This window comes from Drosophila subobscura, chromosome A, assembly GCF_008121235.1.
Source record: "Drosophila subobscura isolate 14011-0131.10 chromosome A, UCBerk_Dsub_1.0, whole genome shotgun sequence".
Taxonomy (NCBI): Eukaryota; Metazoa; Arthropoda; class Insecta; order Diptera; family Drosophilidae; genus Drosophila; species Drosophila subobscura.
In genome coordinates this window covers 22833342-22955237 of record NC_048530.1, presented here as the reverse complement: position 1 = coordinate 22955237, position 121896 = coordinate 22833342, and the positions used below count along the sequence as shown (strand labels likewise).

Here is a 121896-nt window from a genome sequence, read left to right as displayed (position 1 = left end):
CGACTTTTTATGTATAGGTGCATTTATTCGTCGTCGTTTAAGGTATTGCTCATCAAAATGTTTGGAGATATGAGTTATGTTAAAATGAGAAGGCCTTAAAAAGCATCTAAAAAAGCCTTAAAAAAATTACCAGTTTTTTTTAATTCTTTAAAAAAAGTTCTGCCATAAAAAAAAAATATCATCATACCATTTCTAAACCCCGTACCTTTCAGAAATAGTTGGTTTAGTTCCTTGAGGGGAAAAAGTGCCTTGTGGTGTAATTATTACTTTTATTAGTTGGGAGACCGAAACTGAATCAAATGTGGTCAAGAAACTTTTCTATAGAACTGTAAACTGCAGGCCGTATACCCAATGAGAAGAAAACAAGTTTGACCATTTACGATGGGTGACTTTCATTAGATAGATGGCCAAAATCCAGTTCCCCTTCTCCATTAATGTGTGGGTGCCATAGGTAGCATCATAATCAGCCCCTACATCATCGAAATCCAAGCCCGAATCTAAATCCGTGTTATATTTTGACCCAAGCTGGCTGATATCGTGATCGAGCCAGCCACAATTTCGCTTACATAGGCGCAACAATTAAAAAATTGACAGCTCCTCGATTGCCAATTAATCTTTAATACAAATCCAAAGTCTACCCTCGAATTTGAATGCGAATGCGAATGAGGCAAACTGAATCAAATGGTCTAAATCATAAGCCAAATCCAGATAAATTGCCATAAGTGTCTTTTGGAATCAAGTTCATAAATTAACTCATATCAATATGGAAAGCTCCCAAAGTTTGGTGATGAACCTGAAATGTTTAGAGGAGGAACTTCTTGCCCGGAGAAAGTTCTGGCTAAGAATATTCTAATATTGAAAGACACTCTTTCTTACACACACACTGTAAACATTCAGTGGGAATCCTATTTTAAAGAATTCATAGAGTGATAACAAAAGCAAATTAAGAAACTTAGCAAGAGCCCATTGAAAATTCATTCAAGATTGGCCTAGGGTTTTTATACCCGGTACTTGAAGAGTAAAAAGGGTAGATTGTATTTGTGCACAAAAGTGGATGTACATATGTACATACATACATATGTAACACATAGAAGGAAACGTTTCCGACCCCATAAAGTATACATATGTATGTATGTATATATTCTTGATCAACATCAAAAGTCGAGTCTATTTCTGTCTGTCTGTGTGTCCATCGGCCCTGAGTTATTCAGTTGCGTCATGAGCAGCGATGTGGAGATCTACAGATTTTTTTTGGCTAATTGAATCGATCGGAGGCGATGGGGTGAAAGGTGCTCCCGCTGCGAATGTTGGTTTTTTTTTCATTTTATATTTGGCCAGTGCGGAAGTAATAAGCGATTTGTTAGCCTTAAACAATTGAAATCAACTATCTACCGATTGCATGGGCTAAAAGCATTCATCCATCAGTCGAGCGTTTGGTAAAGCTGTCGACCTGTTTTATGCCACACAAAATGTGGAAGATGCATTAAACCAGGGCTCGGCACCCATACAATTAACGAGCCTTTTTAGCGCACGCAAAACGGAACATTTCACTATATTGGTATTGGTACGAATCACGTAATACGCGTGTTCGTGAGCGGCAGCGCATTGTCTTATACCCAATAGATAGGGCCGTGCCGAGCCCTGCTGCACTTTGCAGCAGTCTGAACGCAAAGTACAGTTTTTACCATTCTTATTGCGAAAAGGAACATTTTTTGAGATTCTACACACTATTTAAAGTTTGAGCTCCAAAGTTTGTATGCAAGTGCAGGGTTTTCTACACCATCCATCCTAGGAGGCCTTCAGCCATTCGGATGATACAGGGCGAAAAACGGAGGCCGTGAAGTGGGAGGATATCCCCAGCAGAGCCAGGGCAATATAATGGCAATATAAAGGCGAAGTGAACGTGGCGAAGGTCGAGGAGGTGAAGAGCCAGATGCGCCAGATCAACCTCGTCTCCAATGAGGACTACTTTAAAATACTGAAGGAATCAGAGCGAACGGCGGACTATGGTTACTAGCCCATAACAATAGTCACCTGCAAGTCCGACTCCAGGGGCAAATAGAGGAAGGTCCAGCCAGACCCCGAATTTCTGGAAGTCCGTACTGAGCCGGACTGAGTGTCCGCATTGATTCCATCCGTTGGCGAATCATTTATTGGTAGTATGTCGCTAAAGTGAGCAATAGTAATTGTCACTGTAGCTGACCGTGTATCAAAGAATGTAGTACAGAGTATGACTATATTTAAATCATCATTTATGGTAGCTTAGAGTCTAGTAGTAGACCATGGTGCGGGCAATCTGGCGTGGCTTCCTGAAGTAATCATGCAGCAGCTTGGGACACATCAAATGGCGCCGTGGCTCCCAGGAATTGCACTCCTCTGAGAAGTATTTCCACTTGAGGAAGAACTCTGTGCGACCGTCTCGTTTGCGCTGATCTAGGATCATCTCAACCTCATAGATCGGCATATTCCGAAAATCCACTGTTGCCGAGGCAACGGAAAAGGGCCCAAACATCGATTGTATCATTGAGGTAGAGCGCCTAGCTCTCTGGGGCTCTAGTGTATTACGCATGCTGCGGCGATATGAGGCCTTCGGCATTTTTTAAGAGGTATCACGTTGCTTCACTTGATTGATAACTGAACAAATTTATTTGTATTCGCCTCACTCAGAGTTATTAGTTATAATTTTTTTAATTTTATTTCTCTCAAAAGAAAAATGGTGACAGGTTTATGCCTGGTAACAAACTCCTGGTAGAGATACTTGATTTAAAGTTCCAGTGATTTGACATTAGTTTAACAATATATATCCAGTGGGATTTGCCTCACTGACAGTCACTGAAAACTGATCAAATCTATTTTTATACCCAGTACTCGAAGAGTAAATGGGATATGGGATATTGTATTTGTGCACAAAAGTGGATGTATGTAACACACAGTAAACGTTTCCGACCCCATAAAGTATACATATATATTCTTGATCAGCATCAATAGCCGAGTCGATTTACTCTTCGAGTACCGGGTATAAACACTTGGTTTGGTTCTCACCGGAAAAAAAGTGTCGATTAGTGAATTCATCGTGGTTCCCATATTTGGAGCTCCACGCATAACTTCACGCTCCCACTCCCATGTGGAATCGTGATATTACTATGTATGCGCATTCTAGTACAATCATACTTATCTATTTGTACTTGGCTTTAAAATAAAAACAAGAGATTGAAAAAATGGCAAATAGAGTTTCCAAATTATATCGCTGTAAGAATACCTGAGTAATATCCCATTAGTCGGTGTTAGTCAACTCAAACATCCATCGCTAACAATGGATTCTCCAAAGGGCACCGCGCAATCAAAGCTTTCAAGAGCAGTCGGTAGTTCATGTATTTGCTTTAGTTTTTTATTTAGGATTTGTTTTTATACAATAGCTTAACATTTTTGTTGGTTTTCACTTACGTTTTTCTTTCATTTGGAATCGGAAATTTACAATATTAAATATTGATTTTATTGCTGCTGTGGCGGCTCTTCGTGCTGCTCGACCTTTTAGCTTTTCAGAACTTCTTTTGTAATTTACTTTTGGGGTGAAACAATACTATTTCCATATAAATTTATTTATTAATTTAATTTACTTGTATCCAACTCAGCACTTATTAACGCTTAGGCTGTAAGTGTGTGTGTATGTGGGTGTGTGTTGGTAAGGAAGAGTACATTTGTTTGAGTCCGGTCCGTTTCGGTGTTCTTTTGACTGTAATTTACTATTTGGTTTCTGCTCCTGTATAGACGCTTGTACCTCGCTTTGCTTTCGTTACCTGCTTGTTATGTTTCTTTGTTTTGATTAAATACTGTGTTTGTGGCAGGGGGAAATTGAGTGGGACATACATACATATGTAGATGCAAAAGCATGAGTGTTCGGATCTTAGAGGGATCTGAGGACTGAGTATTTTTTTATGTTTACAACTAAGCTGAACAACGGTGGTTCTCTTCCTGGCTTCTTCTGTCGCTCTCTTCTATGGGATTTTGCTTTCTCTCTCTCTCTCATTCCTGATAGGGAGAATTTTATCTCAGTGGCATTCCCGCACACCTCTGCTCTTTCCCACACTCCCTTTATATTGATCTAGATTCTAGAATCTAGATCTCTCATGACGACAGCACCGCTCTTCTAACTGTAGTTGTGTCTTTGATCAGCTGTGGCTTCTATGCTCTGGGCCCGCCACAGTGGGCCACACAAGCTACATATTGTTTAATATGTGGGGCATAGCCTATGTATAAAGTATGTGTAGAGAACTGGTAAAAAATAACTGTATAGTATTGGGATCTCGTGTTCGTTTTGTCATCTGTTGGGGAGCTCAACTTCTCGTCTGCTTTATGCGGCATACATTTCATTTTGTATATAAATATTGCATGTACATATGTACGTATTTATGCTTTTGTGTATAACTGTGTGTGTATAAGTGTATGTATGAGAGTGTGTGTATATTTGTTTTAAGGTATAACATTTAATTTACTCTCCTAAACATCATCATCATCGTCATTATATAAATAAAAATAAATACATTATTCTCTATGTTCGATTTTTTTCTTCTTTTGTTTCGTTTTGTTATTTTTTGTTTTACCCATTATGCACGCAAGCAAAAAGTAATGTATTTGTTCTGTTTTTACTCTTTAAATGTCATCTTGTTTAAAAAGCCGCACTAGATTTTACAATTATAAAACAAATGTCATGCATGTATGTATGTATATATGTATGTGTGCATATGTAAATAGATGTATTTTTTTAGAAATACATATCTGCATCCACATACATATGTACAAATACATTTGTATGTGGGTCGTTAAAATATAAAAAAAATGGAAAAAAAATGTATTTATAGATAATTTAATAGAATTTTAGGACTCTTTTCTTGTCTACAATCAACTGTTAGCATTATGGTCCAGACTAACGAGTATGTATATATGTATATGTATATATACATATAAATAATATATAAGTTTTATAATTAGGTATATATGTTAGATTTACAATTCGTGTTTTCGGTAGCTCTGTTTCAAATTGAAGCGACTGTCCCTCGGGGGTCTGGCGGGGATAATGACTGGCTTAATGTTTTCTAAGAACAGCGATTGCTTAAAGGTTTAAGGACTGCGTTTAGCGACTGATTTCAGGATTTTGGGACAGCAATTGGTTATGGATTGTGGCGAGGCTACACCGACTGCAAGTGGGTAAAGGCGGCCTCTAGGTTGCAGCTCTTTGGTGGTTGTTGTTCTTACTTGTTTCCACTCGTTATTCTAGTGCTTCTGATGGAAGTGATGGCTCTTTTGCCACTCATTATTCTATTGCTTCTGATGCTACTGTTGCTGGTCCATTTTCTTCTCATTGTTTTATTGCTTTTGCTCTTGATGCTTATATATTCCTTTTCCTCTCGCTTAAGCGTAGTTCTTTTTGCCCTCATTCTAGCGTTGCTTCTTGTACTCCCTTGTCCTTGTTCTTGGTTCTCTTTTGTTGTTTCTGCGACTGAACCTCTCGTTATTTCGTTTGATGCTTGTGTGTTCAGTGAGCTTCGATTTGTTGTTTGCTTTACTCTTTCTTTCTTTTCCTTTGCTTTGGTTGATTTTATTTGTATTCCTCTTGGAATTCGTAAAGCAAAGCAAAGCAAAAAATTAACACCAACTCTCGGACTCGGCTTCGGGCTCACATCGAAAACAAACTAACAGAAAAAAACACGATTCTTCCATTCTATATCCCCTCCCCACCCCACCCTGCGCATACTGCCACCCTGCGGTCCCAACAGCCCATGTCGTATGCCAGCGATGTCCATGATTATTGGACAACACAGCAGCCCTTCTTCTTGCCCTTCTTCTCATCGATGACGACATGACTAGCCGACGTTGGTCCCGGCACCACCTGTTTCGACACCTGGCCCAAAGCGGTGACTCCGTTGGTGCTGCTGTTGCTTTGACCCTCGACACGTCCAACGCCGCCACCGCCACCAGCAGTTGCATTGCCCACTGTCGCCAACTTGCTGGCGTGGGAATTTGTACCGTTTTGTGCTGTTGCTTGATTCTGCGAGAGCTGTATAATTACGAGGGAGAGAGTGTGAGAGATATCTGCGATGAGACTTTGACTACGATTAAGACTAACATTGCTTCTGGTCACGCTCTCGCCGACCGCTGTTCCGCCATTACAGTTGTCATCGGCATGCTGTGCGCTTCCATTTCCTATTGTACGATCCTCTGTGGGTGTAATTGGCTTCCCACCTGCATAAACAGAGATATAAACACTATAGTAGCTCAAATGCAAAGAGAGAGACAGAGCTCAGGACTAACCGCGAATCATATTGACGATTTCGTCAGCCTCTCTGGAGAGATCGCCACCTGGACGAAAGGGATTATCCCAGCCAGAATCAGTGCTGCAAACGATTAACAAATTACAAACATGATATTATAAATCAATACATGCGATATATGTATGTATGTACGCATCCTGACTGCTGACGCACCTCTGCTGACGATCATAGGCAGCCCCAAGTCCAATCTGCTGATGCTGCTGCATCGTCGCCGATGTCGTGCTCATTGTGGTTGGGTCGATTGTATAGCTACCGATCGTTAGATCCAGGCCGTCTGAATAGGGCCCCTGGATATACTCCACCGGTGGACAGATCTGTTGCGGCTGACTGCTTTGGTATATGGAAACTCGCACAATTGAACGCTCCGATCTGCAACAAAAAGACAACAAAATCTAATTAAAATTTCAGTACATTAAATAGTTGTACATTCGGCTTTAGCGATCACGGCAAAGATCACGCACCATCGCTTGTGCTTTTAAAATAGTCGAGCAAGTGCGTCACGGCGCCTCAATTTCAATGTCAATTAAATCAAGTAATTTGCCAATTTGGGGTTTTAGCAAAATTTTGGATTCTGATTCAGTTTGAATTGATTGAAAACCTGCAGACGCACGTCCCGATAGCTACGGAGCACTTTCCCTATATGGCCCGCGGGCTATTGACCACCCATAAAGCCCATGGACATGAGATATATGTATATTTAGATACATACATACATACATGTGTGTATTTACATACACATATACATATGTATGCCAATACATCTGCATGTACATATGTACATTTTCTTGGAAAATGAGCTGGAAACCCGTTTTCCGTCTCTATCACGTTCTGCTTGGTTTCATTCGCGATCGGCAATCCTCAGCGTCGTGCATATGTAGATTGATTCAAGTGCATGAATATTTAGAGCTCTCTAGAAGAATTGCTTTATGTATATGCCCGGTTCTCGAAGAGTACTGTATTTGTGCACAAAAGTGGATGTATATAACGCACAGAACCGAACCCGTACCAATAACCTACATATATATATTCTTGATCAGCATCAATAGCCGAGTCTATATCTGTCTGTCTGTCCGTCTGTCCGTCCGTCTTGTTTGTCGGCAAGTTCTCAGAGACTAGAGCAGAAAATCAACAAAATTATATTAAGAGCACCCTTAAATTCCTGAAAATATACATTTTGCAGTGCATTTGCTGAAGTAATGCTTAACTGTCCTTATTATTTTTCACATGACTGCATGTGTGGAGAATGGCAGTTTTAATGCTTAAACGAATTGTAAGCTGTTTAAATGGACATGGAAATCGGGTGAAGTGGCGGAGAGCTTCTCCTGAAAGGAGCTTCAGAGAAATCATTGAATTTTAGGGAAATATTGTCAATAGTTGAGGAAAATGTATCCCAGGGTAGATGCATAAATCACCTTTGCATTAATGTACAATTACAATGCACATACATACTTATTATTTTGACCACCCCTTTTTAATGCTTTTTAGTTATAAATGATCACAGAATACATATTTTAAATAAAAATGATTGTGTTAAAAAGTCGTAAGCGAATTTTATTTTTCATTTGCATTTACCAAAAATGTTTTAGGAGTCATGAAAGAATTTTCATAATCGTGTACCTATTTCTTTGGCCAGAAGTGTAAATACATATGTATGTATTTACATATGTACATATATATATATTTTATAATAAGGATGAACTGATGGAGAAAGAAAACATGAGCAGAATGCATCATCGCATCGCATGGTGTATACATCGTGGTGTATATGTATGTACATATGTAGTATCTACAAGGTGATACTCTTTCCCACTTTTCTTTCCGTAGGACACATACGATATAAATATGTATATATGTATGTTCATATGTACATACATACATATATGTATGTACATACATACATATACAGTTTTTGTTCTTGACAAAAAAATGCAATTACGGTTGCGATTTATATACCCGGTAATCGAAGAGTAAATAAGGTATATTGTATTTGTGCGGAATAACGGATGTACATATGTAACACACAGAAGGAAACGTTTCCGAGCGTTTTATATATTTTTGATCAGCTTCAATAGCCGAGTCGATTTAGACATGTCTGTCTGTCAGTCCGTCCGTCTTGTTGAGCGCCTGGTTCTCAGAGACTATAAAAGTTAGAGCCACCAAATTTTGCATTCAGATGGCTGTATGTTCTCAATGCCCCCTTCCGCCCCCACAAATAAGACACTGCGCAGCTGTTAATTCCAAAATAGGACACTGAACTAAATACTGAATGATAAATATAGATTTAGAATTAATAGTTCAAAAGTGCTAACTAAGAAATTCGTTACTTGTTAATCTTTTTTAAATTTAAATCCATTTTTCAAAAGTGGTGCTATTATAATGTTCGCCTAATTTGACTAGTTTCACTAAGGTCCCTTACAAACATAAAAACCTTTAAAAACAATTTTTTGTGATTTTCCCCAGATTTGTAGGAGTCTTTCCTTTCTAAAGATGCGCTTAAAGTTTCCGTAAAGTTAAAAATGTGAGTTGGGCAACTATGTATGTAGTTGAATATTGCTATATATGTACATATGTATGTAAATATACATTGTATACATTGTCACCCCCATGCATTAATATGTACATGTATTTATGTATGTATGTATGTATCTATAGATGTAAGAATACGCCACACATTCACTTCCCATTTCCTAAGTTTGCGTGTATATAATATATACAATTATACATATGTACATATGTACATATGCAAGTATGTATGTCCATGATATGAAACAAGTTTTATACATACATACGTACATACATATATACATACATTCATATGTTCATTATTTGTGGCGGCTGTTTATTGTTCAAGAACTTTGACCCTACCCTACACACAAGCACAAAAAACCGAGAGAGACCGCACACAAATGACAGTGATGGTCTATATTGTATATTCCATGAGAAGAGGAAACCTGTCAAAGTTATCAAAAGAAACAAAACGATGATACAACACTCAAATAATGCACTTAAACTCCCTTCAACCCCCTTCAGCAACACTACCCTTCATTCACACTATTTATTTTATCTGTTTACATTTCTAAGACGCAATACACTTCATAACATAATGTACTCCTGTTCTTGTTGTTGTTGGAACAACCTATTGAACATGTGAACGATTACGTCATGTGCCGAAATTGATATGCGAAAGCGAAGAGCAACAACAACAACGAGACTATCTTCTACATATGTACAACTGGAACAAGAACAAAAACAAAAACGAGAAGGGACGTGTGAGCCGCTTCTTACGCGTCACAACTTTTATACCCGGCACTCAGTACTACATCTGCAACTTAGCGGTTATTTGTCAAATTTTACATTTTTTCTTCATCTGTCATCTACATCAACAACACTACTCAAGCCAACACGCTCCTTTAGCTCGCCACCCTCCCCTAGACCACTAACCAAATAGTATAATAGATATCCAGCTTTGAAGAAGCAAAACGTCACCGCAAAATGTGCGCCTTGGAGTCCCAGGCCTCTGCCTGGAGTCCCGGCTACAAGTATTAGTGCGTATAGAACACGCAGCAGAAGCCCAAGCTACATGGGTATTAGTGTTTGTAGAGCGCGCAGCTAGAAGCTACATTTGTATAAGTTCGTGTAGCCAATGATTTTGTAGCGCTCCAAACCGGTTTCACACGGACACTGCAAGCAATGTATGTGTTGGTGCGTTGACTTCCTAAACTGTGATGAAACGAAAATTCGTTTTGATGATTTGATTTTGTTTTCGGGGCTTGGCGTATGAACCTGACCTGCCGCAACATGTGCAGAATGAGGGGTGGGGGTTGGTGGCCAGACCCTTGGGGTTGGAAAAATAAATATACCAATAAAAGTTGTTATTGTATTTGAATGCTGTAATTGTTTTAAATGCAGATTTTATACTGCTTTATTCAAAATTGTATGCATATTATGGAAACGCCGTCGCTTCTCGACTTCGTTGCTGCCGTATTATCAACATTGTTACCAAATCCATCTTTTACAGACAAATCATTTTATTTCATTTCATACAACTTTTCAACTGCTGTTTTCGTCGTCGTTTCTGTTCTCGACTTCATGTGCGCTTTTAATTGTTAGCGCTTTGAAACCTTTTCATTTTTCATACCATTTAAAATGAAAACCCTCAAGACTTTATGAAGTAGCTTGCCCCTCAATATCAAAATAAATTTGTTTTGTGTGACCTTTATATGCTTTATATAATTTATGGTGAAAGGGGTAACGGATATTAACATCTGAATATGTATACAAATAATGAATTGCGGCAATCGACTTTGCGATACAAATATTTCCCATTAGAGTATTCAGAGTCACGGTGTGAACAAGCAAGAAGTTTTGACGGAACGGGACATGGAGACATGTTTGATGGCAAGGCGGCTGCCTTGCACATGTACACACACATTAACACTTGCACATTTTCCTCCGTCTCCCATCGGCAAATCGAGATTTGGACAACTGACCTCAAATTTGATGCCCAAGCAAGGCACTAAAATCTGCATAGACCCACCGCGTACTTATTATTTTTTTGTTTTATTTGTGTACATAATTTACATATGTATGTATAATGTACAGACGGACGGACGAAGGAAGGAACAGACGGACGGAAGAACAGACAGACATAGCTTAATCTACTCGGCTATTGATGCTGATCAAGAATGTATATATACAGTATATATATATATAGTATATATATATTCTTCATCTATTACTATTACTACTACAATATATATATATACAATATATATATAAATATATAAACATATATATATGTATATTTATATACAAAATAATAAGTACGCGGTGGGTCTATGCAGGTCAGGTTCATACGCCAAGCCCCGAAAACAAAATCAAATCATCAAAACGAATTTTCGTTTCATCACAGTTTAGGAAGTCAACGCACCAACACATACATTGCTTGCAGTGTCCGTGTGAAACCGGTTTGGAGCGCTACAAAATCATTGGCTACACGAACTTATACAAATGTAGCTTCTAGCTGCGCGCTCTACAAACACTAATACCCATGTAGCTTGGGCTTCTGCTGCGTGTTCTATACGCACTAATACTTGTAGCCGGGACTCCAGGCAGAGGCCTGGGACTCCAAGGCGCACATTTTGCGGTGACGTTTTGCTTCTTCGAAGCTGGATATCTATTATACTATTTGGTTAGTGCCTAGACACACTTTGCAGAGTCAGGGCAGAGTCGCGGCAGAGGCAACGGCAGAGACGTGAGGGGCAGAGGCCATAAACTGCGCGAAGCAGTGTGCTGCTATAAGCTGCGGGACGGGGTGGGTTTGGCCACTGAAAATTAATTTCTTCATTGTGGCTATAATAATTATCCAATCGGATCCCAATTTGGTGATCTGATAGATATGGTCATTCCCTACGGAATGGCGTTTTTAGTTTTCTGTTATCTTAAAAATTGTAGATTTGGGAGGTTTTCGCCTTTTGCGGTGGCGGAAGGCTGGGCCCATTTTTGAAATACCCTGGTTTCAGTGTGAGCATACAGCAGTCTGGTGCCAAAATTTGGTGGCTCTAGCTCTTATAGTCTCTGAGAACTAGCCGACAAACAAGACGGACAGACGGACGGACGGACAGACAGACATGGCTCAATCGACTCGGCTATTGATGCTGATCAAGAATATATATACTTTATGGGGTCGGAAACGTTTCCTTCTGTGCGTTACATACAACCGTTATCCGCACAAATACAATATACCCTATTTACTCTTCGAGTACCGGGTATAATTACAGACCAGCTAGCAGTTACAAGCTGAAACAAGTTTTGCGATCGAAACAAAAAACAAGTGCGGAACGTATGGGATACTCTTTATGCGGAGGACTTCACATATGTACATACATTCAAATGTTCCTGTACATCTAAAGATGTAATGTAAAGAATTTAATTTACACGCCCCAAGCATATCCCAGGCAGAGGGGTGCTGCTGCATGCCGCTGCAATCAATCAATACTAATTAACCCACTTAAATATGTATTATTATGTATGTATATGTTTATGTATGTATGTATGTATGTACATACATATATGCAGAAACATATTCTGGAAATCTTGGAAACTACACACATTATTTTATTTCTTTGCGAACTGTTCAGCCATGACTTTACTATCTTCCTGTTATCGCATATGATACATAAGACTCCTTTCACAAAATATTCCCATGTAATCCAAGAGTATTGGGTACCAAATCAATTGTTGTTGGTTTTGAGAAGAGCAAGGATTGTTGAATCGAAGTACAAGAGATGTTGGTGGCCAGGCGGATGGCTGCGGCGGTTACGGGGCAAGCGGATTTTGCGCCAACTCGTAAACTTAATTCTCGAGTGCTCCAAACAAATTTAACAACTAAAAGAACCTAAAAAAAACTTGTTGCCTATCAGAAGAAGTGGGAAGTGAGCAAAGCAGAAGATGAGGATGTAAAGGGGAAGAAGCAGAAGGCAGCACGATGAGCGCATTCAAAAATGTACCGCCATCGCTCTCCTCCTCTCCCACCCGCCACTCCAACCGAATCAATAGCGACGCCAGCAGAGCAGAGGATTTTCAATTCGTTTTGGGCACACACACAGGGAGGGGGAGACAGAGAGAGGAAATCGACGTCACAGCTGACAAAAGCTTAAATAAGAGCGCGACAGGGACGGCAGAGAGTTGAAACAAAGTACATATGCGACTCTCTTCTCTCAAGCCCCACCCGCGCAAACGTACCAAAACAAACACAACCAATACTCAAATAATTTGTGTTTTTTTTTGCTCTTGAAAATTGAAATTGAAAATGGAATAAACAGCAGGAATGCTTCTCTCAGAAACTGCACTGTGTCGATGATTTGTAGTAATGTGTAAATACTCAGTTTTATTCAGTGTGTAGGGTATGTATGTACATATGTACATATATTCCTGATTCTCGAAAACAGTCGAACAGTCGAAAATCACTTGGATTTCCATATATGTACATATGTATGTATTAACGAAATGAGAAACGTAAAAAACAAATCAGGTTTTTTTACGAAAAGCTTTTATGGTTCTGAAACCAAAATGATGTTTAACATGACCATAGAAACAAGGGGTATGCGCAGCTTCGGAGCTTATATTCCTCTCATATTGTTGGGGGGATTGTGGGTTAAAGGGGAATGGCACTTCATTTTATAATTTCAAAATATATATACACAAAAAACACACACAGAAATATTTGTGTATTGTATAATATATAAATAACAAAACGCCGCAGCGGCTAAAACTAATTTATGTACATATATGTACATACATATGTATATGTACATGGCGCGGTTTTAGCACAGACACTGGCACAGTAGGACAAGCGAGCAGTGTGTTTTAATTGCGCTTAACAGTGTGCCCCAGGGGAGGGGCGGCGGCTCTCTCTCGCTATAGTTACCGCTATCTACCTCTCCCTCGCTCTGTGTGTATTTTTTGCGATGAACTCACTTTGAGTATCCATCCAACTGTTGTGTGGAGGGGAACCAACAATTATACAAGGACAGACGCTACGTCTGTGTCCGTCCGTGGGTTTTTTAGTCTGTTTTTGCACGAATTACTCTCAATATGTTAAATTTTTCATGCTTTTTAAATAATTTTTTCATTTTCGATAATTTGTATTTGATTTTGGAATTAACCAACACTGCGGCATACTGCTTCGGCTTATGATGAGGGGCACCAGGGAAGGAACACCACCGACACCGACACCACCACCACCCAATCCACCAACCACTTGCATTTGCGTGTGTGCCTCTCTCTCTTTCAACCTCAACCCCCGACACTCCCTACACACTCACTCAATGCTTAGACTCTCTTCGCACTCTACCTCAGCAAACACTCTCTAAAACTCTTCTACTTCCCTTCCCCCACACCCTCCCTATCAACAAACAGTTGTGAGAGTGTGTGTGTGCTTTACTCTCTTTGGCACGCACGATTGGTTTTCAAGCAGAAATGGCAAGACAACCTATCTATAATTTTTATAATGCTGCACTTGCTATAAACCAATTTTCACGCACTTGACAGGTGAGGGGATGCTCCAAGCTGCTCCTCCAATTGGGTGGGATAAGGAACGATCACGGCACGGCACAAAATTCTACGCGCGTTTTCCTCACAAAAAAAAAAACAGCTCGTAGAGGAAGGGAATTCACGCACACGAGTTTTGTTGTTGGCTGCTACTTTGCTTTGCTGCTGGTGCTGGGCTGCGACTAAGCGGAATGCCTGCCTGTTTGGCGATGCTTGCTGCTAAAAAGTAAAAGATACAAAACACACATACACATACACGCGAGCGTGAGCGCATGAATGTTTGCAGTAGCGCGAATGAGCAGCAAACAGAGAGTGTTCAGAGACCTCTCACATGGTAAATTGACATTAAGGAATGGCAGTCGCACTCCGTAGAGTACATGCTAGTTTTTTTTTTTTTATATTTCGCGACGTTTCTGTTGAGAATTGTTTGGAAGGTTATGTTGCTAACGCCTGATAGTGCGACCCTGCACAGCGATAAGGAATACTTCAACAGTTTTTTCAGACCCTTTCACAATAAGTTTTCAGATGGAGCTACTACATATGAGACTACATGCACGGAAATGCATATTGATAGAGCAGCTCCTTAGAAAATCCTCACCTTGTATAAATATACCTTCGTGTGAGGTAGAGCACGCGTTTCGCTCTCCCTCTAATTTCACTTGATGTTAAACAGCGTTGCCACCATGTTCATGGAATTAAGGTGGCGCGTAGTTAAATTTTCTTGAATTCGGATTTGCGCCTGTAAAAACAAAACTTTTTGATATCTTCAGAGCTTTCTGACATACAATTTTACTTTTCCGCAAGGCTGGACGTTACGACTTCCGGAAATTTCTTGGCACCAAAAGAGTATACATAAGGTTCATACATTAAATGTGCATACGAGTATTTAATGCCGTCTATTTTAAGAAAAGAAAAACATTTCCAAAATATTTCTGCATGGGGATCGCCACGAAAACGGCGCGCAAAAAGTTCTGGGGTTCGGACAAACAAAAACAAACACTAACACCCGGCAGCCGGTAATTTCTTTCTTGGCAGATTCAGTGTTAGCGGCTACATCACAAAGACTGCCGGTAAAGCGAAAACCAGAAATCATTTGTGTCGTCTTGTTCTAACTGTACGAAACAAAGCAACAACATCGCACATTTCATGTAATAAAGTAAACCGAAAAATAAAAAGGAAAGGAAGTATGTTCACATATGTACATATGTACAGAAATATGTAGATACGCCAGCCGACGTTTTAATACCCTCGTAATACGTCTATTTTTATGGCTTTCTGGCTGTATGATTTGGTGGTTTCACTTTTATATATTGCGATTGGGGGAGAAGTCTGTGCAGGATTGAACTGAAGCATAAATGTTTTAAATATTCATACCTTCTGCAAGGGTATAATAAGTGAACAAGAGCTGTATTCACCACATCTGGCAACGTCGTTAAGCCTACAAACATGACATCACTTTTTTGCGCACTCTAAGTAACTGTAGAAAGACGAAGGGAGTGAAAGGCAGTTAAAGAGAGCACAGCTGTCTCTCTTGCTGCTAGCGTGAGTAAGCTCTCTTTCTCTCTACATCTCTCTCACGCTGTTATACACAGCAGCAACAAACCGATAATAATAACAAAAAAGAATACAAAATTAAAAAAAACAGAAAAGAAGAACATAAACACGTAACCTCATAAAGGTATGTTGCGGGTGAATGCGTGGAGGGGGAAGCTGGTTGAAAGATGAAAATAGATACAAATGGAGAAGAGGACATCCATATGCACATACATATGTACATATCTATGTATGGCTAAGGGGGAATACTGTCAGTTGATTAACAGGGCCACTAGCTGTGAGAGAGGGCTGCCCCGCGGCTACTGTCGCATATTGGGGTCGGCAGGCACTGACTGATGCTTTAAGTTTGTGTCCCGCGTGAGCGGACCCCTCCCCCACATTCTATTGTTCACAAAACTATTTGAAACGCTTAAATACACACATGCACTCCAAAAAATATGCTTCACACGTAAACAGGTTATAGGGCGCGGGCACAATGGCACAAAATAATGCTTCCAACTTAGATCTGACATCACACATGACCCAAGCCATATATTTATAGCACTTACTACTGCCGCTTAATACCCTCACTCCCCTTTACTTGTGATTTTTTTAAATTTAGGCATTAAATGTATTTGAGATTATTTTTGAGTGTTATAAAGCGTGATAAGTAGTCGTATATACGTCTACAACATCACTGATAAGAGTCGAAGATCGATGGCGAAGAAAAAACACTATGCGAAAATAAAACGAGAAGGGACGTGTGAGACGCGTCTTACGCGTCACAACTTTTATACCCGGCATTCAGTACTACATCTGCACCTTAGCGGTTATTTGTCAAATTTTACATTTTTTCTTCATCTGTCATCTATGTATGTACATCAACAACACTCACGCCAACGCGCTCCTTTAGCTCGCCACCCTCCCCTAGAGCAACACACTGCAGAGTCAGGGCAGAGACGCGGCAGAGGCAGAGGCCTCTGGCGGAATGGCGTTTTTAGTTCCTTTTATCTTCAAAAATGTAGATTTGGGAAATTGGGGGGGGGGCTCATTTTTTAAATACACTTGTAACAGTGTGAGCATACAGAAGTCTGGATGCCAAATTTGGTGGCTCTAGCTTTTATAGTCTCTTAGATCCAGGCGCTCAACAAGACGGACGGACAGACAGACATGGCTCTGTCGACTCGGCTATTGATGCTGATCAAGAATATATATACTTTATGGGGTCGGAAACGTTTCCTTCTATGCGTTACATACAACCGTTATTCGCACAAATACAATATACCCTATTTACTCTTCGAGTACCGGGTATAATGACATGGGGTCGTGGGATAGAAACTTCATTGAAGGTACATTAAACAATTTTAAGATGCCGGAAAATCCAAAGAGATGAAGTCTTTAGCCATTAGCATTTGTAGTTTTGAAGCCCTGGATTATGTTCCGTATATTTATTCAATCCCACTGTAATTATAATGACAGCTGCAAAAACAATGCAAGAAGCAGCGCAGAACACCGGGCAGACACGCAGCAATGCACTGCTGGCCAGAGGCACAATTACTATCAGCATTACAAAAGAGTGACAATGGGCGATGTGGTGGCTGTTGTCGCTACTTCTGCTTCGGCTGTGGCTAGCACTGACGATGGGAGGAGCACATTCATATACATACATTGTACATAAGTACTTGTAGATGATGATGATGATGGGCTCTATGCATGTCAAGAGTGCCCAGCTCGGTCGTCCGTGGGTACCGGAAAATCAATTGACGGACAGTTCGTGATGTACTTTGTATGTATGTACATACATACATATGTAGACAGATGCAAGGCCCCTGCGACAGAGATGTGGTATGTGTCCCATGTACATACATATGCACATATGTATGTATGTACATATATGAACATGTCCAACGGGGTGTTCGAATTTCTATCGCTCACTTGAAAGACATACCAAAAACAGAATCATGTTAGGAAAGGCGTGGCCATGAAAGGCGTACGGGGAATAGTACGAGTCCGAGGCCAGTTATTGATGCAGCCTCCGTCCATCGGCATCACCTCACCACACAATCATCAATTTTAAAAGCGACAGTACTAATACATTTTACAGTTACTACCAGTGATGTACATACATAAGTATGTATGTATGGATGTACATATGTACATAATAATGTCCATTACGAATTCCGAATGGGGCGCAGGGGTATGTTGGATTCAGTCAAAGTACATATGTAAGTACTACCGAGATATTTCAAGGAGAATCATTGGTTTGGCAGTAGTCGGATTCCAATATATGTATGTACATTAGTATGTACATATGTACATAGGTCAATCTACTTGTGCATTTATGTATGTATGTATGTATGTACATATATCAGGGCTCGGCACGTACACATTTATGCGCCGTTTTTGTGCATGTGTGCCAAGGTGTTGTCTTCGCAAAACGAAACATAACAATACATTGGTATTGTTGCGAGTCACTGTAATACGCGTGCACGTGAGCGGCAGTCTTTTCCTATGCACAATAGAAGGCCTGATGTATAAATGTGCGAACATATGTATATATGTATGTATGTACATGTGTATAATCATCTCGATCGGAACATTATTAGATTCTAAAAAACGAGTAGTCACTCCAAAGAATGTTCCAACTTAATTAGGTTATTGGGAAATGTATTATATCGAATAGTAGTTCTTTCTTTCTCCTCATCTGGTCTCTGTGGCTGACTAACTGTAAGAATGAAAGTTATACAACAGGTGACTGCCCTCTAAGCTTCAAAGCTGGATGACATCACGCTCGACGCGACCAGCGAATTAAAGCTCTCAAAAAGCAGACGTACAGAACTACATACATATGTATGTATGTACATACATATGCGTGGTGTGCTGAATAAGCTTGTCTGTTGTCCGTCAACAAAAAAGTTATAGTATTGTATTTGACTCTAGCCAAAAAACAGTTTGATTGGATTCTAATTTTAAAAATAACAATATCTTGTCCAAAAAACATACGTAGTGTAAATATAACTTATAGTTTCAAAGTAGAGAGAGAGAGACAGAGAGAGAGAGCGACCGAAATGGGAACCAGAAGTCACTTTGTGTGCAATCGATAGGTGCGTTAGCTATCGCTTCTAATTGAGGATGGCAATCGATAGACCCCCTCAAATGGCGTGATGAAGTGTTTTCTACTCCATAAAGGAACGAGGACCTGCGGAGGGTGTGGGAGCCGCTGCCGCGCCCATAGAAGCGAAGGCAGATACACAAATGCAGCCGAAAAAGATGTGGGTCAACCACCAACCACCAATTGAAGTTTGACCCACATTACATTGCTTTAAAATGCACGTACACACACGCACGTAAAATAATAATTAAATGGAGAGAGAGAGAGAAAGAGTGAAAGGTAGAAGGCGACAGAACGTCATTATGTAATAAAGCAGCACAGCTTGACGGTATTCCAGTAGCTAGTCCCCAATTCAACAACTTATTAAAATGTCCCGTCGAAATCGGCTGCAGCGCCGGCGCATTAAAAACTTAAATTGGAGTTTTATCGCGAGCGTCGGAAGTGGTGGAAGAATACAAAAGGAACACGAAGAAAGTGTACCGAAGCTAAAAATACCTCTTAGCATGTTTTGTAAATATGTATGTATGTACATATATTAAAATATATTTTAAAATTTATGCACAAAATTAGATTTTTTCGATCCGACTTAAGTCCACTTGCAATAATACAACTTTCACTGGTTTCAACTTAAGAGTGCCACAAGCAACGAATGGAAAAAATATTTTCAGAAACACCATAGCTTTTCTCTCATGTACATACATATGTACATACAAAAACGGTAACATAAGAACGATAGAACCCAAACAAACAGATGTAAGCTTCTTTCAATTGAAATGATGAGAACACATATAGAGCGGGAGAGATAGTGGGAGTGGTAACCACAGCGCCTGTCATGTGTGCATGTATAAACTCTATAAACGGAACTTGCAGTCCAGCGTAATTATCGATTTACAAACTATTTTGTGTGTGTTTAAGCCAGGAAGCGCCTAGAGAAAGGGGTACAGAGTTCATTGCATGATTTCTGGGTGAAATGGATGCTCTTTTGCATGGAATAAGGGGTAGAAGAGGGGAAAGCTATCAGCAGCTTAGTTATTGGCCCGAAAAACCTTAAAAAAATTAAAGAATGTGGAGTACACAAAACCCGAGCGAAAGAAAAGTGAAAGCTGCCAAAAGGCATTAGACGGATGGTTTAATGAGGTAAAAGTAGGCTCTAATTCAGGGCACATAAAACCATAGAAAAACTGACACCATGGGAAAGGGGAAGCGAAATTCATTAGCCGGAATGTCTACTGTTGATACTCCTACTCAGATAAGGTAAAAACGGTTGTACGTATGTACATACATACATATGTACATACATATGTATTTTTTTCTCATTATTTTTTTAGTACTAAAGCCAAAAATACTCGGGGAGTTGGGGGCGCAACCCTCCAAAACGTTATTTTTTTGGATTTGTTAATTTTTTTAGGGAAACAGAGAAATTATCGCTCAAAAAAATAAAACTCAAAATGAAATCATTATTTTTGAGTTTTACTTTTTTTACTCAAACATAATTATTATTTATACTTATTAATAATAATTAATATATGTAAAAAATTATTAGCAATAATGATTATGCTAAAAAGTGAAACAAAATTTGTACTGTTTGATTTTTAAAATATAGCTTATACGGTCGCTGAAAATTATACATATTCCATGATTATACATATTTACATACATATGTACAAACATACATACATATATCTTTAAAATTGTGCCTACCCAAAGCGTTACATTTGGACTTATCGTTAATACAAGTGGAGATCAATGCGTTCCTAAGGAGATAATCCCTGTTTATCCTGAAGAAGGGATGAATCTACAGTAAAAACAATCTATACAGCTACGCTGACAGCTCTTCAGAGGTTATCTTCTTTTTATAACTACTAAAATGCCTTTACATATCCCTCTTCAAGTCTTCACAACTCCAAAGATACTTACTCTTCTTGAACCTCAATACCGCTGTCGTCCATATTCAGTTTTGTATAGTCACCGTGTCCGGCTGGCGGAAGGTACTGCGACTGCGGATGCAACTGAGACGGCTGCTGAGGCTGACCCGCGGCCACAGCAACGCCTTCTGTCGCAGAGGTCGCCGCTTCAAAGCCAAAGGTCGCCTCCACGTGCTCCGACAGCGGCGTGGGCGTCTCAAAAACCAATGTCTCCACCATGGATCCCTTGGAGGAGCCAAAGGAAACTCTGTAGTGATAGAAAGAGATTGCAGTAGAGGAGCAGAGAGAGGTGTTAACATTGCCAGTCACTGGAGAAAGTAACGTACCGTTTGAGGCCGACGCTTTTGGATCCCAATTTGCTCAGTTTTCCGGGTTTCTTTGGGTTGCCTGTGGCGGTAGCGAAGGCGGAGGTTGCAGGCGGGCGTGGAAATCTATCGCTGAGATCGCTGGACAAATCATCGGCAGCGCCAGCGTCACAGTCTGCAGATATCGTATTGTTCTCGTTGTTGTTGTTGCTACTGACATTGGCGCTAGCGCTGCAGCTATTACCGCTGCTCGCACTGGCCTCGATTCTTGCATTGTTGTTGTTAATGTTCTGCCGCTGATGGTGTTGCTGCTGGGACGGATGTGTCGACGTCGTGGTTGTTGTATGAACAAGAGGCAGCGTTGTGGGCGGAGAAGGAGCAGGAGCACCAACATCATTCTTTGGTGTCTCGCTCAGCAGCATCGTTCGCTCGTCGCAGGCATCCATTGAGCTAGAGGCGGCAGAGAGAGCGGCACTGTTTGACGTCGACGCGAGCATTGCGGTTGCGGATGACGTAGAGGCGCCTTCAACGAGATTTGGTTTCCGTTGGGGATTCAGCATAGGAGCAGAATAGTCATTTCGTGCTGTTGTTAGTGCCGTGGACGCGGATGTTAAACGTTGTCTGGGATTGGCTTTCGGTGGCGGTGGCGGCGGCGGCTGTCTGGGTCTGGCGAGGGCCAGCATATGTGCGTGAGGAGTCGAATGCACCCGTTCCCTCACGCACGCACGCCCTGCAGTTTCTCTCAGGCTCCCGCCGATCTTAAGCGATGCGCCGCAAGTCTCTGGATTTTCCGCTCTCATACAGCGGCACTGATTTGTGCGTATCGTCTCTCACGCTCCCCCGTCCCCACGCATTCACGAGCCCTTCTGGCCTTTTCGCCGCACTTTTCGTGTACAGTGCGGTCGTTGCAGTAGTCCAGTCTCCGTGTGACCCTCTTTCACGTACGCACATACACGGCTGACTATAACGGCACACAGTGGTAGGCAAGTTAATTTTTGCGAAGGGCAAAGCGGGATTGGTACAATGCTGGCAGAGCTTTTGAGTTTTGAGTGCTTCAATTCTTGCCGCTTGATTGAATCTAAACCGGACACAACGGCCACAGACAGAACAGCGACTAATGGTTGCGGCGACTGATGACGACAATTCCTGCATACGAATTGTCTTGCCTTTTTGTTTCACCTTTTCTTCTTTCACATAAAACACAGATATGCACACACACAGCACACGAGCACAATTTCAGCAACAAAAAAACAGAATATTAACACATGAACACCACCAGAAAGAGGGACGATGGGGGGAAACAAAAACAGCGGCAACAGCGACCGCAGCAGCAGAAGCAACGGCGGCAGAGGTGAAGGAGGACGAGGACAACGCGATTGCACTGCAATATGTCTGACGTTGCATTAACACGTTTCTTGGCTCTAACAAGTTTATAAATAAATTTTCATTTAATAAATTCGTTTTGCTGCTCTCTTGTCTCTTGCCATTACAATAATTTCGTGTGTATTTTTTGTGTATTTTCTTGCGCTTCCAATTTCTGCTGCTCTGCTGCGAAACCAGTGTGACCGCCGACTTATCGATAAAATACACCGCATGACCCTAAAAATATCTCAAAATATACCTTCTCATTTAAGTGTTGTGAAAAAATACCATTAGAGATGCGATATCACGAGCTGCCATGTGGAAAAATAAATTTATTTTAATTTGTGGAAATTAAATAAAATGTTTAGCCTTAAGCATATTTTAATAGTAATGCAATACAAGTGATAAACTCAGCAAAAAGCGAACAAGTAGGCGGAAAAAGTTAATGGATTGATGGATTTGATAGCTATACGTTGAAAGCGAAGCAAATTTGCAAAAATAACAGCGGACGTGTGGACTAGGCGAAGCTAACTGCTCTCATCTCTATTTAAAATTCCAAAAATGAAATTGCGTTCATTCTAAATGGTAAAAGGTTGATTCTATGAAAAATCGAAAACCAAAACGAAACTACAAACCTTTGGGGAACTTATTTAAATATCGGAACGAACAGCAGCAGGAAAAGAAATCAAAATAAGGCATACACCACGAAACACACGCAAAGTTAAGCCCCCGCGCGAGCAAAGCATGTGAATTACAAAATCAAAATGCAGAAAATGCAACTGCTGCAGGCGCTATATAATAAACTAAATAATTGATAACATATTGGTTTAATAAAGGTTAGTGTTTCAAGTGTTTGCGCGCGTGTCTAATTGTGTGCGTTTCGTTGTGTTGCAAAACAAAAACACACCCAAACCCCTCTGGGTAGGTTACAACTTATTTAATTCAAAATAATGAATTATTTACATACATATACAGATATGTACATACTTTCCATATATTATGTATTTGCAAATGCACTGCGGCACTTGTCTATCACGTTTCTCGCGCCGCCGTGGGTGCCCCGCCTGGCTGCGTGTGAGTGAGTGAGATGGATGAGTCACTTAACGGCAAAGTAAAAGCAACAGCCAACACTGGGATAAGGATAGAGAGAGGGCTGTAGGCCATTGTCGTTTCGCTGTAATATTTATACGAACGATATGATTTGTGGTATACAGGTAGATAAGTGTGTTTATCCTTATTTCGATGTTGAGGTTCGTGTGTTTGAAATTGTTTCTGCCCCAGCCCATCTTTAAATGTGCACCCCATATCTTTGCAATTATGAATGTCATGGATTTCTCTGGGCCTCTAGCTCTTAACTACATATGTATGTATGTACATCCATAAGTACAATGTGCCCCTACACTCTTCAAGTGCCGAGAATAGAAATACCCGTAGCATATTGCCGGCTCGACTTTGGCACCTTGAACTCGAAACTGTTGTGGTTTATACCGGTTAGCCCGGTTACCTAAAGAACCAGAACTTTGAGTATTGACCAACAGTTTTTCGATGTGAATTAAATTATATATAGCAACGAGGAGGAGGGAGGAATCATTTCCGGCCGAGTTAGGTATATTTTGTCTAATAATTAAATCAGAATCAAACGGGGCTGGATCCGAAGCAAGGGTTTTTCAACCTTTAATCTCCGTCGCTGTTTTATGTTTCAGACACATGGGAACCATGACAAAAGACTACGACTATTTGCTGAAAGTTCTTCTGGTGGGCGACAGCGATGTGGGGAAGCACGAGATACTTTCGAACCTGGAGGATCCTTTCCCCGAAAGTCCCTTCTGCAGCGGTAATGGTGAGTGGGTCAGAATATTAAACCGGATAAATCATCCAAACATCGTATTTTCTAATCCAATAGATTGCACCTCTCACATCCTCCAAACGGTAGCATACAAGACAACTACAATACTATTGGAGGGTAAGCGGGTGAAGCTCCAGCTGTGGGACACATCCGGCCAGGGACGATTCTGTACAATCATCCGCTCTTATTCACGCGGTGCTCAAGGTATTATACTAGTATACGATATAACCAACAAATGGAGCTTTGATGGGATCGATCGTTGGCTTAAAGAGGTCGACGAGGTTAGTATTCATTATATCCCATTTCACAATACACAGAACTAAGCATAATCCTTCTCTTCGGAAACTCCAGCACGCTCCGGGCATACCCAAGGTGTTGGTGGGAAATCGCCTGCATCTGGCTTTCAAGCGGCAGGTGGCCGCCAAACAGGCCGAAACCTATGCCAGCCGCAACAACATGTCCTGCTTCGAGATATCGCCGCTTTGCGATTTTAATATACGCGAATCCTTCTGTGAGCTGGCGCGGATGGCGCTGCATCGCAACGGCATGGAGCACATTTGGCGCAGCAATAAAGGTAAACTTGAAACTCATCCATTCTTCTGCACGCAGTGCGTTTTTTTAAACCAAACGAGAAGGGACGTGTGAGACGCTTCTTACGCGTCACAACTTTTATACCCGGCACTCAGTCCGACATCTGTACCTTAGCGGTTTCTTGTAAAATTTTACATTTTTTCTTCAGCTGTCATCTACATCTACAACTCTTCTCACGCCAACACGCTCCTTCCGCACAAATACAATACACCCTATTTACTCTTCGAGTACCGGGTATAATAAGAGCAGACCAGCACTTAGGAGCCACTAAGCCAACCCAGAGCGTGATTAACTTGATTATAATCAGTGTGAAGAATTATCTGAAAAAATCTAGCGTGTCGTAATATCTTCCAATATGTAATACCAAAATGTCGCTGCGAGCGAATAAGGTCATACTACAAGCTTTCCTATAATGTTCAAGAAGAGCAGTGATTGAATAATTCTCTGAAATTAAGACTCCAGTGTTAATCGAGTTAGCTCGAACTCATGTACAAATATCGATTAAAGTTAGATTAATCTGAAACATGGAATAATGCAATCTTCGCCACTTACGAAATATTCGATTGAGGAAAAAAAGTTGTACCTATGAAGAAGCATAGATGATAGCATGCATGCATTTTATTCTGATAGCGCTCAAACACAAACCACCAACGCTGAAATTTCCTCTGTTAATAGTGACTATTCAGGCACTATTCGGTGCCGCTAGTAATTTAATATGATAATCTTGAATGAGGCATAGAGCTACAGTTATGTGAAAAATAATAAGGATAGTTGGCCTTAGTTAAGAAAATGCTCCTGAAAATATACATTTTACAGAGGTGATCTTAACTTTTAATTTTTTTTTTTTTAAGCCGTGTTTCAATTTTATTTAAGATCTGTCTTTCGCAGAAAATTATTAAATTTCCTCTTCGGGTACTTGGCAATCTTAAACTTTTCATAGTGATTAATATTTGCACTCCATTAAGTAAAAGTAGAAAAGCCTAGTGTAACGGTAAACAAAAAATACAATTTCTTTTCAATCTTACATAGGCTTTGGGCTATGCAACATTTATTTTTCGTCAAAATTGAGTTATTCTAAAAGTTGTTTGCTTCCAAACTATTGATAGTATTAAGTTTAAGTAGTTTTAGTTATAAAACCATCCAAACAGCTAAGTTCAGACATTAGGGATAGGAATTAGGGATAGGGAGGACGAGCGTAGCAGAATATATATACTTTATGTGGTCGGAAACGTTTCCTTTTGTGCGTTACATGCATCCACGCATGTTTACTCTTCGAGTACCGTGTATAATTTCGACCAACTAAAAATTCCTGAAAATATACATTTTAAAGAGCAATGGCTGAAGTAAGGCCAACTGTGCTTATTATTTACAGGACTGTACATTAGTTCTACGAATAGCGAATAGTTTTGAATTCTGCTACAAAAAGCTAATGGATTACCTGTCCCTCGAAGTTGCAAGCTATTAGACCACATTTAGTGTCAGGTTTTAAATTTTAAATTCTCGGACACCTGAATTACGTTTGCAATTGTCTGTTAATTGAAAAAACGCACTGACAGAGGTGTACATGTGTCCACATGTTATTCCATATATGTACAATGTATCTCATAAAGTTTTTTATTCCTTACAGTTCTCACACTGCAAGAGCTGTGCTGCCGGACGATAGTGCGGAGGACGAGCGTGTACGCGATCGATTCGCTGCCCCTGCCGCCCTCGGTGAAGTCCACGCTCAAGTCATACGCTTTGACCACGTCGCAGTGCTACAATTCGCTGACGCAGAGCTCGAAAAGTAAGAACCGCTGCAAGACGCCGACGAGTAGCAGTCGAAACAGCTGTGCGATCGCGTGATCGCTGCCTTGTAGGTCGCTGCTGCAGGCCAACGGCCCACGCGAGCTGCCTACAACATCTGACTACAACAGCCCCCCTTCGTCAACCGACATTAACTATAATTCAACTATAATACTGTACTCTAGGCTACCACACACCACACATACACCCCACGCACATGAAATCCTCTCCGTAACTCGATTAACATTATTTTGTTTGTTTCCATCGAGATTGATATACCATTACTATGTATTTATTGTCACCCGAAAACAAAGTTTACTTTTTACACAGTAAAATTTAAATTTTAGTTATTTGTAATGCCATACCCATACCCCCTGTACCCTCCAATCCCTTGCATTATTCTACTGTTGTTAATATTATTATGTTTGTATAATTATAATATATAAAATGCTGAAAACTCGGAACAGCCACCACAACACCCACATCATCCAAACCCACACACCGAACTTATCCGAAATGAAAGTGAAAGTGATCAGACCATTTCTCGGTGTATACATTATTGAATCAAACTACTTTATGAATTTTTTTTTTGTTCGGTTACTATCGCTTTAAACATATTTTCAGAGATGAATGTATGCGGGGTAGAATCCCGCGGGAGGACGCACACTCACACGAAAGGCGAATTGATAAAGATAAATCATAATGAACCACGAAACAAACACATTATCTTGTATCGTTTTATTTCGCTTGTTTCCCCTATGCACGTCATGTACGCTCTGTCTCCTTCTAGTTGCTGTCTGCCATCCCTTTCCTTTTGGAGCGGGAGCGAATAAAAGAAACGTTTCAGATTAGAAAGTGCTTAACCATGTATTCTGACATATAATTCCAGTAAAATTGCTTGGAGTTCCTGTACTCATAAATTTAAAAATTAATGGGGATGAAAATATATTTGTTATTTGTAAACTCAGTTAAACTTAGTTTTGAAATTCCCTTTATGATGGGGTATCATGTAGCATTTATTCTGTTAGAAATCGTTTCAATTATACTAGAATTACAAAAGAGATCCTGTAATTTCGATAGCGTTTATGCTGATGGAGTTTACATATACATTTATCATTATAGTATGATAATTTCACAGATATATTGAACAATTACTTCAAATTTTTGCTAGGAAAAGTATTTTTTAATTTAACAACATTATAAAGAACTCGACACAGAAGAGGATTTTATTAATACAAATCATAAAATACAAAAAAGAGGGAATACACATATATTTTTAGCTTGGTGGTCGAAACAGCCACAAGTTTTCCAAACTTCAAGGTGAGCAAATCCCTTAAGAAAACTTAAACACAAATTGGCTAACAAAATCAATGGGTCCCTTTCCTCCAATGCACTATGTGTACATTTTTGGCATTAATGTTATCTTTTTTGGGTTTAATATTTGAATGAGACTGTAATTTCCTGATTTCTGAATATCAAGATAAAATAACAATTGTTTTAGAAATATAGTTTTGGAAACATTGAACAGCTTGAACTTTAGCTCGACACGAAAGATTATGTATGTATGTATGTATATAAAAGTGTAAATATGGAATTATCGGCTCATGGTATGTTAATTAATTGTTAATAGTTACATATATGTTGTTATTGAAATATCCAATGTTTTTTTCGTGTGTATTTTTAGCTTTATACTCACAAATGTACACATGTGTGTACATGTGTTCTGTGGAATATTACTTTTGTACAGCACACCATATCATCAAGGTTCAAGTTACATGTTATTAACCAATTAATATAAAATCAAGTTTTGCCTATTTTCAGAAATTATTACATTTTGCAGATGCTTAAGAGTTCAGTTGAGCAGTGCTCCTGAAGGTCTGGAGAAAAACCAATCAAGCAGACGCAATGAAATGTTATACTTTAGAAAGTATTCTCGAAAACTGTCTAACTGAAGACGAAACTATTACAATTTTAAAGAAAAGGAATTAATAGTTTCGAACTTCTTTCATTTTAAGCAACTGTTTCGGGGTTTTCGGATGTGGTTAATAACCCGAATGCAGAGCCAATTCTGCGTTCTTAAAATATTTAAAAGATTCGGTTTGCTTCGGTTCGATTGGGATCGATTGAGATTTTGCGACTTCATCTCATACTATATTTCTCTTCTGTTTTTCGTTGTGTATCCATTGCTGTTTTACACAACTCCACCAGTGGCCTATCACATGAGTATTCGGAGCACCATTTAGGAAAAAAGCTATCCAAAATACTTTAAAGCGCAACTTGAAAAAAAATTATGGTGAAACTTGTTGCATAGATATTTACTTTACTGATTAGCTTTTTATAAAATTGAATTTCCTTAATTTTTTTGGCAAAATAAAAAATACATTTTGAAATGACAAAAAGTGGCAAAAGTAGGTCAGAGATAACAAGGCATATTTGCTTGAACACTTTGAGGATCGCAGAATTGTTGGAGTTAGAGCTGAACTGAAGCTGAAAAAAATATCAATAATTTAACGCTTTTAAAAAGGTATACTAAGAGTATAATTACAGTCATAGCTTAAAAGATGGAAAAGTTCAGATAATCAGAAATAATTCAGAAATCATCATCACTCCTACAACTCTTTACCCTCCATGAGACGCGCTCATCTTCGGGATTTGGAGAGGCTTGGCTGGGACCAAAACTCACCTGACACGCACTGACCTTTTCCTCTCGTTCACGGTCCGAAACTGCAAATCTGGCGGGTGCCGGACCGAGGGTCGATGGGCCGAGGTCTGGTTCGATGGCAACACTATCATTAGTTCGTTCCGAGCTCTGATGCCCATTCGTTCATGCTTGACGGATCAATATGTATATTCGTTGGTTGTGGCCTAATTATGGAAATGCGCTTGCCTTTTGGGTTGAACTCATTTGCATTTCCCACTGGTTACTGGTTTGCTGTCGAAACTTCCTCTAATCCGTATACCCAATATGCTCCGGAGGAGTCCGAAGAGAGCGGGCTTGGTGCGGGGGATGCCCGTGAAAATTACGAAATCAAGACGAGCCACCAAACGCTGCAAACGAAAGCCCGAGATGAAGATGAAGATGGAAAATCATCGGCTGATCGTCTCATAACCGTCTGCTCTGCCACCCCTTCGATCTCTGCGGCCACCGAGCGATCGACCGGTCAAGCTGATATCTGTATAAAAGCCATCGACTGCAGGGAGTTGGTCATCAGTTAACTCAACGCTTTCCTCGGCTTCGTGAAGTTCAGTTTTCGTCCCCCCAAAGCAAGAAACTTCCAGCAATGAAGGTAAGGCCCCCAGTCCTCACCATCCAAGGAGCCCATGGACGGGTGTCCGAGTGATGGCAACACTAATATCTCGGCAATACCTCATCGCAACATGTTCCTCCTCTCCGTTTCGTCTCGCAGATCTTCGTGTGTATCCTGGCTGCTTTGGTCGCCACCAGCGCGGCTGGCTTTATTGGAGGCGGCTCCGGCGGTGGCCGTGGTGGAGGCTACAGCTATGGCGTTGGCGGTGGTGGCCATCAGGAGGTGAAGACCATCAAGGTCATCCACCAGGAGGGCGGCGGCTACTCAGGCGGTGGACATGGCGGCGGCTATTCCGGCGGCCATCAGGAGGTGAAGACCATCAAGGTCATCCACCAAGAGAGCGGCGGACATGGACATGGCGGCGGCTACTCCGGAGGACATGGCGGCGGCTACTCCGGCGGACATGAGGAGATCAAGACCGTCAAAGTCATCCATGAGGAGGGCCATGACCTGGGCGGCGGTGGAGGGTATGCCGGCTTACACGATCACGGCTACGGCGGACATGGACATGGACATGAGGAAGTGAAAACCATCAAGGTTATCCATCAGGAGGGCGGCACACATGGACACGGCGGTCATTACTCCGGCGGACACCAGGAGTTGAAGACTGTTAAGGTCATTCACCAGGAGGCGGGTGGTCACGGCGGTTTCTCCGGCGGGCATGGCGGTGGCTATTTCGGAGGACACGGTGGTGGCTACTCTGGTGGACACCAGGAGATCAAGACTGTGAAGGTGATCCATGAAGAAGGCCACGTTCTCGGTGGCGGCGGTGGCTATTCCGGCGGACTTGACCACGGATATGGCGGACATGGACATGGAAACGGACACGAGGAGGTAAAGACCATACAGGTGATCCACGAAGAAGGCGGTCATAGCCATAATCATGGCCACTCCCACGGAGGTTTTGCTGGCGGTCACGAGGAGATTAAGACCATCCAGGTGATCCACGAAGAAGGCCACCCACAAGGACACGGTGCGGCTCCTTTGAGCAACGAGTACCTGCCACCTGTGTTGTCGGAACCCCAGCCCGGCTACCTGCCCCCATCCGGTGGCTGGAAATAAATCTCTCCCCCGGGCAATTGTTATGTGCTTGTCCCCAGATTCCCCTTCCCTACTCCCTCCCGCACCACTCTGTTAAGTAGCTTTAGACATTTTTTTCTTCACATTTGCTATTTTTTTTTACTGTTTTACGAATATTCATTGTACCTCTCACTTTAGTTGTAAGCCGTTCCCATGAGGAAAAAATAAATCATCTGTAACTTATAATGATTCTGATTTTTGATTCTGATATAAGTATTAGATTCACTCTTTATTCGACTTCCTTCATACGCTCGGCACTTTCGAATCGTTTCAGTTTCAGTTTCAGTTTTAGTTTCACTTTCAACTCCACCAATCGACCAAAATTACCATAATCAAAGCCAAATTAGCGGTAGCTCAACGACCAGTTCATAGATTGGTTTATCGCAGTGAATTTTTGTATATGTGTTTATTTTTGAATCTTAAAGGTTGTTGTTGTATATTGTATCTGTCTGAATGCTTGTATGAGTTTCTGCTTTGGGTGATTCAGTGTGAAACATCTATGAATGGAATAAATTGATTTGTGTGTGCACTCTGGTGGCTTCATTTGGGGCTCGATCTAGATCCGAGCCTTACTTGTGGGGCCAATCGTGCCGTCTTCGCTTGGCCGTGTCTTGCTCGAGGCGATTCCCGCTGCTGCCGCTGCCTCGTAGATACTGGTAAAGGGGCAAAGGTCGTGGCGAGGAAGAGGTGACCCCAAGGGGCGCTCTTCTGGCTGTCATTGGTCGCCACTTAGATGGCAACCAAGGCGAGTCATAGGGGGATGGATCCTCCAGCGGGGGATTGCCTGGAATGATTGCTTTATGAGTCCCAGGAAGATTGCCCTGGTCACTGAGCTGCTGCTGCTCGTTGTGGACCCTCAGATTGAGCAGCAGCTCGCCATCGTCGTCGATTAGATTGTACATATGTGTGCCGGGATGCTGGTGCTTGCTTCCCATGGGATGGACCCGTTCCAGGCGCACTTGCTGTGGCTTCTTGGGCTTGGGTTGCGACTTGCCTTTAGGCCGGTGGCCGATGAAGCGCGAGCCGCGATCCATGCCCTGAAGCTGCCTAAGAATACCCAGCGGCAGCAGTAAATCTGATTCGAAAGGCATGAAACCGCTGGCCCTCACTTTAATGACGTTTCTCAGCAGCGGCTGTTGCGGGTGGCTGTAACCGTAGACACTGACCAGACCCAAAAGGCTCACGAGGCTCAATGCGCTGACAATTTGCATTTTTTAACAGTTGCGAGTATCTTCCTTCTCTTTTTATTATGGGTCAAGTCCTGCAGTCCACTATTTGGTACACTCAGAAAAGTCACAGCACAAAAACAAAACAAAAGAATCACCAATATTTGCTGAGGGATTCTGGCAGGGATTATGGAGAGCCAGAGGAGCTCGCTCTAGGCCCGTGCTGCACCAACTGACCAGCGACACGCCGACTGACGAGGCAGCCAAGCCGAGCTGAGTCAGATAGAGCGGAGCACTGTGCACTGCGCTCATAAAAACGAATTAATTAGAGAAAATACCGTTTTCCACACACTGCCGCACTGTGGGTCAAAATAGCTGAAAATCCGGTGCTAACAGAGTTACCACATTTGTGATTCATTTAAAAAATCATTAAAATATATGGTTAGATATTCTTGCAGTCAAATACATCAAATTCGATTTTAATTTTAATACTTTCAATCGGAAAATTCTTATGATTTATGTATTTACAGCCGCCACCTTTCCTATATATTACTCTTATTGGGGAATTTCCTTCCCATTCTTTTATAATTCTTTCATTTGAAGTTCTAGCCATTCCAGTTTCAACCCACTGTCCTTTAACATGACCAACACTTTGAATTGAAAATAAAAACATAACTGGCCGCGAGCTATGTTGTTTATTGTTTGGGGGCTTGTTGTTTGACGGCCAGCAGCTGAAAGAGCAGAGCCGACCAGAGTCGAATCTTCCGTCTATTTTTGTACCTCTAGTATTTCCCGCTGTACAACACATGGACGGAATTTTTAAATGTCGTACTAGAATGTATGTATGTACATATGTACATATGTATATATGTATGTGCTGGCTTATATTTGATTTATGGCAGGGTTAACAAGAATTATTCTTTGAATGGTTGCTGGTGCTGCCTTCTGGCTGCCATCAAACTGGTTCACAAGCCATTAAAGTCGCCATTAAAACCCGACCCATCCACTCTCACTGCGGCCTGGAATAGTGGCCTAAGCAAGGCCCAACAGACACACAGGCCTGCGGCTCATTAGCATTGAAACAAAGACCGATGTCCGCCCCAACGTACATACATACATATGGCCTGTAAAAAGTAAAATCTCTATGTAAATTAGCGCTTGTGTAAAGGCGGGAGGGTTTTCAATTTTCACTGGAACCATGTTCTGCCAGTCTGTGGTATTGCGGAATACTCGTACTATATGCGCACGGTGGTCGAATGGTACTGTATGATGTCAGTGAAGGCATTTACTTCTTTACAGCCATAGTTTGTTCTTATATATTCTCAGAGTAAGGGACAGTCTCCACGATAAGTATTAGACGGAAATAATCAATTTGTCGAGCATCGATTCTGATCCAAGCTCACATCCAAATTTCGTACAATATCATTCAACAAGCACTGCCTAATAAAATTATACTTGCCCTTCGAGAATGAATCAATACTGCACAGTATTTTGAAGACTTTAAACTGCACGGAAGCACATCTCTAACGGTAGTTAGAAACAAATTTTTGTATTTTAGCTTTTTATTTTCGGTGTATCACTACAATTAGGAAAAAAAATTAATATTGCCAAAAAAAATGTCCCATATGTGTATGTATGTATGTAAGTATATAGTATGCGTTTGTGGGTGAACGCGTCTATGATAGAGATAAGGATATCTGTACAATTAGAGTAAAGTTTATAGACTTAGATATAGGTAGATGTATGGCTAATTGACTAGAATTATACTCGAGAGAGCTATGGCGCATCGGCACCGCCTATTACTCATATTCGGGTTAGCCTAACAATTGTACCCTCTTCAAAACTATCCACGATCATCGAGCTGCTTTCATCTTCATGGCTCGGCTCCGCTTCCCATCATTAGGGATGGCTTCAATATTGTTTCATATTGAATATATACATTTACAAATACTGTTTCTCTGAAGAATTAGTTAAGATATTCTTTTAGGATGGGCCTAGATCTAGTCCAGGGTAATGTGGGGATTCGTGTAAGTGAACCCATGAAACTGTTTCTGATCCATGGAGGCCAATATCTCCTTGTCGATGGGTGTGAGCCGAACCCGTTCTCTAGTGAATACCCGATCAAAGTATTGAGTATCTAGGGGATGTTTCTGCGGGAATAAAGAGATTACCAAAAGATTACCAAATTGATGCATCAATTTTACTTTTACGAGTGTATACTGCTGCGATTCACTTACCACTTGGGGCTTGAAGGGAGGCTCGATTTGCCGCCTCTCGAGTAGATTCCAGTCGATGGGCCTAAAGAATATGTGTTCGGCTATATCACCAGCTGGACTGTACTGTGAACCAATCCTTTTTGCATAATCCTTCTCCAGCAACTGAAAAAAAAACCAGCGAAATTAGACTGGATATATACTAGCAGAAGATTTCGTGCATACCCCCTTGAGTATGCCCGTGGCCTCAGCGGATATGTAAACAGGAAACCATGGAATTTCATTGCATATGGACCAGAAGAGTTCATCCTCGTCGCAGCCACTGAATGGCGATTGACCGATCAGCATTTCATAGAGCAGCACACCAAACGACCACCAATCCACATTCTGATTGTACTTTTCACCCTGCACGCAAGACAATCAATACATTTTTACGAAAAATCTATCAAATACAAGGTATGTGTCTTATTTCACCTTAATGATTTCGGGTGCCATATAATCGGGTGTGCCGCAAAAACTGTCGGCCGTCTTGTCTAAGTAGATCTGCAATTTGCACATGCCGAAATCGGCAATGCGCACATGACCTTCGTAGTCCAGCAGAACGTTATCCAATTTGAGATCCCTAAACAATACGTAATTAGATACTAAAGAACAATAACCCATTTTCGATACAAAATGTGATGCTAACCTGTAGATAATGCCCTTCTTGTGTAGGAATTTGAGGCCAGAGATTATTTCAGCGCCATAGAATCGGGCTCGCTCCTCGGAGAAGCGTCCACTCTCCTGTATATGGAACATGAGATCACCGCCATTCAGATACTCCATCACAAAGAACAAGTGGCTCTAAAAAGCATGATGAGAGGTAAAGACAAAGTTCGACATAAAGAGAGATTGTTCGCACTGGCCCCCAATCGATTGTATCCTCAAAGTCATAAATAATTAAAATACCTTCTAATCGGTGTCAATGCAAGAGACGCCGATGCAATGCAAAATGCAAGATGCAGAATCAAATTAAGATGTAGAATAGAAACAGAAATTTATTGAACACACAGCTGGGACGGACAGGCACCCTGATCTACATGGTGAGCTGACTGACTCTGTCATGTCCGACCGACGTCGTGTGCCCCAATCGATGGTCACAAACAGAGGCAGTAATTATAGAACGTTTTACCTTTTCTCTGGCTAATTATAGACGGCACAACTAATCGATCAATTTGTATTTCTATTTATCGGTTATGTGTTTACCTATGAGCGCACTGGGCGATGGTGACCCCGATGGGTCGTATCTCCGATCGAATGGAGCAAATAGTTAATCCGCGCACGGATGCTTAATATAACACTGACCAAACGAATAGCTTATGTACATACATATGTATGTAACATAACATACACGTCGCAAAACTTTTTCCATCGATTATCACAATCTGCATTCGAGACGGAAGCGGATGACCCCGATCAAGAACAACTTACCTCCGTTTGAAAGGTGCAAAACAGATGGCACAGATACGGATGCTTGGTGCCCAGTGCCAATACTTTGCGTTCAATCAGCGTCGAGTCCACATCGTCATCCTCCAGGACGACATCCTTTTTCAGGCATTTGATGGCGTAGTAGTATGTGGTATCACGCAGCTCAGCCAGTAGAACCTATTCCAATCAATGGAAAACGGATGGATGTATAGAATCAAATTCGTAGATAAACACATTTTAAAGTACTTTACTTACCTTGCCGAAACTTCCCTTGCCGAGAACGGCGAGAAAGTGAAAATCATCTACTGAATAATTCTTAAACCTAGGTATTACTGTTGCTGGCGCAGTGAAACGTCCGGATTTTTGGAATTGTGAATATGTATATGATGTTTCTGTGCAACAACAGCGAATATAGAAAAGAGTAGAGCAGCATCGAAGTAAAAGTAAGTTAAAGTAAGTTAAATTTGAAGATACAAATTAGTACAGAAAGTTTAGCATATGTGGGGCTTGGGAGTTTTCTCTGATGGTCATTTGAGTGGATCTTATCTATTTATCTATTGTACCGATGGTATTTATTCTATCTGTGAGATAATTAATATACTAAAAGGATCACCATACCATCGTGTTCATCACCGGCCTCGATCTTATAGGCTGGATTCAGGCTGGGCGGTGTGCTGGGCGAGTCGCGGGCTTCCCGGGCGCCTAATTAATCGAGAGTGTACTTTTAGGACTTTAATCTGTTTGTTTTGTGGATAATATTGATTAATATTACCCACCGATTCGGTAAAAATGTGTGAATAAGACCATATCATTCAATATACTTTGATTTTTCAAATTTTCTATTTTCCTTTTCATTTCTTTTTTTAATTTTTGTCGGTTTCCATTATCCCCTCATACATTCAAATACTTTTTCGCGGAACTCTTCATTGGACTTTCGCTAGTAGTTTATACGTTTATAGTTTAAACGTACCTACGTCACTTTTGTCTCTTATCTTATCGGATAAATCTATCTTTTTAAATAATGTTCGTACAGTGGATGAGAGGATCTTAGTTTCACACATTCCCACAGCTCTACTCTCTTCGGGAAAAATCAATGCCAGAAAATGGTTAAAAAAATATTTTATTATAATTGTTTGGTTATTTGATGTCCTTCAGGGTTCTGTGGTTTGCTGAGGTGATTTTACCGTAGTTTACCTCGCTTCACGTAGGTGAGCGCCTCTACGATGAGTTTCTGATTGACGCCGCATAAATTGGCCGTGAGCCTTTCGCATTTCTTGTGGCAATTCACGTCACATTCTGGTTCGTGTGCGTTTCGGATTCGCATTCGGGTTGGCGATGGGATATAGTATACGCACGCATCGCACCGGATAGTATTAGGTCGGAGGAGAGAATGTTGGGAATTAATTGCATACAAATGGTTATTACATTTTTGTTTTGAGGGGCATGCGGAGGGGTTTACTCAATGCGATTTATTGGGTGCATGCTTTTTGACTCGATCGATTTCGGCCTATGGGAATATCGGCCCCATTCACCAGGTTTTGGGTGGACTTGCAAATGGTGTTGTTTTTGTTCACACTAATTAAGGAATTCATTGCACACGATCCTTCCTGTATATGTGCATACATATTTAATATCCGAAGCAGCATCAAAGAAATGCGTGATAGATATTTTTCAAAGTTGAGTCAATTCAAAGGAAATATTTATATAACACCAGTCGGCAAGATTTTTCCGCTTCGAACCAAACTAACTTTTTCTGAAAGATTTGGGGCTTAGAAATGGTTTGATGGTTATTTTTTTTTTTTTCTTTTTTGACTGATCTTTGTTTTAAGAATGTTTAAAATCTGGTAGCGCTCATTTTTTTTACATAACTTAATTTCTTACATGTGGTTCTAATGAACTAAGCCATTATAGAAAACTGATAAATGCATCTACATATATTGTTCGCCCAACACTTTGTGGTTTTAGTTTACCGCCTGGAAAATATTAAGCTTTCAAATGCTTCTTTTGACTTCAAAAACTCAGGAAAAGTCGAGAAAAAAATGATATCCTATGTCCTCTTATATTTTGTGTATATGTAGGTTCATTAGTTCGGCGTTGGTAGGTATTACTCATTAAAATATATGGAGAACGGCTAAAAAAAATAATAGGTTTTAAAAATTCTTTAAAAATAGATCTGCCGTAGAAAAAAAAACATAATTCTTCAAACAAATTTAAAGCCCTCAGTACATCAGAAAAAGCCGGTTGGGCTCGGAGCGGAAAAAAAAAGTTACTTATTGTCGGGTAATGTAATCAACAGTTAAAATGTTTATCTACCTCTTAACTGTTATATGCCGTTGGTGAAGAAAGCAGATTCAGGAGATGTTTATGCAAGACACAAAAACATAAGTACATCTTCATATGTGATTGTGTTTCGTTCAAGAGAAAAAAGGAAAAAAGCAGAAGCAGAGAGAGGCAAAGACAGACGAAACGATGACCTAAACAATTTGTTTTTATTTGTTGTTTTCGGCTAAAAGTAAAATGCCAACTTGTCGATTCTTTCTTCCTACCGTTCTCGGGGATATTCTGGCACTCGATCTCTGGCAAATTCTCGCACTAGCATCAAGGAAACGAAGGAACGCAAGCACGGAACAGAATAGAACAGTAATCAAAAGCAAAGAATTTCTCTGCACAACTTACATAAAGCAATATTCGAACGAAGCATACAGGAAGTTGATTGGTTAAATCCAGACGGATAATCACAAATATCGTTATATCGTTGATGAATTGTTTTAGATTATCAAAATTGATGGCTCATTTGATGCGGGGCACTGAGAAACTACTCGCAATAGTTGCCGAAAGAATACAAATCCCCTAGAAATCCGAGCTAAATCTGAGAAATTGCAAATCACGGGGAAAACAGGTAGAAAACTAAACCGTAGAATACCAGTACAAAAAATATGTACCAGCAATATCAGAACATCAATCCTAAAAACTGAAAGATGTAAATCTGGAATATCCAAAACCATATTCTGGACCATACTCAAATATAAAATACGTTCAACTGTATTTAATAGTTTTTCGCATGGTTACAATTTTAAATTCCTCCTGAATCAAAATACGCTTACAAATACGAGAAACTAATTTAAAAAATTCTTTCTGAAAATATTTAGTAGAGAGAAAAAAAAAACCGAAAACACAAACATCTACTTGTTTCTTTTATTGAAATTTTTCATGGGATATGGTTAACCACAATCGCCATAAAACGACCCAAGGACCCAATAAACCACTAAAAAATTGAAAAAAAAACCAGACATGCAATTTTGTGCTCTTCTACTGAACCTTTTCCATTGTGAACATCTCCATCGAAACCCAGAGATGTGACATTTAATTTCCTGGATGCTTTGCGATCTGTCAGGAATATGATCGGCCAATTTCGAAGAGTATTCCGCCGATCAGAGCATTCAGGGAATTGTTTTTACATTATGCTAAAAATGCCGCTGTCAGATCCGTATACTAAACTCTATATATAAAGGCTTGTTTATATTTTTTTGCTCTGTTTCTTCTTCTACGGCATAGCCCGCATGCCTGAGGTCTCTATCTACATGTATCTACACGAGCATACTTGTATCTATATCGGTTTTCTATACATCTTCCGATGTGTGTCTAAGAGTATTTTGAAAATGAAAGCAAATTTCTGGCATTTCCAATACTTGGACGCCGTGACCCAAAGGCGACACGAGCCACACTCAAGTGACCATCAGGGGCGGGGACGAAGTCTGAGAGAAGTCTTTTTCGTCAGGGATCTTTTTTCTGTTGGGATCGTTCAGGGAACCCCCCAAGTGGGTCTGGGAGACCATTGATCCTTACCTAGCATCTTTTTGGGACTGGAGGGTGCTGTGCCGCCCTCGAAGCCGGAATCATTGCTGCACGTGCTCATCCGTATGATCGATGGCGAGCTGGACGTCGAAGTGGATGCCGCCCCCACGCTTAGAGTCGCCGCTGAGGTGACTGTTCTGTTGCTGCCCTCAGCAGCGGCAGCCGCCGTCTCTCTATCGGCCTCGTCCGTTCTCCGCTTGCTGGTGGCCGCCGTTTCGGACTCCTCGGAGCTGGCGCTGCTGCTGGAGGAGCTGCACTCTTCGCTCTCATCATCAGTGTCCTCGTCTAGGGAGCCAGCGGTAGCCTCGCTCCCATCCTCGCTGCTCTCGTCGTCGGTGTTCTCGTCGGAGTAGACGATCTTCTCGCGCTTCCACAGGGGCCGCGGTGTGGCCACAAGGGGATACCGGGGCGCCTCCTCCTTTACGTAGCACTTGTTGGTCGTATCGATTTTGACCTTCTTGTGGGGATCGAAACGGGGTGGCGCTGCCGCTGCCCCTTTCGCCTTCTGTTTCTTTTTCTCCTTGCGCTGCTTCTTCTTCATGCTGGCGCTCAGATTCGCACAACCGGCCGCGCTGGAGTAATCGTCCGAACTGTCGTCGTCGCTATTCTCCGCTGACGATGGTATATAGTCCTCGAGCTCGGCATCAACGTCTCGCAGACACTGTGCCAAATTCGATACTGTTGCAAACTTTGATAAATTATTGCCGACGCCTTCGCCACAGCTGTTGGCGTTGCCGTCGCCGCTTCGGTCATCGCCGATGTCGGTGTCGATGCCGATGCCGATCTCGATCTCGATCCCAGCGACTGCAGCCGCAACATCAACACTGGCAACAGACCGCTCTATTGTTATTGCTGTTTCTGCTGCGGCAGTGGCAGTGGCAGCGGCCATTGTTGTAGGCGTTGTCGTTGCAGCGACTGCCGCCAGCGATGACGCATTTGTGGCCACCAATTGCGCCTGTGGTTGTTGCAGCTGCTGTTGGTGTTGCTGCTTCCCTGGCGATGTTTTGGCCGCCTTTGTGGGGGCCAGCGTTATAAAATGATCGGCATTGATTGGGGTCACATTGCTATCAGCTGTTGCTGGTGCTGCTGCTGCTATAGCTGCAGTGGATGGTGAGGCTGCCTTCTTTTTTGCCGCATTATTTGTTTTACCGGCATTTTTTGGCTTTGTCGTTTTCGGTGATGGGACCTTTGACTTTTCCGTTGGCTCAACGGCTTCCGTCGATTTCGGTTTTATTTCCGTTGGCTGTCTCAATGTTGCTGTGGCGGTAGCTCCTTCTGCTGGTTGCTGTCGCTGATGCTGTTCCTTGTGCGTTGTTTTATCTAATTTCGTGGCTGCCACTGGGACTGGCACTGCGACGACGACGGCGCCGGCTGCCGCTGTTGTTGCCTGTTGTTGTTCAGGTGACTTGGCCGATTGCCCGCTATTTATTTTTGGCCCTCCCGTCGCTTTTGTAGCTGTTGCAGATTTTGCCACGGCATTTGTCGTTGTCATGACAACTTGGATGCCCGTCTGTGCAGCGTTGCCAGATACCAGCATCTTAGCCTCTGGCGATGTAGTTTTTCCTGTTGCTTTAGTCGTTGTTGTTATTGGTGTTGCCGCTGTTGGCGACTCTTGTTTTGTCAGCGTCTTTGCTGTTATCATGGCTGTTAATGGTGAGTCTTCTGAAAATTGCAACTTTGATGTTGGTGAATTTTTCGTGGTTTTCGGTGTTGATTTTTTGTCTTCCGTAGGTGGTACGGTGATTGTTGGCTTTGTTGAATCTTTTATTGGTTGTGTTGTTGATATTATTGGTGAATTAATAGTTGGTGAATCTATGGATTGTGCTGAATTTTGCAATAGTGAATCGGTTTTTGCTGTATTTGTTAGTTTTTCTTTGGTTGAATCTATCGCAGTTATAGCATTTGCACATTTTTTTAGTGGTACATTTTTTGTTGCGGTTGCTGTTTGAGTAGCCACTGGGGAATCTGTTGATTTTGCTACGATTGTCAATTCGGGTGGAACTGTTATTGGCGAATCTTGTGTAATTGTTGATGATAATTTGTTAAGATCTTTGGTTGTGGTTGTCGCTCTTGATGTTAGTGTTGTCATTGGTGAAGTATTTTTAGCTTCGACGCCTGATAATATTTCCCCTTCTGTTGAATATATTTTTTTTAAAACTTCTGGTGGGCTTTCTGGCTTTGTCAGAAAGGTTTTAGCTGCGGATATTTGTGGCGTCGTTGCTGTAATCGTTGGTGTTGTTGTTGTAATCGCCTTAGCACATGTTGCTGTACTTACACAAGTTGTCTTGAGCTCAATGAGAAGCTCTGACTTAAGCTTTGGTGTCGTTGGTGTACTTTTTGACTGAAGTTGCTCTTTAACTTCGCCACTCTCTTCTTGGACCTTCTCTTGTCGTTCTGTAATCGCCTTCTTGCGATTGGTCATGTAGAGCGTCTCCCGTGATCCGATCTGCGACCAGAAGTCATCACCGCTCTCCGATTTCCTGATAACTTTCCGAATGGGTTTGGGAGTGGCCGTACCTTCCACCTTGGTCTCCGGAGGCTGTGCCTGTTGAATTGCCGCCTCTTCGAAGGTGAATATCTGAGCCACATTCACGAGCTGCTCCGGCATCTGTTTCTGTTTCTGTTGCTGTGGCGCCGCCTTCCGCTTTTTCAGTGGCGATGTTATGGCTGGCTTGGGGGCGGCTTTCATAAATCCATCGGGAAGGGCAATCTCCACCTGAACATCCTGCTGGGACTCTGCTGGCTTATGAACTGTTTTTTTCTTGGGTAGCTTAAATACTTTGTGTATCTGGCTATGCTCCTCCACTTTCACGTTGACCGTAAACTTCGGCTTGGGACTGGAACTGCGGGTGGAGCTCGATGTGGATGCAGGGGCGGAGTTGGCTGGCTGCAGCGGCATCGTCGTGACACTGTCCTCGTTCAGCTCCAGAACACTGGGCATGTGCTCCAGCTGAGCCACGCTTGGTGCATTCTGCACCTCAACAATTGCCGTGATCTTGTGGCGCAGCTTCTTGCTTTTCTTGCGCTGCTTGGAGCTGCGACGATGTCCGCTGGACGACTCGTCAGCCGTGGTACTGTCGTGGCTGGATCGCCGCTCCAAGTGAATCAACTGAAAGCTGCCGGAGCTTGACTTCTGCAGCTTATTGAGTATTTCCTGCTCCTGCTCCTGGATGATAGAGGCACGGCGTCGCAGCTCTCCGGCATTCAGATCGTCGTCGATCTTATCCGAGGAAATGTCCTCACAGATATCGTGAAAGGTCGGGCACTGAACAAGGCTAAGTCGACGGATTCTCTGCTGCATTTCCATTTCGCTCTCCTCGTTTCCATCTTCACTTTCCTCTGTTAACTGTGTGTTTACCTTCTTCTCCAGAGCCTGGCCTCCACGGACATTCTGTAGCTGTGGATGTGGCTGGGCCATCTCCTGGACTGGTATCCGAATGGGCCTCAATTCTTGGTGCTGCTCCTCCAGATCCTTGTCGTCGCGGATGAAGAAACGCTCCCTCAGAAGCTCTCCTGGCGACTTCTTGTTGCTGACGGTGGGAAATGCGGCCAGCTCATCGGCCAGCTTCTGGCGCCAGCTAAGACTCGGTTCGGTCGCAGGCGGCAAATCTCGGAACTGGTGCTCCGCGGCAGACCTCTGCTCTTCTTTGGCAGCCAAAATATTTTCGGCTGAGGTTCCTGTGCGCTCCCTGCTCTTTCTTCGGACGGTGGAGAGCCGTACCACGGCCCGATTGCGTCTGATGGTGGAGCGACGGGGCTGTCGATTTTCTGGGACGGACTGCTGGGCCTCCACGGTAGCAGACGAAGTTTCTTCCTTATGGGCCAGATCCACTTGCACCTTGAATTTCTCTTCCCTCTCCTTTTCTTTTTCCTTTTCCTTTTCCTTTTCCTTATCCTTCCCCCGATCCCTTTCCTCCTTCTCAGTGCTGCGGCTCGAGGACGCAGGCCTCCGATACCGGGAAGAACTCACATCGATGTCCGCCGTGTTGATGGCTATTGGTCGTGGCGGTATATAGCGACTGCTGCTGCTGTTGGCGCAGCTGTGGCTATAGGTGTGTGTGGGGCTCGAAACATACTTGGGCGACTGTATCCGGGTGAGGGGCATTAGGCTGCTGTGGCCGGCATGACGTCCAACCAGGCCCGAGCTCTCCGTGATAGTCGTCAGCTTCGGTTGGTAGCGAGATCCCAGGCTATGTAGGGAGCTGGCAGTGCTGCTGCCGCTCGAGTAGCTGCTTGGGGATCGCGGCGAAGACGGCGACAGGGGCACCATATAGCTGCCCGGATACGAACGATTGTAGTTGGACGTGTAGCTGGATCCGGCTCCCGATCCAACGCCGCTCAGCCCCAGTCCGGAACTGGAACTGTAGTATGGAGAGTACAGCTGGCTGCTGCCACCGCTGTAGTAGTAGTTGGTTGAGTCAGAGTACAGGGGCATCTTTCTGGAGCACTCAGCGGGGCAACAAAACAGCAATTCAAACAAACGGAGCACTATTACACAACGGAATAACTTCCAAAATTATTTGCGGCTTCTTTCGTTTCAGTTTCAGTTTCTTTGTTTTTTGTTTGTTTATCTACCGCTGTTTTTGCTGTCTAAAAATATCTTTTTTTATCGGGTGGGAGTAATTTTAAAATAAAATATCACGTAATTACACACTCAAGGTATCTATTCCTAAAGGGCAATTTGCGATTCAGATCTTTGGTAGACTGGGACTTTTCTCTTCTACATGTGTCTGCCACAGATTGCCACAGAGCAACTGCTGTGAAACGCACTGTATTGTTAATGTTTAACTATTTCTGTCTATCCAAATAAGCCGATTTGATTGGAGCTCGTTAATTGATCTTCTAATTCCTATTTCAGCCAAAACGAACTTAATTTGTCTAGGGGTTTTGTCAATCCTTATAGTATGTGATTGGCCACAAATTTATACATTTTTTGGCCATATAACGTATATGTACGTACATACATACATATATGTACATATGTACTAGAAATATGTAGAACGATTCACCTATAAATTTGTGGGAGCTTCAGGCTGTTCTTTCACCGGTTAACGCTTACTTAAAACATTTATATGCATACCTATGTGTGTACAAATACATATGTATATATATTTGTACGTACGATTATGTATGTATGTATGTATGTACGTATTTCTGAGTTTCTGTTCTACTGTTCTTCTGATGGTGCTGATTGTGATGCTGCTGCTGTTCGTTTATCCGACTGCCTGTTCGTTTTTTGGATGCTCTTGCCGTATAATTATACAACTTTTAGAAATTTCAAAACTGCTGTCATAATATGCCAACATTTGGCATTACCGAGCACCATCACTAGCGCGGGGCAGCACATTAATTATAGCTTAATTGGCCAAAAGATGCAATTCCCAGCCATTCCGACTAAAACCAAAAGGAAGTGGTAAAATGATTCTAAAAAAATTACATCTTTGAAAATCATTTCATTGCAATTGTAAATGGTAATTGTTTAGAATGAGATTAAAATGTTCTAGCATTGAATTAGTGAATTGATTGAGTAGACTGATAAACATATTCGAATGTAAAAGGAAACTTAAAGTGATGTAAAAACAAAGTAAACATGTTTAGAGAGTTGTGGCAATAACCTCCTTCATATATCGAATAAAATGCTGTATAAAATTAGATCTAGATGGAATATAAATTCCAAGATGTACATATGTAAATGTCTATAGCTGAAGGTCAAGACAAATTAAGCCCGAAATCGAATTTGCATTAGCATCGATAGCATTCGAATGGCGATTTCAATATCTCTTTGTAGTCTTCTTCCTGATCTAATGTTCACATATTATTGGCTTTGCCCCGCATGTGCAATATAGAAATAGATAAATGTGTGTATATATTTCGATGTAGTAGGTAAGTTTCTCGGCATGACGTAAGAGCTCACGAGTCGCCTGCCTGCGATTTTCGAGCAATATTTGTCCACGAATAAATTTCTTTTAATTTTGTTGCGTTTTAATATTTTTTCTTTTATTTTGTATTGCCATTGTTCGCGACGGACACGTTTTTTCCAATGTTCGTGGGACACAGTTTTTCTTTCGATTTTCGGATTTTGGATTGAAGAAGCACCGCACCATACCGCTGTCAGTCCCCTCGATCGAACCGCACCGCAAAGCACTGCAATCAGACCGCACTGATCGTATGACACCATAAGTGCTGGGAGGAGGTGGATATTCGCAGGGGGTATCCGCAAAACCAACCATAAAAAAATATGAGGACCACCTGACCACCACCTCGACGAGCCGAACGCATTAACGGAAACTACTAAAATGTGAAGAGCATCGAAAAATATCTTGAAGCGCCTCGCCGGAGTCGATTCCTGATCGCGCACACACACCACACACACAAACAAGTAGAGAAACGGTCACACTCGAACATAAAACAGCACAGCACAACACAAACGGGCACACTCACACCCCAATCCCATGTCGAAGTCCATATCTCTGCGAGTATGTGTGTGAGAGAGACTCTGTCGGAGGCTAACTTCGCCGATGATGACAGACAGAGGCAGATCAGCATCATCTGAGGTGTGTGTGGTGTGTCTATATGGGTATACAGGCATGGGCAGAGATACAGGCACAGATCATCGTCTTCTTCGGCGGCTACATACATATGTATATCTCTGCTGCTCTCCCAACACACACACACCACCACCGACCGTGTGCCTGCCAATTTCGAAATATGCCCCTCGCCGGCACAAACAAGCAGCCATAAATAATACACGAAGGCAAGCATATTCGAATTTCGAAAAACATAAAAATTATTTCGGAGGTTTTCTTTTGATAGAAATGGTTTTCCCTAGTTTTTGCACAGCGAAAGTAAAAGCGAAAGAGTCAGAGCCTCCTAGAAAAAAGAGAGAGAGAGAGACCCACCGAGAGCTCAATGTGGTAGACGCCAAGAGCACTTAACGTATGAGTACAGACGAGTTGACCCCAAGGGGGGAGACTGTATGAAAGCGTGTGAATAATTAGCTAAGACATCAATAAATTTGTATTCAACGATGCCTGATGATTGCCGGAACAACAGAAAATAGATATTCGCACGAAAATACACCATAGTCTTTTATCCACCCTCATCCACGGCCTGCAGGAAACTACCCCCTCAGTGAGGGGGTTGATAGGCGTTAATGTTTTAAGCGACACGAATACAGGGATTGTACAATATCTAACCGATCATCGATCTGCTTGTTTATTGCACCTGCTCTGAAGATGTTTTGCTAAATTTGTTCATCCCCAAGTAGAAAAAAAATAAACCTAAGCCGAAAATAAGTTAGAACGATGTGGCTAATGATTAGGATTACGCCGACCATGAGATACCTGCTAATGATTATGATTATCTACTATACATATACATACTTATGTATACAAGTATATACATATGTACATACATTTTATTGAACTTTTTTTGCAGAAATCTGCATTAAGATATATGTATGTAATTAACATAGTCAATTGTTTAGATAGAATATATTCCTCAATACCCAATATCTTCCCAATTGTGGTGAAGATATCTGTAATTTATGTCGTTGCATGTTGCATAGATGTCGCATCTACCTTACTTTAGACGAATTAAAATAATGGCAAATGCCAGAAATGCTGCACGTAGGATGGCGGCGATGTGCGACCGCTGCTGATGCCAATGGTGACGCTTTTTGGTTCCGCAAAATACATACTCAGTAGCGGGGCGACTCGAGTGCAGACATCAGGAGACGGGGCATCACGGGTGAAAGTCGGAAAGCGACAAACCACTAGAAATAGAACTGCTGCAACATGGACCGCAAGTATTTATTCTATTCTGTGTGTTTGTTGCTGTAGCAGTTGCCGTCCCAGCACTTAATCTTTGCGATTTATAGTCTCAAAAGTGAAAAGAGGGAGCGAGCAGGCTTGGGGATATGTGTATGGGATATTTTTACGCCTGCATTCCTGTCATGTCGGACGCTGCACTCGCCGTGCCCAGAGCTCTGAAGAATATTTGCTTGCATCGCTTGCCAGGGTATGCCACTGGGGTATGCACTAGATGGCATACGTGTTGTTATAGAACCCTGGGGCCAGGGTATTATAAGACTGGATAAGACACTGCCGGCTCTCATGGTCGTTGCTTTACAATAGAAGGGATACGATTCCCATTTATGAATCAGTAGATCACGGCAGAGATTCCATTCGGTAAGCATCCGCCCAAGCTTTATCCATTATAGCATTATAGGGCACCGATCTTAGTTTCTCGCATTCCTTCTGTCTTTTTCGCTTAGCCATGTTTCTTTTTTCGGGGTACCTCTGTGTTGGTAAAGTCGCAATAAATTGATTTATAATGCATTCCGCCCATCTGGCCGTTAATCTGTATAATGCTTATTCAGATTAATTGGGTTTTGGCTATTCCGATTACTTCCGCCTCAATCACGCACAGCAAGTGAAAGTCTCCACGAGCGTTTCGTCATACAAAAAGCGGCGAAAAATGTATCCGTAAATTGTGCGAGTATTGAGCTATTTCTGGTTGCTATATCTACATACGTACTTGTGTTCATATGTATGTATGTTTTTATGTACATTTATATAGACGAGTATTATATCTCGTCGTGGCACACACTATAATAGTTACATTCATATGAATGTACATATGTATTTATGTAAAAACATTTATATAACCTTTGCTCTCTCTTGCAATTCCAAATACGAAACAAACGGATTCCGTTTGCTCGCTAGGAGCCCTACTCAAAATATTCGAAATTTGTATGGCTTCCAGGTCAAATTAGTAAGAACGGGTAGATATTACGTGATATTTAAGGTGTTTTAGTCCATGGAAATATGAAATATATATACATTTATAAATACAATCTTTAAGTTGGCCTTATTAATAAACTGCCAACGCAGGTACTCAACAAAGGAAATGTGGAAATATCATTGAGCATCTTTCTGAACACTTATTTTACGAACTTTATTTTGGAACAATATATTTATTGTATGCATTAACATTTCCGGTCTCATGAAAATCAACATATGGTACGCTGTACGTTCATAACTTTCACGAAAACATACGAGTGAATAACTTAGTACTTTTAATAGTATAGTATACAAAATACAGTCATGTGAAAAATAATAAGGACAGATGGCATTACTTCAGCAAATGCTCTGTAAAATTTCGATTTTGAGGAATTTGAGGTGATCTTAAAGTTTCTGAATTTGAAGTTTGATGTCTGATGTTTGCACTCCATAAAGTAAAAGTAAAAAACCCCAAGTGGAACGGTACAAAAATAATACAAATTTTTTTTCGATATTACATATTAAGTATATGTCTGTATGAAATAATAGCGCCATACAAAACAATCAATTTATTTTTCGTAAAGCTAGAGTGTTTCTCTGGTTTTAAACTATTATTAGTATTACATTTAAGTAGTTTTAGCTCTAAAACCATCCAAAAAGGTAAGTTCGCAATTTGTTCTCAGGTCATGGTTCATGGCCCACAACGACACCCATCATCTTTGGTGCTTTTGGACTTTAGATTGTTATCTAAAAGAATTTCTCATATTTTAAAGTGTTAAAAATCTTCCTACAATTTTTATACCCGGTACTCGAAGAGTAAATAGGGTATATTGTATTTGTGCGGATAACGGTTGTATGTAACGCACAGAAGGAAACGTTTCCGACCCCATAAAGTCTTTATATATATATATATTTTTGATCAGCATCAATAGCCGAGTCGATTGAGCCATGTCTGTCTGTCCGTCTGTCCGTCTTGTTTGTCGGCTAGTTCTCAGAGACTATAAGAGCTAGAGCCACCAAATTTTGGCACCAGACTGCTGTATGCTCACACTGAAACCAGTGTATTTAAAAAATGAGCCCCGCCCCCTTCCGCCCCCGCAAAAGGGCGAAAACCTCCCAAATCTACAATTTTGAAGATAACAGAAAACTAAAAACGCCATTCCGTAGGGAATGACCATATCTATCAGATATCAATTTGGATCCGATTGGATCATTATTATAGCCACAATGAAGAAATTAATTTTCAGTGGCCAAACCCACCCCGTCCCGCAGCTTATATTTGTTTTTTACACATTCTCTCATTCACATTCTGCTTCTAATGGCCTCTGCCCCTGACACGTCTCTGCCCCTGCCTCTGCCGCGACTCTGCCCTGACTCTGCAGTGTGTGTTTCTAGGGGAGGGTGGCGAGCTAAGGGAGCGTGTTGGCGTGAGTAGTGTTGTTGATGTAGATGACAGATGAAGAAAAAATGTAAAAGTTTACAAATAACCGCTAAGTTGCAGATGTAGTACTGAGTGCCGGGTATAAAAGTTGTGACGCGTAAGAAGCGTCTCACACGTCCCTTCTCGTTTTTTATAATATCTAAATCTTGGCGCATTCTCTGAAGAATTTTGTATATGCTGCGCTCATCCTTTCTATCCCTAGTGTCTGAACTTAGCTTTTTGGATGGTTTTATAAAACTACTGAAATGTTTAAGACCAAACTAAAATAAATGTGTTGTGTTGGGTGTCCCTAATATTTTGCACGGCCAAAGCCTATGTAAAATCGAACACAAAATTGTTTGAGTTTTTTTTTACCATTACACTTTTTATACCCGGTTCTCGAAGAGTAAATAGGGTATATTGTAATTGTGGGGAAAAAATGTAACACACAGAACGAAGCGATTCCGACTCCACAAAGTGTATATATTCTTGATCAGCATCAATAGCCGAGTCGATTTAGCCATGTCTGTCAGTCCGTCTGTCTTGTTGAGCGCCTGGTTCTCAGAGACTATAAAAGCTAGAGCCACCAAATGTTGCATCCAGATGGCTGTATGCTTCCACTGCCACAAGTGTATTTAAAAAATGAAAAGCCCCCTTCCGCCCCGGCAAAGGAGCAAAACCTTCCAAAGTTACAATTTTGAAGATAAAATAAAACTTAAAACGCCATTCCGTAGGGAATGGCCATATCTATCAGATCTTGGGATACGATTAAATCATTATTGTAGCCACAGTGGCTAAACCCACCCTGTCCAGCCGCTTTTGTTGTTTTTTTTTCACATTCTCTCATTCACACTCTGCTTCTGCAGTGTGCGGCCTCTGTCTCTACCGCTCCTCTGCCTCTGCCATGACTCTGCAGTGTTTGGCTCTAAGGCAGGGTGAGCTAAAGGAGCGTGTTGGCGTGAGAAGTGTTGTATATGAAGATGACAGATGTAGAAAAAATGTAACATTTGACAAAAAAAGCGCTAAGGTACAGATGTAGTACTGAGTACCGGGTATAAAAGTTGTGACGTCCCTTCTCGTTTACTTTTACTTTATGGAGTGCAAACATAAATCAACTCAGAAAAGTAAAGATCACCCGAAAATTCATGAAAATAGACATTTTACAGAGCATTTGCTAAAGTAAGGCCAACTGACCTTATTATTTTGCACATTAATGTACATACATATGTATGTACATATGTACATATGTATGTATGGACATACATAGATATGTTTGTACATGCACATGTGTACATTCGAATGTAGTTTAAAACTTACAATAAATGCATAAAATTACATACATATATTACATTCCGTTTCAATATCTGGAATAGTTTAAGACTGAATGATTTTTGTTTGAGTACTCTTCAATGTAGATAAGGTTTTCCACTTTGTATGAGGTTACAGACGTTTTGAATTGTAACACTAAGCAAACAACTCATAGAGTGGTAAAACTGACTTAAAACTGGCTGCATAATCAGTATAGGGGATTGGCTCCCAGTGCCTTCGGCTCTTGGTTAGAGTACCCTTCGGCTTATACTTGTAGATAGTTATTTCCCATTATCGACCCTGAAAATCCCAGTAATTCAAAACTTTTTTTGTCCGCTACGTTTCATTCAAAGATGTCAGCGGCGCGTAAAGCACCAATCGAGGGAAAGAAAGCTCTTAGGCATTCTTTTGGCCACCAGATGGTTCCACCTGGCAAAAGCTCGAGCAACCAATAAATCGCAAAAGCATTGAGTAATATGATTTTATATCTAATGTGATATGATTCTGTTCGGAATCGGATGGACTCACCCTCACACTTGAGACCCTGAATAAAGAAGCCGCCCATCAATGAGCCGCAATGGTCGCAAAACGTCGGCGACATGAATGTGTGCGGCTTGAACCGGTGCGGCATATCGATCTTGAACCGTTCTCGGAGCAGCTAAATGGCGGAAAGTAGGAGGAGGAGAAGCTCTGATTATGCCTGCGGGAAAGGGGGTTTCGTGGCATGAATAGACCTACAATAGTGCTGGCAGAGGTGAAGACGGAACCAGAGCACTTGCCCAACAGCTTCTCATGACACTTCTTGTGGACGACCGTCTGGCAGACTGCGTATAAGAGAGAAATGAAATCAGATTATCCAGGCCAACGAGAGAACAATGGCACTTACTGATGCACTGATATCCCTGCTTGCCGAAGCCCCAAAGAAACAGATTGCAAAAAGCACAAAAGGTGGGCTGACGAAAAAACTTTGCCACAAATCGATGTCCATTGATATCATGGGTTCTAAGCATATATGAAATAATGAGTGATAAATTGAGTATTCTATTTGATGTGGATTGCAATGAAGCTCACTTCTGATGCTTGATGGCTCCACGCCGATTGGTGATGCTCCTTGGACGCGTCCGTCTATCCACATAAACGCCACCTGTAAGACCACCAGCGGCGCCGCCAAAGACAGCGGGTCCAGAACTTCCACATCCACTGGTTCCACTTTCTCGATCCCCATCCCGGTGATAGCCCTCCTCCTTGGAGTGTTGGCGTGGTAGCTCGAAGGAATGCTGCTTGCCATAGTAATCTCTGTCCTTATCTCTGTCTCTGTCCCGATCGCGTCGTGTTCCGCCGGTGGCACTGCTGCCACTCATTCCGCTGCCGACTCCACTGCTGCTGGTCGAGCTAAGCTTATAGCGGGTCTGAAAGAGGAGACAAAGAGAGATTTATATAAATATGGAGCTAGCTTAACTTGGCTGGCTTGGCCATGGATCCCTCTGACACTTGTTCCTATAGCTTTACGTCTCACCTCATAATTTTGAAGTCCCTGATGTCGCGAGGATCCTCCAGAGCTGCGTGTTCTCTGGCTGCTAGTGTTGGTTGCCTTCTGCTTGCGCACTTGGGCACGTGTGAACATCATCTTGTGTATTTCCAATTTGAAGATTGTGGCAGGTAAAGCTGGATGTCTAGCTTGAGTCTGTTTTCTGTTAAATTAATTATGTTTATATTAAATAAACAGCTAGCCTTCGCTTCTCAGTCAGCTGTATTATATATCTTGTTCTTGTTGCTGCCGCTGCTGTTTCTGTGCTGGCATCTTCAACACTTTAAAGTCTTGATGATTGATATCTAAAATAAAACACAAAAAAACCTTCGAATATTAAAAGAAAATTTAATTATATACAAGTTTTGTTAAATTCGTAACACTGGATCCTGCCATGGGGACGGCATGGCCACCGATCAAGCGGCATTGGAAGCTAAATGAGTCAAAACATTTTCTTCCCTCAAGTTTACACTTTTCATAAAAAAGGAAAGCACAAACGTAAACAGAATCGAGTATGGTTCAATTTCAATACAATACAATACAATTCAAATACTGCCTTTTTTTTCAAGAACTATTCTTTAAAACGAGGAGGAACGAGGGAGAGTGGAGAGAATGAGCAAAAATAGACAAAGCTGCTGTGTTGGGTGGGGGGTAACCACTGCAAATTCATTTATTTATTGCGGCTATAATAATGATCCAATCTGACCCTAGTTTAAAGATCTGATACATATGGCCATTCCCTAAGGAACTGCGTTTTTAGAATTTTATTCGAATTTTCCTGAGTTTTTAAAGTCAAAATTTTGTTAAAAATACAACCCAAAAAAACAAACGAGTAGGAACGTGTGAGACGCTTCTTACGCATCGCAACTTTTATACCCGGTACTCATTCAGTCTATCTGTAACTTATTGGTACACCCGGTACTCGCAGAGTGAGTAGGGCATATTGTATTTGTGGGGAAAAGTGGATGTAAATATGTAACACACAGAAGGAGACGTTTCCGACCCCATTAAGTACATATATACATATATACTTGATCAGCATTAATAGCCGAGTCGATAGGGCCATGTCTGTCTGTTCGTCTTGTTTGTCGGCTATTTCTCAGAGACTATTAGAGCTAGAGCCACCGAACACATACGGACTGCTGAGATCACGGATCACCGAACTGAGATCAGATTGAATCATTATTATAGCCAGAATGAAGACATTAATTGGTAGTGGCCAAACCCACCCCGTTCAGCATCTATTAATTTTTAATTTTTTGCACATTCTCTCACTCCACACTCTGCTTCGGCCAGCTCTTGGGGCGGGGGTCGAGTTAAAGAGCGTGTTGGAATGAGAAGTTATGTAGACGTAGATGACATATGTAGAAAAAATGTAAAAAATGTACTACTAAGTACCGGGTATAAAAGTTGTGACAGTGTCCAAGCATTGGAACATACATGCGAATGCATCTCAACCCTAAGGAACTGATATCGAACCGGCCCGAAGATCCATTTTTCAGCCTTTGGTTGCTTCCACAGCTGCTGGTTCATGAGTTTTTCCCGAGTGTGGCATCGGAAATGACACTAAGTGTACACTTATACGGCGTTTTGATCCCCCGATTTCGATATTACCGACTGATCACTGAATGATCGGCTGCAAAGAAGAGCCCGAACTTTTAGCATGTGCCTCGCTCTTCGAACAATAGAAAAAGCACACACACATAGAACAAAAATAATGTAAGGTATTGATTGATAAATCAGAAACAATTTTGTCGATGGTTAAGGGAGGGTTGAGTGAGCGGTGGAGGCAAATCCGGGGATTGGTGAAAAATGGGAAATTGGATGGTGAATTTTTCGTATTTCGAATGCTGTGCCCATTGGATACTGGGCCACTAGACTACTGGACTGGCGTTGTCTTCTATAAACACATTCCGCATTGGTATACACAATAATAAATATTTTGTAGTGAAATGATTTTGTTTTAATGCCCCGAAAAACACAGCGAAAATGGACTGTATGATTTTGCGGTCTCTTTATTTTTCTCCATCTTTATTTCTACCTTCCTCTTTCTATGGATTCTACCATATAAATTTGCATAAATATATCTATAGCTGTGGATATATGTATGTACAATATGTATTTATTGAAAGAAGATACGTCATATATTCCATGCAAAACTCAGCCCCCAGCCAGGTGGTGGACAGGTATTGGGACATCTCTCATATACCATCTATCTACTATCTGCGAGATCGCTGCATAGGCGATAGTTTATAAAATTTTACTTGAAAGCTTACGCTTCTTTGAAAGCTCTTTCTCTCACCAAAAAAAAGAAGACAAGTACGAATGGAGATGGGAGTAAACTTGCATTACCCGCACTGTCACTTGAGTGCAACACGTATACGCCACTCTGCACCATTCGGTTTGTTATGCTATTGTGCTGCCCCACAGAAACCCACCGCACACGAAGTCGCGACAACAAAAAATTGATTTGTATGTACACATTTACACATGTATGTATATGCACTCGTACTTTCGTGCGGATTGATCACGTACGAAGCTACAGACATCGAAATCAACGCGAAATATATATAAATACGAGTACAACAGAAACAAGAAACACACGAAAGAGACAACGTTTAACAATGCGAACGAGCGGAAAATATAGAAGGATGTGAAGTGAATACAGTCGAGTCTCTGCAGATAGAATAAGAAAGCTAACGAGAATTCTTCCGCTCTGTTTGCCCGCTGCGTTCAAACGGGAGCACACAGCATCCGTATCTGAAAGTGATATACCAAAGCTCTATCTCAGCTCCGTTCCTGTATCTGTTTCTGTATTTGTATCCGTGCATAAAGAGAACTTTAGAGAGACAACGAGAGAGCGGAACGCTCTTGGTTCTCATTTTTTGTTTTTGTTTCGACGTTTTAATTTCTGTGGGTGTAGATATTGACCTTCCATATAGACATACATACATACATATGTATGTACGTGCATAAAATGTATGTCTATATGTATATATGTGTGTACATTTGTTTTTCTTTATATTTGTGCCTATTTTGCTTTGTTTTATTTTCTAGCGCTGAATAAACACGCAGGGGGAACCCAAAGAACCAAAAGCTCCATTGCATCAATCAGAAATGTACGTGGGGATAGAACAGAGACAATGAGAGAGAGGGTGGAGTGGGGGATCATCAGTTGTATTTAAAAAGCAACTCATGTGATCATAAAAGCTATAATCAGCGAATGGTATATCCGGCATATCACGTATCAACAAAGAACATTGAAAAAAGAGATTGAACATGCTATAGAGTCTATATCGATAAATAAAGTTTAGTTTTTATTTTAGCTTAGACATACATAAAAGTTTTTTAAATATGTATAGAAAAAAGCAATTGGATAGAAAACGAGAAGGGACGTGTGAGACGCTTCTTACGAGTCACAACTTTTATACCCGGCACTCAGTACTACATCTGCACCTTATCGGTTATATGTCAAATTTTACATTTTCTCTTCATCTGTCATCTACATCAACAACACTACTCACGCCAACACGCTCCTTTAGCTCGCCACCCTCCCCCAGAGCAACACACTGCAGAGTCAGGGCAGAGACTCGGCAGAGACGCGACAGAAGCAGAGACGTGTCAGAGGCAGAGGCCACAAACTGCGCGAAGCAGAGTGTGAAGGAGAGAATGTGAAAAATATAAGCTGCGGGACGGGGTGGGTTTAGCCACGGCAATGGCAGAGGCGCAGGAACGGCAGGGGCAGACGCCACACACTGCGCGAAACAGAGTGTGAATGGGAGAATATGAAAAAAACAAATAAATACATATAAGCTGCGAGACGGGGTGGGTTTTGCCACTGCAAATTAATTTCTTCATTGTGGCCATAATAATGATCCAATCGGATCCCAATTTGGTGATCTGATAGATATGGTCATTCCCTACGGAATTGTTAGTTTTCTTTTATCTTCAAAATTGTAGATTTGGGAGGTTTTCGCCCTTTTACGGGGGCGGAAGGGGGCGGGGCTAATTTTCGAAATACACTGGTTTCAGTGTGAGCATACAGCAGTCTGGTGCCAAAATTTGGTGGCTCTAGCTCTTATAGTTTCTGAGATCCAGGCGCTCAACAAGACGGACGGACGGACGGACGGGCGGACAGACGGACAGACAGACATGGCTCAATCGACTCGGCTATTGATGCTGATCAAGAATATATATACTTAATGGGGTCGGAAACGTTTCCTTCTGTGCGTTACATACATTCACTTTGTGCACAAATACAATATACCCTATTTACTCTTCGAGTACCGGGTATAAAAATTGTTGTATTAAATAAAAAAAAATAATACAACAATTGTTTTTGTAGACTTTTGCCACCTCTTTCCGTTTGAGGCGTCATCTGTGCGTCATCTTTTAATGGGCTGGTTGAACAAATGTTTGTTCGGAAAGTACGCTCAGTGGAAACTGTGATTTATCGAATCGGCAGCATATTTCTAGACGCTAACAGTTCCGCCGGAAAATATAATATTTCTTCAACTCCTTCGGAAATTCGTATGCCCAATGCGACTCTTTCAGATAAAAGTCTTTATTATCTGAAACCTGAAGTCTGTTTAGCGCTTCCTGATCCTCAACACCCCTTCGGACATATTTCAGGTCGTCTCGGTTGACTTCCAGTGACTTTGGTTGTAACTTTGCCCTGGCCTCTTGGTCAAACACCGCGCAGTGATTGAGTTTCGAGTCAAGGCCAAACTGGCAAAAGTTTATCGTTTATCTTCGCTGCCGGGTGAGCTGGGGATGAGCTAAAGATGTGGTAGTAGCTGTAACTGTAGCTGGCCCCGAAGCAATGTGAGAGGGTCAACAGCTGGTGCTCCATGGCATTTGTATTCCGAATAGACCGCACCACTGATTCATGGGTTTCATTTTCCGGCGGTTTTTCTGCTGAAAGCGAATTGAATGCATAAATCAGTTGGCCAATAATGAAAATGCTTCGGCCATATTGGCACACTTATGTGTGCATCTTTGCTCTGTCCCTCTGTCCTCTGTCCCTGCTGCTTATTTCCAGCTCTCCATTCAGTGTGTACGGAGGAGTATTGTTATGTTGTTCGGATATACAATATTGTATATTGATATTCATTTCAAAAGTTAATCAAGCAAAAATGCTTATAACTTTTATTCCATTCCCAACCCCAATCCCAATTCCAATCACAATGCCAGGCTCCACTTTGTCCATTGCTGCTTTAAGAGCTTTTTTTACCTCTCCCCTCTCTTGCACGGCAGCTCTCTTTAAGTTTGGGTTCGTGTCGGTAATGGTTCGTGTACGTAATGGTTCAGCATAATGCATAATCGCATGCTATGCGCTTATAAGTGCAATATTTTGAAGAATTCTCTGAGGGATTCTCGTGTTATCCTTGAGTATACTTGCATTTGCGGTCGGTGTGGGACATAACAAATGCCGGTTGCCTGCCACGCGAGATGTGGGAACGTATCAAGGTGCTGCCGGGACCATTGCATGCTGCATAGATTTCAAACTCACAAAATCATTGAAGCTCTGCACCTGCCATCTTCCAAATTATTACAGTTTTGTGTCTTTGGGTTTGCCAAAAGGGAAGTTAAAGTTCAGGTGAGTACAAATAAGGTTGGTGGGTAGTTTTCGTACAAGATCGAGCATAGCTACCATGCAATTCTTAAAACTCAATTATCCTGTTGGGGTAGGTGAGAAAATGTCTTTCAGCCACCTTGAAGATTAGATTTTAGTTTTTCTTTAAAGAATAATGTCCAAAGTTGAATGAGACAATTAATGGACTATCAATAGAAAGTCTGATAAAAATTGCAAGCTCATAATTTGCAGTATATCATTTCTCATGAATTTCAGGCAGCCTTTTGCTTTGAACTTTTCAAAGATTACATTTTGCTCCTATGTGTACGTTGATTGCTCCTTGGCTCCTAGATCGTGTATGGCTATAGCTGCCATATGAAAAGAACTCAAATGCACAAATGTTTGTAAAAAACAAAATATTTGTTTGTTTTCGCCCTTTGTGGGGGCGGAAGGGGGCGTTCAACAAGACGGACGGACAGACAGACATGGCTCTATCGACTCGGCTATTGATGCTGATCAACAATATACATATATACTTTATGGGATCGGAAACGTTTGTTTCTGTGCGTTACATACATCCGTTATTCCCCAAAAATACAAAATTACCTCTTCGAGCACTGGGTATACAAATTAAAAATGCAAAATGTGAATAAAATTTCTTGTCTTCTGCTAGTTTACAATCATCTTGAAGGCCACGGGGAGCAGAAATTGTACCTTCCTTCGGCCCTCGCGATTCTTCGGAAAATTGGTGTCAATTCTGCCATTTTTTTGTAGCTCCAATGTAATGAACTACTGTAGCACTTATAAGTACTACTCGTAAATTAAATGTAGTTCAAATACTTTCCTTGGCAGTTCGTTGTGGGCACGGCAACGACTTTTCTCAACTGGAGCACTCTTCCAACTCTTGCGTCTGCTTGTTGCTTACATTTACGAGAGGAGCTGCAAACTTGGTTCGATTGGTTCTTACAAAATTTAAATCAGAAAATTACCAACTCCAGGGTAGAGCACCAAAAAGCCTGTGATATATTGAAAAACAGGCTTATATTTGTTACTCAGCTGTCGAGCTGGGATGCTTGTTGTTCTCTCCACATAAGATCAATAAATATCAACCACAATTTGGGCATACTCCGGTTTGATCTGATGAAGGTTAATGAATCTTCATTCTCCAATCCATCCAACCATTTGCTGATATCATCAAAATCAATATCAATATCAAAAATCGAAGGGTTCTTAAGTTCAGAAAACAGATTTCCGAAATTTCTCGGAAATACAGTGTATGCAAGACATGTACATACATATGTACATCCATTATCAGGTGACAGACCCCGTTGTTTACTCAGTCAGCTGCAAATTACAATTGCCACCAGATGGGGAGGGACAGTGACCAGTGTTTGGGCGGACTCCCCTGCCGACTGATAGCTGCTGGAGGCTGACAAAAGCGTCATCAGCTTGCTATTTGCTGTGTGGCATGCGTACACGTCGTACAATCAATTGCTATTAGTTTTCATTACATTAAAACTACCATAAAATCACACACCACAACCGGAGCTCGCTCTCCCCTTCCAAGATAGACGTAGCCTCTGTCTACTTCTTGGACAGCAGGACGAGCACTTTTTTGATATTCATGGAATAATTACACTTTATCGGAACACGCAGCGTAAAGCAGTGTCGAGCACTTCATGAATTATCAACGGCAGAAGAGTGACTCCGTGTGGCCTTTTGTGGCTTGAGAATCACCTGAAATTAGTTAAGTTTTTTTGAATTTACTTGGAAATTATAGTAATTAGAATATATTGAGCAATAAAAGAGCTTTTTATTATTGAGCTTCACGTAGGCAGTAGCAATAGCAGGGGCAGTGGCAGTGACCCCTGCGGTCACATAGTCGTATACATACGTACTTGTACTCCTTTGAAGTTGATTTTGTTGTCCAGGCAAATGGCAAATTTTCCTGACGGTGTCCGTGGCCAGAAGCCTCTAAAAGAACTTTGCTCCTTTTAGGGTTGCTCGGAGCCCACGAAGTTTGTAAGCTTCACTAATATTTCGTAGCAAGAGTTTTCTGCCAACCTTGAAGCCCTGAACATGGCCCTGTTCATGGCCGAGCTCGAAATTAACTTTGATGCCTGACACTGGTGCCATCAACACGCAGCCCATTTGGCTGGCCCCAAACATCTCGTTAGACAAGGCATAAGGAGTAGGAGAAGGAAGGCACTCCAAAACACTGCCGCAGACAGAGTTGCAAAGTGCACTGAGCGAAAACTGAAACCTGGAATCCAGATTCCTCAACTAATCGTGAGAGTAAAACAATCATCATATGTATATGTATGTACATATGTACATGTGTGTACATATGTATGTAAGGTATATTATAAAAGATGGAAAAACGAATGCACCTGTTTTTGTGCCATAACTGAACGCAAACTTTTTTTTTGTTTACTTCAGACTATATAAATCTAACATATTGTGGAGGGTTACTTCAAGTAAGATTATTTTTAAGTGTTAGAGGGTGTTGGAGAGTACCTTATCCATCTGTAAGTACTGGGAAATAAGCAATACTCTCTCGAAATGATTTGGGACGGGCTTTGGGCGGGAGGAAAGCTCTCCCTGATTTGGAAAAGTTACTTCTCCCAGTGTAGAGGCTGGCAGTGGATGGATGGATGTCTAGGGCTGGGTCGGGACTATGTACTCGACATATGGGTGTTTTGTGAGTGTTTGTGTGGGCGTTTTGTCAAGAAGCGAATGTCAATAACCAAAAACAACTGTCAAAACACAGACGCTCCTTCAGGATGATAATGTAATTTGACAATCAACCGAGCGCCACTGGGGTACAGAAACGGGCTCTGGCCTCTGGACTTTGCACTCTGAACTTCAGACTCTCCGTGAAGCTCCGACGGCTAGAGCAAGGTAATCGATTGGCATTGTGGCAGAGCATTTTCTAGGTAATCGACTTTGATAGCCACATGCATGTGTGGGGGGAAGTGTGGGGCGAGTGATATGAACCGAGATTTAATGAGCAGGCAACTGACATGAATGCCTCATAGACTGTGGCGTCGTCGCAGAAGCTCGGCACAGCTTGTATGAAACCACTCGCCAGTACCCGTTAACGTGCGAATGGATGAAAGTCACTGCCGCAGTTGCTGCCGCTGTTGCACTTAGGCCGAAAGGATCTGGACTCTGTCCTCTGTGGCATTATTTTGTATTATATGCAAAGTGCTTATAAAATTGAATAGAGCATCGTATTCATAATAACCGTAACGACTGTGCTGCACGGTCCACGACATAGCTGCGTTGCAGTGTCGAGCTTAATTTGTGCACTTTAATATATATGTACAACTAGCTGACCCGGCGAACTTCGCACCGCCTAACAGTCAATGAATGTCATGTTACTTTTTAGCTGAACTAATTTAGGCTTTGATGAACGTAAAACTATGATACAAAATAATATGTTTATATAGATAGAAACAAAACAGTACCAACTTGATAGTGCGTGATTTCATCGTTGGTATTGGATGTTTGGATACCAAACGAGAAGGGACGTGTGAGACGCTTCTTACGCGTCACAACTTTTATACCCGGCACTCAGTACTACATCTGCACTTTAGCGGTTATTTGTCAAATTTTACATTTTTTCTTCATCTGTCATCTACATCAACAACACTGCTCACACCAACACGCTCCTTTAGCTCGCCACCCTCCCCTATAGACACACACTGCAGAGTTTAGGCAGAGGCAGCGGCAGCGGCAGAGGCAGAGGCAGCGGCAGAGATGTGTCAGGGGCAGAGGCCATAAACAGCGCGAAACAGAGTGTGAATGCTGCGGGACGGGGTGGGTTTGGCCACTGAAAATTAATTTCTCCATTGTGGCTATAATAATGATCCAATCGGATCCCATTTTGGTGATCTGATAGATATGGTCATTCCCTACGGAATGGCGTTTTTTGTTAAGGAGGCGGGGCTCATTTTTTAAATACACTTATAACAGTGTGAGCATACAGAAGGCTGGATGCAACATTTAGTGGCTCTAGCTTTTATGGTCTCTGAGATCAAGGCGCTCAACAATACGGACGGACGGACAGACAGTCATGGTTCAATCGACGCGGCTATTGATGCTGATCAAGAATATATGTATATACTTTATGGGATCGGAAACGTGTCCTTCGTTACATATGTATATCCACTTTGTGCACAAATACAAAATACCCTATTCACTCTTCGAGTACCGGGTATAAAAATTATGCAAGGAGAGAAAAACTGCCTTTGCGTGCACCCACTCACTTATCGAGAGGTGCAAGTGTAAGGAGAATTGTTTTTGGTTAATTTCGAGAGAGTAAAGCCATAGGGTACGGCAATAAACAAAACAAAAATAAGTAAAGGAAAAAAATGATCGTCACTGAGAAAAATATACGAGCATTTGCGAAAACAAAGTATAAACTGTAAAGCAAACATAAAACATCAATTTTCACTTGCCTTTTACATTCTTCTTTTCCTCATTGCGCTTCTTCTTTTCGCATGTGCCGTGAAGCACTTATTGTCCTCTTTACACACATGCATACGTAACCCGCGCGACGATACGACGAAACGAACGAAACGAAATAAATGTAACGGGATCGAGCGAGAGATTCTAATAAGAGCACAGATTTTGGGCACATTAATTTAGGGTGAGGCATTGGGACGGATGTTCGTACGCACACACTCAACGAGAGAGTCAGACTTGCACGAATTGGGTTGCCTCACCCTATTAGGGGACACTTGAAATGAGAGCGCTGACACTCGCTCTTCTCTTTGCTTTTTGCGCCTCTTCTTTTTTCTTGCGCTTTTATATGACTGCACGGTAAAGGGAGGGGACAACTTCACGCCTTTTTGGCACATTTTCACACACACATTGCAAGCCCTTGGTGCAAATTTAGAACATTTTAGCTCTTTGTACGCATGTATGTACATACATACATTTGTTCGAAAAAAAAAAAAAAAAAAAAAAAACACATTTAACACTTCACTTTCACATATTGCCGCATATTTCCAACGCCGATCTGCTTTTAGCCTTGTTGTGCTCCTCCGCAATTGATCTCGCATTTTTGCCCATTAAATGCTCAACCATTTCACCATATTTCACTAACACACACTTCACTTTCACATATTTCACAATTGATCTCGCATTTTTTGTCCACAAAATGTTCAAACATTTCACCATATTTCACTGCACTTCACTAACACACACTTCACTTTCACATATTGTCGTAGATTTCGCATATGATCTCGCATTTTTGTCCACAAAATGTTCAACCATTGCACCACATTTTATTTCACTTCACTAACACACACTTCACTTTCACATATTGCCGCATATTTCCATCGACGATCTGCTTCTAGCCTCGCTGCTGTGCTCCTCCGCAAATGATCTTGATTTTTTATTGATTTCACTAACACACACTTGTTGTTGTACACTGCACAAACTGCACGATACTTTTTCCCGTTTAGTTTCCCGAATTTTCCCGATTTTACCCGATTTTTTCGATTTTTCGCGGACCGAATCCGTACCGGACCGAACGCGCTGACAAATTTTAACTACTGAGTGGGGATGAGGAAGCTGCAAAAAAAGTAAACTGCGTAGGTGTTGGTGGCTTGGGCCGCGCTCCCCTACTCTCAAATCTAATGCACATACATTGTGACGTGCACTTGGGCCTACTGCTCTCTGGGTTTTTGAGCTAGCCGACCAGACCAGATCAGTGTAGGGTGAATCTACGTTTTTGCATGGGATTTGCGCTCTCTTTACATTTAGCTAATGAGGAAGTGAAGAGGAGAAAGAATAAGAAAACATTGAGAGCGAGAGAGCAAAGTAACGGCGAAAGATTGCGAGACTGAGCTGTCGTTCTTTTTGCCTTGTATGAGTGAATAGGAGATACACTTGGATTCTTGGTGTTGGTGGATTATGAGTCGCTCTCCTACTTTTGACTCGGAAATTGTAAAGGGAGTTACATTTAAGATTTGTTATACAGAAACCATCATAATGCGCCGTTTCTTCTTTTGCTATTCTCTGGTTTTCGTGTGAGAGTGAGATAGCAAAGTAACTGTAAAAACAACACAAGACTGAGCTCTCTCGTTCTTCTTTCCTTATATGAGTGAATAGGAAAGACAATTGGATTCTTGGTGTTGGTGGATTATGACTCGCTCTCCTACTTGCAAATCGGATGTACATTTATTGCGTCTAGCACTTTGATTATCGGTCTCTGGAATTGTCAGTAAAAAGGGGGGTGATGAAGAAGATGCGCTGCTGGGTTTAGCTACTGCAAATTAATCATTCTGGCTATAATAATGGTCCAATCGGATCCCAATTGGTGATCTGATAGATATGGTCATTCCCTACGGAATGGCGTTTTTAGTTTTCTGCTATCTTCAAAATTGTCGATTTGGGAGGTTTCCGCCCTTTTGCGGAGGCGGAAGGGGGCGTGGCTCATTTTTGAAATACACTGGTTTCAGTGTGAGCATACAGCAGTCTGGAGCCAAAATTTGGTGGCTCTAGCTCTTATAGTCTCTGAGAACTAGCCGACAAACAAGACGGACAGACGGACGGACGGACAGACAGACTCGACAATCGACTCGGCTATTGATGCTGATCAAGAATATATATACTTTATGGGGTCGGAAACGTTTCCTTCTGTGCGTTACATACATTCACTTTGTGCACAAATACAATATACCCTATTTACTCTTCGAGTACCGGGTATAAAAAGTACCAACTTGATAGTGCGTGATTTCATCGTTGGTATTGGATGTTTGGATACCAAAAAACGCCATGTCGCTCCCTTTCGTAACATATTTGCAAATGTATTTAATTGACTTGACCGAATTGCAATCACTTGTCATGCGCTCTAAAGCAGTCTTGAACAGTTTGACCAATGAATGATGTTCATGAAGCATTTGCTGCAGATCTTGGAGAATTGCTCTCTTCGTAGCTGTGTTGATCCCTTGACGCCTGTCAAGTTGTTCTTCCATATTGCCCATGAAGTCTATTTGCAAGAATTTATGCTGTGCATCTTCTATAGGTTGCAATGATCCAATGCGATGGTAATAGAATTTTCGTTCAAGCACTTTGTGGTAAACGACATTCTTTGTTTTTTGGTCAGGCGCAAGAACAAATAAAGCGGATGGTTTGCCGAAACGTGAGCATGCCACGTACAATTGACCATGAGAAAAACAAGCATTTTCTAGATTGAGGCCACAAATAGTCAAGGATTGGCCCTGTGATTTGTTGATCGTCAAGACGAGTCCGGAATTGAATTCGTTTAAACTCAAAGTGCATATCCGTTGGGATCATCGGAATCTTGGGAATAAGAACTTCCTCATCTTTAAATTTTCCGTTAAGTATCGACGCGTGAATCACATTGCTCATCAGTTTTCTTATCACCAAACGCGTTCCATTACACAGTTTTAGTTGGTTTAAATTTCTAAGCATGATGACTACCGAGCCAACTTTAAGTTTTAAATTGTGCGATGGTAAACCAGGCACATCGAAGGAGTTTAAAAATTCAGTTGGATAATTAGTGGCTTCTTCTTCGTTTGTTACACAGTTGATAGATTTGAATGAATACAGAGTACCTACGATTTGATTTTGAATTATAAGATTGAGGTCATCTACATCTTTATTTCTAGCGGCCAAAATTGCTCGCTCCCTTAACCATTTAGTATTTTTATACCCGGTACTCGAAGAGTAAATAGGGTATATTGTATTTGTGCACAAAATGAATGTATGTAACGCACAGAAGGAAACGTTTCCGACCCCATAAAGTATATATATTCTTGATCAGCATCAATAGCCGAGTCGATTGAGCCATGTCTGTCTGTCCGTCCGTCCGTCTGTCCGTCTGTCCGTCTTGTTTGTCGGCTAGTTCTCAGAGACTATAAGAGCTAGAGCCACCAAATTTTGGCTCCAGACTGCTGTATGCTCACACTGAAACCAGTGTATTTCAAAAATGAGCCACGCCCCCTTCCGCCTCCGCAAAAGGGCGGAAACCTCCCAAATCGACAATTTTGAAGATAGCAGAAAACTAAAAACGCCATTCCGTAGGGAATGACCATATCTATCAGATCACCAATTGGGATCCGATTGGACCATTATTATAGCCAGAATGATTAATTTGCAGTAGCTAAACCCAGCAGCGCATCTTCTTCATCACCCCCCTTTTTACTGACAATTCCAGAGACCGATAATCAAAGTGCTAGACACAATAAATGTACATCCGATTTGCAAGTAGGAGAGCGAGTCATAATCCACCAACACCAAGAATCCAATTGTCTTTCCTATTCACTCATATAAGGAAAGAAGAACGAGAGAGCTCAGTCTTGTGTTGTTTTACAGTTACTTTGCTATCTCACTCTCACACGAAAACCAGAGAAAAGCAAAAAGAAGAAACGGCGCATTATGATGGTTTCTGTATAACAAATCTTAAATGTAACTCTTTTTACAATTTCCGAGTCAAAAGTAGGAGAGCGAGCCAAAAGCCACCAACACCAAGAATCCAATTGTCTTTCCTATTCACTCATACAAGGCAAGAAGAACGCCAGAGTTCAGTCTCGCATTGTTTCGCCGTTACTATGCTCTCTCGCTCTCACACGAAAACCAGAAACAACCAAAAAAAGGAAACGGCGCATTATGATGGCTTCTGTATAACAAATCTTAAATGTAACTCTATTCAAAATTTCCACATTTTTCTAAGCATTTTCCGAACGAGATCACGTGAAAGAAATCTTTTCCGGGACGATTTATTTCATTTTGATTCAAGCCTGCACTCCAGCAGCGCATCTTCTTCTTCTCTCCCCTTTTACTGACAATTAGTCAAAAGCAAAGAGAGTTTCGGCTTGCACCAAATTCCAGAGACGGAAGGTCAAACTGCTCTATACAATAAATGTGCATTCGATTTGCAAAAAGAAGAAACGGCGCATTATGATGGTTTCTGTATAACAAATCTTAAATGTAACTCCCTTTACAATTTCCTAGTCAAAAGTAGGAGAGCGAGCCAAAAGCCACCAACACCAAGAATCCAAGTGTATCTCCTATTCACTCATACAAGGCAAAAAGAACGACAGCTCAGTCTCGCAATCTTTCGCCGTTACTTTGCTCTCTCGCTCTCAATGTTTTCTTATTCTTTCTCCTCTTCACTTCCTCATTAGCTAAATGTAAAGAGAGCGCAAATCCCATGCAAAAACGTAGATTCACCCTACACTGATCTGGTCTGGTCGGCTAGCTCAAAAACCCAGAGAGCAGTAGGCCCAAGTGCACGTCACAATGTATGTGCATTAGATTTGAGAGTAGGGGAGCGCGGCCCAAGCCACCAACACCTACGCAGTTTACTTTTGTTGCAGCTTCCTCATCCCCACTCAGTAGTTAAAAATTTGTCAGCGCGTTCGGTCCGGTACGGATTCGGTCCGCGAAAAATCGAAAAAATCGGGTAAAATCGGGAAAATTCGGGAAACTAAACGGGAAAAAGTATCGTGCAGTTTGTGCAGTGTACAACAACAAGTGTGTGTTAGTGAAATCAATAAAAATCAAGATCATTTGCGGAGGAGCACAGCAGCGAGGCTAGAAGCAGATCGTCGATGGAAATATGCGGCAATATGTGAAAGTGAAGTGTGTGTTAGTGAAGTGAAATAAAATGTGGTGCAATGGTTGAACATTTTGTGGACAAAAAATGCGAGATCATATGCGAAATCTACGACAATATGTGAAAGTGAAGTGTGTGTTAGTGAAGTGCAGTGAAATATGGTGAAATGTTTGAACATTTTGTGGACAAAAAATGCGAGATCAATTGTGAAATATGTGAAAGTGAAGTGTGTGTTAGTGAAATATGGTGAAATGGTTGAGCATTTAATGGGCAAAAAATGCGAGATCAATTGCGGAGGAGCACAACAAGGCTAAAAGCAGATCGGCGTTGGAAATATGCGGCAATATGTGAAAGTGAAGTGTTAAATGTGTTTTTTTTTTTTTCGAACAAATGTATGTATGTACATACATGCGTACAAAGAGCTAAAATGTTCTAAATTTGCACCAAGGGCTTGCAATGTGTGTGTGTGAAAATGTGCCAAAAAAGGCGTGAAGTTGTCCCCTCCCTTTACCGTGCAGTCATATAAAAGCGCAAGAAAAAAGAAGAGGCGCAAAAAGCAAAGAGAAGAGCGAGTGTCAGCGCTCTCATTTCAAGTGTCCCCTAATAGGGTGAGGCAACCCAATTCGTGCAAGTCTGACTCTCTCTCGTTGAGTGTGTGCGTACGAACATCCGTCCCAATGCCTCACCCTAAATTAATGTGCCCAAAATCTGTGCTCTTATTAGAATCTCTCGCTCGATCCCGTTACATTTATTTCGTTTCGTTCGTTTCGTCGTATCTTCGCGCGGGTTACGTATGCATGTGTGTAAAGAGGACAATAAGTGCTTCACGGCACATGCGAAAAGAAGAAGCGCAATGAGGAAAAGAAGAATGTAAAAGGCAAGTGAAAATTGATGTTTTATGTTTGCTTTACAGTTTATACTTTGTTTTCGCAAATGCTCGTATATTTTTCTCAGTGACGATCATTTTTTCCTTTACTTATTTTTGTTTTGTTTATTGCCGTACCCTATGGCTTTACTCTCTCGAAATTAACCAAAAACAATTCTCCTTACACTTGCACCTCTCGATAAGTGAGTGGGTGCACGCAAAGGCAGTTTTTCTCTCCTTGCATAATTTTTATACCCGGTACTCGAAGAGTGAATAGGGTATTTTGTATTTGTGCACAAAGTGGATATACATATGTAACGAAGTACACGTTTCCGATCCCATAAAGTATATACATATATTCTTGATCAGCATCAATAGCCGCGTCGATTGAACCATGACTGTCTGTCCGTCCGTCCGTATTGTTGAGCGCCTTGATCTCAGAGACCATAAAAGCTAGAGCCACTAAATGTTGCATCCAGCCTTCTGTATGCTCACACTGTTATAAGTGTATTTATAAAATGAGCCCCGCCTCCTTAACAAAAAACGCCATTCCGTAGGGAATGACCTTATCTATCAGATCACCAAAATGGGATCCGATTGGATCATTATTATAGCCACAATGGAGAAATTAATTTTCAGTGGCCAAACCCACCCCGTCCCGCAGCATTCACACTCTGTTTCGCGCTGTTTATGGCCTCTGCCCCTGACACATCTCTGCCGCTGCCTCTGCCGCTGCCGCTGCCTCTTCCTCTGCCTAAACTCTGCAGTGTGTGTCTATAGGGGAGGGTGGCGAGCTAAAGGAGCGTGTTGGCGTGAGCAGTGTTGTTGATGTAGATGACAGATGAAGAAAAAATGTAAAATTTGACAAATAACCGCTAAAGTGCAGATGTAGTACTGAGTGCCGGGTATAAAAGTTGTGACGCGTAAGAAGCGTCTCACACGTCCCTTCTCGTTAAAGCTGAAAAACTGCAGTCGCATTTATTTCCACTGCCGGAGTGCTGCGGGTGTGAGGATGGGATGGACGGCAGCCATAGGTTGTGAGTGGGGGTAGTGGTTAGCAAGGGGCAGGCCGCTCATTTTGTGGCTTGCTCCGTACCGGACCAAAACGGACTGCACCAGAACAGAACTCTTAGGAACGCTTCCTGTCACTTGTGGCTCGCATTAGAGAACACAGAAAATACGTGTACTCATAGGCAGGAGAGTTGCAACCATCTGTTGAAGAGGAAACTTAACAAGCTGGTCAGGCAGGTAAATAGAAAAACTTTCACCGCATGCTCGGCTATTTGACTCCGCTCTAAACGCAGGGTGTTGCCGCAACGGAACTAACTAGACGGAATGGTGCGGCACAGAGTTCTGCGGAAGTACCTGGACGGAGAACGAACCGATTTGCGAACACATTTAAGATTCATGGACAACCGTTTCAGATTTTCAAAACATTTTATTCAGTCAACGTCACATCAAAGGCTTCAGTACCGAGATGAAAACATACATACATATGTATATATATTTTGTAAGAACGCAGCTTTAGATATCCTTGCAGATATAGATTAATGTTATTAAGAATCATTGTATACCTAATCTTGTCAGGGTTCTGTATGACATAGTGTTCTGTTCCTAGGGGTTCCATTGGTAAGTGATGTTAATATCAAAGTCTAAGTGAGGGACTCAACTATAGATAAGGAAAGTATCCTTTCAGCGACTGTTGTTGACCCGAAATACATATATCGACCATGATTCATCCTTCAAAAGGGTATAACCACAAAAGCAGCTTCTGTTCCGGAATGGGATTGCATAGAAATGGAACGTCTGTGTTTGCGGTGGCCCTGGGGTGGCTACTGCTACTTCCATATCTCCTCTTGCTCTTCATCACAGACCTGCGCCCAGCTACTTTTCCTGAGGCAACTGCAGCACGTCCATCAGTGGCCCATTGTCTGTGTCGCGCATACATAATGAAGCGAACCCGAACCCCAACCGAGCGCGGACCTGGACTGGACTGGGCGAACACTGCATTTACCTGACCTGGCCACCTCATCATCATCATCGTCTAAATCATCATTAGTAGAAGGAGTAGAACCAGGAGAGTTGAAGCAAGAGAAGGAAAAGGAGAAGGGAGGTGATTGGCTGCTGCCTGCTGTTTGTTAGCATACATTGAGGAGTGGACTCGGAGTCCCGGGTCCCGGGTCCAGGGTCCAGGGTCGTGGGTCTCTCGATGTCAGATTGTGAATTGAAAGAAGCGCAATTAGCACTTCGATTGTGTGCAGTTGACGCGATTTGCATCAAATTAATGTCTTCATCAGCAGACAACCCTAGTTCTGACATGGGGCGACTCAGAGCATATTCCAGTGTCCAAAACCGAAAGAAAATAGGAACGGAATAAAGTTGAAAGCAAAGGCCAGACTTTGATGGATAGAGTACTCGTATGAGCACAATGATGGCTTTAATATCGCAATTGAATTGTCTGACTAATTTTATTTATATTTCCATTCAATGATAATTCAAGATCTAATCAACATCTGCAATTAATTAATTGATTTAGGTGGAATTTGTAACAATGAAGCCGATAAAACAGTGGATAAGATGAATGAAAAAATAAATGAATGATGGCGATGACAGCCCACTTATTTTTGTTAAGAACACGAATGAATAATAAGTGCAGGAAATTAATGTCTAAACCAATAAAAATGAATGAATCCTCTTCTTGTGTAAACTCTTAAAAAATAAGCAGAAATTCTTAGTAAAGGCAGCAAGACTCCTGGCAACCATCCGATTGTTGATGGACTGTAACCATTATTGTCTAATTCAGTGACAGAGTCCTTGTCTTTCTTCTCAAACTTTCGTCTAGTTGAACTCCAATTGTCATAACAATTGATTGAGGATTTCCCTCATTTGTGGAGGGGCACTCCACAAAATACGTCCTCTGGCCACAAAGTCCGTCCTCTGTGAAGGCGAGATGAGGTATGGAGTGACCTAAGTGTTTCTTATGTCTTGTCCTCCCATTACTGTCATTCATCTGTTCTGTCCTGTCTTTTGGCATCCTTTATTTATTTATTTTCTCTGGTTTCTTTTGCTTTCGCTTGGGTTTTGGTTTTTTATTTTTTCTCATCCTCCCATTCTACGTCTATTGCTTATGGTCTCCAAGTGTGTGTTTGTGTTTCTGTTTTTCCGCCTTTCCTTTCCTTTTCTTTCATTTGCCTTCAATGCAATTATACTGGATAAATATCTTCTTCCGTTTTAGCTGTAATTACAAAAGTTTAATTGAGTTTTCTCGGCTCGTTGTGTTCTTTTTTGCTGTTTCTGCCGCTGCTGTTGTTCCTGCTTTGCTGCTGTTTTGGGTGTGGGTGTGTGATGGGTGTCAGAAGTTTTTCTCCAGCATTCGTCCTGAAGTTGTCGTATCGCTGTCGCCGTGGCTACTGCCACTGCCGCTACTCCTGCTGTTGACGTCCCGATCCCAATCCCAATCCCAAACTCGCAAACCGGCTCTTACTCTTACTCTGACTCCTACTCTGGCCATGTCTTCCATCTGTATGTCTGATGTCTGTTGTCGTCTTTCAGCCGCCTCTGCACAAATAATAGTACTTTTATATACCCTTTGCAAAGAGTTGTTTTTAAATGTTTAAGGATAATAATATTAATGATATAGTTGCTGAGCCGTGAGATTATAGTCATAGTAACAACAGGGACCAGAGATAAAGTTGATTTCCCACTTCACTTACACAAGTACAGCCCATATTTTTAAATAATATAAACTGCCTGTATGCACTCAGTGCAATCATATTTTCAGCATCACTTGTTCTTAGTTTAAAATACAGATATAGTTGATTACCACACCTTTATCATGATAAGTATATATAGTTTTATACATAATTTCCTACATCTGATCACTGCCATATGAACGATGATGCGTACATACAAGGGTGCCTGCTGCTTCGACACCAAAAATATGGTCCTTTCTCCTGGTTTTCCCTTGCTCTATCGCTGGTCTTGTTATTGTTGACGGAGCAAAAAGAGTTTCTGTTGTCAGGATTCCAGGGCCGGCCTGTCTATCTCCTGGCCACGTGATTGTTTTCTTTTGCTGAGCCTCTGGCAAACACTTTGAAAACACCACACCCCACACCACACCCCACACCTCGAACAGCGCATAATAAAAAGTGATTAAAAAGGAAACCAGGCGCCCCCTTCGCCTAGAATAAGTTCTGCAGCAAATTTATTGATAATACTCGAACTCGGCTCGACCCGAATCACTGTCTTACCTCACTCACATGAAGGCTGGATAAGGTATGAGCTTGCAAGTCGGTAGAACATAGTCAAATTATACTTTAATAAATAGCGAAAGTGTTGAGCAACGTCAGAGGAACGCATCACAGTACTGGAGAGGTGCTGAAGTGGAGTTGACTCTGGTTAATTTATTCATTGCAAATTTACATGCTCATGTTTGCAAATTTAAAAACTGCACACACACCCGATAGACGGAGAAGGACGAGAAGGCTGAACGCAGAGAAAGAGAATTGCGTTCTGGATAGAGAGAAGTTTATTCAAGGCAGACCTTCCCTTTACTAATATGTTAATCGCATTGCACAGAGCCGACAGTGGAATCGCTCTATCTCCAGCATCTGTATCAGCGCCGCCACTTCGCGCTATCCCAAGCATATATGTACATATCATTCTTTACCCTCGCTGAAGGAGAGTAGTTTGGTCCTCACTAAGCACTCTGTAGATTTTCAACCCCATAAGTCAAGCCCCATTGATTCAATTAGAGCGTTGCAAACACTAAACCAATTAATTTTGGCAGCGGCGCTTAAGGTTGACTACAAGATAAGTTCTGGAGAACATCACCATGGCATTACCTTGATGAATTCTAAAATGCACTTTGAAAGGAATACTTTTCTTTATAAATTCTGCTGTTCCTCCTCGCTCAGTTATTCATAACAGTTTATGTATTAAATACAGCAACGTTACCATCTCCTGTCATTTTCTTTTCCGATAACTGAATTTTTGTTTTTGTATTTTATGTCCGTTACAGATATTAGTAAAACGAGTGTGCTTTCCGGCTTTTTGTCATTATACAAAAATAATATTGTAGGATTTGTCTTGCTGTACTGGCATTTTTCGCTTCTTTCTGCTGTGAGTAAATCCCAATGCTTTGCGGTAGGTATTACCAAAGACAATATAATATCAACATAAGTAACCCTATACGATTTTTTTCACTCGCACTGGGTCCAGGCCCTAGACAAATTAATGTGTGCATTCGTATTCTAGATCTGCTGACATGTATAGGGTTTTACAGTGCTGTCGAAAAATATCCTTCACGTTATAAGTCTTTTTTTTTTTTGATATTTAATAGCTACAGCGAAATTGGTTGGTCGCAGAGATGAGTCCGCATTGATTTTGCCTGAAGTTTATTTAATGCATATAGAGCAGGCGGAATAATTTAGTTATGCGAGAGTAGGTGATAATTTAATATTTAAGGTAATGCGTATTATGAATAAGCTTAATACGAATACATAGAATATCGAGTAGGAACGTGAGACGCTTCGGACGCATCACAACTTTTATACCCAGTACTCACTCAGTAAATACCTATGTATGTATGTATGTATTTACATTTACATATATGTATGTATGTATACACATTTACATTTATGCATGTATGCAATTACATATGTATGTAACCTTACAAGGTTACACTACAGCAGGGCTCGGCGCGGCCCTATCTATTGTGCATAGGCTTTGCCGCCGCGCTGCCGCTCACGTACACCAATACCAACACATTAAAATATTCCGTTTTGCGTGAGTCTTCACACACAAACGCAAAAACGGCTGGTTGCTTTTAATGGCGCCGAGCCCTGCACTATATTGTGATACCAATGTGATACATACATATGTATGTAATCTTATGTTATTTTTTTAAACCACATCACTTCTCATACCAACACGCCTCTGTAACTCGCCATCCTCCCCCAGAGCCACACACTGCATGAGGCTGAAGGGGCGGGGCGAAATTGTGCAATACATTTGTATCAGTGTGATATAACAGCCATCTGGATGCAACATTTATTGGCTCTAGCTTTTATAGTCTCTGATATCCAGGCGCTCATCAAGACGGACGGACGAACGGAGAGATACACATGGCTATATCTACTCGGCTGACAAGGCCTTTTGTGCCTTACATACTTTCGACCAAAAATACAATATACCCTATATACCGGATATAACAAATTCCAACTGGTCAATCGGAAAATATTTTTTTAAGAATAAATTTTATGAAAATACAGAAAATTTTCGAAACGGACATTTTCTGCTTGGCTTTTGCGTTCTCCCATATGCAATCGCCTTTGATTTTTAGATTTGTACTCTCTAAGATGCGAGCGACCGCTCACATGTCTTTTCGTCGTTCGTCCAGATCTTGCTTCAGTACTGAAATTCGAATGCATGATCGTTACTTATGTTATTATTATATTATCTTTGGTTTTACAACAGGGCTCGGCACGGCCCTATTTATCGTGCATAGGAAAAGGCTTGCCGCTCACGTTCACGCGTATTACAGTGATTTGTACCAATAACAATACATGCCAATGTACACACATTACGATGTTCGAGGATCTTTAGATGCCATTCATTCGTAGTGGGTAATGGATGTATACCTTCCACATAACGCTTTTGAAGCGTTTAAAGCATTGTTCATGAGGTCAGACAAACTCAAGAGGTTATATTTTAATACAGAATAGAATGCTAATTTAAAGAAGTCTGTTGAAAGAGAAGGTGGGATTTCCCTGAACCGATATAGTGGGTCCTATCCGTTTGAAAGGAAGATGAACAAAGGGGACTGATTGTTTCCAGACTTGTAAGCAGTTTGGCTCTTCGGAATAGTTTGAATTCTCTCAGGAAAGTCACGCTGTCATATGTATGTACATTGTAAATACGTAAATTTGTATAGAATATGTTAAAGGCGCGAATACTCAGCAATTTAATCAGATTTTGGGTCCGTCCCCATCGAGTACTTTGAGTGCGGAGAAGGAGACCATTTCAAATCTAATATAATAAATTACATACGCTTGAGTAATTTAATATTTATGATAAAAGTATACCAAAGCATGCTAGAGTCTGGGTACTCCCCCACCACTCAACTTAACCAACTGGCAGGAGCAGGAGTAGCCCTCCCTCTTAACTCTGCAGCCACACCGTTGGGGAGCTCCCACCCTAGGTTCACAGTCAGACTTAGCCGGGACTTATCCACACCCGATTCATATGCATTGGATAAAAACGGAAAACACACACATCTCATCTTTCGGTGGAGTATGGAAGCAAGAACGGCAAGGCACTCCTGTCAAAACAAATCCGTAAGAGATTACATTAAAAGGCGCATTTGGACAGCTCAATCGCAAAATAGAAAAACAGTCCTAAAGATCTGGTTGGGGTCGGGTCTCTTTCTGTGCATTTGTGTGTCAGGGTATGCTATATCCCCAATTGATTTACCAGACGCCAACACCCAAATCAAATCTGCTCCCAGGATCCAACATACTCCTTTCCTTTCTCTTTGGCGAGGTTTCCGGCTCCGCGTTCGATGGAAATGATGGAAAGTTCCCTGATTCAAGCTGACATCAGTAGTTTTTTTTGTAATTCATGTAATTTTTCTACGGGGGTCGCTTTTTTAAAAGGCAAAACCCTCCACAGGAGATGGGCTATGGTGCGCTTCGAGGGGTTGTCAAGCTGTGACGAGGTTTCGACTGATTCAAGTGATAAATTATGTTAATTACTGATTCTGTTTTCAGATGAATGCAACAGATGCGAAAATCTACCGTCATATGTATGTACATGTGCACATAGTTGGATGCATGTAAGAGTAGCAGTATGTGCAGCTACAGGCTCAGTTAAGTATAATGAAAGCTTCCACATTCCTAACGAATATATGTACATGTATGTACCTACTTTTAAATATATATTTTTGATCAGAAAAGGCTTTCAGAAGAGGAAACCACAATCATTGATGTGATACTCTGAACATGACACAACCTTTCACTTGTGTGATTTCCGTGTAAGCCGACAAATCAGCTTAGATGGGCTGGACTGCAATGAGAAGACCGCCAACGAATGGCCACTTACTAGTCCCATTTTTGTCCAGTGAGCTCTTCCTAGTACATTTCTTTTTGCGAGTACACTGTCGAACGGACAGTCGAACTGTCAATCTGAAGGACCTGGTAACCGCAAGCAGCGAGCGGCCTTTGTGATGTAAAGCGCAGTGACAGTGGCCCAGCCGCATTGCCACGCCCATTGAGCTGACAAAGGCCAGGTGCCACAGGCTGGCTAGGGGCGACGGGAATGCCACTCTATAAATTGTAAAACTATTTTCAATAACAGCACAACAACAAGGATGCTCCTCGGAGCTGAGGTTTCTGATTATTTGCCTTCTACACGACACGACCCAAAGACGAGCTGTCCGAGACGAAGTATGGGTCTTGGGCGAATTAAGGGGGGATAAGGATAGGGTTCTGTGCCGGCAACAGTACGAGTATGTAACTCCCCTCAATCGGGTTTCGCTTCTGGCTCCAAGTCTACGACTTGTTACGGTTCTGGCTTTCCCTGCACCTGTCCCTGCACCTGCAGATGGGTTTTGTCTTTGCCGGCTCCCTCACGACTTTGGCCAACATCTTGAAAATACTTATTTTCGAAGGGGTTTCGGGGAAGTCTAACAAAGTTTATTCTTTGGGTTTTTTTGGCTGTGTCTGGGGCTATGGCGTGTTTTGTTTTTTGTCTTTTAGTAATTTAGCATATTCCTTGAAGCAGTTGTTGTCCTGTCCCCTGTCCCGCTGCTATCCTTTCAGCTCTCTGTGCTCTTAAGTTTTGCTTCACCGTTTGCGGTGTGCAAATGCAAATTGCTTGGCTTGCATATTTTCTGCTTCCAAAGAGACAAGTGAGTATGGGTATGGCATGGTTGGCTGGATTGTATAGGAATAGGAATAGAGCTGATGTTGATAAAGTGCGGCCAGGCGCACTGATGGTTACATCACAGAGACAAGTGCATAAGTGGCTTCTTTCTTCGTGGAATCATTTCCGAATGAATCTTTGATTCAATGCGTTTCATTCAATCAGTTATGGAAATCCTCAACTATAGAATACACTCAAGGACCACTCACTCGATTAGATTGCTTCTCTCTCTGGCGGGACTTACCTGTAAATACCTATATGTACATACTTATGTATGTATATATGTAATTATGTTTCTATGTATGAATGTACAATCCTTCGTATGAACTCACTTACATAGATACAAATTCACATTCAGTCACCCCCCGTATAGCTAACTTTCTCATTCACTCACTCACTCATTCATCCATTCTTTCATCCACCCACATTTTCGCATTTCGTTTGCGAAGAAATATTACTCTTTCTCTCTCTCTCTCTCTGTTCTCAGTTTGTCTGTTGTCTTATGGTTGTCCGTCCAGATGTTTTGATTCAGTTTTAATTCATTTCACTTGGCGACCTTAGTCCCTTGTTCGTGTCCCAGAAGCGCCCTTTGAGTGCTGACTGTTATTGCTCTTCTATTGTTTTTGTTATTTTTTTTCCCTTTTTTTTTTTTGTTGCTATTAAGAAAAACGCCTCCAAACAAAACGCCTCGACTAAACGAGCGAGCAAAGGGGAATTGGTTGTGGAGGATGCTCGCTGTACCTCCTGAAGTGTACTATACCACATTCGCCATTGGGTGACGTGTCCTGTACGCTTACTTGGACCCAGCTCGACATCGACTTGCAGCCAACCAGCCGGCAATAAAAATATGATTGTATTTTCGCTTGAGTTGTTTTCATTTCTCGATGATGTCGAGGGCCGTCTACCATCCGCCCACTCCCAGGATACAGCCACACATCCGAAACCAGACCCAAGCCTGGAGCCCAACCAGACCGCAGTCTCATGCTCAGGCTCAGTGTGTATCTAAGTCCGAATCCGACTCTAGTTGACCCAATGTATTGTTAAATCAGGCGAACTGTTCCGATCCGTTCCGTTCTGCTCTCTTCAGTAAAAGTAATTTCGGGAAATAATTTGTTGTTGTTATTGTTTTTTTTGGAAGACCGGGGGATGAGAAAGAAAAAGGTCTCGAGTAGAGCTGTGGATCCTATTTGAAATCAGAACGGCAACTCTCATATTCGCTACATTACATTCCTCGTTGCCATTAATCGTGCATCTCTGGACCGACTTCATGCCCCACGCCCCCAAACAACCACCATCTCCATCTCTATGCCCAACATTCCCTGTTCTCCTACCCTCTCTAGTATTTACTCAAGTGGTGTAATTATACCCGGTACTCGAAGAGTAAATAGGGTATATTGTATATGTGGGGAATAACGGTTGTATGTAACGCACAGAAGGAAACGTTTCCGACCCCATAAAGTATATATATTCTTGATCAGCATCAATAGCCGAGTCGATTGAGCCATGTCTGTCTGTCCGTCTGTCCGTCCGTCCGTCCGTCTTGTTGAGCGCCTGGATCTCAGAGACTATAAAAGCTAGAGCCACCAAATTTTGCATCCATACTTCTGTATGCTCACACTGTTACAAGTGTATTTCAAAAATGGGCCCCGCCCCCGCAAAAAGGCGGGGAATGACCATATCTATCCGATCACTAAATTGGAATCCAATTGGATCATTATTATAGCCACAATGAAGAAATTAATTTGCAGTGGCTAAACCCACCCCGTCCCGCAGCTTATATTTGTTTTTTACATATTCTCTCATTCACACTCTGCTTCGCGCAGTTTATGGCCTCTGCCCCTGACACGTCTCTGCCTCTGCCGTGTCTCTGCCGCGACTCTGTCATGACTCTGCAGTGTGTGTCTCTAGGGGAGGGTGGCGAGCTAAAGGAGCGTGTTGGCGTGAGTGGTGTTGTTGATGTAGATGACAGATGAAGACAAATTTTACAAATAACCGCTGAAGTGCAGATGTAGTACTGAGTGCCGGGTATACAAATTGTGACGCGTAAGAAGCGTCTTACACGTCCCTTCTCGTTTTTGTATAGCTTAAGGCGTTTCAAAATGTTTAGCAAGGCAAATCCTTTTTAAACGTCGATTTTCTTGCCCCGCATCCATTCTCAGTCTCAATTCGAGCCCCAGTATCGGCCTCTGTCTGATTCAATGTCCGCATCCCGTATCCCTCGCCATGGCTGTGCCCATGGTCGTCTGCCCTATATGTGTGTGTGCGGTTCTTTGGGCATTTTGCATATATTTATACTCGTCATCGTATTCCGCATTATTGTTATTAATATCCATGAATTACCCGCATGTTCGTGTTTTTTTTTTCGAGTTTTTCTTTGTGAGGGCTAGTTGGCCACAAGAATTTCGATTGTTTTTCGCTCGTTGAAAGCCCATAGTTTTTAATGTAAATTAAAGTCTAGGTCGTCACTTGACCAACACTTTTAAACGTAAAAAATTCGAATGCCTGTAGAACACTTTTCAAACACTTTTTTCATTCTTTTCTGTCATAGCAACTGGCTCAACTATAAATTAGGAATATCCTACACTAAACTAACTAACTAGCTACATACTACACTAACCTAAGCATTCCATGCTAAGCATTCAAACAACATTATTTGGCATTGTCCAACAGTGGGAACGGAACGTTGCCGCAATTGCGGCATTGGTTGATAAACGTGCCACTGCTTTTAATGAACTTGAAGAGAAACAAATATCAGAAAACAAAGGGAAAAGCAGAAGTAAAAAAACCCAGAAAAATGTTTAATGAAATTTTGTATGCTGACATTTCGAAAAATTGCTTTTTAACCTTTGTGCTGAGGTCTTCTCCTCTCGCCACCCCATCATCTTCCAGCTACAGCTACAGCTTATGTACATCGTGTGTGCCAGTGACATGTTAGACGTGTATCTGTATCTTGACTCACTATGGGTGGCCTGGCTCCACGACTCGAACGAGGATACGGACACGGACGCCGATCCGTACCCGTAACCGTACCCGTACTGAATGCAAAAGCAAAGTTGTGCAGCTTGTGAAAATCTGTAAGCCGAAAACTCTGTGACATGTTTTTAAGTTTCTCAGCCTGGCATGCAGATTATTATTAGGTTGTCTGTCCGTCCGTCTGTCTGACTCTCTGTCTATCTCTCTGCCTGTTCGCCTGTACGTTTTTTCGTTCATCTCTTGCTCTGACTCTGTCTCCGTCTCCGTTTCTCCATGTGCTTTCTCTGCCTGTCGTTTGCCAGGTGAGTCCCCAAAAAACTTTGCCCATGTCCAGTGGGGGGAATATCGGGACTCCACGAGCCGGTAGCAGGGGGAGCAGGGATGATGGCGGTGGGTTCTGTGCCATAAGTTTTGTTCTAACAAACCAATTACTCGCACCAATTTCCAAGGCAGGCTGACTTGCCTTTAACTTGCTCGAACATGGAAATATTCAGCATGATGGAAGAGTTCGACTTTGAGATGGCAAAGAGTGGATGTGGGCGACAGAGAGATCGAAAAACAGACAAACAGACAGAGCAAGTTGAAGCTGAAGAAAATACAAATACGACTTTGAGCTACTTTTTCATTTATTTGCCAAGGAGTTTGTCCTTTTGCGTGTGCTCCCACACACGCAACCATACACCACACAGAGAGAGACTCTCGACAATACGTAGATATCCATCCAGTGCACCATGGAGAAAACTTTGCTTACCACTGCTAAGATAACAGCCGATAAATTCAGGTATGAACAAGCGAAAATGATCGGAAAACGGATTATTGAAAAGGTTAACAAAGTGTATGGTAGCCCCGGAAGCATTAAACTAAATGGATTTTGAAGAGTATTAAATTCTTGATCAAAAGCATGTTAGCTTTTCTTGCAAATCTGTGCGTCTTCGCAAGTATTTAAATTTTCGTGAAATAACCTAAGGTTTGGAAATTCTAAGTCGTTTACAAGGTATAAGGCAGTGATTAAGTAAATTGCAAGAAAAAAAATCCCTATTTGTATTGCATTTAAGAGGTAATACCTGTCACTAGTTTTGAGAACGATAAGGGTTCTTTGAAGACCCTTTGAAGACATTTTTTTTAACAATTTTTCGATTAAGTTAAACAAAAAATCAAAAAACAAACAAAAAATTGAGAGAAAATATGCAGATTGGCAAAATTAGTGTACAATCGTGCAATTATAAAAAAGTTAAGACACTTGAAGTGTCTCCACACGGACGTGCAGTGCAATTATGTCGAACATCTATACAACTCAAAGGAAAGAAGCTGCTTGCAGTATACAGGGAAGAAAATGAAAAAACCGATTGTCTTCTGGCCTTTATAATATTTAATCCTTTGGCATATTCCCATCATTTTTTTATTAATAAGCCATTGAGCCAACATACCTTCCTCTTACTAACAAGAACTGATATCAAGAAACTAAATCAAAAAATATCATTTCGTTTGGAAGTTACTAATTTTTTCCACAAAGAGTGGTCTAATTCCCCATAGTGTAGTTGGTGTGGATGGTAGCACTGTGTGTTGCAATGTTCAAAACATTGGCAGATGTCGCCGCTCTAGCAAAAGTTACGAGAGCGGCAAGTGGAAACTGGAAAAGCAGCAGGTGGAGGATGCTGAACACATTCCGACACAAGACATGCCAATGCCACCGTTGGAACTATGCTGCCAGCCAACAAGCCAGCCATCTGTTCAACGTGCCAAGACACAGTCCAAGTCAGTCAGCTCGGGCCAAACGAAAGCCGGTACATATAGACACATACAGGACATATTCGTATGGAAAAATGTTGCTACAAGCTTTCTTTTTCTAATTTTACTCGCTTTCTTTCTGAAATGCCTTTTCACCCCACCCTCTCCAGACTGAAAGCAAAACACCAACAAAAGCGAAGCTCGAGTTTTTGGGGTGTAAAAGGCTGATACATACACCTTCAAATCAATCCCAATGGCAGCTTTAGTATGATACATACAAACAGCGATCCGACTACGATCGGCTTGAGAAATCTACATTTCGATCGTTTTTTAGGAAAGACATGACTAAGCAAAATCATAATACCCTCTGCAAGGCAAATTGGAATTGCAGTACTGAATCAATATATGGACGAACGACGAAAAGCCAAGAAACTAACGCCTTTCTCTATCGCTCACTTATGAGAGCGTACAAATTTAAAAATAGAATGCGGTTGCATGTGTGAGTTACGAACAAGCTACGCAGACAATTTTCGAGACGAAAATATTTTATAAAATTTCTTCTTCAACAATTTTTTTCCGATTGACTGCTTGGAAAAAAATGTATTCCCTGTATTCGTATTTAGTTTCAGCGGAATATGTATTAATTGAAATATTAAATTATCACCTGCTCTTGCAAAAGTAGTTTCTCCCTCCCCTAATTTCTGTAAATTAATCACTTGCTGGTCACACGTACATATTGCACATACTTACATATGTAAGTATGCATACGGCCTTCAACAAAATTAGATTATTAATATGACGCACGCTAAATATCTAATGCATTTACTCACAGGTGAAGTCATGCATAAAATACAAACGTCTTCTGAAAGTGCATAGACCTATAACGTGAAGGGTATGTTGTCGACAGCACTGTAAAAAGATCTACAAATGAAAGAAGATCTAGAAGACTGCAAGTTATCCAATTCAATCCAATTTGATTGGGAAGGAGTGGAGAAGGTCTGGCATCAGGCACTCCACAATGAGCTGCGCATCTCTCCAACTGGCCATGTATGTGGCCAGTCAGCAGGTGTTGGCGATATATTCGTCGGGTTGCTCTACAGGGATTATACTCAACGTTGGCGACGGGTTCTCTCATGCTGTCCCCATTTACGAAGGTAATGCTCTGTCTCATGCCATCGTGCGACGAGGACGTTCGACGAGAATTGCTCGGCAACATCATGCTGTCGGTGGGCACTACTTAACTTCCTTGCTTTGCCGAGCGCAAACAGCGGGAGATCGCCGGACTGGCGCCCTCCAATATGAGAGTCAGAATTATGGCACCACCCGATCGCCAGTTTGCTTCCTGGATGGGTGGATCGGTACTCAACTCACTGCCTTCGTTTAAACTGATGTGTATCTCGAAGGAAGAGTATGAGGAGGTTGGTCCATCTATGGTGCACCGCAAGTGATTCTAAGCGGCAGATCCGTGCGTCTGCATCCATTTTAAACTCGTTATAATTCCGCATACTAATGCTTTTTTATTACAATTATTATCCAAATCTGGTATCCTTCTGAAAACATGAAAAAATTATATTAAAACTCAACTTAAGCAGAAATTAACATTGCTCTCATACATTTTAAAGCTCAAATCAAGTAAGCACATTTCATAGAGTTTAGGTCCGTTGTTTCATTTCAATAGCATATTTGTTGAAATAGAAATCGTTTGATCTTTATAAATACAAAACAGCAATATGAGATGTTCGTCGGATATAGTTCATTGAAAGTGATTCTAAAAGAGGTGCATAAGAGGACAACACACACACCACAGATACAGCTTGCGACTCCTCAAACAAGAATATCTGCCATGTGGCCTGCAGCAGGCGAGAGGCGGCATGCGTCATAAAGCATACAGCATACAACATGTTGCATGTGGGTGTCACTGCCTACGGCTTTTCTTACTCGGGATTAAGACGCTTTTTAGAAAAACGCATGCAAGCTAGCGGGAGCTGGTGCTGGAGCAGGAGCTGGAGCTGGCCAAAGGGGGTTGTCATAATCTTCTTCTGCTGTTGCACCAACAGCACCTACAATCCGCAACCCTGTATCACCAACCGATTGTTTGCTGACGCTTGGTCGCTTAACTTTTACCACTTGCATTTTGGCCCGCTTACAGGATATTATGGCAGAGGAGCCCGTGTTGTAAAAAGTTTTTAATTTTTCTTTTCAAACATTTAACTAAAAGAGCAAGTGCATCCCTTCTCATGCCCTTCACTGCCTCATTCCGCTTTCCATCCTCTACCTCTTTCTCAGGAAGTTGTACTGGCAAAAATGAAAAGAAAACGAGCAAGGGATTCTCATTTTCTTTCGGCTCCAGCAACTTTTTGCCTCTTTGCCTGCTTTCTCATAGAAACCATAACTTTTGTGCTGGCAAAATATAAAACGCATAAAACAACATGTCCGGTAACAGCACCCATACCCTCATGCACCCAGGCATCCCTCACATACAGCGCTTGCGATTTTTGTACGATTTGTTTGCTGGTTTGTTTCTCTTTTAGTGAAACAGTTGCAGCCTGGCGGCATTGTGACGATTTCTGTTATAGTGGGCATGCACAGTTCTAGTTAGGGCAGGGTGTAAAATAATATTTAGGTCGAATGGCGAAAATTACCAGACCCCAGACTCCAGACACTGGTACTCTAATCGCAGTGATAAGCCCAGTCCCAGCACAGGCCATAGAGCCTGGCGTCCCCTGGCTTAATTAAAATTCGAGATTACCAGCAAGCGAAAAGCGAAAAGCTCCAGAAGCCAAAGTACCAGCAGTACTACAAACCCAATTCCCTGTCCCTTTAATGGCCATAGAATAAGCTTCATGCTCAATTTCAGACTCAGCTCCAGCTCCATATCCAGCTTCGCCTACAGCATCTTAGGCTTCAGCAAGGGTTGAGTTTTTGTGGAAATATTTTAAATTAATTGAGGCTCGCCAGCCTCTAAGCTTTTGCCAACTCGATTGCGTCTCTGGCTTCGGATTTTTGGGGAAGCCCTAGAACCTTCTTCAGTTGCAGTCGGATGCCGAAATTAATTTCGCTTTGTTGAGGTCGGATGACTGCATTGAAAAAAACCACCATTAGGTACACAGGAACGTTGAGGCGGAAGCCTTTGAGTCGAACATCCGTATCTACTAATCCAGTCTGGAGACACTACTCGACAAAATCCCCTTTTTTTCCCCTTCGAACCAAACCGACTTCTGAAAGACTGTGGGCTTTCAAATTTTTTTAAGAACTATGGTGGTTTTTTCTTTGGCGGAACTTTTTGTTAAAGAAGTGTGATATTTTTTGGAACGGTGTCTTAGAGGTAGAGCTTCTTTTTTTCACACAACTCAAGTATCTTACATCTGGTTTTAATAGATTAAGTCATTCTATAAAGCTAATAAATGCATCTATAAAGTGTACCCAAACACTTTGTGTTTTTAGCTTACCGTTTAAAAAATATATTTTGAAATGCAGAAATGTTGATTTCTGTGAGGTAGCAAAGCTGCTGGCTATAATTTCTGGATATAATAATGATCCAATCTGATCCCAATTCGGTGATCTGATAAATATGGTCATTCCCTATCTCTTATCTCTTATCCACTTGAGTATAAAAAAATAGAAAACTAACGAGAAGGGACGTGTGAGACGCTTCTTACGCGTCACTCCGTCCTACATCTAGACCTTTGCGGTTTCTTGTCATATTTTACATTTTTTCTTCAGCTGTCATCTACATCTACAACTCTTCTCATAAAAACTGTAGTGGAATTCAATAAAAGCTGAGAGTGCAGACAGTGCTTGACACGGCATTCAATCGAAGAGAGTCTGGCTCTGCCTCTGAAAATGCCCTGGAAAAGGGTTTTAAGTCCAGTTGAGCGTTTGGATGCTCCACTCCACATCGAACATCATCAGCAGGACACTTCTCAGGCTCATTTAGTAATTTTCTGCAATATCGGCGAGTGGCCCTGGCACACCGGCAGGGACACGGCCATGAGGCGAGCAAAACATTTAACATGTGGCAATATTTATTACCATGTGACACAAGAACCCCTCACCAGCTGATGGGCTTATCCGCTAAGTGGAAGAGCGACACTCGAGCAGATACTCATATGAATAGTACTTGGCTCAATGTGGGTTTTTCCAAAACTCTATACGACTACTACCCTGGAAGGTATTTTTCTAAAACTACGGTCAACCCAGTAGACCCAGGGTAAGACATTCTTAACGTAATGGTCACCCTAATTGACTTTGCCCAAAATTAAGCCGAAATCAATTCACTTGCAGTCGAAGCAAATGTGAATTGTACCGTCAGTGCACCAAACACAGTCTAGAGTCCGTCCCCATCCGACACCAAATCCTTTCCGCTGCAGGCAAATGTCCAGCTAACAACTACATGGAGTGCCAACTATCTACCCAATCTGATTATCCACGAAAGTCACCAGGCCTGGATCCGGCAATCCAATCCCAATGCTCGTAATACTCGTACACCAAATCGAGCTTCCCCTCCAGCTATATCCCCGTAACTGAACGACCTCCTCTTCCTTTCGTCTCCAAACCCAGGGCCAGGAGTTGATGGATTGTCCAAGTTATTTGCCTGTTTGCTGGAAAATGCCATTGAATCGGCTCGCCTCCCCTAACCTTGCGATTAGCCCGGGTGCGAATGGCCAAGGGTGCAGCTCCAGTGTGGCACTGTCACCGCACGGCACCTTCCTCTGCGTGGGGTAGAGTCCTCTGAAGTCTACCGGATATTTGACCGAGCCAGTCGAATGGGGAATGGACCTCAGCCACAGATGGAGGCATCACTTTTGTGGTTCACCACCTCCGGGATTGCCGGCTGATGAGTTCAGGGCATTTCGCAGTCGGATCGATCCGGCCCATGCCAGGAATCGTTCCACCCCGTTTCTCCTCATTTTTAACGTTCTTTTCGTAGCAGCCATGGCACAGTCGAGTCATGGAGCAACTTGCTTTTATTGCATTTACTTTGGCACCGTCATTCGATTCGCTGCCGTCGCCGTTGACATCGCCGGGTGATGTCCAGCCCGGATGTCGTTTCCAATAAAGGCATTGGGGCCGGGCGTTAAGCTGTACACTGTACATACATATATGTATGTACATATGTATGTACTCGTTCGGGTATGTGGGTAGCAGTGCTTGCCACTTTAATTAATTTCTTTAAGTTCATTAACGTTTGACTTGTTGGGGCGAGCGACAGAGCTACAGACAAGGAATGGGATTGGACCTTAAGCATGGGATATTGAAAGGTTCGCTCGCAACTTTGATGACATTGTCAGCCAGAAAATGGCTTTTCTTTCCACCCAACTACAGTCGTTTCAACTTTCGCTCCTTGAAGCCAGGATTACATTACTTTACTCCTGAGATGTCAGACTTAAGTCCTCTATTCCTGGGAATCCCAGTTAAGCAGCTGAGTTACAAATTATATATCTAGATGCTCATATTGTAGGGTAGAACAGGACTTAAATCAGGACCCGACTCTCCTGAATTCATATCTAGCTATTCCAAATTGGGAGAAAGGTGTCTCCCAAAAAAATAGAATATGGTCGTATTTCTTAACTATTCCTTGATGTTGATCGCTTGGCATCCTTCGCTCGCGTTCCAATTCATTTTTCAATGTCATCCGCTCACCCATTTTCCACTTTTCTGTTCTGTAATGTTTTTTCAACGCCTCCGGCACGGTTTTTTTTTTGGCTGCTCATGAATATTCATAGACATGAGCGGCAGAGGACCACGTGGCTATCTCAGCGAGTCAGACTCGAACGGTTGAACAGAGGAAGAGGGCTGAAACAGGGCCTGCGACCGGGGCTGGAGCTCATAGAGTGGGTGAGTTTGTTGCCTTGTGTTCCTGATTCACCGAGAAAAGCTCTCAAGAGTTCGCGATAGGACTCAATATGTATAGCAAAATGGTATATTTGTAGCAAAGACAGCAGATGTGATTTTCAGGAAGGACAGAGTTTCGATCAGAGAGTCAGAGTTTGATCGAATCTTCATTAGCAACCCGGACCAGTGCCTGCGTTGAATTCTTTGGGTAAATAATTTACATTGGCTTGCTAAAACTATTTTGTTGCTCTGGATTCTGTGGTTCCGTTAACTTCGCTGGCTCGTGTGGCTCCTTAAGATTCGAATTGTTGGACTTTGCCTCTTTGGGCATGGCAAAACGCTTGGTCCAGAAGCGAGCGACCTTGTCGTGCTCCTGCCTATTGGTTTTGTACTGCTCGGCAATGCACATGACCAGGGGGTCCTCTGGATTGCACTCTCCTAACAGCAGCCAGATCGACAGCAGCACTTTGGACACATTAATCACCGGCGACCAGCGCTCGTTCAGCACGTCGAGACAGATGGCGCCCACGCAATCCACGTTGCAATGGTAGATGAGCGTCGAAAAGCGTATACGCGGTGGCCGGAACGGATAGTTCAGGGGAAAGCGAATGTCCAGCTCAAAGTGGCCGCCCTCGTAGACGGAGCCGGTGGGACCGATAACCGTGGCCGTCCAATGGAGCAACCTGTCCATGAACAGATCGGCACTGCAATTGGGCGGCGGATTCTTTCGGATCTCGTTTAGCTCCCGTCGCACCCGAAACGTACAGGTGCTAACCGGAGGGCCACAGTCCGCCCCTAGTGGGGAATATCTCATTCGTTGACCGCTTGTGCTCGGAGCGTTACCGCAGTCCAGAGTATCCAGGGTGTCGCGGGAACCCTCAACCACGGTTTGAGGAGAAGCGGTTTTTTCCGGACATTCGGCTGTGGTTGGGGTTGCAGATGCATTGGGCATTGTCATTGTTGGTGCCGATGATGAATTTGATGTTGAGGCTGAAGCTATGTCTGGTTTGGATGCAATGCGCCGAGGGGAAGACATGACGTCTGATGAAAATTAAATTCTATTGTTACTCTTAAATTTTGCTCATACTATTTCAAAAATGTGATGATATATAATTTATAAATGTATGTGGTGTATATACGTATATGAATAGGACACAACCAAATTTTGACAGTTGACAGAATAGGGAAACTACATAAGTATGTATGTACAGTGGCTTAATTCTTCGGTCAACATATCACTTTCGACTTGCATTCCCATCGACTCACACTTGGCACATAACTTGAGGCGAAGGAACGAACCCGTACGAATTCAATTGGAATGATGTTTTTTGGAAGTTAAGTCAGAATTCCGAAAGTGAATCTCAGCTCTCAAGTTTGATGCTCGACAGCTATTCCAAGTCCAAAGCCCGGAGACTGACAAATGTGTAAAAATATTGCTGCCTAAACGCATTCCTTACATGTGTTCATAAATAGAAATTTACATATGTACGTATGTCTATATGTACATACATACATACGTACATAAACGCATAAAGTTTCGTGTTTGAGATTGATATATCACATTGAAGTTCGTATATTCTTTTAATTCTGTCTTGTATCTTTGTACATACATATGTATGTATGTAATTTCAGTTCGTTTAGCTTTGCAATTCAATTGGGCTTCGAATTTTTGACGCTTTTGCTAAATTGGAAAGTGTTGAAACGGGCAAAAGGACCGGGCAGAGTATAGTCTCAATTTGCAACATACAATAAATTGAATGAAAAGTGTGTAAGGAGTCTTCAACATCAGCACAACGACCAGGCGGCGGAGACGAGCACTAAGAAAGCAAGAAAATGTAAATGAAAGTTAAAGAAAATGTAATAATAAAAACATCAGCATAAAGTGAAACGCATAAAATCAAATGAAATGTACAAGAAAGCCAACGGGCAGGCACCCACCTGACCTCCTATATTACGTGTCCTTGTGATTTTCCTGTGAATTGGCCTGGGCTCTTACCAGGTCGTGGTCCGGGTCCTGGTTCGGTTTCAGGTCCTTCTCCAGTTGCTGTGGATGTGGAATACGGATTCGGATGCGGCTGCTGGTCTCGTGTAAGTACAAAATAGCGTCGCGTAATCACATTGCGCTGCATGGCTGTGTCCTGAGAGCGGCAGGATATGCTCAATTGAACATGTTGATTGCTGACAGAGAGAACCACCACCCAACAACCAGCAGTCAGCATCCAGCACCTTCCATTCCCGTCCGCTGCAAATGAGGAGTCAATTGAAAATCAAGTTAGAGCTTGCTTTAATAGATTTAGTTCTCCAGAGCATCAGCAGAAGGAGCAGGAGATGGAGAAGCATCAGACGAGATTCAAAAGATGCCGAGGCTGGTGCTTTACATCTCTGCCAATCATTCCTGGCCCCGGCTTTATAATAAAACTCCGGAACTTCCACTTACTCACCTTTGTGGCTGCATCCATGGGTTTGTGCTTGAGTACACCTAGACAGACACTTAAAGGAGCGTGGAAGAGTGTATAAAGTAAATTAGAGAGTTGCAGCCCTATCGACACATCACTCACCACTAGAGCGCAACTATGAGAACGGCCCTCTCCGGAACAAACAGAAAATTGTAGCCTCCCCGACCTCTGTTGCAGAATCCAAGCCACCACAAACACACACAACACAAACAGACGCCTCGAGGACGTTCACACTAATAAAGATGAGACAGCAACAAAAAATTCAGTCTGGTCCCACAAATATGGAAGCGATGGAGCTATTCATGCATATGTTCATATATATGTATACATACATACGTACATACATGGATGTGTAAACCTTTCAAATAAGTTATGCCAACTGTGTATTATTTTAAGCAACATTGTATATATGTGTAGATGTGCATATTTACATGAATTGGCTTAATTTCAGCCGTCTATTGAAAGTACGAATGACAATGACGATTGGCCACACAGTCCGCACCAACCAGTTTTTTAAACACATATCATAGTTACGAATATGAATACTCGGCTTTTTTTTTTTTGGAAAATACCACAATGTGACCTTAAGTGATTTCATTGATCTGGTAGCGCTGATCAGCTTTCGAGGCTATCGATATTCTTTCCAATGTTTGTGCAAACAATGTGTACTGTACTTGTTTACAACCAGAAATATGAGAAAAACAGCGTTAATGGAGAACAATACTAACAGGAGTTACATCTTGGAGAAACTCCGAAAATTATATTCGCTTCAAATGAGTCAACGTTCTCGAGGTGGGCTGCGGCATTGCCATTTTTATACCCGGTACTCGAAGAGTAAATAGGGTATATTGTATTTGTGCGGATAACGGTTGTATGTAACGCACAGAAGGAAACGTTTCTGACCCCATAAAGTATACACATATATTCTTGATCAGCATCAATAGCCGAGTCTATGTCTGTCTGTCTGTTTGTCCGCCTGTCCGTCTTGTTTTTCGGCTAGTTCTCAGAGACTATAAGAGCTAGAGCCACCAAATCTATCAGATCACCAAATTGGGATCCGATTGGATCAGCCCCGTCCCGCAGCTTATATCTGTTTTTTTTCACATTCTCTCATTCTCACTCTGCTTCTGCAGTGTGCGGACTCTGTGTACAATTTGACAAAAAACCGCTAAGGTACAGATGTAGTACTGAGTACCGGGTATAAAAGTTGTGACGCGTAAGAAGCGTCTCACACGTCCCTTTTCGATTCCATTAGGGTAGAGAAGCAGGGGGCTGCTCGTGTATTTTCCGTGGACGCTGGCGATGTGCCGCAGGTAGCGAGGAAGGTGGTTAGCCAGAAGCTCCATCTCTCGATCGCAAGCGACAGTCACAACGATAATCCAAAGTATTACTGGGAGAGCTGGGAGTGTAGCGTACGCCGAAGGTGGTCGACATTCTCTGCGATCAGATGATTTCACATCCAGAAGAGATTTGGTGTATGGATGCGCGCACGCTCAAGCGTGAGCAAATTAGGTTTAAGTCAACCTTCCGATTATTGGATACGTTTGTCATACATTTCGACGTTGCTTTTCCTGCGGGGGCCAACGCAATGGTCGTCAACACCAGTCCATGGCATCCGACTACGCACTGGAAGCAGACAGTCCTCCACGTCGTCCAACATCTGCCAGTTACCCAGGCGACTATTTATGTAGTGCTATCTCAATTTGGCATGGAACCAGAGATCTGGACATTGACATTGACTGGAGCATCTCCAACAAGATGGTAAGAATTAAGAATCACCAACAAAGATTTGGCATGTATGTACGGCTGGTCCCAGCCACATGACCAAGCTCAGGTCCAGAAGGTCCACAGGCCGAGCCCAATAACGAGGACGAAATACAGTGAGATGTATGTAAATTGTGGGCTTTTACATTTTTCATTCCTTTATATACAATGCGTGTGCATTCTTGTCCTTGCTTTTCTTTATGAGAGCATTAATTTTATGTGAGTTTAAATATAAACCATATTAAAACGTATAATTTATATAACCTTAGTGCATTTTAATTTTAATGTATCTATTTTACGTACATATGTATGTTGGACCCGCCAGAGCTGTCAATGACTGAATGAGTAGCGACTTGAATGTTTCAGCAAATTGGTGCATGAATCATTGAATGTGCGCATGAAGTGCACTGCTATAAAGTGTAGCCAGAGGTACTCCACTCTCGACATGGACATCGTCATCGCCATCGCTATCGTCAACATTCTGTCCCCTGTCTGTGGGCAGGACTAAAAGGATGACGGGTGATTGGACGCCTGTGGTCCTGGCTCCCATGTGTGCGACAGGCGATGGCACATGGCGTTGCCTTGTGTTGTGAAACTGCCTTTGTAGCTTAATTGAATTTAAGTGTGACGCACAATATGCAATATTGCAAAATGATTCATCACATATGTATATATATGTATCCCCATACCCATACCCATTTCCATCCACATCAGCATCCTCACATCCACTTTGCAGCGTGCTCTTGGCCGGGGCAAAGTGCATTTGACTTTGTTGCACGATTTGTCGCCGTACTTGAAGCGTTGGCGAACCATCCAACATCTGCCACTTGCCCAAAACGTCAACGGAAGGCCCTTGACTAAAACTACAACTACAAGAGTTGATATCGGATGGGTCCCTGGTATTATTATGTGCGCAGCTCGACCAACTTTGTTACCCGCCGCAGGAATAGTTGTGTTAATTGCCTCTGGCGAAAATCCCAGTCGGTCCGTCCCGTTTCTGCTGCTGCTCTGAAAGCCGAAGTGAAACAATAGAATGAAATTTGAAATTATTCGTTTAAAAACAATAGCAGTGTTTCAGAGTGGAGTGAGTTGTACTATGATAACATAGTGCAAACAGAGCGAGGCATACAAAGAAGGACCAAAGAAAATTGTAAAGAAAGCTGCCCAGAAGTCATGGTGTCAGTGCTTGCTGTCCGCAATATTCTCCCCAAATAATCAGACAAAATTAATATTAAACCCTAAGTCAGAGCTCGCTGAACCCTCACTGATAAGGTGAGCGAATGAAAGAGTGCGTGCATATTTTAAGGTGCCAATCGGTACCACTCCCTCAGCTATGCCTAGCTGTAGAGCAGCGCTCGGCACCCATACAAAGAACGCGCCGCTTTTGCGTTTGTTTGTGAAGACGCACTCAAAACGGATCCCTGCAGTACTGGCGGTGGCGATTGACCGTGCACGAACTTCGCACTAGGCTGATCCGTACATGGGTAATTTCCGAAATAATCCTATGGCAAACGAACCACTGGGTATTTACATCACTAACCCTTACATGGGTACCCATGTATGTAACCTTTTCATGGGTACTTACATCACCAACCCTATCATGGGTACCCATGTAGGTACCCTTTTCATATCGCTAGTTCGCGGTAAACGAATTGGTGTCGATTGACCCTTTTTGCGGACATCAAAAAACGATATGATGAAATTGCTTAGGGTTAGCAAAGTGAATAGTGGTGGTTTACCAATAGGACTTATATCACCAGTTAGGAACTAGTACGCAGTACTAGGAGGGAACATTTCAATGAATTGGTATTGGTACGAATGCAGTACGCGTGTACTGCAGAACGCGTATACGCGAGCTTTAGCTACGCGGCAGAGCCTTGTCCTATACCCTTTAGATAGGGCCGTGCCGAGCCCTGGTTTAATGTCACTTTAAAAAGTTAAAGCCACTGTTCTCCCGTTCCGTTACGGCATACAAGCAAACAGTGCTAAACAAACAACCTGGATGTACAGTTTTACCTTCCTGCGGTTTCGTCCAGCGTATGACCTCCGCTCCATCGGATGGCAAATAAAAAGCACTGATCGAAAATCGATGTGCATAAAATAGTAGGCAACAAGTGAGCGAAATAAAACAAAAAAATACACAAAAATAGTGTCTAAAGCGATAAAAAAACGAAAGAAGAACAAATAGAGACAGCAAGAAACGTGAACCAGTCAATTCCACATTAGGACATGGCCAAATGCAGGACAAGGGCCAAAGGTAGGGCCGACCCCATCTATCTCAACAAAATAGTACAAAACATGTCACACAAGAAATGTACCACAAAAAGTTCTGGAGAAGAAGAAAAATTGTTTCGGCCGCTTTTAGCGACGAACTCAAACACTTTTAGAGGTTGTTAGTGGCTTTGTCGGGTGGATTCTTCATGGTCTGCTCAGGCTATGGTCTGGTCTTGGCCTGGCCTATCATGGCTCTGGCCCTATCTCTGGCTCTTGGCTATTCCAGCAAATGTCGTCGCGCAGACTTGCAAACTGTGCACATGGCTGTACCATACTTCGAACGCCACATAGCCGATAACGCCGGCTTCCGTTGGCCGACTACCAGGGACCAACACCCTAACAGTCCCGACTGCTGGTAAAGCTTTAAATATACTGTCTTCAGGCTTTTAATTTATCGTCGCGGCCATTTGGGCAATACGTTCCTGCTGCAAACATTTCCGAGACCATGCAGACTATTGGGCGAAAGGCAGAGAGTTATGAATACTCTGGGCTGGTTAAATTTACTAATTGACTAGGCTTAGTTATTAACATTCCACGCAAGAGATTTCATTCTATTGAAAGGAATGCTGGGGTGTGTTATGAGTCGAATAGCAATGTGAAAAATAATAAGGACAGTTGGCATAACTTACTTTTCTTAAAACTTGAGTGCTTCTAAAAGTTTTTGAGAATTTCTAAGATTTTAAGTAGTTTTAGCTATAGAACCATTTAAATAGCTAAGTACAGGTACACAACTTTTATACCCGGTACTCAGTCAGTATTTACATACTTATGTACTATGTATTTACATTCATATACAAATACATATGTACGTTTGTAATCACATACATACATACATATGTATGTTACATTATGATTTTTCCGAATCTTAAATTTTACATTTTTTATACATCTGGTATCTACACCTATGTGTACATCACCTCTCACAACAACACGCCCTCTTAGCTCGCCTCGTAACAGTATCGATATCACAGCTATCTGGATGCTAAATTTGGTGGCTCTAACTTTTATATCATCAAGGCGGACGGACGAACGGACGGACAGACGGACGGACAGACAGACATGGCTATATCGATTCGGCTATTGATGCTGTTCAAGAATATATAGACTTTATGGGGTCGGAAACGTTTCCTTCTCTGCTTTACATACATCCGTTATTCCGCACAAATACAATATATGTACGCATTTACTCTTCGAGTACCGGGTATAAAAATATTGTTTGGTTTTGGGTATCCCTATCCATATATGTAGATATAATATCAAATTTGTTATTAAATTTTGAACGTTACACTAATTTACTTTTAATTCATGGAGTGCAAGCATTAAACAACTAAGAAATATTAAGATCACCTCAAATTTCCTGAAAATTGACATTTTACAGAGCATTTTATAAAGTAAGGCCGTATTATTTTTCACATGACTTTATGTGTGTATGTCTTATGCTCAATATATTCTGGACTGGCTTAGTGTGTATAAAAATATCCTAACATATGTATTTTCCGAATCAATATTTTGGAAAAACCTATTCACCTCATACCTCAGAGGATATTGTGATGTATTGTGATGTTTCCAGGACAGTCAGGCCTCATTAAGAAGCGACATTAAAGCTTAAGCTAAATTTTTGATCAAACGGAACTTGGCTGGTAGCGGAACATTCAATTTATTCGATTGCCACAGCGACGACATCATCTGGAAAATACAATTTGCAGCGCTAGCAGTTATCAAATAAGCCGAGGCTAATAATAAATTGAATCAACTTTAATTCTCATTAAATTTTTGCTGTATTCTCTGCGGTAGGACATTGCCCCGGACTCCTGTTTCCGATTCCCACCCTCCGCTTTCCTACATTCATATGTACATACATACCAATGCGAGCCTCAATGGGTAGCTTCTGGTTGCAATGGAGGGCTGGAAGAACATCATTTCACGCGGAAATCAAAGACGCTTCCTTATTTTTCTTTAGATTAAATTGCAGGAAGTTACTTTCCAGTGACAGTGCCCGGCACTCCGTCACAGTGCGCGTCTCCAGAAAACTTCTTATCTCTTTCAGCGCACTGCAATTTCTAATATTAAACTCCGGACAGGTAAGCAGCAGGAGCCACAGCCACAGCCAATGCCAGGGACGAAGACGGAACATCCCTTGACCTCGGATATTGAGAGGAGCAGCAAAATCTCAACTGCTACTTATCGAGCTTAGAGCTCTTTCATTTTGGCGTCGTTGCCACGGAAATTCATCAAAATCATATAAACATGTTCACTGCTTGCGCTGTACCCATCTATCCCATCCCATCCACCCATTTAACCATCCTTCCTTCCAAAGACCCCAATACCCCCTGCTCGGTTCTTTCGAAATTCTCCTCACAAATCGCGACTACTTCTGAGGCTCTGTGGCATTAGCAGGCAGCATTGCGGTCTATCGTTGGCCAAAAACTTTGCATGGACCATCTGCATGTTTTCTTACGCGGTAATCTGCTTGTTGTTGTTTTTGTTGGTTGGGCTGCCAGTGGCACTTGAGCAATATTTGATTTTCTTCTTTGATGCCATTAGTTTTTCTTTTATTCGTTTTTCTTCCTTCCCTTCCTTCAATTGCGTTTTAATGTTTTTGAGAGCAGTTTGGCAGTATCAGAAAGAAACCTCTGTCTTTATGTTCTGATTAATATTAAGACTATATTTTTAAACCTGTTCTTTTTGAATCTGTCTTCTTTCTATCTTATTTGGTGCAGTGTACTTGTCAATTCGATATGTTCTCAGTCTGTTCGACAATTACTTCCTTATTAACTTGACATACATACATATATATGTGTTAATGTGTACATGTCCAGAACTCTAAATGGCACAGCCAGGGTATTTAATTCCTCGACTTGTCTATTGTTGTGTTTTCTTATTTTTGAGTGTTGTTTTTTTTACCCATCGTCCCTTAGCCGCTCTTACCTATTTGTAGCCTCAGTCGTGGTCCCGTAGTCCGTACCCTGCACTATGGGTAAAAAGCCCGATTTTTTTGCATTAATCCAAAAAATAAAGCTACACCTCTACAAATTGACACGAATGTTCGTTAGACCATAGTGGATTTTCGGAAACAAAACTTAGTCATTTGGACCCCGCCTACCTCCCGCCCCCATACGAACTGGAACTCATTTATGTACGTCGTATATATTATAAAAAAAACTATTCAAAAGATTAATTACTACAAAAATACATATATTTGATTGACTCATTGAATGATTGATTTGTTAAATGTAATTTGATTGGAATTGCTAAAACGTGCGATTGCACCTCGCTTAGTACTTGTTTAACTAAGCAATAAATTGGATAATTTTCGTTTAAATTGTAATAGTTTCATCTTTAGTTAGTCAGTTTTCGTCAGTTGTTTCTAAAGTACAACATTTTATTGCGTCTGCGTTACGATAGTTGTTGCTCCAGACCTCCAGCAGCATGAGTGAACTCAAAAGCATCTGCAAAATATGAAATATTCCGAAAAGGGGCAAAATCGTGCAAAAAGCATTAACACCACATGATTCTATAAAAGTGGTGTGCTGAACAAAGGTAATAAGTATTCCACAGAACACACGTGCAATTGTTAGTACCAAGCTAAAAATGCACACGAAGAGAACTTTGGACAATTCAATAACTACACACAACCATCAAGAAACATGTACTAACAATTCATTTAAATACTTCAAACTGTTCTTTAAAATTTGGAAATTCAGCTAAAATTAAAGCTGCAAGTTCTTCGATGTTTCCCGCACTTTTTCACAAGTCCTCTGAATCAGCTCACTTTAAATGCGCGCAAAAAATGTATGGTAGTCTGTAAAAATCTTCTAAAACTAGTTTTATTCTATCTTGATATTTAGGAATCCGAAAACTTAAGTCGCATTTAAATATTTTACCAAAAAAGAAAGTATATTAATGACGAAAATTCGGGCTTTTTACCCATAGTGCCCTGGCGCTCTCCAAGATAAACTTTTGTAAATGAAATTGCAAAATATATTTCTTTTGCCTGCCCTACCCTGCTCTTGCTCTTGATGCTGAGCCTGCTCTTGTGCCACCTTCGAGTCTCTCTTTTGTCCACTTGACAGCTCAAGCAGATAATGCGTTTTGCGACTGTTGCATTTCTGTGCCACCGAACGGAACGGAATGGATTCGAAGAGAACGGGTTTTGAGTGGAATGGATTGAAATGGTCAGGACGAGCCTGGGAGTGGTCTGAGTATTGGTAAGCACCCCTCCTGGTGCTTAGAAACCATTCGTGTAATCAAAGCTACAATGCCAAACCAGTCAAGGCAGCATCGCCACCCAAAGCAATCCGATTTCGGTGGCACCTGGAAAAACAGTTATCAGTATTACCTATCCTTCCTCTCCTCCCCAATGTTTACAGTGAGTAGATAAACAAAAACAATCACAGATGATGTGTTCTAGAGATGTGCAATGGGTCGTGACCCCAAATGAGGTGATTAATGTGACGGTTGGAAGAGACATACGTCGACGTCACTCTCTAATGATGTGTGTCCTCCAAGAGATGGCTGTCACAAACCAGAGACCAAATCGTAACACCTGGGAAACACAATGTGATCGTATAGATGAGGGACGTGGTTTAAGTGCTAAGAAGTTTGTACAACTTATCTGAATTGAATTCAGATAGCTGAAAGATTTCTAGTTCCGATCTATTAATCCATACATTCATACGTATGGAGATGTGCTGCTTCATCTCTAGTCGTACATTCTATTAAGGCCATCCTGACACGACTTACCAACCCAGCAACGCCCTCCCATCTACAGAACTCGAAGGCTTGCTCTTTGGATCACGTACATATGTTGAATAATAATTGAAAAAAGGTTGGTATCATCACCCACTCACAAAAAGAAACTGTGTGACAGAGAGAAAAGATGAAGTGGAGAGAGTAAGGAGGGAGCGCAATCTCAGTTGCATTTTAATTACCAAATCAAAAATCAGAGAAGCGGAAATACTTATGAATTTCTTATGAGTGTTCAGCAGAACGTCTCCTTTTGCAAGACAGCGCCCACGCCGCAGAGGAAAATAATTTCAAACCAGTCGGTACATTGTGAGTCGCTGCCCTTATAATACCTTGTACTCAGTTAATATATACTATATACGCTATTAAGCCTGTACCTTCCTGAATTTTTGTATTGCTGCTTTCAAAGCCATAGATTGATTTATTGGACAAAGCACATCCTTTTTGTTCCAATTTCCATGCGTGCAGAAAACGCATATTGGGGTAGCATGGATGTGTCTTTGTAACTTAAACTTGTATTTCATTGTGTGGGATATTATAGAAGTCTGCATATTTTATTTTATATATATTTTATTGCTCTACATCCAAAAGTCTCTTTAGAAATAGTACTTAAACAACAAATAGTACACCCCTAAACTCTTTGAGTACTAGGTAGACAAATATGGAAAAAAGAGCAACAAAAATGTTGGCAAAGGAGAAGCAAGAGAGCAAACGGTAATGCTGGATGTGGGGTGCCTCAGTTGTAAAGGTGTTTCCACTTTCCTCTTTTTCGCCTCCATTTTCCGATCCGCAGCAAAACAGAGGAAGAGGGCTGGTGATAAGTATTTTATGGTCGAACAAAAACAAGAAGGGACGTGTGAGATGCTTCTAATGCGTCACAACTTTTATACCCGGCACTCAGTACTACATCTGTACCTCAGCGGCTAATATCAAATTTAAAATTTTTCATTTATCTGTCATCGCTGCATCACTTCTAACGCCAACACGCTTCTTTAGCTCGCCCCCCTCCCCTAGAGTAGCAAACTGCACGCAGAAGAGTGTGGAATGAGAGATTAGAATGAGTTAGATTACATATGTACATATGTAGAAAAAATGTAAAATTTTAAACCACTAAGGTTCAGATGTACTACTGAGTACCGGGTATAAAAGTTGTGACGCGTAAGACGCGCTGTAAACGTCACATCTCGTTTTTATGTTGTAGCCAGCTAAAGAATTTTTGGCAGGATTTCCATCCGCTGGTAATTTGTCTTCTGCTGCTGCTGCTACACATATTTGTGCTTAACAATTATTTATTTATGAGGTTAACATCATTCAGATGCTGCGACGGCGGCCTCTTTATGAATACATAAATGACTGGGGTCCCCATGCCGCCATGCCACACATGCCACATGATGGCCGTTAGATTGGCTGGCTGCCCAAATGACCGTTGCAAATTTGATTGCATTTACATATGCAGATCCTCGGTGAAAGCCATGGAGAGGCGTGGGTCAGGTGTCAGATGGCAGGTGGGAGAGCTGTACACTTTGTAACTGCCACAAAGCCGTCGTTGTTATTCTCGTGCTAAACCTTGGGCTTAACCTCGCGGATGCCCCAAGGGCTGGGGTGGCGTTGCCTATCATTCATTTTCAGTCACAGATCACAATAAATATTTTCATTTTTTCGAATGAACGCACTGTAGTTCCAACGATTGAAAGGTGAATGGTACTCAAACTTTCGATACTTATATTCGTATAATCCGTTTAGTCGAATATTGAAAATCCAAGCTTCATTATAGATAAATCGGACTTTTCATTTGGCCGTGTAATGGTATATGGTATGTACATACATATGTACTTGCCCCAAAAACTGTTGCTGCCTCAGCAAAACGGATCTCACATCTCAAAAGCACAGCTATACCCCCAGCCCGCATGCCTCGGGCCCAGTTAGATTCTGCAGAAGGAAGACTAGAGGAACATTGTTTGGGTTCTGCTCATTTGGTTTTGGCTTATTGGAATGGCGAATTGGCAATTTTCTGCACTTGCCGCGCGTAACAACTGAATATTGAATATGAAGCGATTGCTTGGCGGCTTCCCCTGGCACGTCCATAAATATTTGATGCCATACATATACTCGGATACAGAAACGGAAATGCAGACACAAATGCTGATACAGACACATGCACGAAGTACAGATACTCGTACAAGAAGAAAAATGGTTGTAATTGTGCACTACTCATATGCGATACTGATATGGTCTGGTCCCTGGATCGAAAGGGGCGAGATTTCATACGAGCTCGCCTAAATTCAGTTGGAGTCAGAGTCAGAGCCTCCTCCTATCCATGCATTATTCAGCGGAGTGGGCCTGCGGAGTCGGTTACTGTACATCGCAATATTCTTATTTAGTTTCATTGTGCTTTCCTCAGATACGAGTATCTACCACAAAAGGCATAAATATTTTAGCACCTTTGAACCCTGCTCCACGTTTCATCCATTTCTTACTGGCAGAATAAACATCACAGCAAATATTTAAAATTATATCAAGTATGAGTGTGGGCATGAATTAGGAATTGGATTAGATCAGGGCTCTGCCGCGGCGCTGCCGCTTACGTACACGTTTATTCCAGTGATTCGTACCAATACCAATGTGTTTCAATGTTCCGTTTTGCGGAACTTTATATGGACTTGGTCGAAATCTAAGCTAAGATCAAAATATATATATTATACATGCTGTTTTGTAACTCATCGTATGGCCATATGAAAATGTGTAAACTTTCGTCGATGTTTTGACCCATAAAGATCCCAAATTGCAGACATCTAGGCATCATTTGCCATTCTCCTACAAATATTTCTTTGAGGACGGAAAACAGTTGCCTGCCACGGGATCATTAAATGAGACCGAAATGTCGACGTGTGAGAGTGGAGCAGTGGGGGCTGTTGGGAATGGGGAAGGTTAAGGAAAATGTGTTTGCCAAATATGCCGACCGGCTCATAAAATGCAATGTTGAAATAAAAATAAATTCACGCGGGTGCGACAAACCAAATGACAAGCCCATTAAGTCCACATACAGATACGCAGAAACACGCGCACCTACATATGCGTATGGCAATCTATTCTCGTGTACACACTGATCCACCTGCAGTCAGGCGAGGCGGAGAGCCTTGGAGTGTGCCCCAGCCTGTAATCGTAACTTTTGCAATGATTTCGACATTAGATTTTATTTGCACTTTCTTCGAAATTTTGCGCATTCCAAAAACACACAAGAATAAGAAAGGAAGGTTAAGTTCTGTGCCGACGCTGGGGATGCCCTTGCAGGTCGATAGCTTCTGTGACGTAAATATCTTAAAAAAGCTGTGAGCACAGGTAAAACGTTTACAGTTTGCCTGCAGCAAATTCCAGGACTACTTAAAATTGTTTTTGGCTTTTGCGAAGTCGTGGTTCTATACAATTACTTATCTTGAAACGAAAAACTGCATGGCTAATTAAGAGGTAGGAGTGCTAAACCTCTTGTGAAAATTAACGTTTAACGCCGAGGGATATCGACACGTTCATATACACATGTACATATGTACATATCAGGCATTCTGACAATGAACATTGGGCCCAAGTACATGTTGACATGTTCTCTGACCTATTTGCGCTACAATAGCCCTCTGTAAGGGCATAATCAAGGAGCACAAAGGGGCAGGCAGAGCGAATGTGAGTGCCAGCAGTGTGGTAGCTGGTGGGGTTGGTGGTGGTTGCCGGTGGTGACTATCGTTTTAAAGCGACTAAAAAATATCCAAAGCACACTTGAGTTAAATCCAAGGAATATGCTCTACGTTGGACAGGTGGGCAGAATACTCTCACAGACGAGCGCACACCCAGCGAATCGGGCTTGGGGCGGCAGTATGGCAAGCAGCATCAGCAGAATATGTGCTATTACCGCAGACAGACAGACGGAGATACATTCAGCAACCGCATATGACATTTGCTAACCCAGCAAAACAGGCAGGAGCAAAAGCGGAAGCAGACGCGTGTGATAGTCATGGGGAGGATGATGAGAGTGGAGACGCTTCTTGAGGGAACAAGTATCTGTGGGAACAGAATGACCATTACACATAGACTTGGCTAGTTCGGCACATTTCTCGTCAGGGTTTCGGACACTGTTTGAGCATTTAAACGCTTATAAATATAAGCGAAACCACCGACAGCAGAGGCTTGGTAGAACAGTAAAGATGCGGGGGGCCAAGCTCAGAGAGATGGGTGGAGTACACATGTCGATATCGGCCAACTACGAGTATCATCCGCTTCCGGGCCTGGCCTTCTTTTTAGGACCCTTGGGTGGTCGTGGTCCCAGAAGCTTTTTCTGCGTCAGCATCTTCATCCGCAGAATCATCGGAGAGAAGCCTTGATGAAAAAGGTCATCAAAATATTAAATATATCTTGTAGGGGAAAGTAGGGAAATAGCATGGATCATCACTGGTTAACAGAATTCCCTGTTCGGTGGCGCTTAAAAATGCATTCCTATAGATAACTCCGAAAGTGGATCGTAAGCTTTAAGCTTTATGCATGCTTACAAAAGAGAGTCGCTGCACTGTTAGCACATGCAATCGAGGGTCGTGCGCTTATCTAGATAAGAGAGCTAGGTAGGGAGAGCATAGAACTGGACTTGACCGAAATTCCACTCAAGTCAGCGAAAAATCATACGATTGTACCGTTCAAGCTCCCAAAACGTCATCCGATATACGAGCTTTATGTTCGGTACAGACATGATGCAATTATATAACGAGGTCTCGTCGGCAGAACGGCTCCCCTTACAATGCTGTCAATAAGAGCGAGTGAAAGGGCTCTGCGTAGTAAGTGTGAGTGAAACGACAATGGAGTGTGCTGATTAACCCTTTGATGGCATGGGTTTTCTTTTTTTTATTTTGATTTTTAATAATTTAGGAAGCCCAGCGCGTAAGGGGCATCAGTGATAACACAAGTTTATCGCACTCTTTGGTGCGAATATATATATATGTATATATGTACATATATACATAAGTATAAATGTATATACATATGTATTCTTATTCTTATTATTCTTAAATTCTTATAAACAAAAATGAGCATATATTGTAAGTGGGCTAGATCGCTATAACATAAATTCTACTGTAGCTTAAGAAAACTTTGAAAATATTGAATTATGCTAATATCATGGAAGTATACATAAAAGAATTTATTTTTAAACACAGTTATAATATGATATAAATTCAGACGTGCGTCCGCAGACAAGCAAGATCTAAGTGGTAGGATGAAAACCGCATAAATGCTTTAGGGTCTATACGGTTCGATTTACCGGTATAGCATAGGATGGGAGGGTAAAGAAGAGGGATTCTCGACGACATCTGAGTTTCTCTTCATTCGAATAGAGTAGTTGATATTATCATCCCCCTTCCTCAAAAGCAAATACTTAGTCCACTTTCCATTCACTCAGTGCTGTGCAATCTGTGTTCTGTTTTTGAACTGAATGTGCTTCTTTTTAAATGTGCTCCTAAACATTATGCGAGTGTGTGTGTCCGTAAAAAACAAACGAAAGAGTAAAACGAGCCTCGAAAATCCGGCGAGCTTAGCTAGAGCATAGCTAGAGGTGCACACGAAATCTCTATGTACTAGTTTGGGTAAAATACATCTATCCCACACCTGCACGCTACAAATCTCGGCCGGACAGGTCAATCATTGAGAAATGTTTATGGGGGAGATCGTTAGAAAGCGAAATCCCTATTTTGAAATACTAAAAAAGGTCCACAAAAAAACGAGTAGGATCGCTTGTGAGACGCTTCGTTTGCGTCACAACCTTTTATGCACGGTACTCAGTCAGTATATAAATATGTATGTACATTGATGTGTGTACCCGGTACTCAGCCAGTATATATGTACATTAATTTGTATGTAACCTTACATACATACAACCATTTACATAACTTCTCATGTCAACACGCCGTTTTAACTTGTCCCCCTCCACCAGATCATCGCCCAGAGCCGCACACTGCATGAGGCAGAGTGTGCAGGCGAAAAGAATGATAACAACAAGCAAATAGAAGCAAAGCTGCTGTAGGGGGTGGTGAAGCCACTGGAAATTAATATCTTTATTATGGCTATAATAATGATCTGAGCCGATCCTAATTATATGGCCATACAATATACCCTATTTACTCTTCGAGTGCAGGGTATAATGACTAGATCCGCAGCCATGTCTTTGTGGCGTACGGCCTGTTCAACCAATTTTGACGCCCTAAATCGATTTAGGAATAAATTATGTTGAAAAAAAGGTTTTGCTTATTTTTGTGAAGACATGGAGAAAGCAGGCGACAAAGTGGCAGGCTAAATAAAAGCTTAAACTGCAGGCAGCCACAATGGAAATATAACTTTTCGTGTGAATTGTTTCGTAAAATATTTTTGTAGAAAGTTCGTCATATTTAAGCACGTCAGAACTCCAGGAAAATCTCTACAAGACAAAATTGGTTGGGTACGCCACAAAGACAAGGCTGCGGCCATGAAGAACTTCGTTGTGATGGGAGAAGTGATGACTGTGGAGGCGCGCAAAATGTTCTCAGCTCCATACAATGGCACTGAAACGGAAGGCAAAGTAATATACTACAAGATGCGGGGCACTTCTTTCGCTATTTGGACGAACTCACCATTGGCTGGAACCATAGCGTCAGAGCAGTCGCTGTGCTCTTACAATACCCTCACCCCTTTCGTTTAGGCCTCGGAATGAACTTTCTGTGTTCTACTACGACCATCGATAGACCTACGATAGTAGGCCATCGTTTTGGTACAGCCCGCTTTCGATGATGCCAGTGATGAACTGGATAAACTGAACTCATCATGCAGCTGCTGCGTGACAACCTCACACTATGGACATCTGGCTTGCAGCTACAAAGTAAGTCATATTATACCTATGTATGTACATACATATGTATGTATATATATGCATATGCACTATTCAAATATAATAGCGGCGTCAGATGACAACACCACAGTTGGCGTGAGCCTAAGAACCTGATTGAAGAGGGACAGGTGGAATGGATAAGTATTAATTTAAGTAGACATGCACCCGTCACTTAAACACCACCCTTTAGGACTGAATTATTTGAGAACAACACCATAAAGTTATGTGACAACCTCTCACCCCGTGCCGCCCGACATGCAGGTGAGCCATAAAAATATTTGTATTTAATTATACTTAACACTTGACGCTAATGTAGGTTATGGCCAGACGAAGGACATAAGCCACAAAAACATGGAAACAGAACTACAAAAAGGAATACCAAAACAGATCTCGAGAATAACAAGAACATTTACCGATATTTGAAAGGTTAAAATCTTGCAACAAAAACACGAAACCCAATCAATCAGAAGCAGCAACAACACAAAAAGAATCACATCAGACTTCCTTTTCCTCCATGAACGCCCTAGTTGTTATAAATAAATAGCCTAACAAAATAGTGTTTTTTATAATTGTGAAAATCAGAGACCAGCAAAATTAAAATGTGTAACACAAAATTGAGTATCAAGAATTTTTAGAGCTTTCGTTCACAGAAATATCCCTATCACTATTCCCTTGCTCAGCGGACCTAATGGTGATGCCACTTAACAATCAGTCTAATTTTACCCACATTACTCACTTGCTGCCGTGGAATCCAATTCCATTCATCCAATTACTCGAAAGAGTAATTACCTGCCTTTGCCGTTTGTTGCCTTAGCCCTGACCCTCTCAAAGAACTGTAAACTAATCCAAGACCGCGAATGGAATTCTTGGCCCAGCAAAGTGCTCAAAAATTAATAACCTCAGAGAACAGGAACCTGAAATTCACAATTATAGCCAGGGGAGGATGGGCGGCTCCTGTTCATTGGACTGGACCATGAATTATAAATATAAATTTAAATTAGAAAACAAATGAAAGCGAGCTAGCCCCTTCCAATCTTCCCTTCCCTGCAGAACAACACAGCATTTCGTCATTAACTTGGCCACAAAATCAGGCAAATTGGACACTAATCAAGGACTACATACATATGTCTAAGAGAAACGATACTGCAAATGAAATGTAGTATGTGCCAAAACCTGAATCAATCCTACATTTCTTGTATTATTATTAACTCAACATCTATCAAAATATTTTATTTAATTGTATTTATTTAGTATTTTAATTTACTATTTCACATATAATCGTTCTTAAGTATTAATATAAGACAGTATCAGGTAGGCCCCGGTTTTATACTTCTTATGCGTTTGAGCCAGTTTTGTGAGCATGTCTGTTTTTATACCCGGTACTCGAAGAGTAAATAGGATATATTGTATTTGTGCGAATAACGGTTGTATGTAACGCACTGAAGGAAAAGTTTCCAACCCAATAAAGTACATATATATATTCTTGATCAGCATCAATAGCCGAATCTATGTCTGTCTGTCTGTCTGTCTGTCCGTCTGTCCGTCCTGATGAGCGCCTAGTACTCAGAGACTATAAGAGCTAGAGCCACCAAATTTTGCATCCAGACTTCTGTATGCTCACACTGTTACAAGTGTATTTCAAAAACGAGAAGGGACGTGTGAGACGCTTCTTACGCGTCACAACTTTTATACCCGGCACTCAGTACTACATCTGCACTTTAGCGGTTATTTGTCAAATTTTACATTTTTTCTTCATCTGTCATCTACATCAACAACACTACTCACGCCAACACGCTCCTTTAGCTCGCCACCCGACAGACAGACATGGCTCAATCGACTCGGCTATTGATGCTGATCAAGAATATATATACTTTATGGGGTCGGAAACGTTTCCTTCTGTGCGTTACATACAACCGTTATCCATCAAATACAATATACCCTATTTACTCTTCGAGTACCGGGTATAATGAGCCACGCTCCTTCCGCCTCCGCAAAAGGGCGAAAACCTCCCAAATCTACCAAATTTTGAAGATAGCATAAAACTAAAAACGACCATATCTATCAGATCACCAAATTGGGATACGATTGGATGATTATTATAGCCACAATGAAGAAATTAATTTGCAGTGGCCAAACCCTCCCCGTCCCGCAGCTTATATTTGTTTTTTTCGCATTCTCTCATTCACACTCTGCCTCGCGCTGTTTATGGCCTCTGCCCCTGACACGTCTCTGCCACTGCCTCTGCCGCGACTCTGCCCTGACTCTGCAGTGTGTGTCTCTAGGGGAGGGTGGCGAGCCAAAGGAGCGTGTTGGCGTGAGCAGTGTTGTTGATGTAGATGAAAGATGAAGAAAAAATGTAAAATTTAACAAATAACCGCTAATGTACAGGTGTAGTACTGAGTGCCGGGTATAAAAGTTGTGACGCGTAAGAAGCGTCTCACACGTCCCTTCTCGTTCTACATAGTGTGGGCCCTTTTAGATCGCATCCCTTCCTTTTAGCCACACTTAACGAGGCAGAGTGTGCGAGCAAAAAAAAACAAAGCTGTTACAAGGGGTGGGTAAAACATACTTGATTCAGTGTGATATCACATGAATCTTCACCCAAATTTTTGTGACCCCATCTCTTATCTATCTTCTCAGAGACCGATAACGAGGCGTCAAACAAGTCGGACGGACAGACAGAAATAGTCATATCGACTCAGCTATTGATTCTGATCAAGAATATATATGCTTTATGGGCTCGGATACGTTTCCTTCTATGCGTTACATACATCCACTTTGTGCACAAAGTATACAAAGGGTATAAAAAGCGCATTTAACGTATGGTGCGAAGACAGCACAGCAGAATACATGAGTACGTGGGCGCCTTGTCCTATGCACAATATATAGAACCGTGCCGAGCTCTGATTTAATCCTTTGGGCTTTTTTAAATATGATACATTACTTTTAAACTTAACAAATTTTTAAAAATTTAAAATTTTATAAAATAAATTTACATGCAAAAATGGTTCTTCTTTTTTCCATAAAATCGTGTCAAGCACACTCTCTGAGATGTCAGACAATTTCAAAGTAATAATAATTTCAAAGGATACATCCCTGATGTTTGAAAAGCAGCAGGCCAAAAATTAATTTTTTACTCGTACTTTTTACTAGCCATGGATCTACCGACTTTCACGACGACGAATGGCAGAAATTGAAGTGCTTGCGTCCCGCCGATACCACAGAGGTATGGGAGTACGAGTGAAGTTGACGGTACCTCTAGACTGGCAAGGATAGTATGGTCCTCTTTGATTTTTCCCTTTTGGCCTTTCATTTTGGTCAACTTGCACTTGGCGAGCCAGTCAGAAAATTTTGTTGCCTTTGTTCTTTTCCCATAGCATTCCATTCTGTTTCGTGCGTTTCGTTTCCATTTTCTTTTTAGTGCCTAAATACAAAAGGCAGCTAGTTTTTTTGCGTTTGCCAAAGCATCCCAAGTAGAAAATGTCCAGTTTGTCTGGGCCCGGGCCGGCCGAGCGGGAGTTTTTCTATGTTGGTCGGGTCGGTTGTTAGTTACATGAATATGAAGTGGTCTTGTAATCCACACCAAATATCAAAATGACCCAAGTGCGAAATTAAAAGGTAAACGAGAAGGGACGTGTGAGACGCTTCTTACGCGTCACAACTTTTATACCCGGCACTCAGTACTACATCTGTACATTAGCGGCTATCTACATCTACAACACTTCTCACACCAACACGCTCCTTTAGCAAGATTTGCTAAAGATTTGCAGATTTGGGGCACCACTGGAAAATACGACGATTTTCCGGCAGCTTCTTGAGGCAGTTGTTGGCATTTCCTCCTATGAAGAAATCGGGGCGAACGGAAGGCGACTACCTACCCGCACAAAGTAGGGTCGAAATGGATGTGACACAAACAATCTGATACCTTTCACTTCGAGCGACTCTGTTCCTTTGGATTTCCTTGGGGCAGTGATTTGTTGATGCCGGATAAAATGTGTTACAAGTAATTGAGATATATGTGTAAATGCAATGAGGACATAGACACAGGCAATATAGAGAGAGGAAGGAAGGGTTAGCAGGAAAATAAAGTTAACGTTAAGCCATACTAAACCAAGCCAGTGTTCGCTTGGGGCTAACTTGATTCGATAATGGCTGCTTCCGTTTTAAAAATTCCAAATTTTCTAAAATAACAGTCACAGTAACAGACGAAATGTTATCCTCTCCGAACGTAGCCTATTCGACGCCTGAGATGTCAGACAATTTCAAAGTAATAATAATGTCAAAGGATACATTTTGATGTTTGAAAAGCAGCAGGCCAAAAATTGGTTTGCGACTCGGCTTTTGACTAGCCATGGATCTGTGGTTTTTCAGAGGGTGACTGGAGTTATGTGGACCCTGGTCATGCGCATTCCTTGCCCTTCATTCTCTTAATTTAATTCTCTTCCTATTATTTTACCTTGTATAACAGCTCTTACAACTTGGTCTCAGTTTATGGCGCCTTGATTAAAGAAAATTATTCTTTCAGAAATTATACACATTGACTTTCTGATGTACCTCCAAAGTACATACATTTACTTTTTTTTGCATATATTCAAAAACGTTACGGTTTATTTTGCGTAAAGCATCCCTTTTATTTATATCCATTATGAAGATCGGGCCGGGCCGATTATTTTCTATTTGGGGGGTCGGTTATTATTACTATGAATATGAAGATATGTTAAAACATATGTACCAAATATCAAAATACATACATATGAATGTATGTATGTAAATACAGGGATTTGAGACGAATCTGGAAATAATATTTTACCCGGCACTCAGAGTACTAGATCTGTACATTAGCGGCTAGAAAATCTACCAGTATTTTGAACTTTAATTTCACGTTGCTAATGAAAGGTTTAAAAGAGTTAGAAACTACGACGATTTGCCATAAAGGCTGGTATCCAGCACCACAAGATGAAAAAATGTCTGCAAACGAACGGAAGGCGATAAAAAAACGAAATTAAATCATTTTACTGAAATTAAAAATTAATTATTTATTATTCGTGCTCTTTTGGCAATAATGGACGTTTGTTTTGAAACCATAAATTCAACTACCAGTTTTTGAGTTATTTTTATTTTCACTTTAAATTTCAAACTGTAGACACAGGTTCTCATGTTTACTAAACACAGCTGATTAGCAGGATGTCTGTGTTATTTACGTTCCACGCACATACTAAACCAATATATAGCAAATTTTCGGCTAGACTTTTTCGATAATGGCTGGATACCCGCATTCCATGCCCACAGTTTTTTTATTTTAATATGAAACAGACGAAATTTTTCCGCGGTGAACGTAGCCTATTCGACGCAAACGAAAACCTCTTGTAGCATTGTCGTTTTTTGATATGAAGTTTGACATGAATTTATATGCGACTGGTGACCCCCGGCTCTGGTTTAAGACAGGGTTTCTGATAGATTTAGAACTTTGGAAATTGTTTGCCCTTCAACTTTGTTTAATTCTCTTCCAATTATTTTTTTTGTAAAACAGCTTTTGGTTGTTGGTTTTTATGGCGCCTTGAAAAGAAAATAGGCTATATTGAAATTTGTGGTCGGATTTTCTGATGTAACCAAAGTACATACACGAAGTACTTTGAAATTTTGCATATATTCTAAACGTTACGGTGTATTTTGCGTAGGTAGCAAACTTTTATTTATATCCATTATGAAGATCTCCTACTCCAATTATCCTCTTTGGGCTTTATTATTATTACTATACAATATTAGATATGTTAAAACATATGTATGAACATACACACATACATACATATGAATGTATGTATGTAAATACATATATTTGGCGAATCTGATAATATGCTTTATATTTTTGTCAGACAGAGATCGGCACAGAAAAGCTACCAGTATTTTGAACTTTAATTTCACGTTGCTAATGAAAGGTTTAAAAGAGTTAGCTTCAATTCTGCCATAAAGGCTGGTATCCAGCACCACAAGAACAAAAAATGTCTGCAAACTTGATATAAAAAAAACAACCAATTAAATCATTTTACTGAAATTAATAAATTAATTATTTATTATTCGTGCTCTTTTGGCAATAATGGACGTTTGGCAAACCATCAATTCAACTACCAGTTTTTTTTGTTACTTTTTTATTTTCACTTTAAATTTCAAACTGTCACTGCAGTACTCATGTTTACGAAACACAGCTGATTTGTAAGTATGTCTGTGTTACTTACGTTCCACGCACAAGCAAAATATATAGCAAATTTTCGGCTAGAATTTTTCACGGTGCTGGATACCCGCCTTTAGCCCACAGTTCATTTTTATTTGAATATGAAGTTTGCCAGGAATTTTTTCCGCGGTGCTGGAGACGAAAATTCTTGTAGCAGTTTTTTTATATGAAGTTTGACAGGAATTTATATTTTCTGGTGTACCAAATACCCGGCTCTAAAGCTAAGACAACTTTTCTGATAGATTTAGAACTTTGAAATTGTTTGATACAACTTTGTTTTCTATGTGACAATTTTTGAGAGTTTTTTTCTAAAAAGTTTTTGGTTGTTGTTTTTTATCCGGGTACTCGAAGAGTAAATAGGCTATATTGTATTTGTGGTCGGATTTATGCGTAACGCACATACACGAAGTACTTTGAAATTTTGCATATATTCTAAACGTTACGGTGTATTTTGCGTAGGTAGCAAACTTTTATTTATATCCATTATGAAGATCTCCTACTCCAATTATCCTCTTTGGGCTTTATTATTATTACTATACAATATTAGATATGTTAAAACATATGTATGAACATACACACATACATACATATGAATGTATGTATGTAAATACATATATTTGGCGAATCTGGAAATAATATGCTTTCCGACCCTATAAAATGTCTTTATTCTTGATCAGCATCAAGACCCGAGTCGATACAGCCATGTCTGTCTGTGCGTCCGTCTTGATGTGCGCTTGGACATCAGAGACTATAAAAGCTATATCAACCAAATTTTGCATCGATAATTACATAGATAATTAGACCACCTTAGAGCATCTAACATGATGATTTTTCTAAAAAAAAATATCGTAATTATTGGTGTAAGAAAAGTTTACAAAAATACGACCATTACACAGATAACGAATTATGGATATATGTATGTAAATACATATAAATATGAACAGACCATTTCAAATCATAAATATATATACATAAATGTAGAAAGTTGGTTGGTTAGCTAACAGCTGTGTTAATTAGTTCTCATCACTCCGAAAGACATCGTATTTCGAGCTCGAAAGCTTTTGGGACACTGCCTGCAAATATACATTGCGGGTGCGTTATGATGTTCCCTGTTTTATTTTTCCCCATTTTCTTTCCAGCCCCTCCACACCAAAATGTTATTTTGTCTTATATACCTTCATTCCCAGCAACAGCAACAGGCACGAGCACACGCACAGTCAAGACCGACAATTCCCCAAACGAAGGAGAAAAAACAAACTTGTGTTGGTAGAGCTCGAAATGTATACTTGTTTTAAACAAATTGTATTAATAATGGAACCATAACCTCATTTAACTCGTTCTTGTTAAACAATCGTTAACTATTTGGCCGATGAGCTCGCTTAATCGAAGCACCACCCAAAAATACCAATCTGAGTACAATACCCGTCCGACGCCATCGCCACAGGCCGGACCACCCGGACTATTCTGACCCCAGTGCACTCATTTGGGGCCTTTCATATGGCTGGGCGCGTTTTGATGCTGCAATTACATGTAGCGTTAATAAAACAAATGATTTTCGTGACGATATCAACTGCCATTAAATGTAATTATTTAATGCGATTTACAATTTGGTCTCATTTCCCTGGCTGGACATGCACTCCATCCTACATCTGGCGCCTTGCTTAACCAGCATTTATGTTTTGACTTGCATTAACTTTAATTAATGTGAGCCCCGCAGTCTCCTAATGACTGTCTGTGGGGCTTGCTCTTTAGCTTTGCTTCTGCGGTATTTGTAATTGGGGCTGTTACCATTGATGGTTACGATAATATCGAATCTGGATATACATATTTAGGTAAGGTCAATAATGCATTGCAATGGATGCTATGGTCAAATTGTACCTTTTCATTAGGTCTTACAGACACCGATCATATGATTGTTAAATGTCTTATATGTTTCACAACACCCCCTTAGATCAACAATGATTCCAATTTTTGGGGTTGTCAAAGAAAAAGATATAATCCCATACAAGAGCAGTCTCATACCGAATATGAAAAAAGACAGTAAAATAATTGATTAATTAATTCATTCATTTTTATGTTTATTTTGAGTCTATTTTGAGTCCCATTTTACTGTAAATATCCCTTTTATTTCATTTCATTTTAAAGTAGGCCGCCGCCAAATTGTTTTCGCTTTTTCGCGAGAGTCACGGCAGAAAGAAGACAACAAGTGTCGCCCATCTCGCCAAATGGCGCTAGTCAGAGCTTTAAATTCAATGCCATTGATTTTGAAATTGCCTCATTTGGTTATTAGAATAAGATTCAAACTTCATATTAAAAGGATCTGTATCTTAGGGTATCCTGTGGCTGTATTTATAAAATGAACCCAATTAGCCTCCCATCGCTTGCTCTAGATATGTGGTGACATTATGGTGAATATAACATAATTTGCAATTATTTCATGATTTTTTATTTTATGCGCTCATTTGAGTCTCCGAGTCTTGCCCTGTGCAGGGTGCTGCAGTCCTCTCTAATTTCACAGCATGAGTGATATTTGTGGAAATTGCATTCCCGGACGGAACTAATCAACTAGCAGCCACTGACAAATGTCACGTCCCCGAAGATGTGGATAAGTTTGTAGTGTTATTTATTTGAATTCCTTTAACGTTCAATAAATAATGGTGCCCATCGACGAGGCGGCGGCATGCATAATTTTCGCGATTATTGGGTTTTATTTAATGCCACGCTCAAAAATGAACATCCAGAGAAAGAGTTGTGAAGAGGGAGGAGGAGAGGATAAGAGGAGAGACAGCCCCCACAAAACGAGCGGACATCAAACTAACTAGCGGCCATTGTTTGTCCATGGCATGTACATACATACATTTACATACATGCCAATCCATCCTGCCCCGTGCAACATGAATATATGTGGGTGTGCTCGTGCGTGTGCCTTAGAACAATGGCCTCGAATTAAAATCTGAAATCAATGGCACTACCCCCACTACCGCCATCATTCATTGCTTGCATTAAACATAATGCACATAATTATTATCATTTTGCGGCAGCTTGTATATGCAGACTTACCTCCACATCGGAACGCCAGCCACATCTCACTCCCCTCCCCGATCCTATCAGTCGAAAATGCCAATTTAACGTCGATTGTGAACTATTTATTAGCGCATAACTTTATAAATGAGCAGCAACAGCGGACACGACTTTCCCAATTGGGACACGATGTGTCAGCACACATGACCAACACAGAAACAAACACAGACCGAAACAGTTGCATATGTACCACATACATACTTTACAAATTTACAAAAATTACAGTTGCGGTCAAAAAAGTAGCAGTACGATTCTGAGGATGTCAAAGTGTAAGACAATTGGCTGTCTATCCTTTATAATGTAAGATAGAGTGAGGGCAGCAGTGCCAATAAAAATTTTTGTTGACAGTGAAGTGACGATAAGCAATTTCATTGATTTAAGTATGTTTATAAGCTACGATACACGTGTCCATACAAACATACATATGTACATATGTATATTTATACCTCTCTATATCCACTATTGCTTCCCTCTTAGTTACATATGTATGTATGTATGCACATACTAAATAAATACTTTGGTACATAGAACAATATTAAGATGACAATCGACAAGCTGAAGAGCACTTTAATTCTACGTGGCACTGTTTATGGACACACACATGTGAGCATGCAAATGTGTCAGGAGCCTTTCAATTGACTTCACAAATATAAATTTGACCAAGTCAACTTTGGTGGCCGAGTAAATGGCATGGTGGGTTGGCTGAAAGGTGGTGGTGGAGTTGGAGGAAGAGGAGGAGGCGTGATTAGATTCGCTAATGATGATTTTCATAGACTTCTAATTTGCTGCTCCATTAGCGGCGTTCAATTTGCATTCGACTAGCTTTGAATTAATCAATATGGCAATACTTTGGCAATGACTGAAAACGTATTGATTGATTTGCCAACTAATTGATAGATTCCCCTTGAATTTCAATGAGCTCCGACATCAGAAGGTAAGCATTCTTTAACTTAACTGATTGGCTTGATGCATTAACTTCAATATCCATTCGATTGAGTCAAAGAAATTTGGGATTAAGTGAGCACGGTAGCACTTGATTGATGTTGTAGCTGTTTAGAGTAGTCCTTGAGCTGGTAAGCGTTTCTCATCGAATTGAATAATAATTGAACTACATTGACTTGATAATTAAATCCACTGCCTCCCATAATTGAATTGATAACCTCTGATTATGAGGCAAAGTGCTATGCGCCATTAAACTTATGGCTAGAATGTCATACTCTATGCTAGGACGACAGTAGATATTTTTTTCAAGTACTCACATCTACCCCAATGGCTGCTCTTTCCTAAGAACTTCCCTAATCGTATTTCTTACAGCTTACTGGCAAACACATGCGCTTCGCTTTTGCAGTACCTTTACCATACCTAACCTTACTTTACATCTAGCTCAAAGTACCTTTGAAGCACTTATTTTTGTTTTTGATTATTTTGTACTTATAAATATTTTTAGCCGGCAGGAAGCCAACAATATTCAGGTGGGTAAGTCGTTGGCATAGCCTAACAAGTGCCGGCAAATGTACCGTGAAGAAACCATTTAGGATTAGTTTAATATGAGACAGAGAATGGGAGAATGGGATCGGGACTGAGAGTGAGGGACGAGTGGGAGGCTGGGATGATAACGCTCCTGGAATAAGCAAACAGTGCTTAAAAATGGTAGGGCTGGAACAGAATGTCCACTACTTATGTATATATATAGATAGGAAAAGGAGCCCCAAACACAACGGAAGCAAAATAATATTAGCAGGCAAAGGAGGCGAAAATAACCGTCCCTGAGCTGGTCACAAGGAGAGCAAAAGGCAAAAAGCGTACAGCTGCAGAAGCCGAAGGAGGCAGGAACAAGACTCAGGCAAAATATTGGTGAGATAAAGCCAAGCCAAAGCCAAGGAAAACCCATGCGCTGGCGGGACAATGGAAAAAATGACAAATTTGCAAATGTTAAGACGAAAAGAAAACATCAACATAAGTTATAGGCTTAGTGCGTAATCGTTTTTCGCAAAGCACTAGCCCATCCGAAGGACACTCTGGGAGTGACGGAACCCCGCCTCCGCGCAGATTTTTTTTCGGAAAGAAGAATACCCGAATCTAGTATCGTGAAAACCATGACCAATGGAGGGAGCCCTCTGAACGAAGAACATGAAACGTGCACCACACAAGAATTTTGTGGGTCAGCTGAGGGTGGAAATAAAACATTAGGCATTCAGTGATATGGATCATTGGGGTCACATACAATTCTGCATAAATACATATGTACATATGTACTTACAGTGACTGTCAGTATAAATGAACCAAAAAATTGATTAAACTTAAAAGTGGTATAACTTCTGAACCGTCTAACTAACCTGTATTTATCTATTGGTAGTCATTTGATTTTCGTTGGTGAGTTAGACGGTTAAAAAAATAGATCCTTTTAAGTTTGAACGAGAAGGGACGCTTCTTACGCGTCACTACTTTTATACCCGGCACTCAGTACTACATCTGCAACTTAGCGGTTATTTGTCAAATTTTACATTTTTTCTTCATCTGTCATCTACATCAGCAACACTACTCACGATAACACGCTCCTTTAGCTCGCCACCCTCCCCTAGAGATACACTTTGCAGAGTCAGCGGCAGAGTCGCGGCAGAGGCAGCGGCAGAGACGTGGGGTAGAGGCCATAAACAGCGCGAAGCAGAGTGTGAATGCTGCGGGACGGGGTGGGTTTGGCCACTGAAAATTAATTTCTTCATTGTGGCTATAATAATTATCCCAATTTGGTGATCTGATAGATATGGTCATTCCCTACGGAATGGCGTTTTTAGTTTTCTGTTATCTTCAAAATTGTAGATTTGGGAGGTTTTCGCCCTTTTGCGGGGGAGGAAGGGGGTGGGGCTCATTTTTTAAATACACTGGTTTCACTGTGAGCATACAGCAGTCTGGTGCCAAAATTTGGTGGCTCTAGCTCTTATAGTGACTGAGAACTAGCCGAAAAACAAGACGGACAGACAGACAGACGGACAGACAGACATGGCTCAATCGACTCGGCTATTGATGCTGATCAAGAATATATATACTTTATGGGGTCGGAAACGTTTCCTTCTGTGCATTACATACAACCGTTATCCGCATAAATACAATATACCCTATTTACTCTTCGAGTACCGGGTATAAAAATTCTTTGGTTTATTTAAGCTGTTAAGATGTGACGCCGTACTGTATGAATAAAGAACATCTTTTCAAATTACTCAGAAGTCAGAACGAATGATAGTAAACTCTAGGTAAATTCAAGAGAATCAAAATACATTTATTTAGTATTCCTATAAGGCTGAAAACTATATTTTAGGTAGTCAATTTTTTAGGTCTAGCTCTAGTACCTCTAGCTGTAGTTGTTGTAGTTGTCAGCCATGGAGCAAATGAAGAAGCGTACCGCTGAAATTCGCGTGGGAGGCTACAAGGTGCTCCGACAAATTGGCAGCGGATCCTTTGGAGACGTCTACCTGGGGCTGTACCTTTGGAGCGGCGAAAACGTAGCCATAAAGGTGGAGAGCACAACGGTGGCTCATCCGCAGCTGAGCTACGAGCGACGCGTTTACCGGGCTCTGCGTCCTGCCCTGGGCCTGCCCCGCATCCGTTTCTATTGCAAGATGCCGAAATACAACGCTATGGTGATGGATCTTCAGGGGCCGTCGCTGGAGCGGCTGTTCCAGTTCTGTGAGCGGGCATTCACCATGAAGACGGTACTGATGTTAGCCGAGCAGATGATCAGCCGAGTGGAGTACGTGCACAAACAGGGGTTCGTGCACCGCGACATCAAGCCTGACAACTTCCTGATGGGCCTGAGTAGGCAAGCAAAGATAGTGTACCTCATCGACTTCGGACTGGCGAAGAAGTACCTGGACACGACCACCGGGGTGCACATGCCGTACCGCGAGGAGCGCTCGCTCACCGGCACAGCACGCTACGCCTCCATCCGATCCCACGCTGGAGTGGAACAGTCCCGGCGCGACGACCTTGTTTCTGTCGGCTATGTGCTGATGTACTTCAACCGAGGCACCCTACCCTGGCAGAACATCAAAGCCTCCACCAAGCGCCAGAAGTTCGAGCGCATCCACGAGATTAAGCTCTCTATAAGCGACGGGGTGCTCTGCGAGGGCTTTCCATGCGAGTTCCCCATGTACCTGAACTACTGCCGCGGGCTGGGGTTTTACGACAAGCCAGACTATGCCATGCTCATCCGCATGTACCGTATGCTGCGGCTTGGCCTTAATTACGCCGATGGCCACATCTTTGACTGGGATATGCTTACCATGAAGAACCACAACCGCCAGCGCAACCCCGGCACCGGCGAGCGCGTCTATCCGGAACCTAACGAGCCCGACGATGGTAGGAGCGGGCTGCCCATCGTAAGGGATGAGAATTACAATCGCTGGAATTAGATGTGTCGTGCCCGCCCGACCCACACATTCCTTGATGCACCATAAAATACACAACATGCCCTTGTAGTATTTCAAAATTCGATTTCAGTTCTATATAATTCATCTCTTGGCTTTCCTCTTAATAAAAATATTTTCTTCCTATCCTTCAATGTAAATAATTTATATTAACCTTTCCAGATTCATTCTCTCGCTGCTCTACTAATTACCATTTTTTAAAGGTCTGTCATATATCTTTTTGCTACGATGAAATATCAAGTACCTATAGTACCCTGTGTAACCAGAACCATTTGGGGTGAGCAATTCTGCACTGCAAAATATATCGAAATGAATTAATGGACGCGAATGTGGATTTTTCCCATTTGGTTGCTCTTGGAAACTCTTGATTCCAATGGCCCGACAGATGAGAGAAAAACAGAAATAAAATGCGATGGAGAAGATGGAGATGCAGATGGTGAAGAAGAAAAATGAATATCACAATCACATTTTTCCATAGTTCTACGAACTTGGAATACAGAGGGAGTGGGGACATAGTGGCCATGGCAAAGTTCCAGCGGCAGCTAATACAACTTGTCCAGTTTTTCCAATTCGAGAGTCAAAAACGATGGCTATGGCCACCCCAAAGCCACTTCACCCCATGCCACTCCCACTAACTCGCAGATACGGCGAAACTGAGTGGAAAGGGGGAGAGATGGAGGCGTAGACGGAGACTACCAGCAGCAGCCATGCCCAAAACAGAACCAGATCTAAAACCATACCAGGACCAGGACCCGGTTCCAGTCCTGTCCCTGCAAATAGAGCAATTTAAATTGGAACGTGATTATGCAAACGTTTGCACAGCTTAACTCAAGTGCCGCTCCGTGCCGCTCGGCCAGTTGGTTACCAGCGAGTGGAGCCGAGCGGTTGGAGCAAGTGACCGGTGGCTCGGGTACTCGTATAGGATTGTTAAGAAGAGGGGCCTGCTGTCCATGCATTACAAACCTTAAATCAATTTTTAAGGCCTTCTTGCTGCATCGCACAAAATACATCTAAAAGCACCATGTCTGTCTTATCCGGTGACCACTTACATATGCACGTAGGTACATAGATATTACATTGATATGCGTCATGTGGTTGTGCAAGATGGTTGGGATCACTGACACCTCTGCTGCCTACAACAATAAATAGGTAATATAAAAGATTCGGCCAGTGTATCGATGGTTAATGTGTTCATTAAATGGTGAAAGCGAAACAGGCCAAAAGTGTATTTTTGTATGTATGTACATATGTATGTGGGCTGGGTTTTGCCAATTGCGATCCCTAGACAAAACACCAAAACGAGCAAGGGCGAAATCGCGTCACTGCGAATTCCAAACACGAGAGCAAACGCAAAGAGAAACGAAGGAGAGCGAGATGAGAGCGAGAGTGGACAACCGATCGGCGAGAGAACGCTGAGAGGGGAGTTTCTATCCAACCTCCGACGTAAAAGGTTGTGTGCGAGACCAGACGACGAACGACGCAGATATCTAATTCTTGTACCGTTATACCATACTTAATCACTTATTAACCTTTACTTATAAACAATAAACATAAACCCCCAACATGTAC

The 121896-nt window shown here is 41.7% G+C and overlaps 8 protein-coding genes and 1 long non-coding RNA gene across 21 annotated transcripts; 5 read left to right on the top strand and 4 right to left on the bottom strand.

Moving 5' to 3' along the window:
* Positions 1 to 4977: 4977 nt before the first annotated feature.
* LOC117894791 (hyphally regulated cell wall protein 3) lies at positions 4978 to 22795 on the bottom strand. Of its 2 annotated transcripts, XM_034802061.1 has the most exons (6): positions 21278 to 22795; positions 20944 to 21198; positions 6483 to 6698; positions 6310 to 6392; positions 6125 to 6240; positions 4978 to 6055 (listed from the first exon to the last, which is right to left on the bottom strand). In XM_034802061.1, exons 1-6 carry the CDS (start codon positions 22054 to 22056, stop codon positions 5804 to 5806), a joined length of 1701 nt encoding a protein of 566 aa, XP_034657952.1. In that variant the 5' UTR covers positions 22057 to 22795; the 3' UTR covers positions 4978 to 5803. The 2 variants fall into 2 exon arrangements, with proteins under 2 accessions (XP_034657952.1, XP_034658034.1); XM_034802143.1 differs by lacking the exons at positions 20944 to 21198; positions 21278 to 22795 and adding an exon at positions 14375 to 14503.
* Positions 22796 to 22920: 125 nt separating this feature from the next.
* Positions 22921 to 27559, top strand: LOC117895002 (ras-related protein Rab-40C). Of its 5 annotated transcripts, none has more exons than XM_034802728.1 (5): positions 22921 to 23203; positions 24322 to 24458; positions 24522 to 24745; positions 24816 to 25038; positions 26697 to 27559. In XM_034802728.1, exons 2-5 carry the CDS (start codon positions 24326 to 24328, stop codon positions 26843 to 26845), a joined length of 729 nt encoding a protein of 242 aa, XP_034658619.1. In that variant the 5' UTR covers positions 22921 to 23203; positions 24322 to 24325; the 3' UTR covers positions 26846 to 27559. The 5 variants fall into 5 exon arrangements, with proteins under 5 accessions (XP_034658619.1, XP_034658285.1, XP_034658448.1 ...); XM_034802394.1 differs by having other exon boundaries at positions 22923 to 23203; positions 26683 to 27559; XM_034802557.1 differs by having other exon boundaries at positions 22934 to 23046; positions 26683 to 27559.
* A 2487-nt stretch (positions 27560 to 30046) lies between these two features.
* Positions 30047 to 31370, top strand: LOC117903742 (glycine-rich protein DOT1). Its single transcript, XM_034816112.1, has 2 exons — positions 30047 to 30127; positions 30248 to 31370. Exons 1-2 carry the CDS (start codon positions 30122 to 30124, stop codon positions 31208 to 31210), a joined length of 969 nt encoding a protein of 322 aa, XP_034672003.1. The 5' UTR covers positions 30047 to 30121; the 3' UTR covers positions 31211 to 31370.
* Positions 31371 to 31459: 89 nt separating this feature from the next.
* LOC117903744 lies at positions 31460 to 32611 on the bottom strand. Its single transcript, XM_034816128.1, has one exon. The coding sequence runs from the start codon at positions 32437 to 32439 to the stop codon at positions 31798 to 31800; it is 642 nt and encodes a 213-aa protein (XP_034672019.1). The 5' UTR covers positions 32440 to 32611; the 3' UTR covers positions 31460 to 31797.
* Positions 32612 to 33967: 1356 nt separating this feature from the next.
* On the bottom strand, positions 33968 to 55722 carry LOC117903700 (putative protein kinase C delta type homolog). 8 transcript variants are annotated; one of them, XM_034816081.1, is made up of 14 exons: positions 52957 to 53114; positions 52512 to 52849; positions 52327 to 52442; positions 52179 to 52264; positions 51969 to 52098; positions 37269 to 37370; positions 36693 to 36776; positions 36330 to 36466; positions 36078 to 36251; positions 35296 to 35450; positions 35082 to 35229; positions 34833 to 35012; positions 34632 to 34772; positions 33976 to 34544 (listed from the first exon to the last, which is right to left on the bottom strand). In XM_034816081.1, the coding sequence occupies exons 1-14, from the start codon at positions 53065 to 53067 to the stop codon at positions 34395 to 34397; spliced, it is 2052 nt and encodes a 683-aa protein (XP_034671972.1). In that variant the 5' UTR covers positions 53068 to 53114; the 3' UTR covers positions 33976 to 34394. The 8 variants fall into 8 exon arrangements, with proteins under 8 accessions (XP_034671934.1, XP_034671942.1, XP_034671949.1 ...); XM_034816090.1 differs by lacking the exons at positions 36693 to 36776; positions 37269 to 37370 and having other exon boundaries at positions 33977 to 34544; positions 52957 to 53111; XM_034816043.1 differs by lacking the exons at positions 51969 to 52098; positions 52179 to 52264; positions 52327 to 52442; positions 52512 to 52849; positions 52957 to 53114 and adding an exon at positions 39921 to 44527 and having other exon boundaries at positions 33968 to 34544.
* Positions 55723 to 83783: 28061 nt separating this feature from the next.
* On the top strand, positions 83784 to 84115 carry LOC117903269 (actin-like). Its single transcript, XM_034815172.1, is given in 1 exon segment — positions 83784 to 84115. A coding segment is annotated over 1 exon segment (291 nt). The 3' UTR covers positions 84075 to 84115.
* A 4522-nt stretch (positions 84116 to 88637) lies between these two features.
* Positions 88638 to 89581, bottom strand: LOC117891342 (ubiquitin-conjugating enzyme E2 D2). The gene has a single exon (XM_034796766.1). The coding sequence runs from the start codon at positions 89495 to 89497 to the stop codon at positions 88679 to 88681; it is 819 nt and encodes a 272-aa protein (XP_034652657.1). The 5' UTR covers positions 89498 to 89581; the 3' UTR covers positions 88638 to 88678.
* A 16296-nt stretch (positions 89582 to 105877) lies between these two features.
* Positions 105878 to 107120, top strand: LOC117892156. Its single transcript, XR_004648705.1, has 3 exons — positions 105878 to 106584; positions 106661 to 106854; positions 106910 to 107120. It is a non-coding gene; the product is annotated as an uncharacterized LOC117892156 (long non-coding RNA).
* A 12092-nt stretch (positions 107121 to 119212) lies between these two features.
* On the top strand, positions 119213 to 120359 carry LOC117891116 (casein kinase I). The gene has a single exon (XM_034796323.1). The coding sequence runs from the start codon at positions 119281 to 119283 to the stop codon at positions 120310 to 120312; it is 1032 nt and encodes a 343-aa protein (XP_034652214.1). The 5' UTR covers positions 119213 to 119280; the 3' UTR covers positions 120313 to 120359.
* The last annotated feature ends 1537 nt before the right edge of the window (positions 120360 to 121896 follow it).

Coding starts and splice junctions, on each gene's coding strand:
- LOC117891116 (XM_034796323.1), top strand. CDS start 119,281: ATGGAGCAAATGAAGAAGCGTACCGCTGAAATTCGCGTGGGAGGCTAC.
- LOC117891342 (XM_034796766.1), bottom strand. CDS start 89,497: ATGTCTTCCCCTCGGCGCATTGCATCCAAACCAGACATAGCTTCAGCC.
- LOC117903700 (XM_034816043.1), bottom strand. CDS start 44,364: ATGCCCCTGTACTCTGACTCAACCAACTACTACTACAGCGGTGGCAGC. Junction 36,467..36,692: donor GGCCGGTGATGAACACGATG/GTATGGTGATCC, acceptor GTTGTTGCACAG/AAACATCATATACATATTCA. Junction 35,451..36,077: donor TTTGCACCTTTCAAACGGAG/GTAAGTTGTTCT, acceptor CATGCTTTTTAG/AGCCACTTGTTCTTTGTGAT.
- LOC117895002 (XM_034802394.1), top strand. CDS start 24,326: ATGGGAACCATGACAAAAGACTACGACTATTTGCTGAAAGTTCTTCTG. Junction 24,459..24,521: donor TCCCTTCTGCAGCGGTAATG/GTGAGTGGGTCA, acceptor CTAATCCAATAG/ATTGCACCTCTCACATCCTC. Junction 24,746..24,815: donor GGCTTAAAGAGGTCGACGAG/GTTAGTATTCAT, acceptor CGGAAACTCCAG/CACGCTCCGGGCATACCCAA.
- LOC117894791 (XM_034802061.1), bottom strand. CDS start 22,056: ATGAGAGCGGAAAATCCAGAGACTTGCGGCGCATCGCTTAAGATCGGC. Junction 6,393..6,482: donor GCCTATGATCGTCAGCAGAG/GTGCGTCAGCAG, acceptor AATCGTTTGCAG/CACTGATTCTGGCTGGGATA. Junction 6,056..6,124: donor AGAGCGTGACCAGAAGCAAT/GTTAGTCTTAAT, acceptor GTAATTATACAG/CTCTCGCAGAATCAAGCAAC.
- LOC117903744 (XM_034816128.1), bottom strand. CDS start 32,439: ATGCAAATTGTCAGCGCATTGAGCCTCGTGAGCCTTTTGGGTCTGGTC.